At 38.9% G+C, this 144,179-nt stretch overlaps 3 protein-coding genes, 1 long non-coding RNA gene and 2 pseudogenes across 5 annotated transcripts; 4 read left to right on the top strand and 2 right to left on the bottom strand.

The window, feature by feature from the left end:
- The first annotated feature begins 47,248 nt into the window (after nucleotides 1-47,248).
- On the top strand, nucleotides 47,249-49,994 carry LOC130460708 (uncharacterized). The gene is made up of 2 exons (XR_008920773.1): nucleotides 47,249-47,617; nucleotides 49,324-49,994. It is a non-coding gene; the product is annotated as an uncharacterized lncRNA (long non-coding RNA).
- A 1,542-nt stretch (nucleotides 49,995-51,536) lies between these two features.
- On the bottom strand, nucleotides 51,537-51,637 carry LOC130462167 (uncharacterized; annotated as a pseudogene).
- Nucleotides 51,638-75,201: 23,564 nt separating this feature from the next.
- On the top strand, nucleotides 75,202-84,531 carry LOC130461730 (uncharacterized). Its single transcript, XM_056829913.1, has 6 exons — nucleotides 75,202-75,237; nucleotides 82,091-83,079; nucleotides 83,163-83,407; nucleotides 83,726-83,938; nucleotides 84,021-84,113; nucleotides 84,403-84,531. The coding sequence occupies exons 2-6, from the start codon at nucleotides 82,272-82,274 to the stop codon at nucleotides 84,529-84,531; spliced, it is 1,488 nt and encodes a 495-aa protein (XP_056685891.1). The 5' UTR covers nucleotides 75,202-75,237; nucleotides 82,091-82,271.
- LOC130461731 (uncharacterized) lies at nucleotides 77,231-79,627 on the top strand. The gene is made up of 4 exons (XM_056829914.1): nucleotides 77,231-78,468; nucleotides 78,556-78,855; nucleotides 78,935-79,040; nucleotides 79,118-79,627. Exons 1-4 carry the CDS (start codon nucleotides 77,231-77,233, stop codon nucleotides 79,625-79,627), a joined length of 2,154 nt encoding a protein of 717 aa, XP_056685892.1.
- Nucleotides 84,532-86,942: 2,411 nt separating the features above from the next.
- Nucleotides 86,943-90,281, top strand: LOC130460707 (uncharacterized). Of its 2 annotated transcripts, XR_008920772.1 has the most exons (4): nucleotides 86,943-87,070; nucleotides 87,198-87,626; nucleotides 87,721-87,795; nucleotides 90,125-90,281. XR_008920772.1 is itself a non-coding variant. In XM_056828172.1 (3 exons), exons 1-2 carry the CDS (start codon nucleotides 87,291-87,293, stop codon nucleotides 87,766-87,768), a joined length of 384 nt encoding a protein of 127 aa, XP_056684150.1. In that variant the 5' UTR covers nucleotides 87,140-87,290; the 3' UTR covers nucleotides 87,769-87,795; nucleotides 90,125-90,281. The 2 variants fall into 2 exon arrangements, 1 of the variants encoding a protein (XP_056684150.1); XM_056828172.1 differs by lacking the exon at nucleotides 86,943-87,070 and having other exon boundaries at nucleotides 87,140-87,626.
- A 12,509-nt stretch (nucleotides 90,282-102,790) lies between these two features.
- Nucleotides 102,791-102,891, bottom strand: LOC130462188 (uncharacterized; annotated as a pseudogene).
- Between the last annotated feature and the right edge of the window lie 41,288 nt (nucleotides 102,892-144,179).

Here is a 144,179-nt window from a genome sequence, read left to right as displayed (position 1 = left end):
ATCTGGCAAAGGACATATTTCGTTGCCCCGAAAGACAAAAGCATGATGATCGGAATCCCAAAAGCTTAGGGCTGCATGCAGAAAATTATAGTCAATATTAATTTGTTGTAAGCCTAAAAGTGCCTCTAAGTGGTATTCTTTTAACAAAGCCTTTTCTGTAGGAGTAAGGGCCCGTAGCCAACGCCTAACAGCCCGTTGGAGTGAGAAAGTAGGAATCGACATGACGAAAGCAAGGAATAACTAAAACACAACAAAGAAAGAAGGAAATTGAGAGTGATGGAAAATAGGGACGTATCTAGCCCCTATATATAGCTGAACGCATCAAGTGACATCCTGATCCCATTCGAAAACGCGTTAAAAAATCCGAAAGTCAAAATCCGCCAAGAAAGGACTTTCAGCGCCCGAAGCTGGGCGCCGAAATAATTAACGCCCAGCCTTGGGCGCCGAAAATGCAGCCCAAGGCCCAGATTCCACAAAGCGCGGAACATGAAAAGACTTAAAACCGTGTTGCTAGACACGAGGCCCTATTGCAATTAAGATCAAGCCCAAAAGCACCTTTAAGCTCCCAAATAGCAAAAATGAATGGTAAAACTTGGTCGAAACTTAGACTTGTCTCAAGGAACATATATGTACACTTTTCAAAACAAATATGAAATATCAAGGTCATTCTTCGAAACACCAAAAAAATGTTGTTAAGTCGTTGGTTTCTCAAACAAAAAATGTTTGTCTGTCAAAGATTAATCCGGGCCAAGCTAAACCGGATGATATTAAACCTCGTCGCCCGAAGACTGAAGTCGCACCCCACGGCTTCGCCGAAATAGTACACCACTATGAAAGGTCGCTCGCACATACGAGCACGGCCCCAAACATGATTACAAGACGTTATGAAAAACGCGAAAAATAACCAACAAAGCCCAAGTGCTTGGGGGCTCGCGAAAAGTATACTCCAACAAAGAGTGCGCAATCGAAATCACATTCCTGGACTACGCTATACGCCGTCCCATGTTTGGATGATCTCAAAAGAGCAGGTTCAACCTTAGAAAAGGGTCGTCATTGACACTTGTACATGGTCCTCTGATCAAAGACCAAGTGGTGGCAAAAATCGAGCCGTAAAGACTAGCTCAAAACCATGAAAGCAGACGGTTGCAAGACAAAGGTCCGTCTAAACCCGTTGTCGACCCACGTTCAGGTTACAACTAAGTCCGAGCATCCCTCGGAAGAATTCGCTCCTACGAAGAATGGATAAAAAGGAAATCTCAAAAGAAATCACAATGAACAAAAGAATAGAGACTTACCTACCTCAATCAGGCAAGATCGCGCCACGAACCACGCGAGTTCCAAATCAAGAAAAAACGAATTCAGGGACGTCCACCCTTAGCGGACAGGGCTCGCCCACCTTCAGCGGGCGGGGTCTGCGTCACTAGCCGCGTAGATCCTCAGTTTTCGAAAAATAGAATCTTCAAAAAACAAAATGAAACAGGCTCGCCATCTTCAGCCGGCGGGGTCTACGGTGCAAACCACGTAGGTCCTTATTTTCAAAAAAATAAACACAAAACAAATTTCAAAATAGATTCGTCCACTTCTATCGGACGGGGTGTCCACCCTTAGCGGACAGGTTCGCCATCTTTAGCCGACGGGGTCTACATCACAAACCGCGTAGGTCCTTATTTTCAAATTTCAAAAATTGATTCGTCCACTTCTATCGGACGGGGTGTCCACCCTTAGCGGACAGGCTTGCCATCTTTAGCCGGCGGGGTCTGCGTCACTAACCGCGCAGGTCCTTAGTCGCTGCAGCAATAACTTTTTCTGGTTTTCCGTTTTTTCCAAAAAAAGAACGATGTGAGTAGCTTTCCCTTTTTCCAAAGATTGGTTTTCCGTTTATTCCCAAAAAGAACGATGTGCTGGATTTTCCTTCGTTTTACGTCCCATAAAAACAAGGGGGTTTTCTCGTTTAGCTAACCTTGAAAATGAGAATCTTTAAAAACATTTTTACCTCGTGGTTGGGCTTGGCCAGGCCCAATTACAATTTATAGCTTTGATTTCGAAAACATCTGTAGCTACTCCCAATGACAAAGTGAGGGAGTTTCTACGCACCTTTAGATCCTTCCAATGACAAAGTGAGGAAGTTTCTATACTATCCGTTGACAAATCCCAATGACACGTGAGGGATATGTCGACACTTCAAGTGATGACCCTTAAGTCAAATGTTATCACTCGGGGGCTCGTGAGACCCTCGCAAAAGCAGGTCACCATGGCTTGTGTGACGCACTCCTTCTAATACTTTGACCATCGTCTTACTCCAAGACTCAGTCAAAGTGGGGGCTAACTGTAGACACCTACTTTTGTCCCCATTCCCGAAAGGGAAGGTTCGATGATGAAAACATAAATCTCCACTTGACAACGCATTTTCTATAAAATAACGAATCTCAATTCCCCTTTTCATTTCACCTGAAACCTGCTATTATAGAAACCTGCTATTTATGGAAACCTGCTAAAAATAGTAACTGTCGTAATGGTAGTTGTTAAAAGTGGCAAGTCATAAAAGATAGAAACCTGTCAGAATTAGGTGTTGCACTCCAACATAAATCCTAAATGAGATAGAGATTATGAGAGAATCATATTCCTAATATGATTCGAAAATAAGAGTCATGTATTAATTAAAATCCTAACGAGCCTAGAGTTCGTAACGGGCCCAGACGCATTCCGTCACAAGGTTAATACGCACTAAAAGACTCGATTAAGTCTCAAACACTCCGAATTCTAGGAATCCGAATCTGACTAAGAAAACAGCCCAGATCCTATTTTCAACGCCTGGCTCTGGGCGCCGAAATCTTCGGCGCCCAGGCCTGGGCGCTGAAATTACCTGGGACGTATTCTTTCCTAATTCCTCGTGGATTAGAGCTCTACAATTCTATCTTACCACGAATTCTTTTCTATAAATATAGCCCATGTTCGACGTGAAAAAAACACAGACACCAACACACAATTATTATTCTAAGTAATGACTCTAAACCCCTAAGCCTAAGCCTCACGCTGCAAAAACTGATCACGCGTTCTGTCGCAATCGATCCATAAATCGAACAGAACGTATCCTGTCCCATAACTTGAGATTCGTTAAATAAAAGGAGAAATAGCAAAGTCAAAGTGGTTAGTTTTCTGAGAACCGTGACGCACCTGTCAAGGGTGCGTCGTAATGTGTCCCTTTTTTATGATTTAATTGCTTTCCTCGCCCTTTTATGAACTGTTAAACTAACTAAATCTGATTGTTCGATCACGCCTAATAAATATGATATTTTTGGGAAATTGGATTATCATGCTAGGTCCCTTAAAATAATCTAAATCAGATATTCGCGTTCGGTCTAGTACTATATGTTGCATATTGCTAAAATCAACTCAGATTAGTTTAATACTTAACGCATGTCCCTTCAATTATTTATGCTGAGCTAGTAAGGATATCCTGCCTCTGGAGTTATCGATGAGCGAGTACTCCTCTCGGTAGTTACAGTCCCTCGAACCCTCAATCTCTACCTTGCGGGTGTATGTTGAGAGATCCCCACACCAGGGATCACAAGGGAACCTACGGCCGTCGTGGTCAAACATAATTGCACTCCCTTTATGTCACGATAACCGGGTTTTGTCAGTTTTTCTCATTGTCGTTAAAAACTGAATGGCGACTCCTATATTACTAGTCAATTGGGTGTAAACTCACAGGAAATCCAATTACACATGATTTGACAAAAAGAAACGTCACACCCACGAGGGACAAGGTCACGCATTAGCCTCGTGCTAGTGAGCCTCGTGCTTTATTTACGTACTTTTAGGTCGGGGTGTTACCAATCCTTTATAATACCAAAATAAAGTACGTAAATTACTAAAAGTCTTTAATTAAGCTATTAAAACCTTAAACATAAACTAGGTGAATATATTAAAGTGAAATTCCCCGCCACTACTCGTGTCCATCGTTCCCATCAGTACCTAAAACAGAAAACAAAAACGGTGAGCCGAAGTCTCAGTAACGAACTATTCTAGCAACGTAAATTCATTTCAATTCATTTTATTTAATAACACAGGGAGAATAGAAAATAGTAAAACATTTTATAAAGTCCTTTATTTAATTCATTCATAACTTTAGGGTGCACATGCTAGCCGTGGCAAGTATGACATGGTGGAACGTCTTCCACGATGGACCGCTGTCCATAAAACATGGGGCCTTGGCCCGAAAACATGAGAGCCTTGGCTCAATGGGCGGTTTCCCCATGGGTACATGCATGACCGAGAATAGTAACCTGTGAACATATACTGCCAAACGAACTAGGTCTTTCACTTTCATTTATCATGTTTCGTTTAATTTTACATTTTAGCCTTTTACTTCAATTGAAGTAACATAATTCCTTTAGATCATGTGACCAAAATAAATCATCATTCCTGTCATGGTTTCTTATAAACATTATTTTATTAGAACATTCAATCAATCATAATATAAGGAATAATTCCATCAAATCATATTATAATAAATAATTCAATAAAATCATATTTCATTTCCCGCAATTCATAAAACATGTAAAAACATTCATTTAATAAATCAATCATAACGTTGTAATTTCATAATCGCATTTATAAGGGAATTGCGGGTACTAGCAATAGCCGTTACCTAATTACGCGATTTGCTAGGGATTTGCCTGGGTTCGTTCGTCCTGAGCTTCGAGTCCAATTTCTTTTAAAATATTATATAATTGAATTAGTACTAAAATCGATAAATAATTATAAAATCAATATTTTATAAATCATAAATTTTATAAGTAATGGATTTATAAATAACGAATTTTAATAAAAATATAATTTTGAAATTTAACGAAATATTATTATTGTTACTCGGATTTTTAATCAAAATACATACAAATTTTTAAATCAATTTTTATGAAAATATTGTTTAAATTTCATTTTGGATAAATAACACTAGAATCCTATTCTAATAAAATCGATAATAAAACCTGAAAAATAATAAACAATTTTATTAGTAAATATACATTTACAAAAATTATTAAATCCTAAGAATTGATAAATTAGATTCTGAAAATTATAAATTAGGCTTAACTCACCTAAAAACCACAAATTTGTAAAATGGCCCAATTTGAAATTAGGTTTGAGGGAGGATAAGAATCAGATTTCAAAAGGAAACTGATTCCTCTTGTTTTTCGAATGAGGGCACGAAGGGAGCAAGAAGGGAGGAAGAGAGGAAGAGGGCGTGGAGGCTGGGCTGGGCTGGGCTTCGTCGGGGATTTCGACGGCGATGGTGCCGGTGGTTGAACGGCGGCAGAGCAGTTAAGGGGAGATGGTGAGTGGCGCGAAGAAGGGGAAGAAACAGGGGAGATTGGTGGGTTTTTCGATCGGGATTTTGGGAAGGGGAATGGTGGTTCGCCGGAGTTTTAGGGGCGGAGGTTGGTTGGAGAGATGATGAGGGTGGCTGGAGGTGGTGGTGGTTGTGGGAGGTGGTGCGACGAAAGAAAGAGAGAACGAGACAGGGGAGGCGAGAAGAGAGGAGGAAGTAGGGGAAGGAGGGTGTGCGTGCGGTGGTGCTGTAGGGCGACAGTGGTCTGGGTGGCTGGGGATGTTGCGACTGGTGGTAGGTGATGGTGGTGAGGGTGGGCGGTGGTGTGTGGCGTGGGTGGTGCAGCGTGGCAGAGAGGGGATGGGAGACAGGGGAACGGGGCAGGGGAGGTGAGACACAGTGGAGTGGTGGTGCTCGGTGGTGAGTGTGGTTAGGTGGTGTTGGGTGATGGTGAGAATGGTGGTGGATGGTGGTGGCTGCGCTGGTGGCGGGTGATTGATGGTGGTGGGTTTGAATCACAGAAAATTGAGATTGAAATTGAAATTGTGATTGGTTTGTTGTTGAAATTCCATCCAAAAATTCTGATTTTGTATATGAGAAGTGTGATGAACAAGGAATGTGCTTGGGGTCCAAGTATCTGCACTTGGACTGAATTATGGGAAGGAAGGATGTTTTTGACTTCCTGGTTTGAGCGTGGGGAGCAAGGAAATAAAGCAGAAAAATAAATTTTCCTTTTTTTTTTTTAATAAATTCACAATTTTGGCAAAATTCAGTAATTGTTTGTACCTTTCAGAAATTGCTAAAAATAGAAATGTTCGAAAAATAAATAATTTCAGTTTATAATTTATCGTTTAAAATAAATCGTAAAAACGTTTAAAATAACGAAATTCGATTATTCGTAATTTATTTAAAAACGAAATCAAGTTAATAAATATTTTTAATTTTAATAAATCGAGTTTAAAATTTCGGGGTATTACATTTACATCATTATAAAACATCAATCATTCATAACATCATTCGTACATAAATACATTTCGAAGGGATTGCGAGTACTAGCAATAACCGTTACCTCAACCGTAGTTTTTATACTTCCTGTCTGATGGATCGTCCTTCCTGAGCCCCGAGTCCAATTTCTTTTAAAATATTGAATTATTGAATTAGTATTAAATCGACAAATAATCTAAAATCGATATTTTATAAATATTAAGTTTATAAATAATGAATTCATTCAGTGAATTTTGAAATAATGATATTAATGGTTTTATTGAATTATCCTGATTGAACAAGATTTTTTTTCCTGATTAATGTTCCATTAAAAGAAATGTAAACATGATAAATGAAAGTGTAAGAACTGGTCAAGTTCCCCTGATATGGAGCCTAGACTCCCCCTGATAAGAAGCACTGGCTTCCCCTGATATGGAACCAAGGTTCCCCCTGATAAGAAGCACTGGCTTCCCCTGATATGGAACCAAGGTTCCCCCTGATAAGAAGCACTGGTTTCCCCTGATATGGAACCAAGGTTCCCCTGATAAGAAGTACTGGCTTCCCCTGTTATGGAGCACTGGCTCCCCCTGTTATGGAGCAATGGCTCCCCCTGTTATGAAGCACTGCCTTCCCCTGTTCGTAGGAGACATCCTACCATGTTTCATGTAAAGTCCTGACGACCTGAATAATACTGTTAAAAGGAAAAAGATTAATGAAATGATGTTCCTGAAATAATGTTCCTGAAATGATGTTCCTGAAATGATGTTTCATAAATGACGTTTCTAAAATTATGTTTCTGAAATGATGATGCTTCTGAAATGATGATTTATTAAATGTTTTACTATATTCTATTCTCCCTGTTTATTAAATAAAATGAATTGAAATGATGTTACGATGCTAGGGTAACTCGTTACTGAGTCTTCGGCTCACCGTTTTGTTTTCCGTTTTAGGTACTGTTGGGGACCACGGAAACGAGTAGTGGCGAGGATTTCACTATTACAAAGTTCCCCCAAGTTAATGTTAAGTTGTAACAAGTTTTGTGTAAAGATTCTTGATTAAGTTACGTACTTTTATTAAGGAATTAAAAAGGATTATTATGTTAATTTTGGAGTTTAATAGCTTATGATTGATAGTTGCCTTGTAATTCAAAAGAGGGAGTTACGGCAGGTAATGTCCCGACCGAATTAGGTTAATTCCGCTGCTAATTATGCTTTTGTAATTGAATTAGAGGTCGGGGTGTTACAGTTTGGTATCAGAGCCAGGTTTCGATCCTGGGACCTGTGGGTTATGGGGCCACCACGCTTCCGCTGCGCCACTCTGATACCAAACTGTAACACCCCGACCTCTAATTCATTTAATAAAGCATAATTAGCAGCGGAATTAACCTAATTCGGCCGGGACATTAGCTGCCGTACCTCCCTCTTGGGAATTACAAGGCAACCATCAATCATAAGCTATTAAATCCCAAAATTAATATAATAATCATTTATATTACCAAAATAAAAGTACATAACCTACTAAAAGTTCTTAATTAAACTATTATAACTTTAACCATAAACTAGGTGAATATTATTAAAGTGAAATTACTCGCAACTACTCGTTTCCATCGTTCCCCGCAGTACCTCAAACAGAAAACAAAAACGGTGAGCCGAAGACTCAGTAACGAACTATTCTAGCAACGTAAATTCATTTTAATTCATTTTATTTAATAACACGGGGAGAATAGAATAAGTAAAACATTTTATAAAGTCCTTTATGTAATTCATTCATAACTTTTGGGTGCACATGCTAGCCGTGGCAAGTATGACATGGTGGAACGTCTTCCACGATGGACCGCTGTCCATAAAACATGGGGCCTTGGCCCGAAAACATGAGAGCCTTGGCTCAATGGGCGGATGCCCCATGGGTACATGCATGACCGAGAATAGTAACCTGTGAACATATACTGCCAAACGGACTAGGTCTTTCACTTTCATTTATCATGTTTCGTTACATTTTACATTTTAGCCTTTTTTTATTTCAATTGAAGTAACATATTTCCTTTGGATCATATGATCAAACATCTTTTCTTTCATGGTTTCTTATAAACAACATTTTATAAGAAATTCAATCAATCATATTATAAGAAATAATTCCATCAATTCATATTATAATAAATTATTCAATCAAAACATAATTCATTTCCCGCAATTCAATAAAACATGTCAAAGCATTCAAATCATAAATTCAATCATATTGTCATGATTTCATAAACACATTTAGAAGGGAATTGCGGGTACTAGCAATAGCCGTTACCTCACTTCCGCGATTTTGCTAAGGATTTTCCTTGGTTCGTTCGTCTTGAGCTCCGAGTCCAATTTCTTTCAAAATATTAAATCATTGAATTAGTATTAAATGATAAATAATCTAAAATTGATATTTTATAATAAATAAATTTTATAAGTAACGAATTTATAAATAACGAATTTTGATAAAATATAATTTCGAAATTTAATGAAAACATTATTAATCGAATTTCATCGAAATATATATTTATATTCATAAACCGATTTTCATGAAAATATTATTTAAATTCCGTCTTTAATATATAATGTTAGTAACTTTATTTTATGAAAATCGGTATTAAACCTGAAAAAAATAACGATTTATTAGTAACTAATTAGATTATAAAAATTTGTTAAAACATGAAAATTAGTAATTAAGAAATCTGAAAATAACAATTCATATTTTAACTCACCAAGGCCCAATTTGAAATGGCCCAATCCTTAAATTGGGTTTTAAGGAGAATAAAACCAAAGTTTTAAAATTAAAACCTTGATTTGGGTTTTCTGGGAAAGAAATACACGAGCAGGGGAAGGAAAAGGGGCCGAAACAGGGGAGGGCGAAGGAGCAGGACGAGGAGGAGGGAAGGGGAGGGAGGAAGGGAGGTTGGCTAGGGTGGCTCGACGCCGGAGGGCGACGGTGCTGGTGGTGGTTTGGTGGCGTCGGAACGACGAGGGAAGAGGGAGAAGGACACGATTGGCGAACGAAAACCAGGGGAAGGGGGTGTTTCTTGGTCGGGTCTGGGCGACGGCTCGCCAGAATTGAGGTGGGTATTGATTGATGATGACGGTTGTGGTGTGGTGGCGTGACGTGGTGCATCAACAGGAGGAGGAAAGAGGGGGACAGAGGAGAGGCAGGGGAGACACGAAGGAGGGGAGGAACAGGGCGGGGGATGACTGGTGCGGTGGTGGTGTCGGGTGTCTACGGTGGTGGTGTTCAGTAGATGGTGATGATGGGATGAAAGTGATGGTGGTCGATGGGGTTGGCGCGGTGGCTGCTGTGGTGCTGCTTCGAATCAGGAAAGGAAAAGAGAGTAAAATTGGTTTGGTTTTTGATTTTTGGTAGAGAAATTTTGTTTCTGGTTGTTGGATTTGTACAGGAAGAAAAGAAAAAGCCAATTTGAACTTTGCTATGAATGGGGACTGGTTTTTAGTGAAAAGGGGAAGGAAGAAAATTTCTTCACTCATTTGTACGTGGAGAGCAAGCAGGAAAAGTGAAAAGGGGATTTTGGCTCTTTTAAAAGGGCAATTTCGTAATTTCACATTGTTTGGCCAAAAATTCAGAAATTGTTGCTATTTTTGAAACTTACTAAAAATAGAAATGTTTAATTAAAATAATTCTTTATAAAAATTATCGTTAACGAAAAATAAATAAATTTTCGTTTATAAATTTATCGTTTAAAATAAATCGTAAAAACGATTAAAATAACGAAATTCGATTATTCGTAATTATTTAAAACGAAATCAAGCTAATAAATATTTTTAATTTTAATAAATGAAGTTTAAAAATTTCGGGGTATTACAGGTAAGCTAGTAAATTTTCATGTTTAAAAACATTATAAAATTGAGTAATTTAAAAAGAAAGCATAAAGATCGTTATAAAAAGGAGGTTATCTCTATTATATAAATGAAGAGGTGATGTTATTTTAGTAAATCCACTTTCGGTGTCCCCCTTAGATTACTAATACCCTCTAAATTTATAGAATAGAGAATATAACTAGTATAATACCCGTGCGATTCACGGTTTATATTCTTATTATTAATTTTGCATGAAATCCAAACTATAATTATAGACACTTATCATTAGAATATAGTTTATAGTTTATAGATATTCTTCTAATTAAATTTATCATGGATAGAAAAGTTATTGCCCCATTCTTTGTCTTATTTATCTAAAACAATAAAACAAATATGGGTACGTAAATAAAATTATTTTCATCCTCGTTCATCACCCTTGTCATACATAAAGTTATATTCATCCAACCTTTACTTCAATAGTCATATCCACCATCTAACTCATTACCCGGTCACTCACCTACGGAATACTCGGCCATCTAATTTATTCAGTTAAAGATGACTTCAAGGTGGGCAGGTGCAAGATTGTCCCTCCACGTTCGTACCCCACCTAAAATTCTATCTCTATTCACACTATTGTGGGTAAATCTACCCGGCCTGCGTGGCCTAACCCGAAGTGTCACGTGGCACTACTTAAACATGTTAGCAAGCCACATCGCTCCCTTCCACTTCTTTGTGGGACAAATATTAAGCAATATGCCCACTATTTCCTTTGGCCCATGGCCCAAAAGAGGAATATCTTGATGGGGACACTTGTTCTCTCCTCATTAATTGGCCAATTAGAACTTTCCTATTTAGGGTTAATCCTATATAGGACAAGTAGTATAAATACCCCATTTCCTTAGAAAAGGGGGCACAAGTTTCAACACAACAACAAACCTTATCATTGATTACATCAACCCTCTCTCTCTCTGTCTTTCTCTTAATTTTATACTATCTTATTCCTCTAAAAACCCAATCTTACTTAAGCATCTGAGGGAATATTCCTACGGGAATATTCTTGTTTTGTAGGTACTTCAACCGTACGTGACGTGGATCGAGATCTACCTGGACTGTATACCTCCTTGTCAGCAACATAAAGAAAAACTCCCACATCATTTGGCGCTGTATGTGGGTAGGTAAGGAACCATGGTAGACTTCCAACACTCAGGTAACTCACCGAATGCCAATCATGATGAGACGAATAGGGCTGAAACGGCTGACGAACGTCCTCCTCGAGAGAGAGACGACATAATCACATATTCTGCAACACAAGGTGCTCGTCCTAGTGTAGATGAATACAGTTAAATACATATAACATGTGCGGAACAATCCCCAAAGCCAGGAACACATGTATAAAGCACATATTAAAGCAAACTAACATTCGAAGCGTGTTTTCCCTAGTTTATGATTCACGAACATGAACAAAGAACTATAATCTTGATTCCTCTATTTGGTTCACCGACACGTTCAGATTCGTCTTGAGATTCGTAGCTTAGACAATGCTCAAGAGTGTTTGCTTTTGGGAAGAACAGTTTAGAGCGGAGAGCAAAAACTGAACGTAAGTAATTTCAGAATTAGGTTAAGGATTAGGAAAAACAAGTTGGAGTGTGGAATATAACCTTAGGTTATATTGTGTAACCGGCCAAGGCACAAGGCCTTAACCGGCCACACGCATGCCCACAGTCACCGAAGCCCAGCAGCAGCCGAGCATCGCAGCCATGGGCTTGGGCCTCGCTGCTTTGCTCGCTGCACTGCTGCCCATTGCTGTGCGCATGTGTTGTCCCTGCGGGCTGGCTGCTTGCTGCACGCGAGTTGCTAGCTCGTTGGGCCTTGCGCGCATGCGCGCTTGGCTCGATGGGCGGCAGCTCCGTCGCGGCTCGTATTCACGACGAACGCCTTACGACTATTATTTATTGTATCGTACACGACGAATCATCGTCGTACGATACGATTATTCGTTTTGCCTAGCTTACGAATATTCGCGATACGATATACGATTCCGATCCAACGTCATATCGTATATTATGTTTTTCTGAACTAATTCCCGATAAGTTATTAAATAAATTTCCAATTCATTTAATCCGGTGATATGTTACATGCCATTGATGTGACCTTATAGGTTCAGTCAAGAGTAAGCTGTGAGCCTAATATAAATTAGAACTCACTGATCAGAAGCAATGCTCTTGCTAGCTGTTCCGATAACTTGATCTCACTGAATTAATTGTTCGTAATTACTCTGAACCTTGGTATTAGACTTAATGCACCTTGGGTGAAGGACACATTTCCTTCAGTCTCCCACTTGTCATCCAGATGTGCATTCACATTCTTTTGTCGCTTAGTGTTACTTTCTGAACACAAGGTAAGATCTTAGCCATCCTTATCAGGTCCAGAAGTGTTTCTTGGATTACTGAGTTCAACTATTAAACTTTTACAGAAGGTTAAGCCTTAACCATTCTGAGCACGGACATGCATTTTCACAGTATCTAACTCTCTGAGAGGCCTTGTTACACAACAACACCATATCCTATCAAAGATAGGAGGACAATCCATTCTTGCAATCTATAAACACTCACTTTGATTAATGGTACGCCCAATAACTGCTTTTATAGCCTCCTTTTACGGTGCGACGTTTTGCTAGCATTAGAGCGAACTAATTCTCAAACCAGCAATCACAATTACTCATGTTATGAGGAATGGTTCTAATCACCATTAATGAGAACTGTGTTTGACATGACTTTAATCTCTTAAAGTGTTATCATGGTCAATCCGATACAAGATCCAATAAGTATCTATGCAAAAGATTATGACATCCATTGAATCTAGTTCAAGAAACCGAACTACAAATCTACTTGCAATCTAATCTTCATTAGTCATTGGTCATCCACCTTTCAATGATCTGGATTAGGGATCCTTTGTGAATTAAATATTCAAGTTCACTTATGGGTGTTTCTTTGTCGAAGAATCCATCTTGACATCCCATTTGAATGTTCTGAATCACATGGACTTTTCATTTTCTAAACCAAATTAAATGAATATGAAATAAGAAATTTCATAAATATGAAATGGTTAAACTAATTGTTTTAAACACAGATCTAACAGATGTTCTAAAACAAAACTTAGAAAATCAAAGCCATTCTCCAATATGCTTGATTCCCATGGTTGCTACATGTGCGTTGTGCTTCACTTGTGGCAAAAGTTTAGTCAATGGATCCGCAACGTTGTCGTCAGTTCCAACCTTGCAAATCTCCATTTCTTGCCTTTCAACGATTTCTCGAACTATGTGAAATCGCCGCAGCACGTGCTTGGACTTCTGGTGGATCCTAGGCTCCTTTGCCTGGGAAGTGGCTCCACTATTGTCGCAATACAAATCCATTGATCCTTTATTGGAGGGGACAACCCCAAGTTCTTCGATGAACTTCCGAATCCAAAACAGCTTCCTTTGCTTCTTCTGAGGGAGCAATGTACTCGGCTTCAGTTGTAGAATCCGCAATAGTGCTTTGCTTAGCACTTTTCCAGCTTACTGCTCCGCCATTGAGGCAGAACACAAAACCAGACTATGGTCTGAAATCATCTTTGTCGGTTTGAAAGCTTGCATCCGTATAGCCTTTAACAATCAACTCATCTATACCACCATAGACCAGAAACTGATCCTTAGTCCTTTTCAGGTACTTTAGGATATTCTTGATAACAGTCCAATGCGCCTCACCTGGTTCTGGCCGGTACCTTCTCGTTGCACTGAGTGCAAACGAAACATCCGGCCTTGTACAAATCATAACATACATGATGGATCCAATAGCCGAAGCGTATGGAATTCCACTCATCTGTCTATTCTCATCAGATGTCTTGGGACACTGAGTCTTGCTTAGATATGTGCCATGTGTCATGGGTAGATGGTTTCTCTTGGCTTCCATCATATTGAACCTAGCTAGCACTTTGTCAATGTAAGTGCTCTAGCTTAGTCCAATCATCCTCTTAGATCTATCCCTATAGATCTTGATGTCTAATATGTACTGTGCCTCTCCTAAGTCCTGCATTGAGAAACACTTTCAAAGCCAAGCCTTTACAAACTCCATCATTGGAATGTCGTTTCCAATAAGTAGTATGTCATCTACATACAAGACTAGGAATGCAATTTTACTCCCACTAACCTTCTTGTATACACAAGATTCGTCCTGATTCTTGATGAAGCCAAACTTATTGAATGCTTCATCAAATTGTTTATTCCAGCTCCTTGATGCCTGCTTTAATCCATAAATGGATTTCTTAAGCTTGCATACCTTTCCTTGATTCTTTTGATCGACAAAACCCTCCGGCTGTTTTATAAACACAATCTCTTCAAGAAAACCATTCAAGAAGGAAGTTTTGACATTCATAGTCATGAAACGCGGCAATCGCAAGGATTATCCGAATAGACTTAAGCATAGAGACTGGAGAAAAAGTTTCATCGTAGTCCACGTCGTGAACTTGCCTGTAACCTTTTGCTACCAATCTAGCCTTGTATATGTATACAATTCCATCTTTGTCTTTCTACAATTTGAGGACCCATTTGCATCCGATAGGTGTAAACCCATCCGACAAATCTACCAAATCCCGGACTTGATTTTCGGAAATGGAGTCTATCTGGGATTTCATGGCCTCTAACCACTTAGTGGAGCTTGGGCTCGTCATAGCTTGCTTGTAAGTCATAGGTTCATCACTATCTAATATGAGAACATCTAAGTTTTCATTCAAGAGGACGCCTGTCCATCTGTCCGGATGAACCTTAGTTCTATGTGACCTACGAGGGGCAACAACGTCTTGAGGAACTACTCCCACTGGCTCTTCTAAAGGCCTTGGAGGTTCTTCACCTTGAACTGCTTCTAAAGAGTTCTTGGTTCGTTGTTCGTCTCGAATATCTTTGAGGTGTATTATTCTGCCACTTGTCAATTTGGAAATATGATTTCTTTCCAAAAAGACACCGTCACGAGCAAGGAATACTTTGTTCTCTAACTTGTTGTAGAATTAATACCCCTTTGTTTCTTTTGGATACCCAACGAAGAAACATTTGTCAGATTTTGGTTCGAGCTTGTCCGAAATTAATCGCTTGACATATGCTTCGCAATCCCAAATCTTTAGAAAAGACAACTTTGGAAGTTTCCCAGTCCATAATTCGTGTGGAGTCTTTTCAACAGCTTTTGATGGAGCACGATTCAGTGTGAGTACTGCTGTTTGCAATGCATGTCCCCAAAATTGTATAGGAAGTTCGGCTTGACCAATCATTGACCTGACCATATCGAGTAAGGTCAATTTTCTCCGTTCTGACACTCCATTCCATTGAGGTGTCCCCGGAGCAGTCAATTCAGAAAGAATACCGCATTCTTTTAGATGGTCATCAAACTCGTGGCTAAGATATGCACCTCCTCGATCTGATCTTAGAGCTTTGATTTTCTTGTCATGTTGATTCTCTACTTCATTTTTAAATTCTCGGAATCTCTCAAACGATTCAGACATGTGTTTCATTAAGCAAATATATCTATAAATACTGAAATCGTCCGTAAACGTTATGAAATAGCTGAAATCACCTTTATATTTCGTACTCATAGGCCCACATACGTCCGTATGTATTAGCCTTAGTAGTTCGCTTGCTCTTTCTCCCACCTTTGAGAAAGGTCGCTTAGTCATTTTGCCAAGTAAACAAGATCGCATTGATCAATCTTCTCTAAGTCGAATGATTCTAGAATGCCCTTTCTTTGAAGTCTTTCCATGCGTTTTGTGTTTATATGTCCTAATCGACAATGCCATAGATAAGTGAGATCGAAATCACAAGTTTTAGTCTTTTTGGTATTTGTGTTATAAATGTGTTTGCTCGTATCTAGCACATATAGACCATTTTCTTGTTGTGCTGAACCATAAAACATTCCATTCAAAGAAAAAGAACAACTATTGTCTTTAAATTGAAAACTAAAACCTTTAGAATCCAAACTTGAAACGGAAATGATGTTTCTGGTGATACTAGGTACATGGTAACAGTTTTCTAGTTCCAAAACAAAACCACTAGGCAAATAAATAAAATAAGATCCTACGGCTAATGCAGCAATCCGTGCTCCATTTCCCACGCGTAGATCCATCTCGCCTTTATCAAGCTTTCTACTTCTCCTTACTCCATGCGAATTGGAACATAAGTGTGAGCCACAACCAGTATCTAATACCCAAGAAGTAGAATTAGCAAGATTACAATGTATAATATACATACCTGAAGGAGAAGCGACGTTTCCGTCCTTCTTTTCTTCCTTTAGTTTAGGGAAATTTCGTTTGTAATGACCAATTTCATTACAATTGAAGAATTACGATGTTGAAGGAGAAGCATGCTTCCTCATCTTGCTCTTGGAAGGCGTCAGTTGCCCTCCGGGAGTGGATGAAGATGCAACCTTGCTTTTATTCCCCTTGCATACTTTCTTGAATTTGGTGCACTTCACATTCAAAGGGTCTTGCTTGAACTTAAGGATTCTCTCGAATTTCTCGAGCAATTCCACAAGTTCACTGAATGTGTTCTCTTTCTGATTAAAGAGATAATGCATCTTAAACCCCTCATAATCCCAGTGAAGAGAATTCAGCACTAGTGCAATAGCTATTGGCTCTCTGATGGAACCACCAAGTCTCTCAATTGTGAAGAATAATCCAGACATCATATTCACATGAGACCGAATTGGTGTGTTTCTGTCCATCTTAGTTGAGTAAATGCGCTTTTGTGCCTCTAGAAGCTCGTTCTCTAGACACAACCTGTGTGGGGTAATGAGTTTGAGATTGCTCATTGAATTAGCCAATTCATCAACCCTGTTGCCACCAGTTTGGCCCTTGTGTTGATACCTCACACGACATCTATCCCTAAGTTGTCTTAGGAGAGCATGAGCCTATCCAATTCTCGGGAATAGACCTTAGGATAAACTCCGAGACAAGGTACTTGTGAAGTGCCCAATTTCTGTACCTTTATGGGGTCATACCCCACACATAATAGCTAGGAAAAGGTTGTTCGATGACGTAGCGCATGTCGTTCACATTTAAAACTTCGGTAAGTTTCCTTTCTCATTCAAGAAAGTTAGTCAAGTTTAACTCGACATCCAAAATTTCCGATGATTTAATTGTTGTTTTGTTTGCGACCATTTGATTACTACATTTGAAAAGAATTTGCGATAAATAACCATTCATAACTTAATAACTTTGAAATAAGTGAGAACATGCAATCATTAAAGCGATTAAACATTTCATTCATGCAAAAGCAAAACATGGTCCAAAATGAATGAAACGATTCCAAGACCCTAAAAGTCCTAAATCCTTAAGCAGCTTTGGCATGTCTTAAGTCTTTTAAGATTCTAGGTAAGAAAAACCTATTTCTAGTAATCTCCAAATTACTTGGTTAATAAATTAATAACATAATTTATCCCATTGCCACAACATATGCCATTGTTGTTTGAGTTAAAACCACAATCAACATGTTCCTTTGGGATACCTTACCATCTAAGTCAACTAAAATAACACCTTTCTTTGGCGGAAACCTACTACGTTAGATCCTTAGATTTTTATAAGTGCTTGATTTGGAAGGCAATTTTTGAACTCAATATTACTTTGGACCTAGTTGTTTCTATGTTGGTTCGATTATTTAGTGAACTAAATCTAATCGAGCATACAAACAACATTCATGCATAATATATTCATTCAATCAATTCCGAACTATTAATCCTTAGAATTTATTCTAATCAAAATTTAATTTAATTAAAGTAAAGCGCCCTACGAAAATAATTAAAATAATTATTTCATTTTAACTTCATTAAGCGGCTCCCACTCAAACCAATATTTTATTTCGGATAATTTAATATTATTATTTAATTAAACTCACGGCCCGGCCCAAGTTAAATAAAATAATTAATTAATTATCCCCGTTTACCATTTTAATGCAAATATTAATTTCTAAAGCCCAACGAACAAAAATTGCCAAATATTGTGCAATGCTGGCTAGACTTGCGCCAGCCCAACACTGCCATGTGCGCTATGGCCGTACGAGGCCTCGAGGCCCATCGCCCCTGCATCGCAAGCCCCATCGTACATCCTCGCAGCCATCGCTGCTCGTGGCCTTCGCTGTGCTCGTGTTATGTTTGTGCTGCACACAAGGTAAGGCAACGATGCCCCTTGCTTGCTCGCAGCTCGCAAGCCAAGGCAACGACTGCCTTGCTCGCTCCTTCGGCCAGCGCGCGCTGGCACGCCAGCTCGCTTGCTGGCTGCCCGCGTCGCTGCGCCTGTCCTGAGGGGAGGCAACGCGCATGGGCAACACCGAGCCACACGCACCGCACACCCCTTTTCTCGTGCCTTTGATTCGTGCCATACAAACCAACTAATTAAAAAAAATAAAATTCAATTTCACGAAACCATATTTGCATTAGTTGTCACTACTACAAAAATGGGCAAAGAGATCTCAAATAAAAGACCTAATATTTAAATAACGGGTCTCTTTGATATGAGAGATCCACTATTATAGATAACGGATCTCTAATATGCATTTAAGCCTACTAAATTATTTTTAAAAAAAGAAAACGAGAGATAAGAGACCCCTCATGTATGCTCACGGATCTCATCTATATAGGGGTCCACCAATTTTAAGTTTGAAACAAAAAAGAAAGACCCCTTTTAAAGGTACACGGGTCTCTTTTTCCAGCATAATTAAAAAAAATAAAAATAAAATTAAAAATCAAGTACTCAATCGTCCCTTCTTCAAGAAGTCAGCAGTTTCCATCTCAATTTCTCTCTCTTCATAGAAACTCACACACAATGCACAACAATGGTTTCATCTCCTTCATCCTCTACCACTCTTCCCCTCTCCTCCTCACATTTTATTCTTATGTAAATTAACTCTATGATTAGATCAATCGCGTTGCCGAATCGCTGTATCATAATCGCTTCTAGTCATACACCAGATCTTATGTCTCCTCTGCCCAACGATCACTACCTTCCGCCGCCTACTGCCACCTCTTCGTTGCTTCCACAATCACTTCCATTTCTTACATTAGCGTGGGTAAGTTTTCTAATTTGGGTTTTTGAAAATTAGGGTTTTGGTATGAGTTATTGAGTTAGGTTTTTTAATTACGAAAATTTGTTGTAATTGTGTGTTTATTGAGTAGGGATTTATTGAATGTTGTTAATATCTTGGATAAATGATTATAGATAATCATTTTTGATTGGTATTAATTTGTGGAAGTCATATAATTTGAGTTGCACACTAAGTGTTCGATAAAATGCCCAAATGATATTTTTGGATATACAACGAACAATTATGTTAGCCGTCTTTGCTCTTTGCCAATCTCCATCTTTTCCTCACCAACAAAATTTGGTCTTAGACCTTATGCGATGTGAAATTTTGAAAATCCTGAGCTGTCTTCATGACTTCACTAATAACTTTGTTTACATTGTATTTCCTCAGTTCCACAATATTCTTTCACATTTACTATTCTTGTCTTTCACATTTACTATTCTGTTCTTCACATTTACTATTCTGTTAGAGGAGGGTGGACATATTTTATCTGAGATGAGTTGGGGGTAAAAACATCATAAGTGTTAAATAGGCTCAAACATCCTAGCTGCTGTGTTTTTCTTTTTGGGGGGTTTGGATGAAGGGTACTGGTTCTCGTGAGGATTCACTCACATTTGAAGAAACTTTTGAAAACATAATCTTGATGCTTCTTTATTTATGAATCTGAAGAACCAATAGCTGTTTCTTGGTAATATAAATGTTAACCTCCACTCCTAAAAACAGATCCTGGAATCTGGAATTGAAATTGATAGTGGTGGCAGTTTTCTACAAGCAAGCAATGTGTTACTGTTTTTTTTTTCCTTTCCAGAAATTATTTTTTTATATTAGTTACTATTGTGTTACTGATAAAAAGATGGATTTTTGTTCAAGTCTTAGTTTTAGGATTGTATTTTAATTCCCTTCCTGTGAAATATGTTTTGCGAATCTTTTTAAGACTCAACAACTTCTAATTCATCTACTGCAGGCCGTCATGTATGTCCTCTGTTTTCATTTGGGATCTATCATTGATATTTCAAATTTGAAACCGCAAATCCTTGGTTTTCCCTTGAGAGAAATACTGATAAATCGATTTGCAGAACATTTCTCTTCGATTCTAATTGGAGTTAGTAATCTTCTATCTCTTTCTCTCCTCTTTGCTTTAAATTTGTCAAATTTTACTTCAATTAACTTCTTGCACCGAATCTGTTGAAGGAACCGATCGTCTTTAATTTTCTTTTGATTTGCAATAATTTGTTTAATCTTGTGTTCTTGAGCTGTTTAGTGATGACTTTGTGCTGATATTTTGTACATCAATAACTGGTTTCCCGTAATTTGACTGAAGTGGGATTTTAGGTTTTAGGGTTAAAATGAAATTGATTTTGCTAAACTGGTTGATGTTTTAGTTCCTTTTAGTGGAGAATTGTTCATGTTAGCTTCTGATTGGAAATTGTGTGATTGTGGAAATACGGGGATTTAGTTGATCATAATGGGTGGGAGAACTGCTAGCTGATTTCCGGTCTTCTTTGACAGCGTTGTTTGTGTATTACAAGTAGTAAGGTGTTGCCATTAAAGATTTGTGGGGGAGTGCTATTGTCGAAACAAGGATATCTTGGTGAGATGAATGGAATGAACCGATTGGGAATGGGGTTTTCATATGGTTTTTAGTTGAAATTGTAGAGTGATTGTTTAAATGTTGATGAATTACGAAGTACATAAGAAACTCTACTGATTGTACTCATTTTAGCTAATAGTATTGGTACTTTCAGGTAGTTACAATGTCTACTCCCTCAAGAAAGCGGCCCGTGAGGGATTTTAAGAGGTTGCAACAAGACCCTCCTGCAGGCATTAGTGGAGCACCCCATGATAACGACATAATGTTTTGGAATGCTGTCATATTTGGGTAAGTATAGGCCATTTTATGACTGTCATTAATATATTGGTTATCTCTTATCCATACCTAGATGTATAAACAATCTTTCTCTTTTGTTTGTGGTTTGATTTTGCAGTCTAGATGATACTCCATGGGATAGAGGTGAGTAAGAACAAAAACTCTCCCTCCCCCTCCCCAATGAATGTTTGAGATGATTTATGCTGAAGTGGTACACGTAGAGGTCTGAGTGTTGGTCTTGGCATACACTAATGTAGATGGTTCTTTTTTGCCTGTTACTGTTGACAATCAGTTGAGTCTCAGATCTTCATGATGACCATGTTCCCATGTGTCTAGGAGTTACTTAGAAGTCCGTTAAGTTTCAATCAAGTAACATTGTAAGAACAATTTGTTTAAGAATGTTATTGTAGACAAAGAAAAACAAAAATTTATCACTCCATATATAATAATGAGTGAATGGTAGTTTAACGCGGTTTAATATGCTTGTTTGAATAGAGTTTCCTTTTAGGAATACCTTCCCTTCTAATCAAACAAAAGTTAAGGGGAGGGGGGTAATTCAGATATTGAAAATGGATAGTTGAGGTGTGGGTAGCATCATGATTTCATCACACTTTAGTGATATTATTATATTAAAACCTTCGCTACATTTTTTTTAATGGCCTTTCCTTAAAGCATCATGATCAAAGTGAGTGGGTACTTGCAGAAAACTATCATATTTTCTGCGATTTTCTCCTTTGATATTTGATAGACCTTTATTTTAGGTTAATCCTTTTTATACATCGTATAATGCAGGTCTGCTTGCCATCTATTGTAGAAGAATTTGTACAGTAAGCAAAGTGAGCTCATTTACTTCATCAAAGTGGAATTCCCGTCTTCAATATCTGAATTTGTACAGTAAGCCAAGTGGAATTTGTACAGTAAGCAAAGTTAGCTCATTTACTTCATCGGCTGGCCGGTATTTATAGAGGTGTGAACACAGGCGTAATGTGTATATTATGCGGTGCCTGTTGGCCGGTATTTTAGAGGTGTAAACGCAGGTTGAATATGCATATTGATTAGTTCTGAATATCTCATTGATCGACCAGCTGTATTATTATGCTATTATTGATTTTTTTTTTTTTTTAAAAAAAAGGTTGCAAAGAGACCCGTCAAGTGTAATAAAGGCTCTCTAGTTATAATAATAAAAAATTCAAAGAGACCCCACATCTAAGATGTTAGGTCTTAGTTTGTAAAAAAAAAAAAAAAAAAAAAAAACAAAGAGACCCCCTATCTATATATGAGGTCTTAACTGCTTTAATAAATAAAAAAAAAAATATTCAAAGAGACCTCCTATCCTACTTATGGGGTCTGAATATTTTAAAAAACAGATCTCCCATCTCTAATAAAGGGTCTCTTTCCCTTCTAAAATATTTTCACCAGCTTTTACATAAGAGACCCGCTTTCTTACGTTGGGGGTCTCTAGATTTTAACAAACAGACCCCCTCTCGATGAGGGGGTCTCTTTATCAAAGAGACCTGTGAGATAGAGACCCCTTGAAAGGAGATCTCTTAAGCCATTTTGGAAGGGTCTCTTTGCCCTTTTTTGTAGTAGTGTGTTTTTCATAAAATTAACAAATTAATCGTTTCTATTTTCGAAAAATAATAAGTTGAGGATTTAATTAATTTTTAAAACAATCCGATTATGAAAAATTTATTAAATCTAGGTTAATAATATTTAAATTTAACGTACGAACAATGTCAACAAAAATTTGAACATTTTCATAATCGAATCTCAAATTTTAAATCGTTCTAAACATTCAAACTTCAGATTTTTACCAATTTGGTTTAATTGTTGATTAAAATTAATGAATCTAATCAAAATTTTAATCCAATAATTTTTTAAAACTGCCACTTTATATGAAATTATATTCCCTTTCACAATTAACCAAATTTTCAGATCTAAATTATTTAAAAAACCAATTTGCGATCTAAAAATTACAAATTTGTGGAAAGTAAAATTAGGGTTAATTCTTAACATTTATGGCCAAAAGTTTTACTGTAATTTTAAAATATAACCAAGAACAGTAGAGAAAAATTTCAATCAATTTCGAGTAGTTTAGGTTGACCAATTAATTGAAATACTTTCCGAAATTGTTAATTATAATTCATTAATTAACAAAAACGCCCAAAAACTCATACTTCGAGGCCTGTTTTTGAAATTCATTTCACATGGGTTGATCTTAGAAAATCGTTTTCAATCAGATTAGGGTCAGAAAAATTGAAATTTGAAAACTTTTTGAATTCAGAACATATTATACGATTCATCAAATAATCCACAATATTTCGTAAATTCAACAAAAAATCCGAAAAAATTCGACAGCATACAAAAACATATAAATCATGCTAATAAGTACTTTAATACATAAGGCTCTAATACCAATGTTGGGGAATACAGTTAAATACATATAACATGTGCGTAACATTCCCGAAAGCCAGGAAACATGTATAAAGAACAGATTAAGCAAACTTACATTCGAAGCGTGTTTTCCCGAGTTTATGATTTACGAACACGAACAAAGAACTCCAATCGTCGTTCCTCTATTTTGTTCACCGACACGTTCAGATCCGTCTTGAGATTCGTAGCTTAGACAATGCTCAAGAGTGTTTGCTTTTGGGAAGAACAGTTTAGAGCGGAGAGCAAAAACTGAACGTACGTAATTTCAGAATTAGGTTAAGGATTAGGAAAAACAAGTTGGAGTGTGGAATATAACCTTAGGTTATATTGTGTAACCGGCCAAGGCAGAAGGCCTTAACCGGCCACACGCATGCCCACACTGACCAATGCCCAGCAGCGACCGAGCATCGCAGCCGTGGGCTTGGGCCTTGCTGCTTTGCTCGCTGCACTTCTGCCCATTGCTGCGTGCATGTGTTGTGCCTGCAGGATGGCTTCTTGCTGCACGCGAGTTGCTGGCTCGTTGGGCCTTGCGCGCATGCGCGCTTGGCTCGTTGGGCCGACAGCTCCGTTGCGGCTTGTATTCGCGACGAACGCCTTACAAGTATTATTTATCGCATCGTACACGATGAATCACCGTCGTACAATACGATTATTCGTTTCGCCCAGCTTACGAATATTCGGGATACGATATACGATTCCGATCCAACGTCATATCGTATATTATGTTTTTCCGAACTAATTCCCGAAAAGCTATTAAATGAATTTCCGATTCATTTAATCGGTGATCTGTTACATGCCATTGGTGTGACCTTATAGGTTCAGTCAAGAGTAAGCTGTGAGCCTAATATAGATTAGAACTCACAGATCGGAAGCATTGCTCTAGCTAACTGTTCTGATCACTTGATCTCACTGAATTAATTGTTCGTAATTAATCTGAACCTTGGTATTAGACTTAATGCACCTTGGGTGAAGGACACATTTCCTTCACCTAATCCAATAGTTGAGCAGCAACACCCAGAGCCGGTAATAATTGAGCATGAAGATGCCGGCCAGAATCAACCTCTGCCTGGGGGACATTTAAGAGAAGATGCCGACACTGTAATGGAAGAAAACCCAGATTCGTCGGTGTCAGCTGGACAACTCAGGGATATGTTGGCTGGATTCAAGGCTCAAATGGACACCCTCCAGGAAGAAATAAGAACCATCCATTTTCAGTCTTACGGGACGGGAACTGCATTTCAGAATTGCGTCACTAGATCAAATGTCTGGCGTCAGGATCAGCCTCGTAATGACGAGCGAGACATGGAGTTTTGCATGGACCAGAACTTCGAATTTACCTATGCCTACACGCCGCATCCTAGTCCCTGCTCGTCCTGACCCCGGACCGTCCAGGAAGGCACCGACAGCTCGGCCAGATCACCCCCGAGAGACAGAACTAACTCCCGTCATGGATGATGTACCATTGGCTTTACTTTCTCGACGGCCGGCAAGAACGACCATGAGCCAAGTGGATAGTGGACAGCGCAGGCCATCTCAAATGAGGAGGCAGGATCCTATTTGTCACATTCAGCAAGGGGTAGCAAGTTTGATACTAGATTACACTACTCCCTTCTGCGCTGATATTATGAATGCTCCTAAAAAGCCCAAGGCCATTGATGCTTATGACGGTACCTCTAATCCTGATGTGTATCTTCTTGCTATCGCCATCACATGTATGTCCAAGGAACCACTGAAGCAACCTGGTGCAAGTATTTCCCAGCTACTCTAAAAGGAGTGGCCTCGAAATGGTTTGAAAAGGTGTCGGCCGGTACCATTAACACTTTCGCCGAGCTGGAAATGTTGTTTTCAACAAGGTTCATGGCCTATAAAGAAGAAAAGAAGACGAGTATGCATCTAGGACGCATCCAGCAGGGCAAGGATGAGTCCCTTCGTAGCTATGTCCGACGCTTCAACCTATAATCAGGGCAGATACCAGATCTTCCGAATGGCGTAGCTTTTGACAATTTCTTTCGAGGACTCAAGAAGGGTTCTTTCAAGTTTGACTTGGTAAAAAAGAGTGTAAGGACCATGGCCGATGCACTAGATGAGGTGGAGCTCTTCATCCAAGCCACAGAAATCTGTTTCGCCCCAAAAGAGTTAAAGGGAACGGAAATGTCTGACAACCATCACCACAAAGACAAATCTGACAAGAAGAGTGCTTGTCCAAATGGGACCTGGGCCATTGAAAACAAAGGGTACCGTCCCAACTCGTCACCAGGGCAGAAGAGGGGACGACCCTATGAAAAGGAGAAATTTGAGTATAACACAGACCTTTATACAATATTGCTGGATATAATTAACAAACATTAGATCGATCGTTCATTTCCTATGAAGTCACCAGTTGAGACTCGTGACAGTACCCTCTATTGCAAATTTCACTGTGATGTGGGCCATGACACAAAAGATTGCAAAAGCTTGCGTAGAGCACTCGACGGGCTGGCCGCCAAAGGTTTTCTGAAAGCCTACCTCAGTACAAATGACGGAGGATCTGGAAAGAAATTCTACAAGAAAAGCAAGTCACCCTCCTACCGTCGCGACGGCAATGCGGAAAAACCATAAAGCAAGGAATCCAAATTAATTGCCACAAAGTCAATTAGCAAAATTAGTATATATACAATGTGATGCGTGCCTTCCCTAGCTGCTCCCGAACCGAACAAGAACAAGTTTAGGACTCCAAATGTCGCCCCTACGTAGATATTCCACAGCACGTTCGGATCCGCCTCTGATTCAATTAACTAGAATATTATCTAAGGTTTTATGTGCACTCGGAAAACTTATTATAATGTTAGGCAAATGTTAAATTCTCTCCTGAACTTAATGTATTGGAATACTTATTGAATTTCATTATAAATTGTGATCATGAACCACATATTTATAGGGTGGAAATAACGGAGTTTGAATTCTACTATGATTTGAATAACTAAATCCATTAGGATTCTAGTTAAATAATGTCATTAGAATTTTAGGTTTAATCAAATACCTAAGTACTTCAGATTTAACTAAAATATTCAATTTGATTAGAATTAGGAAAACAAGATTACTTGACAAAGAAGTAATCCTAACCGGCCAAGGATTGGTGTAGCACGCAGCCCCCCACCCCCCCGCAGCCCGTAACACGCAGGCCCACGAGTGGCGCCGCTGCTTGCTCGGCTGGCCCAAGGGCGTTGGGCGCTGGAGGCAAGCACGCGGCCCATTTGGGTGCTGCTGCTGCTCGGCCCCTTTGCTCGGCTTGCTTTGCTCGCTGCTCCGCGCGCGGGCTTGCTAAGCGCCAGGCCTTGCGTCTCGCATGCTCGTTCGTCGATCGTTCGTACGTCGCGCTTCCGATTCGTTTTCCGATTTCGAGATCCGTTTCCTGTTCGAACAAATATTTAATATTTCCGATTCCGTAATTTATTTCTGGTTCGAAAAAATATTTAATATTTCGGATTCCGGAATGTATTTCCGAGGTCCGACAATATTTCTGATTTTGGTAATATTTCCGTTTCCGGCAATATTTCCGATCCCGGCAATATTTCTATTTCCGATAATATTTTCCGATACGTACCATGTTTTCGTTTCCGGCAACATCTACGACTTGGATAATATTTATATTCCCGTCATGATCCATATTTCCGTTTTCGGTGATATCATCATTTCCGGAGCATTCTATATTTTGCCTTTTGACGATTTAAGCTCCCACTGGAATCGAGATCCGTCGTTTCTGAATGTTCATAAATAGAGTATTTAATTCACTTAAATACTTGATCCGTTCACGTACTATTTGTGTGACCCTACGGGTTCAGTCAAGAGTAAGCTGTGGATTAATATTATTAATTCCACTTGAACTGAAGCGACCTCTAGCTAGGCATACAACTCACTTGATCTCACTGAATTATTAACTTGTTTAATCAATTAATACTGAACCACATTTATGAGACTTAGCATTGAATGCATACTTGGACCAAGGGAATTATTTCCTTCATATTGGTGCGGCGCAGATCAGACCACCATATCCAGAAGTTCCAACCCAACGGCTCGAGAACCGAGGTACCGTCAGCGTAACTGAGGACACAGAGTTTAATAAGATAATGACGAAAGACTTATAAGAGAGGCACAAATTAAAGTGAACTTGAAATAAAGGTTTACTTGGTAAAAATGACGGAGCAGATGACCACGAAGCCGAGCGACGAAAAAAAATAGACCGAACGGCAACAGGAAGGGTGTTCATCCTTCTTGTTTGACTGCAAACTTGACGAGAGAAAACTGGAGAAAATTCTCTCTAAAAAACGCAGGAGAGTAAAAAATCTAAAAAGATAAAAAAAATTTACCCCTCCTCTATATATAGGAGAGGGGCAGCAATGGGAAGATGGACACGTGGCCACCATCCATAGCCTAAAAAACTAGGCATGGAAAATCCAACATTTAAAGATGACACTAACCAAATGACTTTACGTTATTACCCTCTTTGAGGGGAAAATGTTGTGGGTAAATCTACTCGGCCTACGTGGCCTAACCCATAAGTGCCACGTGACACTTTTTAAACATGTCAGCAAGCCACTTGGCTCCCTTCCACTTCTTTGTGGGACAAATATTAAGCAATATGCCAACTAATTCCTTTGGCCCATGGCCCAAAAGAGGAATATCTTGATGGGGACACTTGTCCTCTCCTCATTAATTAGCCAATCAGAACTTACCTATTTAGAGTTAATCCTATATAGGACAAGTAGTATAAATACCCCATTTGCCTAGAAAAGAGGGGCACAAGTTTCAACACGGCAACAGACCTCATCATTGATTACATCAACCCCCTCTCTCTCTCTTAATTTTATACTATCTTATTCCTCTAAAAACACAATCTTAATTAAGTATCGGAGGGAATATTCCTACGGAAATATTCTTGTTTTGTAGGTACTTCAACCGGACGTGACGTGGATCGAGATCTACCTGGACCGTATACCTCCTCGTCAGCAACATAAGGAAAAACTCCCACATCACACACCACATACGATGTTTATGGTACCCATCCTACCTAAATATCTACCTCTCGAGGTACAAATAGAATACATTTTCGCTCTATCACCCACCTTAAACCCACCCCTAAACACGATGATTTTTTTATGTAAGAGAGTTTAGAATTGTAGAACTCTATGATAGAGTTGTTGAAAATTCTGTTGTCTGGTTAGATTACTTGAGAAAATAAACAAATTTTGTTATAATATGTAGGTTAATAGCAAAAAAAATTGTTTATATATAAATAATCCCTTAGATGAAAGATCAGTGACGCGCACAGATCCAATATAAATTTCATCATCCCCCCGTCACCCACGGTGAATACATTCTTTATCTCCGTTATATACCAAACATTTCTCCATCCCCTCCCACCTGGGGTGGACACGGTGGGAGTCTCTCACAAACCCTCACCACTGACAATCTGACATCCCTATTGTAGACACCTACTTTTGTCTCCATTCCCGAAAGGGAAGGTTCGATGATGAGAACATAAATCTCCACTTGGCAACGCATCTCCCTATAAAATAACGGATCTCAATCACCCTTTCATTCAGCCAAAGCTGCTATTTATAGAAACCTGCTAAGAATAGTAACTGCCGTAAAAGATAGTTGTTAAAAGTGGCAAAGTCATAAAAGATAGAAACCTGTCAGAATTAGGTGTTGTACTCCAACATAAATCCTAAAAGAGATAGAATTTGCATTCCTGGTATAATTCGAAAATAAGAGTTACGTATTAATGAAATTCCTAACGAACCTAGAGTTCGTAACGGGCCCAGACGCATTCCGTCATAAGTTAATACGCACTAAAAGACTCGGATAAATCTCAAAAGCTCCGTGTTCTAAGAGTCCAAATCTGACAAAGAACTCGGCCCAGATCCCATTTTCAACGCCTGGATCTGGGCGCTGAAAGTGCCTAGGGCCGTTTTATCTCTGGATTCTTTTTGGATTCGTATATTAAAATCTATCTTTCCACACACTCTTTTCCTATAAATACAGCCTAAAACCGATGTGAAAATAACACACAATTCCATAACCTGAGTATTGACTCTAGCCTTAAGCCTAAGCCTCACGCTGCGAAATTGATCCGGCGTTCTGTCGCAATCGACCAAAAAGTCGAACAGAACGCGTCCTGCCCCTTGTAGCTTGATGAATTAAGCCTAAATACTGGATCATTGCTTAGAAACCTGAGATTCGTTAAATAAAAGGAGAAATAGCAAAGCCAAGTGGTTAGTTTTCTGAGAACCACAACGCACCTCTCAATGGTACGTTGTAATGTGGCCCTCATATGATTTAATCGCTTTCATCACCCTTTTATAAAATTGCCAAACTATTAATTTGATTGATCTATCACGCCTAATAAGATAATACCTTGGACAATTTAATTATCATGCTAGGTACCTTAAATCAATCTAAATAAGATAATCACGATCGATTTAGTGTTATGTGTTGCATATTGCTAAAATCAATTCAGAATAGTTTAATAGTTTCACGCATGTCCCTTCAATTATTTATGCTAAGCTAGTAAGGATAACCTGCCTCTGGAGTATTATCGATGAGCACTCCTCTTGGTAGTTACAGTCCCCCGAACTCTCAATCTCTTCCCTGCGGGTGTACGTTGAGCGATCCCCACACCAGGGATCACAAGGGAACCTATGGCCGTCGTGGTCGAACATAATGGCACTCCCTTTATGTCACGATAACCGGATTTTGTCATTTTTTCTCATTGTCGTTAAAAACTGAATGGCGACTCCTATATTACTAGTCGATTTGGTATAAACTCACAGGAAATCCAATTACACTTGATCTGACAACGTCACGCCCACGAGGGACGAGGTCACGCATTAGCCTCGTGCTTTTTCGACCCCCTCACAGTGGCGACTCCACTTGGGATGTTAATGAAATACTCGTGCTCGTAGGTAATCAAAATAGCCGAAGGGTGAAACGATCCTACCCCGCGTTTATTTCCCTATCAAGTTGGGACGACCTGAAAATCAGCATATTAATGTGAACGGACAGAACCGCATAACGAATCTTGGCTCCCTTGGCATGTTTAATCTTGGGAGTTGGGAATAAGGATACCCATCGCCACCCGGGGGGTGCATACGCTTCGAATGTTGTCCACTCGGCACTTTCGCTAGTAGTACACCTATCCCAAACCAAAAATCGCTCGCCCACTAGGTCCCTCTCATTGGTGCATGCCCCCTTGGCTTAGCTCGTGATTGGCCTCTTGGGGCGAAATTCGCTCGTGAATGCACTTCCCCGACCGGGGCATGTGTTGGATCGACAATAGAGAAGGTACCAAGCCGGCACAAATATTACCCATAGAAGCCTATCATAAACTACGTGACATATTATTTTGCTTCATGTTGTAATGTTAGTTGTGTAGAGCGAATTATGTGATTGTGTGTGACAAATAATACTATGTAACGCCCCGACCTCTAATTCAATTATTAAAGCATAATTAGCAGCGGAATTAACCTAATTGGTCAGGGCATTACCTGCCGTAACTTCCTTTTTGGAAATTACAAGGCAACATCATACATAAGCCATAAAAACCTCAAATCTAATATAATAATCCTTTATATTCCCAGTACATAAAAGTCTTTAATTAAACTATTAAAACATTAAGCATAAATTAGGTGAATAATATAATAGTGAAATTCCTCGCCACTACTCGTGTCCATCGTTCCCCGCAGTACCTAAAATGGAAAACAAAACGGTGAGCCGAAGACTCAGTAACGACTACCCTAGCAACGTAAATTCATTTCAACTCATTTTATTTAATAACACAGGGAGAATAGAATAAGTAAAACATTTAATAAAGTATCATATTTAATTCATTATAAAATTTGCAATTTAACATGCTAGTTGTCGGCAAGTACGAACCGTGAAGGAATTCTCCACTGGGCCTGGGCCCTGAGCCTGGGCTCATCATCGTAACATGGGCCTGGGCCCTGAGCCTGGGCTCATAAACCATGGGAGCCTGGGCTCGTAATCCATGGGTGGACAGGTGTCCGTGGTGCATGCATGACCGGTAGATAGGAAGATGGTAGTTTATATACCGCCAGACAAACCAGGTCTTTCACTTTCATTTTATCATGTTTTATGTAATTTTACCAAGCCTGGGCTTGTATTTCAATTCGAAATAACATAACTCATTTAGCTCATAAAACATCATTTTGATCCTGGGATCAATAAACATATCATTTCTTTCAAAGCATTTCATAAACATAATTTTATGAGAAAACTTAATCAAATCATATTATAATAAACAATCCAAACAAATCATATTTCATCCCACAATCCATAAAACACATCGAAACATTTAATTCTTAAATTCAATCATAACGTCATGATTTCATAATACTTTTATAAGGGGATTGCGGGTACTAGCAATAGCCGTTACCTCAATTCCATGATTGCTAGGCCTTTTTCCTTAGTTCGTTCGTCCTGAGCTCCGAGTTCGATTTCTTTCAAAGTATCAAATTATTGAATTAATATTAAATCGACAAACAATCTAAAATCGATATTTTATAAATATTAAGTTTATAAATAATGAATTTATAAATAACGTATTTTGATAAAAAAAAATATAATTTCATAATTTAAATGAAAATATTATTAATCGACATTTTAATCAAAATATATTTTAAAGTTCCTAAGCTGATTTTCATGAAAATATTACGAAAATATTAATTAACTCAAATTTTCTGTCGAAATATATTTATATAATTCATAAATCGATTTACATCAAAATACTATATAAATTCGGTTTTTGATAAATAAAGTTAGTAATTTATTTTATTAAAATCGATAATTAAACCTGAAAATTAATAACAATTTATTAGCAAATATTTATATTATAACAATTTAAGACATGCAAGTTCATAATTTGGAAATATGAAATTATAATTTCATTTTAACTTACCAAGGCCCAAATTAAAATAGCCCAACTTAGATATGGGTTTTGGAAAGTTTAAAACCAAAATTTGTTTTTGGTTTCTGGGAAAGGAGGCGCGAGCAGGGGAACGGACGAAGAGAAGGGAGAGAGGAGGGAGGGAGGCCGATGGCTGGGAGGCGCAGCGCCGGAGCTGCGGCGCTGATGGTGGTTGTTTTGCGGCGGAAGAACGGCGGGAGAGAGGGAGGGGAGCACAAAACAAGGGAAATAACAAGGGGGAGTTTGTGGGGTGCTTTGGGGTGGTTCTGGGAGGAGGCAGCGGTGGCTCGCCGAGAACTGTGGGACGGCGGAGGTTGGTGGTTTTGAGTTGGTGGCGGCGTGGGTGGTGTTGCGAGCAGGACAAGACGAAAGAAACAGGGGAGGCAGGGGTTTGCGTGTGAGGGAGGAAGCAGGGGAGACGGTGGGGCGTGGTGCGAACGGTGGTTAATGGTGGTGGACAGTGGTGGTTGGGGGTGGTTCCGAGGGGTTCTTGGTGGCGGGTGTGGTGTTGCGAGGCGGGGAAGGGGGATGAAACAGGGGAGGGGGCAGGGGAGTTGTGAGAATGAGGAGGAGAGCAGGGGTAAGTATGGTGGGGCGTGGTGGTGGTTTTGGGCGGCCGATTGGTGTTGGGGGTGGTTGAGGAGGTGTTGATTGGTGGTAATAATGGTGGTGGTGGTGATTTCAGTGGAAGCAGCCACTGATGGTGGTGGTGATTCGCACAAGCAGGGAAACAAAAGGGATCAAAAATTTGATTTTGATTTATTTGATTTTTGGTTGAGAAATTGGGTTTCTGATTTGTTGAATTTGTAAAGAAGTAGCAGAAGAATTCAAGCTGAACATTGCAATGAATGTAACTGGCTTTTAGGGAAGAGGAGGAAGAAGAAAAATTGCTCACTCATTTGTACGTGGAGAGCAAGCAGAAAAAGAGAAAGGAGAGTTTGGCTTTTTAGGGGCAATTTTGTAATTTCACAAGATAGGCCAAAATTTCCGAAATTCGTTGTCATTTTGGAAACTACTAAAAATAGAAATTTTTAGCTAAAATAATTCTTTATAAAAATATCGTTAACGAACATAAATTTAGTTTTCCAATAAAATAAGAACGTTTTGAAATTATTAAAAAAATCCGAAATCAATTACGAAATAACTAATATTTAAAAAGTAGCTTAAGCTCGAAAATTTGAAATTAAATCATAGAATCTGAAGAAAAAAAAAGAAAAAAAAATCGTGAAACAATATTTAAAATTCAAGCGAATTAAAACTTCATTAATTAAGATAAAGTTCAAATTTAGGCTTTAAAACGATTTTAAGCTAAATAAAAATAATTAAGCATAATTAATCGAGTTTTAAAAATTCGGGGTATTACATACTAGGAAACTAATGACCCTAAAAGTTGCCCAAACATTCATAAACACCAATTGGCCAAAGAGTTATACCAAAATACGTGTTCCGTAGCCCCGGGCGATCGCCACAAAAATAAGCGACGCCCAGGACAGCCTATAACAGATCCCACAACGCCGCACAACGCGTAAAGGACGTTATTAGGCAAACACGCAAAATCAAGTCGTATATACAAAAAAAGGATAGACGAACAAAATACGAGTACCAGTCAGGGACGCATTTTCAACGCCCCTGGCTGGGCGCCAATCATTTTCCACGCCCAGCCTGGGCGCCGAAGTTGCTGCCTGGCCTACTGGTCAGGCCTAGCAGCTTCGGTGCCCGAGCATAAAAAAAATAATGAATAATGAGCGACAATTCTGTTGCAAGGACGTATTGGAAAAAAGGCACTCGACTTTGAAACACGACTTATAAACTAAACAACTCATTGTGTCGTCACTAGGCCTCCTATGACGACTATCTTCGGCACTAAACCGAGCACACTGATTAAATTACCTTGAATGTCACATGGGCAAAGTATTTAAAAAATGATGTTCAAATAAAGTTTTCAAGGAAAAATAATGTTCGAATAAAAAATAAATAAATCCGAGTCTAGACTAGGCTATGCCAAAGTACAATCTAAATCCTAAGTCTTAGTTGTCTTATACATAGAATCAGTCCTAATGCTTGATGTCGTTCTGCAAGTTAAAAGGTTAAACCATATTGAGTCTCCCTTCCTAACATTTAAAAGAAATCAATAGGCACCCATATGTAATTGTCATCCCTTGCTAAGAATCTACGGCCTCAATACTCTCTCTCACCAATAAAAAGAATATATTATGTAATTCAAGTATTTGCAAAATGGAAACAATCACATTCTGAAAATCGTTCCTCCATAATCGCACAACCCCCAAAGTGAGCCTAAGGTGTCAATAAAATTGGCAAAAAAAAAATTAATGGCCTCAAGGCTTATGATCACATTGGGTCACGACTATCATAGTCCTCTCGAGCCACTCGCTCCTTGAAGTACTCCTATGTACGGACTAAAAGATTTTCCATGAATGCAACATGACGAACCATGAAAATACCCAAGTCGGCATGCCATACGGCTACCATTGGGGTAAAGCAATACACACTAAGAGGGAAGCCGCACTAATGATTCTAGTCTTGCAAAAATGAAAATTCGATCTCCCCAACTAAGTACCTTGCCAACATTAAGCAAAATGGCGCATGACAAATGAACACCCAAGGGTTAAAATCTAAAGTGTCAACCAACGAAAGTTATGGTCCAATTAGCCTAAGTCTGAAAGTCGCTTGGTCAAGTATTATAGGCTTACGCCACATCATTATTTTGATTCTAGGCCACCTCCTTGTATTCAAACACGGGTTATAATTAGAAAAATTAATGAAAGTTCGAGTTTAAATCACAACTTCCAATTAAATCCTGGAAACTGGAATCTAAAAAGAAGCAAAAAAAATATTTTCGATGTAATTCTTTCGTTAAATTTAAATAAAGTAAAAACAACATTTTGAATCTACGCGATTTGCACATTTTAAGAAACGACTAAATACGCTTGCAAAGTAAGAAAATTTAAAGGTCCACCCTAGGCCTACTAAAATTAAAGGTCCACTATAGGCCTGCCAAACGAGGCTCACTAAGTCTCGCCTCGTGACTCAAAGACCACAACCATCTACCTTTTAGCCCAAATAAAAAGGGAGGGAAATCCCAAGCAAAAAAGAAAAAAGAGAAAGAGAACAGGGAGAGCGAAAAGAGCGAGCCATGAAATACTTAGCCCGTACCTCCCAGAGTGCGTAATTTATCCAAGTAAACGAAAGAAAAGAATTGAGTCAACCATTCCAAATCATACCACAAAAACTACATAAAGTTCTACGATCTTCTACCCTATCCAATCCTCATGCTTGACTAATACCTATACAAATTATCCTATCTCGTTCAACTCATCTTTCAAGCCGTTTTGAGTCACGAATAAAAAAAAAGACAAATGAAAAGTACATTCTACGCTTAACGTAAAAAAAAAAAAAAAAAAACTTTGCCAAGCGCCTTAAAGTTCGTCTAAAAAGAAAAAGAAGCATCTACCGCACAAAAAAGATTCGCAAATATTTGGCACAAAACGAAAAGGAGCAGCGCAAAAAGGCAGCCCAGAACACGTTTTCAACGCCCAGGCCTGGGCGCCAAAAATAATAACGCCCAGCCCTGGGCGCCGTTCTGGCTTATCACTTTTCAACTCCCAATTCCTAAAAGTGTTCGTATATTTTCCTATATACATGCGGAAGAATAACGAACACTTGGGGGTAGAAGATCATATAAAATACGCAAAATACGCGCACTCCAAAATTTTCGTACACTCATTTCACCCTATTTCAAACATTACGATTCCACTCGAACGTACTTGTTTAAAATCGGCATTCTAAGAAACCATTTTCTGGCTAGGAACTATGCAAGACCTGATTCCAAATTAAATCTAATTAAGGCGGATACTTAGGCAATCCATGATTCGGTCAAACCAATTTGCAAAAATGTTAAAGTCTATAGAATAACAAGGGAGTCCCTTATTGAAATCCAAGTCGAAAGAAAAAATTAAGTCAAAGGAAGAATCCAAGTCATCAAGATGCCAAAATGAGCACACATCGAAAAATAATAAGGGCACGTACCCTTGCCAGAAGGAGCACTCACACTCCTAGGCACTTAGCGAATACTCAAAAGATCGCTTTGCCTCAATTGAATGGGGGCTAGCGCGAGCGTCCATGATCTCTAAAGTACTCGACTTGACCCTCCCTAAAGCAAAGTAACTCACTTAAAGACCTTCTTTCACCACTAGACACAGTCATAATCTCCAACAAGTAGTAAAGGCAGTAAGCTTGCAATAAAGAGGATTGTTCTACGGCATCGCCCCATCCTTCCTTCGAACTCAGGGCACCCGTCCATGGTAATTCAAATGCTTGCGAATCCCCTTTGAAAAAATCAGACATTGTCAATAGGATTTGGCACTTAACCCAGGCTCACCCTACTAAAAACATATGACCCGGGCATCTAAAATCGAAATCTGAAAGCATCATTAATGAGAAGACATAATAGCAACTGGGGGCTAAAAATTGAAATGAAAGAACTAGGGAAAGAACTAAGTATACCTTGACCTTTTGTACAGACATACACCAAGTAAATCTAAGTCAATTTGAAAGCGATTTATATTCCCGCAATTCTGGAAATGATGGCCCTAAAAGCCTAAAGCATGCATGTGCCACACGGGCACAAGTAGTATCTTGACGCCTGCACCCTGGCTTCCAGCAAATCCTTAGACAACATTCCGAAAATCGTAACAGTATTTTGATTCACTCATGTAATCCTGTACGAAACCTTCTTTAAAGTCAAATTACTTAGGACACCTCGGATTGTACACAGTAGGACTCGGATTTCAAATAATTTTCAAAGACTTCTTCGAACATAATAAAGTGTCGTTGGTTTAAGCTACATATGCGATGTTGCAAGTGAGTCAAAAAGATTTCATAATATGATTATGGGTAAAGAAAGGCACCTAGCTTTAGGTTAAGGCACACTTCAACATGTGACTACCTTGACCATGGCAATGTCGCACAATACGACATTTACAAGAGAAGTAGCAAATCACTACTCGAACGTACCTCGCACTAAACGAGTTTGGTTCAAACTATTCATGATCCATGTCACCATGAATGCATAAAAACGTATGCCAAGAATTATAGCACCAAGCCAATCCCGTGGCTACAATTGGGGGCTTGACAAAAACACTCTAAAAATGCTCGAAATGATGATTTTATCACAAATTCTCGACGCTAATGCTATACACACGTCATAGGGGAACAATCCTAAGGTTTGATCGTGTAAAACGAACCTTAGAATGGCTACAACCCCTCCCAAATTCTAAGCGCTACTTAGAATACATAAAGTCACCCCACTAACAAGGGTAACTGAAAATCGCGAGTCACCAATACTCCGATCAAACTACTGCACATAACGCTCGCCCTACAAGTGCCCGTTACACAGTCTACGTCGTTCCAAAGCAAAAGCAAAAAAATCAAGGATAAAAAAAAAGAAAAAAGAAACATCTATGAATCCTCGCATCGAACGAAGTAATAAGCCGTGCACACCCACGCAGAAGGTGCTACACTTGTTCGAGCACCTGAACGAAGCGTGATGAAGTAATCCAAAGCAAAAAATAATAATGATATCCCAACACCTGGAGGAATGTTCTAAGACACGCTGTTAGGCTACACAAGCCTACGTCGCACCATAAGTTCAACCATCCCATGGTACAAGTCTAAAAAAAAGAGTAAGGCATATTGCACTAATGCGGGCACGACTAAGAGTATGAGGCAAAGACTACTTATAGCCCAAATTCAAAATGCAAGCCACACGACTTCTACATTAAGGATTAAAGGTAGCAAAACATTACCTACCACGGAAGGGATAGCTCGCACCTACACGAGCGGAACCCCGAGGCATCTTTCTCGAAAGAACCTACAAAAATCGTACGCCAAAAGGAAGCATCCCCACATGCATGCTTGGGGGCTCCAAGCTACGAAACGACCATAATAAAAAAAGAGTCTCAAAGCAAATGTTTGAACGATCAAAAGGGCACGATGCTTGAGCCCACTTCATGAATGGGCCTGAACCCTATCAAGCTTCTAAGCAAACTATTCAACATCAGTCATTGCTCAAAAAAATGATTTAAGCGAACTGATTAATGGACCGCACGCAACGGCCATTCTACGAACGCTCGTTCGTACATACGTATCATCATCCTAAGTATCGAACATTCACGAACGCGTTCAAAAGAAAAAAATATACGTTCAAAATAACAACAAGAGCGATTAAAGTCTTACGCCTCAAGGTATGTTCCTCGGGCCATATAGACTCGCCCAACTATTGCAATAATTGCAACGCCTTAAGAGCGACAGTTCCTTTAAATAATCGCCCCAAAGCGACAAACACCGTAGTCCACCAATCGGCTACGGCTTCTCGAGAAATCATCACGATCACTCAACTCATTGTGATCCCTAATAAAATTCTACGTTCCCAAAAATAAAGAAAAACAAAAGAGAAGAGAATACGTAGAATTTCCAAGTGAAATAAACGAACGAACAAGAGGCCAACTGTGTCATCAAAAGACCATCCCAAGCAATATTTTCAACGCCCCACTTGGGCGTGAAATATTTCTAACGCCCAGGCCTGGGCGCCGAAAATGAGCCCAGGCCCAAAAGAAGCCCAGATTTCTATAGGGTCCTACCGTATCCATTCGACCCGAAATTGCCGATTTCTTTACTGAAAGTCGCACCTCACGGCTTTGTTAAGAGTAGCACACCACTACAAAGATCGCTCGCACTTACGAGCACGATCCCAAACACGGTCAAGGACATTACAAAATGCGTATCCCCAAGGAACCTCTTTGACAAGAAATGACCGTCAAGCACGAGTGCTTGGGGGCTCGAAAGAAATTATATATTTCAAAAGAGAGTATGCAAAGTAAAAAGAATATTCCAAGACTACGCTGTACAAAGTCCCGTGTTTGGATAATCTCAAAAGATAAAACCGGTTTACAACCTCAAGACAAAGGTCGCCGTTGATACTTATACATAGTCCCCTAATGAAGGACCCATGTAGTGGCAAAATTGGGCCGTAATAAAGACTAGCTCAAAACCATGAAAGATGACGACCACGAGACAATGGTCCATCTAAGCACGTTGTCAACCCACATTCACGTTGCAACTAAATCCGAACATCCCTCGAAAGAATTCGCTCTTACAAGAATGAATAAAAAGAAATTCTCAAAAGAAATCTCAAGAACAAATGAAATAGGGACTTGCCCACCTCAATCCGGCAAGATCGCGCCACGAACCGCGCGGGTCCCAAATCGAAAAGACGAATTCAGGTTCGCTCACCTCCAGCGGGCGGGGCGTCCACCCTTAGCGGACAGGGTTCGCCCACCTTCAGCGGGCGGGGTCTGCGTCACTAACCGCGCAGGTCCTCAGTTTTCGAAAATGAAATCTTTAAAAACACAAAACAGGCTCGCCATCTTTTGCCGGCGGGGTCTACGTCACAAACCGCGTAGGTCCTTATTTTCAAAACATCAAAACAAATTCGTCCACTTCTATCGGACGGGGCGTCCACCCTCAGCGGACAGGCTCGCCATCTTCAGCTGGCGGGGTCTACGTCACAAACCGCGTAGGTCCTTATTTTCAAAAAAAAAACATCAAAACAGATTCGTCCACTTCTATCGGACGGGGCGTCCACCCTCAGCGGACAGGCTCGCCCACCTTCAGCGGGCGAGGTCTGCGTCACTAACCGCGCAGGTCCTTAGTCGCTGCAGCGATAACTTTTTCTGGTTTCCCTTTTCCAAAAATCAAAGGATTGGTTTTCCGTTTTCCTAAAAAAAAGCGATGTGCTGGATTTTCCTTCGTTTTACGTCCTATAAAAACAAGGGGGGTTTTCTCGTTTAGCTAACCTTAAAAATGAGAATCTTTTAAAACATTTTACCTCGTGATTGGGCTTGGCTAGGCCTAGTTACACTTTATAGCTTTGATTTCGAAAACATCTTTAGATACTTCCAATGACAAAGTGAGGGAGTTTCTATACTATCGGTTAACAGATTCCAATGACACGTGAGGAATGTGTTAACACTTCAAGTGATGACCCTTAAGTCAAATGTTATCGCTCGGGGGCTCGTGAGACCCTCGCAAAACAGGTCACATACACCATGGCTTGTATGACGCACTCCGTCTAGTACTTTGACCATCGTCTCATCTCGAGACTCAGTCAAAGTGGGGGCTAACTGTAGACACCTACTTTTTTCCCCATTCCCGAAAGGGAAGGTTCAATGATGAGAACAAAAATCTCCACTTGGCAACGCATCTCGTATAAAATAACGAATCTCAATCACCCTTTTTATTTCAGCCAAAACTGCTATTTATGGAAACCTGCTAAAGATAGTAACTGCCGTAAAAGGTAGTCGTTAAAAGTGGGAAAGTCATAAAAGATAGAAACCTGTCAGAATTAGGTGTTGCACTCCAACATAAATCCTAAAAGAGATAGAATTTGCATTCCTAGTATAATTCGAAAGTAAGAGTTACGTATTAATTAAAATCCTAACGAACCTAGAGTTCGTAACGGGCCCAGACGCATTCCGTCATAAAGTTAATATGCACTAAAAGACTTGGATAAATCTCCCAAAAGCTCCGTGTTCTAAGAGTCCAAATCTGACAAGAACTCGGCCCAGATCACATTTTCAACGCCCAGCCTTGGGCGTCGAAATCTTTGGCGCCCAGCCCTGGGCGCGGAAAATGCCTGGGGCCGTTTTATTTCCGGATTCTTTTTGGATTCGTATCTTAAAATCTATCTTTCCACACCCCCTTTTCCTATAAATACTGCCTAAAACCGACGTGAACGGGACACACATGACACAATTCCATAACCTAAGTATTGACTCTAGCCTTAAGCCTAGCCTCACGCTGCGAAATTGATCCGGCGTTCTGTCGCAATCGACCCAAAAGTCGAACAGAACGCATCCTGCCCCTTGTAGCTGATGAATTAAGCCTAAATACTGGAATATTGCTTGGAAACCCGAGATTCGTTAAATAAAAGGAGAAATAGCAAAGCCAAGTGTTAGTTTTCTGAGAACCGTAACGTACCTCTCAAGGGTGCGTTGTAATGTGTCCCTCATATGATTTAATCGCTTTCATCACCCTTTTATAAAATTGTCAAACTATTAACTTGATTGATTTATCAAGCCTAATAAGATAATACCTTGGACAATTAAATTATCATGCTAGGTACCTTAAATCAATCTAAATAAGATAATCACGATCGATTTAGTGTTATGTGTTGCATATTGCTAAAATCAATTCAAAATAGTTTAATAGTTTAACGCATGTCCCTTCAATTATTTATGTTGAGCTAGTAAGGATAACCTGCCTCTGGAGTTATCGATGAGCACTCCTCTCGGTAGTTACAGTCCCCCGAACTATCAATCTCTGCCCTGCGGGTGTACGTTGAGCGATCCCCACACCAGGGATCGCAAGGGAACCTATGGCCGTCGTGGTCGAACATAATTGCACTCCCTTTATGTCACGATAACCGGGTTTTGTCAGTTTTCTCATTGTCGTTAAAAGCTGAATGGCGACTCCTATATTACTAGTCGATTGGGTGTAAACTCACAGGAAATCCAATTACACTTGATCTGACAACGTCACGCCCACGAGGGACGAGGTCACGCATTAGCCTCGTGCTTTTTCGACCCCCTCACACCAACCACATTTTAATCTAGGACAAATTGTTTTTTACCACCTAAAAAAATCAAAAAATTATTGTTTACACCTAAAAAACTAAAAGTTTTATTTTACCACCTACAAAAAAAAAATTATATATATAATTTGGTTTTTACCACATGAAAATGAAAAAACAGATGAAATTGTTAAACAGGGAGCTAACCACAATAGTGTTAATATCTCTGATATTTTCTCTTCTTCCACGATTTCATGTATTTAACTCCCTTCTCTTCCCCGCTTCTTTCTCTTCCATGAATTCACATAATTTTTCCTCCCATTAATTTATAATATTGACACATTTTAATGGTAGTAAAGAGAAGAGGGTGAAGAAGTTAAAGAAAATCCTAGAGGGGCGTAAAAAATTGGAGGAAAATTGAATTAGTGGACCTCACATAACAATTTTATCTTTTTTCCTGTTTTCAGGTGGTAAAAACAAGTTTTAATTTTTTTTAGGTAATAAAATACAAGTTTCAGTTTTTTAGGTAGTAAAAAACAATTTATCCTTTAATCTATAAATGGGTAAATATGTATATGGTGAGTTTGGAGCCTCAAACTCAATCCTCACATATCACCATATTGAGTTCTATTTTCCTTATCTTTCCCCGCTATACATCTAGCTAGTATGGATGTGAGACAAACGGAAATACAATTTTTTTCATAACGTGCATATATATATATATATATATATATATATATATATATATATATATATATATATATATATATATATATATATATATACTCGCTCCGTCCCAGAATAGTCGTTACACTTACCTTTATACAAAGTTTTAGGTGATAAGTGGTTGTTTGGTTATCAATTGTTATTTTATTTAAAAAGTGGATGTGTTAGGAGTTTGTGGTGTATTTTTTTAATTGAATGAGGGAGGGGTGGAGACAAAAAAAAATTAGTGGGAAGAGAGAGACAATATAATAATTGTGGGGTCATTCCTTATTTAGTAGGGTAACAACTAATCTGGGACGGACGAAAAAGGAAAGTGTAACAAATAATCTGGGACGGAGGGAGTATATATTACGAAATTATTTTATACCTTGCATATCTTATTTTCATACCGTGAATATCTTGTAAGCACGACGTGAAAAAACACAACTATACCTAGCTAGGATTTTTTTTTAATTATTTTTTCACTTATAAAATTATTGTAACTTCTTTTATATGTAGTATTATAAGTTTAGAACTTTTCTAAAAATAGTATAAATTCGCTAATGAAATACGTAATACAGTTAAATAGTATATAGATTAAATTAGCTTTTCTTTTCCTGGAAGCTATGTAGAATTATAATATAATATCATAATTAATAGTTGTAATATTAGTCAAATCTGGTCATTAATATGTTAGTTATGAGATAATGTAAATTCTTAGCTATATTTGGTCTCTTTTAGTATAGTATAAATTTGCTAGTGGAATACGTAGTACAATTGAGTAGTATATAGATTAAATTAGTTTTTTTTTCCTATAAGCTACGTAGAATTATTGAATGTAATACAATATCCCATTTAATAGTTGTAATATTAGTCGAATATAATTATTAGTATGTTAGTCTAATATATGAGATAATGTACATTCTTATTTATATTCGGTATTTTTATTATTATTAAGAATCATAATTATAGAAAGTCGAAAAAAAAATAGATTGTAATATTAGAAAAATCTTATTATTTATGTCAGAGTAATAGAATTTTTTTATTCTTCCAAATATATGAAAAAATGGATTCGAAAATTTTAGTAGAATGTATTGATTACGAATTACCATAAATAACTATTTTGATATGTAAGTTGGAAAATGAAAAAGACAAGGACACATATCAACTTCATAGTTAGTGCCCTCTCTTTTGGTATGGTATACTGGTTTTATATGTAAAAATAAAATTGTGGTATTACAATTAATCACCACAAATAATAAGTAAGAAAACGTGACTGCCGTAAAGAAAAGTCGATAGGAAGAGAACAATTTACATAAAGAATAGAATAAAGATTCTACTCAACCCGTTTTCCCTAACATGCGTTCCATTTCTTCTCCCCCCCCCCCCCCCCCCTCTCCATCCAACACTGCCACGTATTTCCTCATCCCCAAATCTAATTTTCTGGCCATATAAGTAGATACACATGGTGCATACCGGAACGATCAAGAACGAGAAATAAGCAGATCCTCAAATCGATCCCTCGATGAACACGGCATAATCTAGATATGCTTGATTCGCTTAACTGCTAGAAAAGAAAGAAACTATCATCCATTAGTTACTCACTGACCAATATCATGTTTAAAAGTTCAGATCAAACAAAAGCATACTTTGAGGGGGTCGGAAAAGACGATTTTAGGATATTTTCTTACTTCTTCCCTCGCGGATGTGTGGCGAACAATGTTAAGTAAAATCGGACTAACTCTGGGCAATTTGCCTCTTTTTACTAGTTTATAGAGTCGCCATTCAATTTTATGAAACTGACAAAACCCGGTTATTGTAATACGTGAGTACAAGCTTGTGAGACCCAGACTCAATGTATAGTATTTGACCATAACGGGCTTATGTTCCCTTGTGATTCCTGGCGTGGGAATCGCTCAACATACATCCAGCAGAGTAGAGATTGAGGGTTCGGAGGACATTTAATAATACGGGGAGCGCCACGTATTAGCCCATGAATCGGTCCTTACTAGTTAAATGTAACAAAGACGGGACATGCGTTAGACTACATTACTAATCTGGATTGCTTTTAATACACAAATATTAACTAAAAATCGTCAAAGGGTGATTTAGATTGATTTAAGGTAACCTAACAATAATCTGTATTGTCAAAAGAATCTTATTAGGCGTAATAAATAATCAGATTAAGTTTGACAGATTTATAATGGTGATTAAAGCAATAAATCAGATTATGGCACTTTACAATATAGTTTTGGCTATATTGCGGTTCTCAGAAACTAACCACTTGGATTTACTCGATTTCCTTTTATTCAACGAACGTTCCTCGACTTGACTAAACTATTGGGCAGGATCCAGGCTTAATTCTAGCGCTTATACGGACAACGTTCCTCTTAACCAGAGTTAAGACGGCGGAACTACGGGACATATAAGGAGACTATAAGGACGTATATGGACCTTTGACTTAGGTTTATAACTTGTGGGTAGTATGAGAATATGATTTGGTGCCCTTACATCGGCTGATTTAGCCTCAATTTATAGTGAAAAGGTGGCATTAAAGACAGAGATTTGTAAGAGTTTGAGATATGATGAAAAGGCGCAAGAAATATCTTGCGCCTGGAACCTGGGCATGAGAAATATCTCACGCTCAGGTACAGGCCCCAAATTTGCTTGTATTCAAATTAGGATTGTTTGGCGTGAGAAATGTTTTGCACATGAAGTGTGGCGCGAATTATCTATTGCGTTGGGCCCTTGTGCGAAAGAATTTTCTTGCACATGATTGTGGTTTCATGCGTTTTTCTCTCTTTTTTGATTTTAATTCGGTTTTATGCCGTATTAAAACTCTTTTTAGTCCTTATTTTTCAATATACTATCTTAGTTGGTAAAGTCTTGAGGGGGTGGTATCCAAGACCTGGGATCGAATCCCGTCTACATCAGTTGTCGCCTTGCCCTTTGTGGCTCTCTCTACAGCAAAAAAAACCAAGAGAGCCTCGTTCATTTGCGTACTTTCACTTCTAGTCTCTGCATTCATGAAACCTAATAAGAAGTCTTGGAGCAAGTAAGCTTGGTCCTATTGAATAGGTAATACAATAAGCATTTTTAACTTTCTAGATGTACACAATAAATTTCAGTTTTGATTGTGTCCTGGGTATGACTTTCAAGTAATTGTGGAATTACCAAAGTTGCAAGGCCCTGAAGTTCCTTTTCTACTTAACCATTTGAGGCTCTTCCCAATAAAACCCTCTTCCCACCCAAAAAGATAAGAAAAGAGTGTCAATCAAGAGTCAAAATAGATATCCTAAATGCGTGAACAAAAGTTAGATTAGCAGAGATGCAAATGATTCGAACTTGTGGAAGCCATATTTATACCCGTGATACATACGCTATGAGGAAAGTTTTACGGAGGAGCACAAATTTACAGGTTGATTAAAAGTACCCGTGCAAATTAGGAACTTGAATGAAAGAATAGTTGACCAGAAACTGAGTTGAATTGAAAGATCGTATACACAAAATTTAACAATCATAGGGAACAATACAGAGGTTTCCAAAAAGACATAACTGATAACAAGAACAAAAATTGAGCTACAATATAATCTATTTTTCACATAGGGACAGATCTGGAGAACACATTAAAGGTGATAATTGAAAAGCAATAATGCATCACAAAATAAACGCATTGTAAAAACACACAAGAGAAGTAGAGAGGTAGTAAGACTAGCTTACTAATTCTTCAACATGTTTAATTGCATGGCTAATGCAGACAACAAACGCTGTTGTGTTTTAACTTCAGCAGACAAGCAAGAATCTGGTATCAAGTCAAACATGTGAATGCTCATAGAAAAACACCAACTCAAACCCTATAAGTTAAATGTGGAACCCCAATACTTAGATACAATCCTACAAGCATTCTCCAGTGGGGGAAAAGCTCGGACGTTGTGGGTTGTACTAAGGTAATCGATCAGAAAAAGGGATCACTTGAGTGCTACTCGCCTAGCCAATTTCATTAAAAGAAAACTGAATTATAACCTAGCCAACAAGAGGATTTCAATCTACAAGAACAAATGGCATCACATCAGACCATGATCTAACATACTCAACTAATAAAATTCCATTTTTTGAAACACTAATTCATCAAAGTACACCATAATCCAACTAACCCTACCAAAACATATCAAATTGCAACACAAAGTCATTAAATTAGACCATAATCTCATGAAAGATCAAATCCCAAACACTAATTCCAGATTTTAAACATTTTACTGAAACAAAAAGGGTTAATATTTCCAATAGTAAGAGCTAAAAAAAAAAAGAGGCAATTAAACCTGGAATAATAAGATATATAAAGACTAATTGAGCATTATTGTCATTTAGGCCCCCAAAACAACTCCATGAAAAAGTCTAGTGACTCCCTCGACAAGTCCAGCTTCATCAACAAATCCGTCATCTCCCTCAAAAACTCCATCATCTCCCTCCGCAACTCCAACTACGACAGTACCTCCTCCAAAATCTTGAGGAACATAGTGTGTCGCAAAGAAAGGCGTCTTAGATGCCCAATTACAGACCAATCTGTGCTATTATTATAGTCATGGCGTTGACTGCAGCAAAATACAAGTCGGTGCACCTTGTTATGATCCCAACGCAGTTGCTTCCCACGCCGCTTATACCATGAATCTATTGTATTAGGCGTCTGGCAGGAGTCTCCTGGGAGCTGTGATTTCACGCAGGCAGCTACAGTTACATCCACTAATCCTAGTAAGCTTTATTATTAATTCACCACCCAAAATTGTTTAAGAAAATTATCCAAATCCCCTTATATTTTGCAACTCACTTACTTCGTATATCATTCATGTCCCCTTATGGTATCTTAAATGGATCTTCCCCAATAATCTTCCCTCTCCTCTGGTGTCGGAGATTCGGAAAGCCCCGCTTATTTTCACCGTTTTCTCTGACCGTATCGGCGCCGCCACCGCCAGTTCCAACCTCAGTTGCATAGATTAGTGTTCTTGTTGGTGATCTGATGGTTTGTGGGTTATTGTTCTTGACTTGTTGTTATTGACTTGTTGCTATTTCTTTACTTCCTCCTCCTATTTGATTGATGGTGGTATGCCGATGTTTTCGTGGAGCGTCGCCGCCTCCCTCTTTTCACTCCCTCTATTTTTCTCGGCCACAAGAGAGGGCACAATGAACGCTGGAGTTCATGATTCTGGAAAGGAGAGAGGAGAGGAATGAAAGAAGAGAGGGACATGAGAATATCTTGTTTGGTGAATGAGGTTAGATGGCGCCATTAATGGCAGACCATAACTAAATGTGGTAGGAAAACGAACTTCACCTAGAAGATGAAATGTTAAAGGGTAAATTAGTAAATGGAGTATGTAAAGTTGAAATAGTAAATACACTATTTTTAAGAGAAAACTGATTTTACCAAAGAAGGATTGAGGGGCGGGTACGTCAATTTAATGTTCCAATTAGGTAGTTGTGGTTTTTAGAAGGGTTAGGGATTCAACTAAACTCTATTAAATCCTTTTTCTATTTTCTTAGGATTTTAGGAATTCAATTGGAATGCAACTAGAATTCTCAAGTGCTTTTTAATCTTTCTTAGGATTTTAATTGGAGTGCAACTAAAATTCGCATCAGGCTTAGAATTTTTTTTGGAATGCAATTAAAATTCCGTTGACACAAATCTATCTTATGACGGTTTACTATTTTTAGCGGATACTTAAAGAGGTAGCAACTTGTGAAGGGTCGAAAAACACGGCGGGCATTTAAAAGAATACGACCCGCACGACTTTCCCCTCTGGATGTGGCAATCATATTAAGTAAAACAGGGACTAAACTGCGGGCATTATCCTCTTTTTACTAGTCTGTAAGAGTCGCCATTTAGTTTTACAACAACATTGAAGAAAACTGACAAAACCCGGTTGTCGTGATATGCCTGAAGTGCAAACATATTTGACTCACAACATCCATAGGTTCCCTTGTGATCCTTGTTGTGGAAATCGCTCAACGTACATCCAGCAGAGTAGAGATTGAGAGTTCGGGGGACGTTTACTAATACGAGGAGTGCCCAATATTAGCCCACGCGGCGATCCTTACTAGTTCAATGTGGCGGCGAAAGGGACATGCATTATGCTACATTACTAATCTTTGATAGTTTTAATGCACGGATATTTACTAAACAATCATCAAAATAGTAATTTTGATTGATTTTAGGAGCTTATAAATAATCAGATTTGTCCAGAGATTATCTTATTAGGCGTTATTAAATAAAAGATTATGTGAACAGATTTATATGGTGAGGAAAGCGATAAAAAGGTAGATTTCAGGTTACAGTATAACTGATGAGCGACATTTATGTGGCTCCTAGGATAGGATTTCATGTTAGTTTGTTATGCTTTTTTATAGTTTTTATAGCTTTTTGTGTGATTTTTATAAGTTTCTTTCAATCTTGTGCTTTATAGGTGATTATGATGAAAAGTGATGGAAAACAAGTACAATTCAGCCAAAACAGGGCTTGTGCGATCGAGTTGTTGCTTGTGCGCCCGAACAGAGGAGGGTTGATGGCATCAAGGAATATGCAGTTTTGTGCGACCGAACGTCCCTTCTTGTTCGGTAGCACAAAATGGATTTTTGGAGACAGAATGCCCCAAAATTGGTAAATGACCGCACATGTTATGGTGTTCGACCACACAAAAGTTGTGCGCCCACACAGGTCTTTCCGTTCTACCGAATCAAACTGCAAAGGAGACATGACCCAAGAAAACACCATTTGACCGAACAGGGTTTCTCGTTCGGTCGCACATGACGAAGGAATTGTTCTTCGCTGCGTTTGCTCGCACGGGGCTTAATGTTTGCTCGAATGGGTTTCTTATGTTCGGTCGCACAGAGGGTATATGCGACCAAATGGCTGCGCGAACTGCTTATTTTCGAATTTCGGCTTCTATTTGGGGAAACTTATAAATAGATTTTTCTTTTATTTTATTTGGTAGAATTTTAGTTTAACATTTTAGAATCCCAAAATAGATTTTCAGCAATTTCTAGAGAGAGAAACTCTCCTCCATTGAAGCATCAAGTTGTAATTTCTTAAACTCTTCTTCTAATTTCTTGCAATTCAATTCAATTTCTTACTTCTTGCTTATTTTTTTATTGTTGATTGCTCTTTAATTCCTTTAAATCTTGAATTCTTCTTGTGTTTACTTTAGTTACTTTGATTCTTAATTCTCTAGTTGATCGTTCAATTGATTGTTCTACTCTTTGATTCTCTCTTTCGAATCTTGCAATTTCATTCTTGCTAGCCTAGAACTAATGGATTTCTTGATTTTTAAAATGATTAGTGAGTAGAATTAGGTTAGGGAAAGGGGAGAATCTAGGGGCTTAATTATGGGAAATTGATAATTGATTGTTGATTGATTAATGTGATTAAATATGATTTGGTGATAGGATATCCATGCTTAATTGAGTGGTAGTTGCAAATGCTATTCGATTAGATTCAATTGGAAGCATAAGTTAGGTTTGGCAAGAGATTGTGAGCCTATCTTGTGTAAGCAAGTAGTTGTGCCTATGTATGCAAGTTAGTTTAGTCTAGGATTAGGCGAAAGCTCTTCCTTAGGCTAGGTTGCTTCGCGTGCTCCATCCGAGAGGTGGCGAGCACGTCATTTGATGCTATTTGCCTATTTGCTAAGTCGTTGCATGATCGTCATTGCTAGATAGTTTAGTTCATTTCCCCCGATTTCCCTAGCCTATCCCCAACTCCCTAACGTTTCCTTTTCTTGATTCAACTTCGCATAATTGTTAGTTTTAGTTTCTTAGTGATAATTCAAACCAAATTCTTGTTCGAACTAGCTTGAAATCCAAACTCGATAACCACCGTTTCTATGGGACGATCCCTATACTTGCCGCTATATTTCATATAGCCGGTTAGTCTAGCAGTTTTAAAAATTTTGTTTGGTGAGGTGTTGTTCTATTCAACGACGGAAAAACACCCTATCAAAATGGCGCCGTTGCCGGGGAACGGTCGTTGTTATTGAGTTAGTTGAGACTAGTTTATCATTAGAAAATACAAAAACATTGCAATTTTGCTTAGCTTTCTTTTCCTTGGCATTACTCACGGTTTTCTTGAGTTTGTATGCTTGTTAGGGGGCGTGCTCGTCAAAGGACCCTCCATCCTCTTGACCTTTAATTGGAGAGGACACTTAGGAGACTAAGGCGTGTTCGGTCTAGCTCATCAAGCCACAATCGGTTCGAAACCTTGAGTGTTGGTGAGGAACAACAAGAGAGTGAGAAAGCTTTTGAGAATATGGCGCTCCCGGTTAAGAACTTGGGAATACCGGGGGCATTTGAAGCAACATGCGGTATTCAAGCCCCCACAACGAGTGCCAACAGCTTTGAGATCAAGCCCGCCTTGATCAACTTGGTCCAAAGCCACCCCTTTTGTGGGAAAAGCAACGAGTCACCTCACGAACACCTCAAATAATTCGAGCACTATTGTGACACAATCAAGCACAATGGTGTCACATCGGACTACGTGAGGTTGACCTTGTTTCGTTTCTCACTACTTGGGCGAGCTAGTGATTTGCTTGACAAGGAGGTTAAGCCCAACTGACTTCGCACTTGGAACGAGGTGACTAGTACTTTCTTGAGCAAGTTTTACTCACATGGGAAGACGGCGGAATATCGCCACAAAATTCAATCCTTTGAGCAAAGGCGAGACGAGTCACTTTTTGAAGCTTGGGATCGTTTTAAGGAGTACAAAAGGGAATGCCCTCATCATGGGATCCCTAAGTGGTTGTTACTTCAAACCTTCTACTTGGGGTTGAGCCCAAGTTCAAGACAAGTCTAGATGCGGGCGCGGGAGGTCCCATCATGAACAAAACCGAGGATCAAATTGAAGAGATAATTGAGGACGTTGTCCAAAATTATCAAGCTTGGCATGTTGGTGCAAGGGACTATGATGGAAAGGGAAGGAATGATGATGGTAAAGGATCGGTTTATGCTATGGAGCAAGCTAGGATCATTGAGAAGCTTAGCTCGAGGTTGGAGAAACTTGAAAGCATGCCAAGACAACCACCATCTCCATTTGCGGGAAAAGCAACAAGCCAACCACCATCACCATCTACAATTCCACCACCTTCGGCCACTCTTCTCACTAACGGGAAGAGCAAGGTGAGTTCTTATGACACAATGCCTCCGGGCACTTCTTTTTGTGATAATTGCCAAGATTATGGTCACTTCCCCAATGCATGTCCCTTGGTTCATAATGTGTCTTTTGTGGATTATGGCCCTTCGTATGAAGGTGATTTTGATATAGAATATGCTCATGCCTTGAATGAGATGTCTAGAAATGATAACCCCAACAATCAAAATTTTGCTAGGCAACCTAGAGGGCCCCCTATGTATGGTTCCCACCAAGGCTATGGCCAAGGAAGTGGGTATGATAGCCAAAACCGAGGTGGCTATAGAGCACAAGGCTATCAAGGCCAAGCGCCCTATGGTCAACCTCAAGGCTTTGGCAATCAAGGCCAATACAATCAAGGTAGTTATAATCCCAACCATCAAGGTGGAGGGGGTTATAAATACTCTTATGGGCAATTTAGGGGTGCCTCTAGTGGGGGTTATCCTTTTAACTCGGGAGGTCCATATGGTGTGTCTCAATTGACACCTCCCGGATTCAATGGACCGAGGACCTTTGGCAACCAATATCAACCAAACCTTAGTGGTTATGGCAATGCACCTCGACCACTCCCGCCTCTCAAGTCTAATCTTGAGGCTCTCATGGAGTCGTTTGTGGGGGCGCAAGCCAAGAAGAATGTCGAGTTTGAGGATGGATTCAAGCAATCCAACACTCACTTGAAGATGATTGAGAGCCAACTAGCACAACTAGCTATCACCATCAAAGAGCAACAAGTGCACACTAGCCTCCCACCCCAAGGTCAAGCACCTAAACAAATGTATTCGGTTGTGACCCGGGGTGGGATGATTCTAGATGATGATACTAAGCTAGTTGATGCATCTTGCTCTAGGGGTAAGGATTCTACGGGGAATGAGTCTCCGGACTGTGATAAGGCGGAAGAGGAGTCTCATGTCGACAACGTGAGAGATGGTGTTAAGTCTAAGGAGACCACTCTTCCTCCTCTCTCAATTCCTCCTCCCCCCTACCCTCAAAGATTTGCCAGTAAAAAGCTTGATGATCAATTTCATAAGTTTTGGGAAACCATTAGCAAGCTATATGTGTCATTGTCTTTCACCGAGGCGCTCAAGCAAGTGCCACATTATTCTCGGTTCATGAGAGATATTTTGAGCGGCAAAAGGACTTGTGGCACTAATGAAACCATGCACCTAACGGAGCATTGTAGTGCTTTGATTTCGAGCCCTTTACCCCCAAAGCTCAAGGATCCCGGGAGCTTCTCGATTCCTTGTAGCATCCAAGAGCTTAGGTTTGACAACGCTCCATGTGATTTGGGGGCGAGTGTAAGTATTTTTCCGTTCAAAATCTATAAGAAACTTAGTCTTGGTAATCTTACCCCTACCCCTATGTCCTTGTAATTAGCCGATCGCTCGGTTATGTTTCCATTGGGTAGAGTTGATGATGTTCCCCTTGTGATAGGGAAGTTGACTTTTCTTGTTGACTTCATTGTCTTGGATATCGATGAAGACGCCCATACCCCTATTATTTTAGGGAGGCCATTCTTGGCTACGGCGGGTGCTCTCATCGATGTTCAAGGTGGCCTTATCACTTTGAAGGCGGGAGACGCCAAAGCTATTTTCAAGCTTGCTATTGATGATCATTGTTGCTCTAAGATGAGAAGTTGTATGAAAGTTGACACTCTTGCTTGTGTTGAGCATAATCATTCTTGTGCTAATGCTTCTAACAATCCTTGTGTTCTTAAGTGTGATTTTGAGATTGATAGGAAGGTGAAGAAGGATATGCACGAGAGCTCCTTTGTGCTAGACGATTCCTATGATGACGTCATCACCATTCCCGACACATTCGGGATGGATCTTGATGATGTGGGGTCACTCACTCCGGCATGTAATGGTAAGAGGTGTATGAGCAAGAAGTCTAATCTAGGCAATCCTACGCCTAAGAAGACTTGGTTTGGTCCCCACTCAGTAAGTGGTGGTTTGGGTAAGTTGTTTGTGCCCAAGGAGGCCAAGAAAGGTTTGTTGACTAGTGGTAACCCAAGGTTGGGTGTGTTTGACCCCCCTTGAATTTTGGGGGGGTCCGTCAAGCTAATCACGTTAAACGAGCGGTACCGGGAGGCAACCCGTGTATTCATCTCCTCTCTTGTCCCCCCATGAGCTTTGGGGGGATTCATCAAGCTAATGACGTTAAACGAGCGCTACCCGGGAGGCAACCCGGTTGTCTAACTCCTAGTTTTTGTTTTTGTTTGATTTTATGCATTAATTTTCCATTTAATTAGCTTTATTTTCATTTCCTAGTGAAGTTTCAATGATTTTTGCAAAATCATGTTTTGTGCGACCGAAAGTCCTTCTTCGTTCGATCGCACAAAACTGATTTTGGGAGGCAGAATGCCCATTTTTTGGTAAACGGTCGCACAGAATTATCTGTTCGATCGCACAGGTTTGTGCGGTCGAACACCTTTTTCTGTTCGGTCTCACAGCCTGGCGGGGCTGAATCTGACCTCCTTTATTCAAAACATTCGCGAACCACCCCATTTTCTTCATTATACTCGACACTCCTCTCACACTCTCAACTTCTTTGCTCTTTTCTCTCACTTCATACTACTTCTCCCCATCAATCTCCCTTACTTCCCTTCACTAATTTCACTTCACATACATCAAATTCACACAATCTCATTCATCCCAACACCTCAAATCCCCAAATTTTCAGATTTTTGCAAAACCCCCCAATTTCTAGGGTTTTGTTGAATTTTGTCAAAATTGTGTGTGTGGTGAATTGGAACTCTAGAGGCTACTTGGGATCGATCCTAAACCATTTCCTTTGCTTGTGGTGATGATTTCTTTTCCTTAATTCTTATATTTTATTCCAATTTTGCCATGTTCATGTTATTTTTGGATTTTCTGAAACTTGTGGTTTTTGGGTGTTTGTTGATGCATGTTTGTTATGTGATTGATTAATTGTCTAGATGAGCTATGCATTTTTGATTCCTTGTTCCATTTAAGCTCTAGACTTTTTTAGATGATTTTGGGCGATTTTGGGCTACTTTGATTATGCTTGTTTGTGGAAGTGACAGTTGATTGATTGTGGTTATTAGAGTGGAGTAATGTGGTTAGTTTATATTTGTTGAGGAGTTGGTATAATGTTTGGAACTTGTTGAATATTTGATGGAGATAGTTTAACCTTCGCCTTTGTAGTTGTTTGTTTGTCCTAGATTGTGAACTAACTTAGTTTTTCCTTCTTTGTGTGTCTTGGTGTGTTTTTCTTTTGCTTTTGTAGATTTTGCTTTGCCTAACCTCATCATTCCATGGCACCCAAGCGCTCCAAGAAGAACCCCACCGCCTCTACATCAAACCCTACCGCCTCTACATCAAAGAGGAAGGCACCGGCTCCGCCGGGCATGGAAACCTACGACATTGAGTTCACCGAACAAAGATCTTGGGATTTCTTTGAGCTGCTTTCCAACCATTAATCCCACCAAGTTCTTTCATCCGGAGAGCGTTCGTAGCTTGGGGGTCGAAGCCGAGATTGAAAAGTTGATCAAGGGGTCAGGGTGAGAAAAGTTCGCCAAGTTGAGTGCCCCAACCTACAAAAGGTTGACATTGGAGTTCCTCTCCTCGGCACGGAAGAATATTATAGAGGATGAGGACTGTGATCGTGTGATGGAATTGAGCTTTCAAGTCTTCGGTCGCCAACACAAATTGAATAACAATCAAATCAATGCCATCTTCTCCATCGACTCGGAGTACGGGCTCATCATGAACCGAAGCTCCGAATGTGCTAATGACTATGATGAAAATAGTTGGTGGAGGGCGCTCACCGGAGACGACGGGGATTTCTTCTCCGCCTCGGCCAAATCTTCCTCATTCCATCATCCGGCCATCCGCATCATGAGCCGCCTCCTCATCTACGCCCTTTTCTCTAAGGGTGCTACCGGTACCTTGTCGGGCACGAAACTTGGTGGTTTGTGGTTGTCCACACAAGAGAAGCAAGGGATCCTTGATTTTGGGCAATTTCTCATTTCTCGGATCATCGAGGTGCGGGATACCCACTTGAACAAATCCGACATCCTCCTTGGTGGCATGCTCACACTTCTCGTTCGGTTTCTTCCGAACAACCCTCATGCCAAGGAGATGGATGCTTTGACTCCCGTTCCCGGTGGTGAATTCTTGAACATCCGGGCGATGTACAATGCCACCTGGCTCCATTACACGGTCAATGAGGCGCAATTTATTTGGCAAGTGAAGAAAGTCGATTGGTGCTATCTTCCACACCCGTTCATTACTACGTGGTCCTCTAGTGTCCGTTTCTTGCTTCCGCAGCATCAGAAATTTGTCAACGCCGCCACCACCACCGCCACTACCGAGCCTACCGGTACCTCCACTCAAGCTCCTCCTCGATCTCCTAGTCCACCTCCCCCAAATGCGGGTAATATACCTCTCTCCTCTCCTTTTGACTTGACGGGTTTGCAATCCACCCTTGGGCTATCTTGCAAGGGCAAGAGGACCAAGCTCGTACCTTGGCTTCTCTTGCTCCTCAAGGGAGCCGCACGGGAGATTCTTTTCCCGATTTTGACTCGTCCTACTACGGTAGGCGGGTGTACGACTACCGTGTTGACAAAGGGGACTTTTCCCCCTATGTCAACTATCCTTATCACCCACCCCAACAAGGGCCCTGTGAGGGGGTCGAAAAAGCACGAGGCTAATGCGTGACCTCGTCCCTCGTGGGTGTGACGATTCTTTTTATTCAATCAAGTGTACTTGGATTTACTGTGAGTATACACCCAATGGACTAGTAATATAGGAGTCGCCATTCAGTTTTTAACGACAATGAGAAAAACTGACAAAACCCGGTTATCGTGACATAAAGGGAGTGCAATTATGTTTGACCACGACGGCCGTAGGTTCCCTTGTGATCCCTGGTGTGGGGATCTCTTAACATACACCCGCAAGGTAGAGATTGAGGGTTCGGGGGACTGTAACTACCGAGAGGAGTACTTCGCTCATCGATAACTCCAGAGGCAGGATATCCTTACTAGCTCAACATAAATAATTGAAGGGACATGCGTTAACTATTAAACTAATCTGAGTTGATTTTAGCAATATGCAACATATAATACTAATTCGATTGTGATTATCTGATTTAAATAGCATAAAGGGACCTAGCATGATATTCCGATTTCCCAAAAATATTATATTTGTTAGGCGTGATAGAAAAATCAGATTAGGTTAGTTTAACAATTCATAAAAAGGGCGAGGAAAGCAGTTAAATCATCGAAAAGGGACACATTACGACGCACCCTTGAGAGGTGCGTCACGGTTCTCAGAAAACTAACCACTTTGACTTTTCTATTTCTCCTTTTTATTTAACGAATCTCAATTATGGGACAGGATACGTTCTGTTCGATTTATGGATTGATTGCGACAGAACGCGTGAACAATTTCGCAGCGAGAGGCTTAGGCTAAGGGTTGGAGTCAATACTCAGAGTATAATTGTGTGTTGTTGTGTGTTCTTTTCACGTCGAATTTAGGGGCCTATTTATAGGGAAGAGTAGAGTTCTAATCCACAAAGAATTAGGAAAAAACACGTACCCAGGTATTTTCAGCGCCCAGGCCTTGGCGCCGAAGATTTCGGCGCCCAGAGCCAGGCGTTGAAAATAGGGTATGGGCTGTTTTCTTTAGTCAGATTCGGATTCCTGAAATCCGTAGAGTTTGAGATTAATTCGAGTCTTTTAGCGCGTATCAATTTTATGACGGAATGCGTCTGGGCCCGTTACGAATTCTAGGCTCGTTAGGATTTTAATTAATACGTAACTCTTATTTCTGAATCATATTAGGAATAGGATTCTCGCAGTTTTCTATCTCATTTAAGATTTATGTTGGAATGCAACACCTAATTCTGACAGGTTTCTATCTTTTATGATTTACCACTTTTAGAAGCTACCTTTTACGGCAGTTACTATTTTTAGCAGGTTTCCATAAATAGCAGGTTTCGGGTGAAATGAAATGGGGAATCGAGATTCGTTTATTTTATAGGAGATGCGTTGTCAAGTGGAGATTTACGTTTTCATCATCGAACCTTTCCCTTGCGGGAACGGGGACAAAAGTAGGTGTCTACAGTTAGCCCCCACTTTGACTGAGTCTTGGAGTAAGACGATGGTCAAAGTATTAGACGGAGTGCGTCACACAATCCACGGTGTATTGTGACCTGCTTTGCGAGGGTCTCACGAGCCCCCGAGTGATAACATTTGACTTAAGGGTCATCACTTGAAGTGTCGACATATCCCTGACGTGTCATTGGGATTTGTCAACTGATAGTATAGAAACTTCCTCACTTTGTCATTGGAAGGATCTAAAGGTGCGTAGAAACTCCCTCACTTTGTCATTGGGAGTAGCTACAGAGTTTTTCGAAATCAAAGCTATAAAGTGTAATTGGGCCTGGCCAAGCCCAATCACGAGATAAAACGTTTTTTAAAGATTCTCATTTTCAGGGCTAGCGAAACGAGAAAACCCCCTTGTTTTTATAGGACATAAAACGAAGGAAAATCCAGCACCGTTGTTTTTATAGGACGTAAAACGAAGGAAAATCCAGCAAAAGTTATCGCTGCAGCGACTAAGGACCTGCATGGTTAGTGACGCAGACTCCGCCAGCTGAAGGTGGCGAGCCTGTCCGCTGAGGGTGGACGCCCCGTCCGATAGAAGTGGACGAATCTGTTTTGATGTTTTTGAAAATAAGGACCTACGCGGTTTGTGACGTAGACCCCGCCGGTTGAAGATGGCGAACCTGTCCGCTGAGGGTGGACGCCCCGTCCGATAGAAGTGGACGAATCTATTTTGAAATTTATTTTGCTTTTTTGAAAATAAGGACCTACGTGGTTTGCGCCGTAAACCCCGCCGGCTGAAGATGGCGAGCCTATTTTAAATTTGAAGACTTTGTTTTTGGAAAACTAAGGACCTGCGCGGCTAGTGACGTAGACCCCGCCCGCTGAGGGTGTGCGAGCCCTGTCCGCTGAGGGTGGACGTCCCTGAATTCGTTTTCATTTCGATTTGGGAACTCGCGCGGTTTGTGACGCGATTCTTGCCTGACTGAAGATGGGCAAGTTTTTATATCTTTGGTTCTTTGTGATTTCTTTTGAGAATTTCTTTCTTTTTTTTTTCATTCTTGCAAGAGCGAATTCTTTCGAGGGGTGCTCGAATTTAGTTGTAACCTGAACGTGGGCTGACAACGTGTTCAGACGGATCTTTGTCTTGCGACCGTCCGCTTTCGTGACTTTGAGCTAGTCTTTACGGCTCGACTTGGTCTTTGATCAGAGGACCGTGCACAAGCATTAGTGATGTCCTTTCGATGAGGTCAAACCTATTGTTGTTCTTTTTTTTTTTTTTTTTTTGAGATATCCAAACATGATATGGTGTTTGGCGCAGTCCGGGAATGTGATTTTGATCGCGCGCTCCTCGCTGGAGTCTATTTTTCGCGAGCCCCCAAGCATTGGGACTCGTCGGTTGTTTTTTTCGCATCTTGTAATCATGTTTGGGGTCATGCTCGTATGTGCGAGCGACCTTCTATAGTAGTGTGCTACTTTAGCGAAGCCGTGGAGTGCGACTTTAGTTTTCAGGCGACATCCAGTTTTAGCTTGGCCCGGATTAACCCTTTGACAGACAAACATTTTTTATTTGGAAAACCAATGACTTGACGACACATATTTTTGGTGTTTCGAAGAATGACCATGATATTTAACTTGCTTTTTTTTGAAAGTGTACATAAGCATTTTCTGAGACGAGTCTAAGTTTCGACCAAGTTTTAATGTTATTATTTTTTCCTTGCTTATTTGGGAGCTAAAGGTGCTTTTGGGCTTGATCCTACTTGCAATAGGGCCTCGTGTTTTAGCAACACGGTCTTAAGTCCTTTCCTGTTCCGTGTTTTGTGAAATCTGGGCCTTGGGCTGCATTTTCAGCGCCCAAGTTCAGGCGTTAAACATTTCGGCGCCCAGGCGTGGGCGCTGAAAGTCCTTTCCTGGTAATATTTCATTTTCGGATTTCCTAACACGTTTCCGAATGGGATCAGGATATCATTGGGTGCGTTCAGCTATATATAGGGGCTAGATACGTCCTTATTTTCCACCACTCTCAAATTCTTTCTCTTCTTTTGCTGTGCTCTAATTATTCACTGCTTTTGCCATGTCGATCCCTACTTTCTCACTCCAACGGACTGTTAGGCGTTGGCTGCGGGCGCTTACTCCCGCAGAAAAAGCTTCGTTAAAAGAATACCATTTAGAGGCACTTTTAGGTTTACAACAAATTAATATTGATTATAACTTTCTGCATGCTGCCCTAAGCTTTTGGGACTCCGATCATCATGTTTTTGCCTTTCGGGGCAATGAAATATGTCCTTTGCCTGATAAATTTGCTGCGATCCTTGGTTATCCTACTAATGCTACTCCTGTTACCCCTGGCACTATTGAAGAGGGTAAAAAACCCATAAGGGCTTTCCTAGGGCTATATGATAACATGTTTGCTGAAATTGTTGTAGATGATAAGGTTAACTTGGCGAAACTTGTAAAACATCACTTTAGGCCTAGTAAGAATATGACCGAACAAAAATTGAACATTCGAGCCCTTGTATTTTGCTTGTTGAATCATTATTTGCTGTCGAATAACAATGGTGAGTTCGGTGACATAAGGTTGATCCCCTTGATTAGCCAGATGGAAAGTTGCTATTCTATTATGCCGTTGGTTGTTGCCGAGACTTTGCTGAGTGCGGATGAGCTGAAGAAGGATGCCAAATCTAAACATTTTAAGGGAAGCCCCCTATTACTGCAGGTAATCGATTTTTTCCTTGCGCACATGTATGTTTTTTTTTTTGCATATATTTCTCTTTGCCTGGGGCTGAGTTTCAGCGCCCAGGGTTGGGCGCTGGAATTTTCGGCGCCTGGTCCCGGGTGTTGAAACTGCGCCCCAGGAACCGTTTTTTTCTTTCTTTTCATTCTTTTGATTCGATCGTACCTGTTTTGCAGATTTGGCTTGCGGAACGGCTTAGACTCTTGGAAGCTCCTGCCGATCCTAAACATTATCGCCCTATAGCTTTGGGTAACCGAAAATACTTGCACCAAGGCCAGGACGAGGCCGAATGGACCCCCTTTTTTACTTATGGTTTTTGTTCTATTAAGTGGGTGGTACCATGGTGGGGTTTGACTACTATGACAGGGGGGTCTGATGTATCGGTTTATGTTTCTTTGTTGGGGCTATCTCGTCCCATTTATATTTTCCCTTACCGAGTCATGCGTCAATATGGTTTAAGGCAGACTATCCCCTTTTCTGATACGGTACCACCTAAGGTAGCGACCTTTTCACAAACACGGGTCCTAGCGTGGGCCAAGTATTATGATGGTCTCCCGCGTTGGGTCGTAGCTACAAATGGCTTTGTGGGTCTTTCTGAAAATTACAAGTTGTGGATGAGCTCCGATGACAAAGATGTGAGGACCGAGGCTCGTAATGGGGAGCCGGCTGAGCTTTTGATACCTCGTATTCGTGTTAAGTATGAGGGTCCTGATTCTGCCAGACCTCGTACCTATATTATTAAGACTGTGAAAGCTCGTCCTGATCGAAAGCGAAAGGAAGTTCCTCCCCGTTCCATTTTCAGGCCTAAAAAGATGCCTAACATGAAGGGGCCTGCTGTTGTTAAAAGAAATGCAAGCTCTCGCGGAGATCGTCGCCGGAACAATGTATGGGTTAGGAAGGCTCAGCCGCCTGTAGAAACAGTGGCTAGTCTAATTGATGATAATAATCCTTCTCCCACCATTGCCTGTGCCCCCGAGGCTGAGCGGGCTATAACTGAGAACGTTTCTGAAGTTTTGGCATCTTTGGAAGTTAGTGTCCAGGAGCCGGTTCTTATGGAGATTGACATTGGGGCAGTGCAGAGGACTGTGGGAGTGGATCCTGCGAATATTGCCCTCTACAAGACTTTATTTGATGATCCAGAAGAACTAGAGTAGTGTAGTTCTTGCTAGGGTGTAGGTGCCATCTATTTATTTTAGTCGTGTTTGTTTTTATTTTTAGCACTCTGTTTTCCTTCTTATTATATTTTAATAAAGGCGTATTTTTAGTTTTCATTTATTTTTGTTTCTCCTCTTTTTTATGTATTTTATATGTCTAACACTTTTTTGCAAAGAATATATTATTTTTTTATTTGGACCGAATCCTTGGTAAGGATTGCCTACGTATCTTGGCAGAATCAGGTCGCGCGTAGTTCTAGCTTTAGAATAAGTTCTAGTATGCCGGATTTCGGTAGATATGTCCTGAAGTGGAAACATATTACTTAATTGGTCAAATGAGTGAAGTATTTATCATTATTTTCATCTGCCGTTTTTTTTTGCCATAGGTTGCGTAAAATTCGATTAATTTGTATAGCTATATTCTTGGTAAACCTATTTGGATACGTACTGTACCCCCCAAGTGTTCGTTATTTTTCCGTTGTGTGCGGATAAAATGACGAGCACTTTCAAAAAGAAAACTTTTGGCAGGCAGAGAGTTTCAACGCCCAGGCTGGGGCGTCAGAAATTTCGGCGCCCAGCCCTGGGCGCTGAAAATGACTTGGGCGGTCAATTTTTGACGCTTTGCTTCACATGTTCTTGCGTTTATTTCTATTTCTTTTTTTTGTGCCTTGATATTTTTCTTCGTATTTAAAGTTAATTTTGAGGCTATTTTGGAGGCTTTTTTGACTGTTAGCGTGAAACGCATTTTCGTCCAGATTAAATTTTTCTATTGGTGACTCAAAACAGTTTTGAAAATGGAGTTAGGGTGCGGAATTTATGAAGATCTTTGTGTAGGCTTTGGAGGTGGGTTGTTAGTGAAGGGTATGATGGAATCTATGTTTTATGAATCTGTTTTTTTGGTAACATTTGCATTGTTTAAATTTTTTGATTTCCTTTGATTTTGGGTTGCATGGATTGGTTCTTATGATGACACTGGTTGTCTTTTTAGGTTTTGGGGATATGAATGGGATAGTGTGGTTTATTTTGTGGGTTTCGGGAATTGGTTCCCATGGCACTATTTCAAAACCGAGTGGGCTTTGTTTGTTGAGCCTAGAGTGGGCCGCCTCTTTTTTTGTATTTTGCAAGTACATTTGGTGTTTATTTAGTGTTAGAATAAAATTTTTAGGAGAAATATTACGCCTTTATTGATTCGGAAAGTAAGGAAAACACACTGAAATAAAACTGACCCATATTCTAAAGGGCCTTAGGACCATCTAAAGTCTCTATTATTTTTTTCTTTCAATCTAAAGAACTACTAGGCGCTTTTTACTAATGGTGCTCTATGTGGCTCAAGCCTGGGGTTTAGTCTCATAAAACTTTGGTCCTTCACCGGTACTCATCTTGAATTCCATTCCTTTTGCATTGACCCACTGATATGTCTTCACCCATCCGTTCTCGACCTCTTCTAGTGTTGATGCAGGAGAGATTAACCGGGTTGGATCGAAACCTTCATCTTGTAAAGATAGGGTAGTCATCACAATCTCGTTCTCCATAAGCCTTGATTCGTTAAACAATGTCCATAGAGCCTGGTTGTCCAATATTTCAGCTGTTTTAGTCTTGGTGAGGTGGGGTGCCTCATCCAAGGTGTGGCAGTCATGGAAAATTTCAAATCCGGGTTTTAGCAAGCCATCCTGGACGAAGGGTTCAGGGAAATCACAGCATGGGTGTTCTTCTCCTTCCCGAATGAACATCCCGTTAAGGGTCCTTTGATATGGGGGAAGGAGGGTGGTTTGTTTGGTTTTGTTAAGGCGTAGCCTAGATAGGCGGTCAGAAATATCTTCCTCCGTTGGTATATAACCTAAGCCAAAGGGAGTAGATTTGTCGGGAAAAGGATGGAATGTGCATTCCTTCTTCCTTATGCCCAATGGGGTTCCTGGAAAATAGCCTTGAGCTAACAGCATTCTAGGGATGACTCGGGATGCATGCGGGTCTAGGAATGCTGGATCATAATCTTCGATGAACTGGATTGTTTCTTCCATTTGAAACCCATAAAGGTCGTCTGCAGCTTCAGCCGTTCCAACCATAGTACAACTGGCGTCGAGAGGAGGGGCGCGGATTTCTAGTATTACCCCGTTATGATTGAGTTTAACCATTTGGTGCAAGGTAGAAGCCACACCTCCTAATTCATGGAGCCAAGGTCGCCCCAAGAGGAGGTTGAAAGTGGGCTTGATGTCGATTATTTGAAACTCCGTGGTGCGTGCCACAGGCCCGGTTTGTATGGTGAGGTTGATTTTCCCCAATACAGGCCTTCGGGAGTTATCATAAGCTCGTACCCCTTGCGTGGAGGTTTGGAAGTCATCGCTTCCTAGCCCCAAGCAATGGGCGGTTCGCAATGGGCAGACATTAACCGCCGAACCATTATCTACGAGCGCTAGGGGGATGTTTTGTCCTTTGCATCCAACCACTAGGTAAAGGGCTTTATTGTGAACACCCCCCTCTTTGGATAAGTCTTTATCGGTGAAAACTATGGCCTTTTCTCCGGCATCTCTCGTGACATGGCTAACCAATAATTCAGGTGTGATATCTGTAGGTACTGAGATGAGGTCAAGTGAGCGAATAAGCTTTTCGCGATATTCCTTTGAAGTACACATAAGATACCAGATGGTAATCTCAGCCTTGGTTCTTTTTAGTTGTTTCAGGAGAGGATTTTCAATGACTTCTGCGACGGTAGCGTGCCGTCCATTCTCAGGAGTTTGCCTAACCAGAACGTCGTCCATAGGAGGTGGATGAATATCCGGTTGGTATATTCTTCCGGATCGGGTGAGGTTGTCGACCTCGGGCTCCTGAGGGGTGGTGTCAATGAGAGCATACCCGGACCAAGTTTCAGTGAAGAAGTCCTGGCCCGAGACTTGAGATAGGTAAATATCTTCAGCATCATCGTTCCACACACCGCACACTTCCCTCTCGATTCGATCCATAGGGACCACAGCGAGTGGTGCACCTTGAGGTGTAATATACACCGTGGGGTCGAAATTCTCTGGTTGGTCGAGAGAGATGTGACAAGAGCCGAGTGGGATCTTGTTGTTGTTGGGTTTGCCAACGTTAGGGAGAGGTATCACTTCATCCTCTATCATGTCCTGGATCGCATGTTTTAGACTCCAGCAGTTTTCAGTGTCATGCCCATTTCCTTGATGGAATTTGCAGTAAGTACCTTCGACCCAATATTTGTTTTTGACAGGAGGGTCACGGGTGGGGCCTATAGGTCTCAACTTTCCTTGATTGGTTAGTCTTTCAAAGGCTTGTACCAAAGTTGACCCGAGTGGGGCAAACTTTCGGTCTCGGACCCATCTTACAGGGTTTCTTCGGGCGGGAGCCTCTTCTACAGCATGGACTTCTTGGGCTTGGGATGTGTTACCCCGATTATAGGTGTTGGTCTTATATGTGGGTTTGTTCTGTATGGTTTTGGCGAGGTCGTCCTCGATCTTTATTCCCACATCATAAACTCTTTTGAAAGTGTCGAGTCCCAGGTACCTAAGGTGTTGTCTGTAAGCCGGGTCCAGGTTGTCAATAATTTTTGGACCAATTCTGTTTCGGGTGGCCTATTGATTAGCTGGGCCGCCTGGTCCCTCCATCTAGCAAGGTAGGTTGTGAAACCCTCATTTTTCTTTTGGAAGAGAACTTCCAGCTCGCGCATGGTGACTTGGAAATCCATGTTCGACGAGTATTGCTTGATGAAGACATTGACAAAATCTTCCCAAGTGGGGAAGAGCTTAGGGTCCTGGTGATAGTACCATTTGAGCGGCACATGTTCCAAGAACAAAGGAAAGGCAGGTAAGTACATGGACTTGTCCACGCCTTTCAAGTTCATGGTATTCACAAAGCTCAATAGATGATCACGGGGGTTGTCCGTGGCCTTGAACTTTGGTAAGTCAGATGAACTGAACTATTCTGGTAATTTGCCAGGAAAAGGTTCAGGATCGAGGGAGAAGTATTTGCTCCCCATGGTTTGCTGTAGGACCATTTTTTCAATCCTCTTCTCGTTTTCGAGGTCATTTTTGGCTTGCGCAGCCGCTAAAGCTTCATTTTCCATTTTCAGTTGGCCCATAAGTTGGGTCATTTGGACCATCTGGTCTCGCAAATCTTCGATGGACATGTTTGAAGGTGCGAATCGAGGTTGGGGAAGCGGAGATCCTTGAAATGAGGGACGACGGACGGAGCTTGGAGTTACTAAACCTGGTGTTGGCGATGTATCTTCGAGACGCATTAACCGTTGATTCCCTGATCGGCACCAAGTGGAAGGACCAGTCCTAGGCATAAGATAAGCTAAAGTTTTAGTTTCCCAAAGTTTCAAGCATTACTTAGTCTAGACTTCGACTCTCTAAATTGGTTTTTCACTTTTTTCTTTTGTCGGTACACTTTTTGGTTTTTTTATTTATTTTGGTCATTCTTTGGATTTTCGAAACACTTGCCCGTGTGCCATTCATAATTATTAGCACGTTCGGTTTTGGTGCCGGGTATTGTCGTCGTAGGAGGCCTAACAACGACACAAAGAGTTATTAATTTTTTTTGCGAGTCGCTTTTGAAATCGAGTGCTTTTCTTACGCCCTCGTAGCAATTCTTTTGATGAACATTTTTTTTTGCGCTACGTATTTTCCTTTCGCTCGGGCACCGAGGCTGCTGCGCTTGACCAGAAGGCCAAGCAGCAACTTCAGCGCCCAGCTAGGGGCATGAGAAATTCTGGCGCCCAGCCAGGGGCGTTGAGAATGCGTCCCTGGCTGGTTCTCGTTTTCTGTCTTCTGTTTATGCGACTTCGCCTTGCGTGCTTGCCTAATAACGTCCTTTACGCGTAACAGCGTTTGTGGGATTCGTTACAGGCCATCCCGAGCGTCGCTTATTTTGTGGCGATCATTCGGGTTTGCGGAACACGTGTTTCGGTATAACTCTTTGGCAAATTAGTCTATGAATGTTTGGGCAGTTTTTTAAGGTCGTTGGTTTTCTAGGATAGTTTATCACACACAATCACATATTTCGCTACACATAACTACATTACAAACATGGATTTGAAAATTAAATATCACTAGTGGAAAAAGGGTCATTTGCATCGCACTTTTAAGCATATTTGCGTCGCACATCGTGCGTGGCAAAAGCTCTCGACGCAAATGACTAAAAGTCATTTGCGTCGCACATTTGTGCGACGCAAATAACCTTATTTGCGTCGCACAATTAGCAAACGTGCGACGCAAATAACTTTTCAACATGATGCCTGAAAAGTCATTTGCAACGCACATTATCTAAATGTGCGACGCAAATAAGGTTCATTTGCGTCGCACATTTAGCTAATGTGCGTTGCAAATGACTTTTCAGGCACCATGTTGAAAAGTTATTTGCAACGCACATTAGATAAATGTGCGACGCAAATGACTTTTAGGCGCAAAAAAAAAAAGTCATTTGCCACGCACAATAGCTTAATGTGCGACGCAAATGACAATTTTAGCGCCAAAAAATTAAGTCATTTGCCTCGCACATTGAGCTAACGTGCGTTGCAAATGACTTATTTTTTTTAAAAAAAACATTCGTTTTTTAATATTTTAGTTGGAAATTCCGACATGATCGTCTTTGAAATTAGACGGTTCATTCCCAATACCGGGAATACATTTATAATTAATACCTGTCACAAAAGTTTACAACGTAATTAACGTTCCCAATAAAAGGCAATTAAATTCGTCATAGATCGATCAACCAACATGTTACAACAAACATAACATTATTACAACAAAGGTACGTAGCTAGCTAGAGATCAAGTTCATATTACAAATTAAGCTAAAAATTCGACATTGTTCATGAAGTAATCTGCCCAAAAATCTTTCACCTCATTAATCTCCTCCGCTGAATAAGGCAATGTTCTTGAAAAATCCTAAAAAAGTGTAAATAATTCAATTTATCAACGATTGATCAATATAATAGTTTTGTGTACTTCAATTTATTATATAAAGTACGTAGTTTATGAGAACATACCTTAGTAAGATCTTGACTATTACCATGATTCATTATTATGTCGTACATAAAACGCATAGTTATAACTTTCTAAGCCTCGTAATAATCTATTATTCCACATTTAAGGGTAATTGGGTCGTTATAATACATATTTAGGCAAAAATGACATTTTCGAACCCAACTTTGAACCAAAGAACCTAAGGAATGTTTTCAAACTTATTACATGTCTCATATGCATAGTTATAACTTTCTAAGCCTTGTAATAATCTATTATTCCACATTTAAGGGTAATTGGGTCGTTATAATACATATTTAGGCAAAAATGACATTTTCGAACCCAACTTTGAACCAAAGAACCTAAGGAATGTTTTCAAACTTATTACATGTCTCATATGCATAGTTATAACTTTCTAAGCCTCGTACTAATCTATTATTCCACATTTAAGGGTAATTGGGTCGTTATAGTACATATTTAGGCAAAAATGACATTTTCGAACCCAACTTTTAACTTGATTCATGTTCTGATTGATGTTTCAAGGCAACCTTAATGAACTCTTGAATCCCTTGTAAGAACCTTGTAGAAAATCGTTTACTACCATACATCCAACTCCGATCCATTTTCAACCACTAGACCAAATTTTGTCAAAGGTTAGAATATAAACTAGGCTATTCATATCATTATAAATCCAAAATTTTGTAGCAAACCCAAAACATGATTTCATATATCACCTAAATTCATTTCATACCCAAAACTTCATTTCATAACTTTTAATTCAACAAAACCTAACAACTAAAATTCAACAAAACCTAAATCCTAAAATGTACCCAATTAAAATTCAACTAAAATTCAACAAAACCTACAACTAAAATTCAACAAAACCTAAATCCTAAAATGTACCCAATTAAAATTCAACAAATAATATCAACCATTAAAATTCAATTATAATGCATAATTAAAATTCAATTATAATGTCCACAATTAAAATTAAAATGCACAATTAAAATTCAATAAATATCAAAACTAAAATTCAATACCTAAGAGAGGAGAGACGACAATGAACAAGGGCGGCTGAGTGGGCGGCGGCGTGGGCGGCTGCCGTGCCGTGGATGACTTCCTTGGTCGTGGGCGGCGACTCTAAAAAGGAAGAAGGGCAGGAATCAGTGAAGTAGTGAAGTGGCGAAGCAGTGAAGCAGTGAAGCAGCAAAGGAACGGCGCGGCAACGACGGAAGGCGGCGAAGGCAACGACGACAGTGAACAGGGTGAAGCCGCCGGTGAGAACAAAGCAGCTAGTGTTGGTGTTGGTTTCGTTTGGGAGGGAAGCAGCTAGTGTTTGTCGAGCAATATTAACCTAAGTCAGAATGTTCCTAAGCAATTAAGCTGAGCGCGAATTCGAAAAAAAAAAAATCAAAACACATTTGCGTCGCAGCTTTGTTAAACTGCGACGCAAATGACTCTAGGATGCCCCCCAGAGTCATTTGCGTCGCAGATTAGTAAATCTGCGACGCACTTGATTGAGTTAATTGCGTCGCAATTTTACTAATCTGCGACGCAAATGACTCTGGGGGGCATCCTAGAGTCATTTGCGTCGCAGTTTAACAAAGCTGCGACGCAAATGACTAAATTTTATGCTAAAATTTGTCATTTGCGTCACATGTTCAGAATGGCGTGGCAAATGCGGGGATGCAAATAAGCCTTTTTCCACTAGTGTATGCCACGTAGTTTATGATAGGCTTCTATGGGTAGTTTATTTGCGCCTGGCTTGGTACCGCTTCTATCGTAGATCCAACACATGCCCCGGTCGAGGTAGTGTCTTCAACAGACGAATTTCGCTCAAGCGGCAGACCCGCAAGTGCAAGCCAAGGGGGCATGCAGGCGAGAGGGACCTAATGGGCGAGCGATTGGGTTCGGGATAGGTGTACTACCTGCACAAGTACCGAGTGGGAAATATGCGCGGCGTATGCACCCCCCTATTGGCAAAAAAAGGTATCCTTAGTCCCAACTCCCGAGGGAGCCGAGATTCGTTATGATGTTCTGCCCGTTCACATTAATATGCTGATTTTCAGGTCGTCCCAACTTGATGGGGAAATAAGCGCGGGGTAGGATCGTTTCACCCTTCGGCTATTTTGATTACCTACAAGCACGAGTATTTCCTTCACTATCCCCAGTGGAGTCACCACTGTGAGGGGATCGAAAAAGCACGAGGCTAATGCGTGACCTCGTCCCTCGTGGGTGTGACGATTCTTTTTATTCAATCAAGTGTAATTGGATTTCCTGTGAGTATACGCCCAATTGACTAGTAATATAGGAGTCGCCATTCATTTTTTAACGACAATGAGAAAAACTGACAAAACCCGGTTATCGTGACATAAAGGGAGTGCAATTATGTTTGACCACGATGGCCGTCGGTTCCCTTGTGATCCCTGGTGTGGGGATCTCTCAATATACACCCGCAAGGTAGAGATTGAGGGTTCGGGGGACTGTAACTACCGAGAGGAGTACTTCGCTCGTCGATAACTCCAGAGGCAGGATATCCTTACTAGCTCAGCATAAATAATTGAAGGGACATGCGTTAACTATTAAACTAATCTGAGTTGATTTTAGCAATATGCAACATATAATACTAATTCGATCGTGATTATCTGATTTAAATAGCATTAAGGGACCTAGCATGATATTCCGATTTCCCAAAAATATTATATTTGTTAGGGTGATAGAACAATCAGATTAGGTTAGTTTAACAGTTCATAAAAAGGGCGAGGAAAGCAGTTAAATCATCGAAAAGGGACACATTACGACGCACCCTTGAGAGGTGCGTCACAGTTCTCAGAAAACTAACCACTTTGACTTTTCTATTTCTCCTTTTTATTTAACGAATCTCAATTATGGGACAGGATACGTTCTGTTCGATTTATGGATCGATTGCGACAGAACGCGTGAACAATTTCGCAGCGAGAGGCTTAGGCTTATAGCAACGCCCTTTTATGCAACAGTTTCACAGGCGTTGCTATATCATGGTTCACTACAAAAAAGAGGTACATATTGAGACGAAATTATTGTGACGGTCTAACAAAGAGTCGCAAGGAAATTGGGGCGCGAATATTAATTTGTAAATTGCGACGCTTTAGAGAGCCGCAAAATATTTCGACGTTCTAAAGCATCGCTATTTACAAAAAAAAGACACGTGTGTTGCACGTGTTTGTGAGGCAGCAATGCAACTGAATTTTTGGGCAAAAAATCCCGCCTAACTCTCTGTTTTTTTCGCAGAATCCCGCCTAACTCTCAACCCACCTCCCACGTTTCTCTCAACCTCCTCCCACCGACATACCTTGCTGCTTTACGAAACTAACCACCCTCGTCAGATTTCCGATGAATTCGTATCTCTCCTCCTCACCTTCAGCACCGGCCATTAACGAATTCCATGAATTCCGTCTTCAACCTTTACGTTAGCAAAGTCAAATCTCCCAGTATAAGCTATCTCACTCCTCATCCTATAAATTCATGAAAAATCCCAATTATTGAATTCACAATTCGCCCAACAAATTCAAGATAAATTCGTTGCTCTCTCTGGTTTTTAATTGGAGAAATTCAAGCATACTCTGGTTTCTTAATTGCTGCTTCATCCTCGGTGTTGCCGGATATATTCGCCAGGTATTTTTGGTCTGCTTCACGCCTTCACTATTTGATTTTTATCATATAACAATGTTTAGGTTTGATTCACTATTTTAATTTCCGTCATATATTGTTAATTCACGTTTTTTCATGTCAATTTCTAATGTCAATCATATGCCTTTAAGTTTTCCATGTTATATTGCATCCTTAATTCAAGAAAAAAACTAGAATGGGTCTTCTTAGTTTCTGTGATTTTCTATATACCGCTTACAGAGTGTTTGCTATTTCATTTATTTTAGTTTTCAATTGCAGATAGTTGGTAATTTGGACGATAGTTGGAAAGTGGTGAACGTCTGACTTCTTCTTCCGTGTTGTTACTACTGTAGGTATTGTCTATCTATTTCTAATTTTCTGCGGTATCTTTCTTGAATTACTTTGTACTTTTGTGATTCCATAGTTTTAAATTTGCAACTTTTAGTTGGCCTAGAATCTTTGAAATTTGGATACATGGCAATGCTTTGTATAAAGACACACAGACATTTAGTGAGATTTAGGTGATAATCTCTGACCAAGATATCTGGTACTTAGTATGAAAAATCTGTTGTCAATCTTTAAGACACCTAGCTGTACTTGGTTAGTTTAGGTTGTCTTTAGTGAGAAACTTGGTGCATCAAATGTGCATGTTGGATGAGTTTGCAAAATTATTTGTCGCTATAGAACTTATACTAATTATTTGAACCCTTTCACTTAGCATTTTCTACTGTTATCTATAACTTCTTTTGAGGCTACACTGTTTTCTGTGACTGATTATGTGAAATGTGTGACCGATGGACTGACTGTAAGTAGAAAAGAACTGAACAAACTTTGCACAAAACAGAACTGAGCTTTACAAAGCAGAACTTAGTATTAGGCGACTGATAAGCTCATTGTCTGTCTGTCATCGTTATGTTAAGCTACTGCATGCTTTCTATATGTCATAACTGTAGTATTAGGTAGTGGCAGTGTATCGCAGTGTTAAATATCTTATCTTATCAGCACTTTGCTTGTCTTTATTATAAATTTCTTTGCCTTTCCCTGCTTTAGTTGGCACCAAATATAGGTTTGACTACCAGTTGTATGGAGTAAGGAATAAACCTATGCAGTAAGCACCCTAATCTGAATATATGCAGTTCAAAACACAGAGAAGTGAGAGTAGCTTTGAACTATAGCTTAACTGAGTTAAGGGATAGAACATCCGGTTTTGATTTTTGAACTGTCATAGCTGGGATGATAAACTCAGATAACCATTTCTGAGTTTCTATCATCCGGTTTTGAACTGTCATAGCTAACCAAATATTATCTTATCAGCACTAGCTTATTGTTTATCTGGGTTTATCATGCCAAGTTGAGAGTAGCTTTGAACTATAGCTTATCATTCGGTATTATTTATTTGAGTTTGCAAAATTATTTGTCACTCTAGAAAGATCAAGCGCCAACTGGTGGACAACCTTAAAAGCTAGCTTCTTCCTTCGATTATCGATGAGGTATTTCTTTAGGGCACCTCTAGGAAGATATTTCACAACAACACATCAGATATTACTAGGGATGCTAATTAGGCCACTTTCTGTTTGTATTTGTAGTCCTGAGGCCCCCATCTTTGCCCCAATAAACTGCAGCATGCATAAATGGTTTTTATGACTACGAGCTTTGATAATAACATATCAGTTAGTTTCAACATGTATCGAGTTAAAAGTAACAGTAGCAAATTTTTGAGATGGATGGTTTGGCTACACTTTAGGTTCTATTGGTAGAAAGAACGACATTGTATTCTTCTGTTGAATTATTTTGAACTTGCGAGTAAGGGTTTATGGAATTATGGTAAAGAGTCGTTACCTAGCTTTTTTTAGTGCTTCTCTATAGAGCTGTTTAGAGTATTTTTTATTACATACCTGAACTTTTTATCTCTATTGATTTTAGAAAATAGATCATGCATTACATGACAATAGATCATGCATTACATGACAATAGATCAGTCCTAGGCTATTTACGACATAGAAAATAGATCAGTCATGCTCTGATCAATCCTGATCAGATCAGTCCTGATCGGATCATTCCTGATCAAATCAGTCCTGATCAATCCTTACTGATCCATCCTGATCAGTTCTGATTAGTTCACTTCTGATCAGTTCACTTCTGATCAGTTCACTTCTTCTCCTGATTTGTGTTGGTGTTGTTTAGGTTTAATTACTTTATCCCACACATAAATAATGTAATTGGAATTGGAAAACATCCCAATTTATGTTGGTGTTGCTAATATAACTATCGAACCTTAACTATATACATCATGTGTTGCGCATAACCGGGAAAAAATGGGAAACATTAACAGAAAACGTTTTAGAGGCTATGCAATTGCACCGGATAGGAGTGTTTCACTAAATCAGTTCAAGCTCAATCATGAGATTATCGTTCTATTTGAATAACTCTATTCTTAACAAATTAATAGAATCTAATCCAAAATTGTGATTACTATTCTTATTTCATTATTCAAACAAACACTAGCTAAGAGCTTAAGAAGTGGAGTAATACATACTGATTGCTACGGTGTACAAGTTATAAATAATTGATCGTGGAATTGATGAGTCATAATAGAAGAGTAATCTATAATGACTAATATTTAGATTAGACATAACAAGGTAGGATTAATATTATTATAAAACTTTTGGGAGTCTTTTTAATTATGTGTTGTGTTCTGTCAACTTCCTTGAATATGAGATAATATGGCTGCTTAATACGGAGTATGATGATCACTTTTGAGTAATAAATGGAATAGCTAGCTTTCTATGGACTGTGACACTTGCACTCTAAGACGACATAGAAAATAGATCAGTCCTAATCAGATCAGTCCTCATCAGATCAGTCCAGATTAGTCCTGATCAGATCAGTTCTGAACAGTCCTTACTGATCAATCCTGATCAGTCCTGATCAGTTCACTTCTGATCAGTTCACTTTTGATCAGTTCACTTCTGATCAGTTCACTTCTGATCAGTTCATTTCTGATCAGTTCACTTCTGATCAGTTCACTTCTGATCAGTTCACTTCTGATCAGTTCACTTCTGATCAGTTCACTTCTGATCAGTTCACTTCTGATCAGTTCACTTCTTCTCCTGTCCCTCTACGTTCACCACTATCTCCTTTCTCTCTCCTCTGGTATTTTTGTCGCCCCACAATAACGACTTTCGTAAACTCAATTGCTTGATCCCCTTATCGCGGAGTAGATTGCAGATAATATTTGCTTTTACTTTCCATGTAGAAAAAACACCCTTCTTTGACCTGCGCTTAGCACATTGCTTCCCTACATTTGTTCATTTTCATGGAGCATTCATGGTCATAAATTGATATGTTTGTAGTTTTTTCTGTTTAAGTTGATAGCTTCATCTACTATATTTTTTAGATTTTAAATTCCTGATAATGTTGTTGTCCTTATATTTTGACCATAATTTATCAACATTATCAGGTTTCGCCGACCACACCGGTTCAAGGTTTCCTGTGATTCTTTAGCGTTGTTCGTAGGTTCGTGCATCAGTTCGTGCGTTACTACACCGGTTCAAGGTTTCCTGCAAGTCTTTAGCGTTGTTCGTAGGTTCGTGCATCGGTTCGTACGTTGCATATGCTCTTTGATACTAGAGGTATGTATACTATAAAGTCCCTTTTAGGTTTTTTATTGGACAATTGTTATTTCCCTAATTTTGTATGGACAAGGGTGGGCTACAACTCTGCAAGTTAGGTTTGTTAAGTGTTAGAATATAATTTCCGTGGCTTTACATTTCCTCGATGTCCAATATATATACAATGAGCATATACCGACGTTTATTGTGCTATCATAACTTACGTCAATCATGCAAAAGTTGGATCTTTCTATTGTATTCCTTTTGATTTAATTTCAAATGTTTTGATATAATAGCTTCAAATTTGTAAGTACGTATTTTTGTTAGCTTTGGCATTTTGTGTTGGTATTGTTTGTCTAATTACATTATCCCCACTACATAATTTTGCTTAGCTTAATTACATTTAATCCAAGAAATTTTACCATAAATTATGATTATGTGATGCCACGTTACTTAAGGTACTCTTACTCTTTTTAAAAAATGGATTTATATTGTTGTCTTCGTGTGAAGTTGAAAATATCACCTTGTGCGCTAAAATCACATGCTTTATTTTCCTTGCAAATTCATGTGAAGTTGAAAGTATGATCTTGTACGCAAAAAGAAAATATAATATGGAAGTGATATAGGGTAATAACTTTTAGAAGATGAAGATAGATCACAAATATTAGTCACTAAGGAAGAATGATTAAACAAAAAACCATAAGTTATGGTATGAATTAAGAAGAGTTGTGTACGGAGGTGTTATGTGACTTAAATTAATCTCGTGTGATATATCAAGGTTCTAAGAATGATTATAATATTTTAATAAGTACATATAAAAATTTCCTATTCTGCGACCGACGTATATTACTAATTACTCAACTAATTTCGTATAGATATGGATAAAAGTTGGATCGATCTACCCACTGGTCATCATGAATATATCGACGGTTGTATGGAATTTATTGAGTTTTTCAAGCAAGATCTAGTCGAAGGAAAAATTAGATGTCCATGTAAGAACTGTAAGGTAGAGAAATGGTTCTCCGTAAATGAAGTGGAGAGGCATATTTTGTTTAAGGGATTTTATAAGCCATATAAGGATTAGATTTTTCATGGTAAAGGGGATACGTTTCAGCGTATGTTTGAGAGTGATGGAGGGATTACTAGTGAAGGATCCCTTGATAACCAAAGTGGGTTTGTAGGTCGAGATAATATGGGAGGGCTATTAAGATCAGCATTTAGTGTTAATATGCCTCCCAATTGCCCATATTTAGAAGCACGAGAGGATGATGAATGGATTGAGGAGCCCTTGGCCTATGACACAGATGTAGAATATGATTATTCTACAATAGAAGAAGATGTGACATATAAGAAGTTGCTTGAAGCTTCTGAGGAGAAATTGTACGAGGGGTGTATCAATTTTTCAAAGTTATCTTTTCTGTTACACTTGTTTCACTTGAAGTGTATGAATCACTGGTCCATAGAATCTTTCAATATGTTGTTGAAGCTAATTCTAGATGCATTTCCTCAAATACTTGATTTTCCCTCTTCTTATTATTACAGTAAGAACATGATAAAAGACTTGGGCCTTGGGTATGAAAAGATTGATGCTTGTCCGAATAATTGCATGTTGTATTGGGGTGAATTTTTAAAGAAAGACAAGTGTCATGTTTGTGGTACATCGAGGTGGAAGTAAACTAAGGATAGGGGCAACGTTGTAAGTGATCAAGGTACGGATACTTGTAAGAAAGGTGTGCCAGCTAAGGTAATGCGATATTTCCCTCTTATACCGAGACTAAAAAGAATCTACATGTCATCATCAACAGCAGAAGATATGAGATGGCATGCTACAGAGCGATTGGGTGAAGATGATAAGAAGATTTTAAGGCATCCTTCAGATGGCTAAGCATGGAAGGCATTTGATGAGCGTCACAGTGATTTTGCATTAGACCCTCGTAGTGTTCGATTAGGTCTTGCGAGTGATGGTTTTAATCCTTACCGTTTAATGAACACCACTTATAGTACGTGGCCAGTGATGTTGATTCCTTATAATCTTCCACCATGGTTATGTATGAAACCGTCTTCTTTCATTCTGTCCACGCTTATTCCTAGAAAATCAGGTCCCGGAAATGATATTGACGTGTATCTGCAGCCATTAGTGCAAGAATTGAAATTGCTGTGGACAGGGGTTGAAGCTTTTGATGCTTTTTCCGGAGAGAAATTTAATTTGCGTGCGCCTTTGCTTTGGACTATTAATGACTTTCCCGGCTATGCAATGCTCTCTGGTTTGAGCACAAAAGGTTACAATGCATGTCCTATATGCTTAGATTCCACGCCTTCTGATAGATTTGGGAGCAAGATTTGGTATTGTAGCTATAGAAAATGGTTACCTGCAGATCACCCATATCGATGTCAAGGTGACAAGTTTTGTGAGAAGTTTGGAACTAATGAGTGGGGTAAAGCCCCATCTCGTCCTAGCGGCACTGATATATTGAGGCAGCAAGAAAAGGTGAAGCATGTTTACGGAAAGTCGAAGGCACCACCGAAAAAGAGGCAAAGAGGACACGATGATGACGATGATGTCCAAGATGAAAGTGACTTTGGTACCAAGAGAAGCATATTCTTTGATTTGGTGTATTGGGAGCATAATCTTCTAAGGCATAATTTAGATGTGATGCACATTGAGAAAAACGTGTCTGAGAATATTTTGGGAACTCTTCTTAGCATGGATAAGAGTAGAGATAGTAGGAATGATCGAGAAGCCCTTGAAGCATGGAGAATAAAGTCTCACCTTTGGCTGAGTACTAATCCTAACGGAGGTGAATGCATGCCTCCGGCTTCCTATTCTATGTCTACGGAGGAGAAGGAGAGGTTCCTAAATGTTTTGCAGAAAATTAAAGTTCCTGATGGATATGGATCCAACCTTTCTAGTTGTGTGAATATGAAGCAAAGGAAGTTGATTAACCTCAAAAGTCATGACAACCATGTTCTAATGCAGGATATCCTTCCCGTTGCCTTAAGGGCCTCTAAAGCTACAAAAGTAATTGACTTGTTGGCTAGATTGTCTTCCTTTTTCAAGAAGTTGTGCTCTACAACTATTGATCCAGATGATTTAGATGGTCTTCAAAATGAAATTATTTTAACTCTTTGTGAGTTGGAAAAGGAGTTTCTGCCTTCATTTTTCACAATCATGGTCCATTTGTTGATTCACTTAGTGGAGGAGGTTAAACTTGGTGGACCAGTGCAATACAGATGGATGTATCCCATTGAAAGGTTAATATCTTACACGTCTAAATTATATTCTTTTTATTTAATATTTCACATTTATCATATATTAAGTACAAATGTTTTATTTGAAAGGTACTTGTCCCATTTGAAATCACATGTAACCAATAAAGCCCAACCTGAAGGATCTATTGCAGAAGGCTTCCTTTTAGAGGAGACAATTAGGTTTTGTTCGAGATATCTTCAAGGTGTTAAGACCATTTTCAACATACCTAAAAGGATGGATGATGACATTCCAAATCCCAATGATTACTTGTTTAATTCTGGTGGTCGAGTTATTGGGAAGGAGGTCAGCATTCGCCTTGATGACAAAAGCTTAAAACAAGCTCATCGCTACATTTTGCTTCACTCTGATGAGATAAAAGGGGATATGGAGTAAGTATTATTTTGGTTTTCTTTTGAATTATCAATTGTTATAATAGATGATTTTTAATTTTGTTCTTCTTCCATGAAGTGAATTTTTAACCGAGAAACGTCAAATGAACTTACAAAATCCTGTCACGGAGAGTGATGAAAGTAACTGGATCATCAATGAGTTTGGAGGGTGGCTGCAAAATAAGGTTACTTAAGTTCTTTTAATGTGAATACATACTTCTTTTAAAAAAAATGTATTTGATTTAATGATGTATCATCGTAGGTACATTACATAGATGCAACCACCGAAGATGGGAAACTAAGAAAAGCTTTGGCTGGTGGTTTGCATTCTTATGGTAGAAAATTAAAAGGATACATAATCAATGGATACAAATTCCTTTCCACGGATCGCGATTCTCATCTTTTGACACAAAATTCTGGAATTATGGTCGAAGCGGATGGAGATGCCTACTATGGAAAAGTGAAAGATATCTATGAATTAGATTATTACGGAGATTACAAAGTTGTATTGTTTCGTTGTGATTGGGTAGACATTCATAGGGGTGTAAAAGCATATCCAAATGGCGGAGTATGTGTCAATTTCTCTAAATTGATGCATTCTGGACGATTGTTGCAAGATGATCCATTTGTATTCTCATCTCAAGCAAAAAAAGTTTTTTACATAGAAGATGAGATACAAAAGGGATGGTTGCATGTTGTTAAGAACAAGCCTAGAGATGTGTTTGATTTAGGGGATTCTTTACCAGTAGAGGAAGAGGGTGGGACCAATTGATCATGCTTATTTTTTATTGTTTTGCTTTGGATTTGTATTTGTTCATGACGTTGTGAGTCATATTGTTTAATCTGGTTGAATAATGAGTTATATACTTAATCTATACTCACTTATTTTATTGTCTACTAATGTCCAAGTACCCTACTACTAGTTTCTTTGATGGTGATACAGATATTTTTATACCGTTATTCCGTGAAAAGGGGGCAATTTATCTTTATTTTTTGTGATTTCCCCCTTTTGTATTTGATTTGGTTCATTGTTGTTGCAGTGTTGTTGTTGCTTTTCTTCCCTTTTTTGTTGCGCCTGTGGTACACAATAAAATGTGTGTCAGGGGTGGGTTGGTCCATTATAACTAAACAATAAGGTTTATTGGGAAAAGATTGATTCTTGTTTGTATGCATCTGTCTTGGTTCTGAAAGTTTTACCCCCCTTTGACAAAGCGTATCTGTCAGAGTTGCCAAAATATCATGCCTGGCTATCTAAGGAGAACCACACAGATAAACCGGTTTTGAATCTGTAAGATTAGTGAAATGCTGTGAGTTAATCATGAAATGACTCCAATGTAAAATATTGCTAAAAACAATTCACTAGATTTCATTGTTTATAACAGTAAACATCACTCCAGTAGTTTCCAATATTACACAAGTATCAACACGTTACCTCTTTACTTCTTCATTTATGTTTCTGTCTGTTTCGAGTTCTGCAATTTAGGCTTGATTCTCCCTTAGATGTTTGTGTTCTGCATTCATGTTAACAATTAACAATGTGCATCCACCTCTTCAAAGCTGCCATTTACTACTATACTAAGCTGCTGGATCACCCATTGGATCCTCTTTCTATGTCTTTTGACTTTGAGAATCATATGTGACCACCGACTTTATATAATTATAGCTAGCTTTTTTCAAGCTTCTCTAAGCTCATTTGTATTGTAATATTGATCCTTTTATCGCCTGTTTTCTCTCCTATGGAATGTATAACTCTCTTGATAATCATTTTCTTAAAACTACAGGCTCAGGATATTACTGATTTAGGCTCTCTGAATCAAGCAGCAAAGATCTTTATTCTAGGTATGGTTCCCCTCCTTTCTTTTCAAAACAGAATGGGGAATAACTAATAAGGTAGCCAAATCATTTTGTTAATACATGTCAGACATGCAACTGTTGCTTGATGTTGTTTTGCTGGTTCACAGCTTCCTGATTTGTTTGATGACTTGTTTTAGATTGTTCTTTAGCTTTTTCCTGGTGCCATGATAATATAAAAATTGAGAGTTTTCACTGTAGTCTGAATCTCGGAAAAGGAGGGTGTAGCAGGTTCATCTTGCCCTTTCCCTCATAACTGTAGAGCAAAAGTGTAGTAAATGAGTGTAGGCCAACTAAAATATTGCTTATAACTTCAGTCTAAACTACACCCAAAAAAAAGGAAGTGTGCCAGCTATGAGATCATCTCTTTGATCCATCAGAACTGAAAAAATTGTTTTTTGGCAACTGACAATAAGCTAGCTAGAAGATTTCTCAACCAAAACAGTTAAAATCAGAAATTGAGAAAGTACCTTGAGCTTCTTTTCTATATAGCGTGCATAGTCAGTCCACAAATCACTAGATATAGGAAACTCAGTGATAGCACGTTCATATAGAATCTGAACACGCGCAGGGTCACCTGCAGATTCTTCAAATTTCAAGTATCTCTGCAGAAACAAAATACATGTTAAAACCAATAAAGGGATAATTTGAGTTCAAGGGAGATAAACAAAATTCTTGCTACCCTCATTATCTTGATAGCTTCCTGTTCGTGCACCCAAAGATGTGAGATCAATCCCTCCAAATGCCATCCATCACCCTCCTCATTCCACCAAGCTGCTACACACTCATTCGCATCCACATTCGTAGGGGCCATAGTGCTAATTCGACCTCCAGGGAGATTTGGTAGCCACCTGGAGGTTGGTTGTTTCCATAGTGCTAATATCTTCACTTTCTGATAATATCTTCAGTGCATTTCCGTTAGTTGTTTCTTTTCTGGTTTGCCTTCTCTATCTTGTTTCGTGCTTATGCTTGTAATGTGACAGGTTATAATGAAACTTAATAAAGGGATGAACGGAGCAAAAGGCCTTCCAATATAAAGTTTTCAAGTTCCTTGAAGGTTTCAGACTTTTGAGTCTATGACTTGTATATTCTAGACTCTAGATCACTCAGTGAGCTAACGACCAATTAGAGCCAGGATGAATTTCTTTTTCTCAATCAGATTTGCACTTTGCTTCTATATTTACTGAGTTTTCTGCTCATTGTAATTCTTGTTTATGTGAAAATGTTAAACTGATTTAACGTGTATGATTGTCACTTTGAGTGAATACCTATTATCCTATTTAGTGATTCATTCTTGTAGCAATTGAGTTGGTTTAATGACCTTTTTATTCATGGCTGATTGTGTTTCTTACTTTCTGAACAGGAACTAAATTATGAGTTACAGGACTAAAAGAACATTGGTAGCTATTGACGAAGGGTCGAGCATTGCTGCATCCAAGTCCCCAAAATCTTCTGATCCATCCACCCAAAACTGGGGACCGTTCAGTCCTCCAACACTTGGAGTGTCACAGACATTTGGGACGGTATCACAACCCATTAAGCAACCAGTAGCTGCTAAAAAAACCATGGTTGCACCACAATCATCCTTGCCTCGGCCTACTTCCATGGTTTCAAAGCCACAACTGAAGGCATTATCAAAACCATCCTTTACCCAGACAAAACCATCCTCTAACCCATTACAACAACCAATTCCGCCCACTCTTACAGGAACAACACAAAGTAGATGGTATAAAGGACCTACGTTTCCCAATCTGACTGAAATTGCAACACAAAAAGCGTCAACACCGAATCCACACCAGCCTACTATGCAGCCTGTGTTGCAGCCTTTCAAAGCTACCTTGCAGCCTTCTTTGCAGCCTTTCAAAGCTTCCCAACAGCCTCAAACAGCTACCAATCAGCCTCAAAAAGCTACCCATCAGCTTCACAAAGCTACACAACAGCCTCAAAAAGCTACACAACAACCGGTATCTTCTTTTACAAGTGTCAAACCACATTTAGAGAAAAGAGCATTTGTTGTACCTTTGGGAGCAACAAAACATGTGATGTCACAATCTCCTACACCACCAGACACCATGGCAATGAAAAAGAGAACCGGGAAGCAAGAAGGTCAGTTGCCTCCAACATACATGCATGTGAGTGAGAATGCATTTCAACCTCTGCGATCTTCTCCATCCAATCAGGTTGAGAGTGAAGTTATGCCAAACTACAACTGGGACGAATTTGAAGAATCGGCTTCTGAGAGTGAAAATGAATTTGATCAAGGAGAAGGAAGTGATACTGCTGTGAAGAAAGCAACACTTCGACATCGAATCATTATTCCAAATTGGCCAGAATCGAGGGAGTTTGATGAGAAGGTGGAGGCTATAGCTATAGGTAAACATGTCTCTACATCAAATATGCAAACTGTAAATTATCGATCTTGGTGATTTTTTAGTGTGATTTAGCTCCTGTGACAGATGCTGATGGAATACGACATCTGGTAAAGGGACCAGTTCTGCCTCGAGACGTTTGGCATGATGCAAAGGGGTTCAGATACATTGTCAAGGTCAATGAATTCAACCAACCTATTCGAAAAGGTGGGAAGATCCTTGTGAGCTTCCTTGGAGATATTGCAAAAAATGATTCACTTTGTCCAGTGGGAGTCCCAAGTTGGCGTGCTGTGAACAATCAGTTAAAAACTAATGTTGTTACAATGATTCGGGTATGTGGATTTATTGTTCTTAACACTTATGTTAATTGTAGTTTTATTTTAGCTTGGTTAACTGTGTAATTAGCTTTAAATTTATTCTGTTTCCATCTGTGTTCATCAATCAGTTGCCCGTTTTTCAGGTTTTTATTTGGTCATGGGGGTTCCGACCCCGGGTTAAGTTTCTGCAGAATCACTAAGTTCACCTAGCTAGTTCTGATCAGATCAGTGCTGATCAGATCAGACAGATCAGTCTGATCTGATCTGATCAGAACTAGCTAGGCAAATTATTTTGTTAACATTGTAACTTAATTTTTCCTTTTTTTTTTGAAGAAACATTTTGTGTTACCTGATGGACCTCTAGTTAACAAGGCACTAGTGATGCGTATTGACAAACCATGGAACAATCATCGATACAAATTGAAGAGGGATTTTTTCGATCCAGTGAATAAATCTCGAAAAGAGAACTATGCCAACGTGCCTGATGGAGTGTCCACTAGGAGTTGGACGGAATTGGTAGATTATTGGCTTTTACCAGAGGCCATGGTTTGTGACCCCAAAATATCCTAAATTTAGTAAGTTTTATTTGTTTCACCTATATATGCTAACATTGGTTTCATGAAACTAGGAAAAATCTGAAATGGGAAAAAATGCTCGAGCTTTACAAGGCAATAAGCACAACAGTGGTGCTACAAGCTTTGCTAATCGAAGAGTGGATATGGTATGCTTTTCAACCTAGCTATTTGGTTTGTAGCATTTCAATTGCTATAGGTGCTAAGTCTAAAATTCATAAACAGATAAGAGTGATATAAAAGTCTAAACTTCATAAACAAATAAGAGTAATATTTACTCGTATATGCATATCTAATCTCACACATAAGGACATTCTTTAGTTTTCTAATGTTAAAGTAGAGAAATGTAGAAAAGTTGGCTATGCGGGCAAATGGAATTGAAAGCAGCAGCTGGGAAAATCTTCCTACTTTCCGTTTCTGTTATAAACTATGTTGCAGAAGTATACATTATGTGACTCTTCAAACGTTTTGGAGATAGTTGTCCTAGATTCTCATGAACTTAGAGCTTTTAGGATCAGGAAACGGGGTTACCTGACACTATTACTGTCAAATAGAGTCAACTTTTAACATGAACTAAGAAGTATGATTCTGGAGGGTGGTCTGGGGATGGGACCGGGTGTGCGTGGCTACTCCAAGTTTAAATTAGAAAAAATCAGAAAGCAGAGGCAATGAAGTCCATCTGCAGTGCATGAAGCTGCAAAAACTATTCAATTTAAACAACAAAGGCAGTATTTCATTCTATTACATTATCCCCATAAACTTCAGGCGATAAAAAATTGTTCACAAAGTTCTAACTAAAAGTCAATAACAAAGAATAAAAATTATGCATAATTAAGCATAACTAATCATTATTCGATCTGCATTTTTACAACAAAAACCCTGCAATGATAATCAATTAATTGTGAACGAAACATGTTTAGCTGTTAGTCTGTAGGTGTAGCCTGTAAATTACATTGTTGGTCTTAGTGAGAACAGATCAAGTAAGTAGCTGTTAACAGATAAATTGTTATGGAGATCTATGTTTGAGATAGGCCAGCAATTAATGGTTCTTGCATTTGCTATGAACACACTAAAATGCAAATTCACAATGAAATGACAAAGAGTTGATTCTGCTACGTATCCAATAACATATTCTGGTATTACACAAATGGAAGAAAAGTCATATACAGAGTAGTCATATATTCTGGGATTAGTTATCTTTATCTACTTTCTTGAAATCCAGGAAGCAACAATGGACTTAGGGCAACTGTAGGCAGAAACTTTATCGGAGATGCGGCCTTGTGAGCTGCATATGCAAGTGAAAATGTCCCAACTTTCTCACTTGTTTCAGTTGATGATATTCCCAGCTATTGAAGTAAGGCTGAGACATCAAAACCACCATTAATAAGAGCATAGCATAATGTAAATAAAATTAGAGATGATGTGAAAGTGCGGCCTTGTGAGCTGCAAATGTTGCAAATCAACACCATTATTATTTCTAATTTGAGATTAATCAAGCACAACAGCCTAAACATGACTAATTCAAGAGTAAATCAATTACACAAATTCAAACCTATCCAATCAACAAACAACCAACAACATTCCTTTCTCTATTAACATTTCAACCAAAATAACAAAGCTTCACCTCACCACCACCAGTCCACCATATAATTTATTCCCGAAATAATGTCTTTGATCCTTTAAAATGAGTTTTTGATAATTGGTCAAGCCATTCAGCACTAAAACTCACTAATTTAGCTAAATTCTAGCTGACATCAAAAGTTAACAACCAACTAACTAATATGGTTCTTTCCTAAACATCTCACTCGAAACCAATTAAGTATTCATTCAGCAAACCATATATGTTCCAGGAAATTCTAATCCCCTTCATGATGACATACATTGTTCTAGAACTTTTGATAATTGATCAAGCCATTCAGCACTAAAACTCACTAATTTAGCTAAATTCTAGCTGACATAAAAAGTTAACAACCAACTAATCCGGTTCTTTCCCAAACATCTGACTCGAAACCAATAAAGTATTCATTCAGGAAACCATATATGTTCCAGGAAATTCTAATCCCCTTCATGATGACAATACATTGTTCTAGAACTGAAAACCAACAGGAAATCCAAGCTCGCTAAAGGATATACAGAAGCCAAAATCAATAAACACAACAATAACAGAATAAAACGTATGTAAACGGCTGCAAGAACAACATACCATACAGAGAACATCCATGACACTCTTGGCCACCACTTTCAGGCAACAGCTTGACCCTAAACTTCTGAACTCCACTCTTAGCATCGGTATTCGACTCTGCCTTCGGCGCTGCCCTCACAACCTTCAAAAAGTTAGGCTTTTCCTTCTCCTTCTCCTTCTTATGAGGGGAAATCGGAACCATATGGTGCCTGTGGGACAGCGTCGAAGTCGTCCAATTGGTCTGGGTTTTCATTTTATTTACTCACTTAGTAGTCAAATTATCTGTCAATGTTTACATTATCAGATTATAAGAATCGATAGATTATCTGTTAGTCCTCTGTCAAAAGCATAGAGGCCAGCTGGGATCATGGGATTCATCAATGTCCATATTGATTTTAATTATTGGATCATGTAAGATAAACTAAAAACAATGCAAAGAAAATGTACCTGCAAACAAGTTTGCAAAAACTTATTTACCTAATATCTTAATAACTAGAACTAATATTTGCCACTTGTTACAGAAACAAAACAAACTGAATACAGGTATAAAGCAACTATTGGCTGATATTTCTTCTGTTTATTATCTTCCCTGCATCTACAAGGAAACGTACTCCTGAATTCCCCTTAGCCTGACACAATTAGCAGAGAGCTTGCTGATGTCACTGCCTCTGTTGCCGACTCTGTCACCCCTTGCAAAGTGGCAATGCACCCAGCAACCCTACTACGGGGATAACAACTCAAAGTGTTAAACAAATATAGTGATAGTCGGTTTAAGAACTTCAAAATTTCAGTTTTCAATTTATTTTTTTCCTGAAATTGCAGAAAGAGAAGAAAGGAGTGTTTAGCGAATTGGCATTTTTCAAATCAGTTTACGCCAAAGAAGATGGAAGCTTTAAAGAGGGCACACTTCCTCATCAATTTGTGGTATCATTGCATTGAGCTAATTCTATAAATCAATCTTGTCTCTTGAAGTCTATTTATTTTTTTCTTTGCTTGTACATAGTATTCTTGGTTAATAGATTTTGAGTGATCTTTTCATATTATATAACAGGAGGATGCCAACAAAAAGGTCCAAGAAAATCTTGCGAGTTCCTCTTCTTCAAAGCCCGTAATTGAAATTGAGAATGCAGTCTTTAATGAGCTCATGTATAAAGGTGAAGTACCTAAACGTCCTCTGAATTATGGATTTGGAGTGAAGCAAAGCGACATCTTTGGAGTGGAAGGTTTGCTGAGGAAAGAAGGGTCAAGCTATGTTAACAACAATGCTATGGAAGTGGAGAACATGAAAGGTGAAATATCAGTTGTCAAGAAGCAAAATGAGGACCTTGCGCAACAAAATCAAGTTCTAAACACCAAGTTTGAAGAAACAACACAATCATTTAAAATGATTGCTTCTTTTTTGGGACAAGTTTTGAAGGAAGTACGCAAAGGGAATGTTTCATCGAACCTTTTAGATGGTGCGGAATCAGCAATAAATATGGTTAGTTATTTCTGGAAATTATTCTGATTGAGCATCATGTATCATTGCCTGAAATGTGGCATATCTAATTTACATATTAAAATGCTTTTTGTAGATTACTGATGATTCTGGTGGCAATGGTGACAACCAGGCCGAGAAATGAGACTTTGACACTATTGCCAAATGCAAGGTAATTTCATATGGAATTAATTAACTGAATTTCATGCTTTATAGATAAACTTATAGCTGAAACAAGCTTTATAGTTGTCGATTATTTATGGATGATGGTGAGATTAGAAGGTAGATGTTTAGATTTAGTATTATCATAATAAGGTATTATGTTGATATTAGCTGAAACACGAGTTTGGTGTTAGGTCTGGGTTGTTAACAAACTATGGTTTCTGTTAGTTAATTTATGATGCTCCTTCTGTAACGCGTAAAGAAAACACAGTGTTAAATGTCAATCCAAGACAGCAGCGACTCCGACTTACTCTCCTGATAAAACCTCATTCGAACTCTGACCATGAGTGAGAGATAAGTCTGAAATCAACTACTATAAAAAGTTTTAGTTGCCATAGAAATTGCTCATAGTATAAGCTTGTTTTCTGTTTGATTGACTTCTATAGTCTGTTTCGTTTTTGGTCTGTTCACTCATAGTACTATCTTAGAAAAATCGTATCAATCTGTTTTTCCTTATCCGTTTCTGGTTGTAACTTTTGCTTCGCCCTCTCAAAGTTGTCCACCATTGGAAGAAGACTCTCAATTACTTCTCCCTGTGCATCGCTTCGAACTGATAGTCTCTCTTTACCTGATCTCCTTCTAAAGTTATCAAAGTCAGCTTGCAGGCGGATAAATCTATCCTTTCCAGAAGTTATCTCTTCTGTCAAAGTTGATAATTTCTCAACCAACTCGTTCTTTTCTGTTTCTAGTCGGTAAACAGCGATCTCTATTCTGTAATGGTCTGATAATCCCCAGTTAAACAACCTCCTTATAATATTTAGTGAGAGTTTCCACACTTTCCCACATATTCTTGGTACTTGTCTCTTCTTCTGTTTCCCCAACTTCCTCCTCTAGCATTTCCTCATCCATCTAAAATCACCAGTAAAAAGAAAATCATAAGAAATGAATACCAATTACCAATAAATGAATACCAAGTACAAATTCTTTAGCTATTGTACTTGTAAGCATCACTTGCTTTGCTTCTCATCACGCCTGAATATTATATCAAAGGAAAAAAGAAAGTTCTTGGGGTCTTAATCTAAATCTATAACTGACAAGAGGAACTAAACTCGAAAGATTAAGAATCTACAGCTTTGATAACATGAGAAAACTGAATCTGCTGCTACTGCTACTGTTGTTGAGGTCCTGATGTTGAGGTCCTGCTACTGCTACTGAATCTGAAAACTGAAAGTTCTTGAGGTCCTGCTGTTGTAGCTGCTGCTACTGCTCAGTCTTGGTGTTGCGTAGTTTTGCAGGTTTGCAGTCAGTCAGGCATACTGTTCTGCTCAGGCTGGCTTGCTGTTGTGCAGTTCTTTTGTGCAAACCTTGGGTTGTTCAGTCTGGTTCTGCTGTGTAGCTTGTTGGGCTGGTGTCTTGTTTTTTTTTTTTTTGGTTTTCAAATGGGCAAGCCTGCTAATTAAAGAAAGTCACAGTTTAAGCAGCAAGTTAATGAACATCAGAGGCTAAGGATAAGAAAGCCATTATGACTAAGGTAAGACTATATACCTTTTTCCTTCCTAACTTGTCACCTAACCACCCAAAGATGAGTTGCCCAGCAAAGGTACCACACAAGGCCACATTCATGGGTATAAACCCTGGGCTAGTTGGATTTGGCTCAGTGTAATAGAGACGGCCTAAGATTTTGGTCACCACAGATATGGAGAAAAGCTCATAGACATTAGTAAAGAAGCCCATACCAAGAATCATGAAAACTTTCAAGTGGTACCATTGTGTCTTTGCTACGTCAAGTACACTTAGCACTTTTAACTTTTCTCTCTTCGCCATTGATTAGGAAGTAGGAACTAACCTTTAATTCATACAGGGAAAAAACAAGGCAAAAATCAAATGTTAATGTTTAAAGTGTTATTATACAAGCATTGCAAATTTGTAAAAAATGACCTTTTATAACTCAAATTTTGCGAGTTTGGCTGGTGTCGTTGTAGAATGTTTTAGTGTTTTTTGTTTTTGCTTGGGTGCGGGCTGTGCTCCCTTAGCTTTTGTTTCCCTTGTTGTTTTCTGTTGGTTGTTGTTTGGGTTTCTACCTTTGGTAATTAAGTTAACTAATTTACCAATAATATATATATATATATATATATATATATATATATATATATATATATATATTCATTGTTCATGTCTATATTTCTAATAGTCATGCATTTTTCCCTTGATTAATAGTTGATATTATTTTGAGAAGACGACTAGTAGTTAGGATCAAGCTGGTTAGGATTACTGTTAATTTTCCCTTGATTTTATGGAATGTTCATCATACTATATTTGACATTAAATTTTCTTTGCAGATTATTGATGATTCAAGTGGTAATAGTAAATGTAGATCAAGAGATGAACAAGTTATCTTGAAGCTAAGCTAGCATAACGATATGTTTACTTGTTCGTAGTCAGGAAGTTGTTTTTATTTAGTTTTGGACTATCTTGTACAAAAAATGATAATGCTAGTTAGAAAGTTATTTTTGTTTTAAAATATCGCTTTTATTTCAGTTTGACTAGACTCTGCGAATTAATTTAATGTATAGATGATTTTTATCACTTTTCCTAAATTAACTACTTAAGTATATATGAATCATAGCAAGTTAATATGTTGCTTTAAGATATATAGTGTACGTACGTAGTAAGTTAATGTATTTGATTATGATTAATTATCTATGGTCGATATATATTTTTATAGATAATTCATGATTTTAGATTAATATATATATATATATATATATATATATATATATATATATATATATATATATATATATATATATATATATATATGAAAAAAATATGATGCAAATTGTGACGCTCCAAAGCGTCTAAATTATTATGTATATATGAAAAATAATATGATGCAAATTGTGACGCTCCAAAGGGTCTAAATTATTTTGGAGGGAATGGGGGGACCTCGCACGAAAGTGAACATATAGTGACTCTAATAAGAGTCTATATATTTCGGGTGTCTAAAGCGTCTCTATGTGGTTTATAGTGGCGGAAAAATGTGTCTATAAACGTGCAAATAGTGACGCTTTATACAGTCTAAATATTGCGACTCTCTATAGAGTCACTATATCCCAAATAGCGACGGAGAAATATGTCGATATTTTGCAAATTGTGACGCTCTAAAGCGTCGGTATATAGCGGCAATGAAAATAGCGACCCTCTCCCAAAGCGTCGCTATGTGAAATAGCGACACTGTAGAGCGTCACAATTTGTCCCAAAAAGCGTCACAATGTGCCGCGTTTTTTTGTAGTGGTTATTGCAACAGTTAAATAATTATTAATTTGAGTAGACTTTGACTTTGGAAAAGCGTATATAAAAACTATGGCAACAATTGTATAAATTGATTATTTTATTGCAACAGTTTTTTTTATTTATATAATATTTTGATGAAATATTTAATATTGCAACGGTTTTTTATCAAGTATTTAAAAAAATAAAAAATTAAAATTAAAACTAAAACTAAAACTAAAACATATGGGATAATTTTTTTTGGTTTCCCTCCTTTCAAACCCTTTTCTTTCACCCCCGATGTCCCAAAACCCTTCTGTTTCACCCCAAACCCTTCGTCTCTTTCATTGCGTTCTTCTTCTCTGTTCTTCTCTTTCATCTTCTTCGTTCTTGTCGATCCTCTCCATCATCGTTCCCGAAGCAAGGCATATTGGAGATAGGCGTTTCTGAATTAGCAATGGGTTTTTGCATTGGAGAAAAGTAGAACTTCGCAAATCGCGTTTCGGAGTTGGCGAGGAGGATAAGGTAAGTTGGTATATATTTCATCGAATTTGGTCTTAAGTTTCACAATTACGCTAGTTTATAAACCGATTACAATTGGAATTTTTGTGTATGGTTTTGAGTTACTAAATTAGGTTTCTTAATTCGGGAATTGTGTTGATTCTTATTCATGTATGTGTGTATGATTTATTTACAAAAGTGTGTATGATTTATTTACAAAATTTGAATGATTTTATTTTGGATGATTTTATTCTGAATTTTGGTACTTTATTCCGCTGCAATTTATTTGTTCTTTAATTTCCCCTTCTTCGGTTTCTGAGCTTGTTCTTCCTCTGAGTTCTTACTTCTATGTACAACAAAATATTTGCAGCTGCATCTATTTCTCTTCTAAATGAAAGTTTGTTTCCTTTGAGTTCTTAGTCTAAAATTTCTAATACTAAAAATTCTACTGCAGTATGCTTCAAATTCGTTGTTTACCTTTATAGAGTCACAAACCTTATTATTAATGCCACGAGAAAACAACTTCACATATGATGCTACTAGTTGGTGTGTGGCTGCTGGTTTCGTTCTGTTTAGGTGTTGGCTGCTAGCTCTTTGGTGATGTGTTGCTGTTGGCATAGTCTGATGGAGTGGTAGGCTAATGGGTGCATTTTGTGTAGTTGGTTGGGCATCTTCTGCTTCTGCAGACTGTGTTACTCTTGCACGTGTTGTTGCCGCTAGGTTGTGTGTGTTTTGCAGCTGGTTGGGTGTAGTTGTTGGGTCTGGGTCTGGGTCTGGGTCTGGGTATGGGTCTGACGTTGCGCTGCTGTTGGGTCTGGTTCTGATGTAGCTGTTGGGTCTGCTAACTTAACTCTTGTTTGTTTGGTCAACTTGGAATGAGTTGACTAGTTTGGATGTGTTCTTGTTGTGAGTTTGCTTGCTGTTAGTTGGGTTGTGGTGAGTGTTTTTTGGTTTATTTTTGTCTTGTAAGTTGGGGTGGCTTTTCTTTATACATTATTTTTTGTTCCCTTGTTAATATATTACTTACTAACCAAAAGAAAAATTTCTCACTTGGCTATCATCAAATGACATCTTAAGCCAACATTACCACTAAATTATAAGTACTTTCATAGTAAATCAACAGATTTTGTAATTAAGGATACTAATTAATAACTTCCAAGTCAAACCAAAAACTAAGGATCTCTCAGTTTCCTTGTTGTAGAGGGATGCTTGATCTTGTTTGGTTTTGTTTATTAAAATGGATTTGGTACGAGAGTTTTTTCATGGGATTTTTCAGTTGATCCCTGTGATCACATTTTCGGTCCAAATTTTACATGTGGAATAAGGTGTGATTTCAGTCTTGCAGGATTGAGTCGAGTCACTGAGATCTCCCTTGACGGCGTCGGTTACTCAGGTTCACTCACTAACATAACATGGTTACTCCCTTACCTCCACACACTTGACCTGTCAGGCAACTCTTTATCAGGCTCATTGCCTGAATCCCTCTCTAATCTGATTCTCCTTCGCCGCCTCAGCCTCTCTAAGAACTCTTTTACACTCTCCATCCCAACTCTCTTGGTTCCCTCCCTCACCTTGAAGAGATCTGTTTAGATGATAATCAACTCAGTGGTTCAATCCCTCTAAGTTTGAACAAGCCGAGTCATCTAAAAGACTTTGCAGTTCAACAGAAATAGCTCTCTGGTGTATTGGGTGCAGAGTATTTTTTTCAACTCTATATTGTTATCAATTTTTTATTGTAAGACTTGACATACACAGTCAATTAATGGGTAAAACTTGTAAAACTTGACATGCGTTCTTAATTAATTGGTAATTTTGGGCTTACATCTTTTGAGAATTAATAATTCAATTTGGATTTTCGTAATGCTAGTTTAATTGGGTTATACTAATATGTGATGTGTGGAAGAATTGGGTTATACTGATCATTTGTTTTGTTATTACTTGGTATTTGTCTTGCTTGATATGGAGATGAAAAATGTCAGATTGATTGAAAAAAAATTGTGACAGAAACAAAATTCTCAATAAACGTTATCGTCAAGAACAAATACGAAGACTCTAAAAATGACACAAGAGTACTTCAGTTCAGACTTGTTTCAGTCCATTTACTCATGTTTCTTGCAAAGTTTCCCCCTTTACTCATGTTTCTTGCAAATTTCCTTTGTTTTATATACTAATGGCAGGTCCTAAAAAGAAAGGTCGCTGCCCGACAAATTTGTTTGATGTCCATGTTCGCAAATGGGAAGAACGTATTGCTCTTTATTGTAATGAGAAAGGACAACCAGTTGGACCTGAAAAGGCGAGGAAAGAGCTAACCACATTCTTAGGAACCATTGATCATGATTACAATTGGGCTCCCTTGACTTATACAAATTGGCAATCAGTTCCAAACAAGGATAAAATATGGGAATTCGTGAATGTAAGCATTATTGTCTTACTTTACTAGCTCGATCTTCCACTTTAATTCTTTCCTTTTTGTGTTATTTGTTATATTTTGATTTATAACAAAAAACGCCAGTATTTTAGAGCAAGTACATCCTTCTACCCGAATCTCAAGATTGGGTAATGGAGACTCTTCAAATGGTCCATAGCATATAGGTTTCTTACCTACTGGTATGTTTTCTAATTCATTTTATTCCTTCTCCTTACCTACTGGTATGTTCCTATATGGCTATAGTTAACATGGTTTGTTCTCATTATACCTCCATAGTGAACATTCATCTTCGAATTCCAAACAATATATTCAGTTTATTTATTATCAGATTAATTGTAACAAAAAGGAAAAAAAAAACCCACACTTGTAAAAGAACAGAAAATGAAGAATGTTTCATTGTTTGTTGTTGTGATTCTAGATCTGAATTGCAAGATTAAGTACATAACATTTTTGAGGTCATTCAAAAGTTAAATAACCACTAAAAAGGAGAAACGTAAAACACAACTAAAGTGTCATGGAATTATAGAGGTTGCTTTCTCGCTGATGTGAAGCTGGATTAAAAGTAGAGGATATAGATGTGTTAAATAATCGTTTTTCCATGGCGACGTTGCTTGAAATTCTAGGATAACATCATGATATTAGAGACTACTGCAGTGAATCATGTTGTTGTATATGGATTTAAATAACACTTAAGGCATGCTATAACACACTTTTTTGTTTCTAAATATCAGGTCAAAAAAGTCTTTGATGACATTGCTCCAGCCATTGGCTTATCTGTTGGTTTGGCTGTCAGACAGTCTTCACTTGCGATGAAATTTCAACACTAATTAAAGTGCCAAGACTTGAGGCTGGCTCTGCTATGATCCTGAAGATTATACAAACAGATCACGAAGTGCAGTAGATATACTGGTAGCAACTCCTGGAAGGCTTATGGACCATATTAATACTACGAAAGGCTTCACACTTGAGCATCTACGGTATCTTGTAGGTAGCATGACTTTTTCTCCTTAATATTCAGCACACGATAGCTTATTGCCTCTATTATATCCGCCTAAGGCTTGTTTGATACAGTTTAACTACAAAGGCAAAGTTTTGTTGAAGTTGTCTTACTTGTGTGGTTTAAGATATTTTGGATTTTTGGTAGCTCACCTTGGTGCTTTGTTCGCTTGTTCTTGGAAGAGATTTATATAGTTTAGTCTTCTGTAGTGGAAACACCATTTTTGGTATTGGGTGATAGAAATACAATAGGTACTTTCTCAGTCAGCTTTCATTTGCATCCCCCTTATTTCCGTTGCATTGCACAATAACCAATGCATAGTAGAAGAATCACCCATTTACGAAAATAGGGCCAAGGACAATAAAACCGTGCCCTCAAGCTATCATGAATTAGTTTATCCAAAACAAAAATGGTCAAGTATCGCTCAAAACCTTATACTTGATTATTGATGCAGAACTTGAAGCCTAGACTGCTAGAAGCTCTCCCCTCATAAATCTGTTGGTTTAGTTCTATAGTAAACATCCTGGTGGACGGATATGGGTTCCTCCCTTAGAGGAACAACCTTGGAAATGGAGCGCTTTACTGGGCCTCTCCCAACTGAAATGGAGCGCATTTTATTATCCTTATATGCTATATGCTATGTTAACTATGGAGCTAACCACATTCTCATTTTGTTCCTATGGAGGTATAAGAACATAGTTAACATAGCATATAGCATATAAGGATAACATAGCATATAGCAAGTATTGATGTTCTTATGGCCAACTGAAATCTTTAACTAATATAGCTGGTTTGTGGATGGAAGAGGGGTGTTGATTGGTTCCTACTGTGTTTGTGAAATGGCATATAGAACTAGTTTAAGGACCGCATGAAGTTGATATTTTTTTTTGTTTTTCAAAAATCTTAGTTTGCTGTATATCATAGGCTGCTGTTGTAAACATATTTGGTTAACAAGTTCATATTCCTTATTTTTATTTTTAAAGTTTATCTTTTGTCATTCATGTTAAGCTTCTTTTTTCTTAAGTATTTGGATTTTATTCATTGATAATGAATTTCTTACTAAAATGTTATACTTGATTTGTTTGTTGTGCAGGATGGTGCATATAGTCAAGAAGTACGAGCTACTTTAAATATGTGGAGATTTATAGGGCTTTTGGCATATAACTAGATAGGTTTTAAAAAATAAAGCTATCATATAATGATTATTGCAGGATTTTTTTATTTTAATGGAGCTAGTTTTAGAACCAATATTTTCTTTGAACTATTCAGACAATTGTAATAGATATATATTATGCTTATGAATTTAAGTTCTCTGAGATGTTTACATTTTTTTAACTTATTTGTTATGAAAATCTTATTATATGTTCCCTCAAAAAAAAATCTTATTATATATAGTTCTTATTTATTACATGTGTATGAATAACTAAATCTGTTTGAGAATGTAGCTATAGATCAATTGAAAGCATTGTCGTAAGCTCAATTTAAAGTGTTGCCATATATAAACTCTATTAAAAGCGTTGCTATAATCAAAACTGAAAGTGTTGCCATAATCTCAATAGAAAACGTTGCTATAGATACAATTAGATGTGTTACCATAAGTGTAAGAAAGTGTTGCATTAGTTTTAAACTTCAACCAACAACCAACTAGTAATTGTTGCCTTAAGTTGGCGAAAACTGTTGCCTTAAATCTGTAAATGTTGGCTTAATTTGTTGAATAACTGTTGCCTTAGGTTAAAAGTGTTGCCTATAAAAAGCGTTGCCATAGTTAATTATGGCAACAGTTTATCGTAACTGTTGCCTAAATCCGAGAAACTGTTGCCATAGACTTATAGCAACGCCCCCTATTGGTAACGGTTTTTAAACCATTGCTATAGGCCTATTACAACGGTTAATTGATCTATGGTAACTGTTTATAGGCGTTGCTATAAGCCTATTTTGTAGTAGTGACCCTTGAGAGGTGTGTCACGGTTCTCAGAAAACTAACCACTTTGACTTTTCTATTTCTCCTTTTTATTTAACGAATCTCAATTATGGGACAGGATACGTTCTGTTCAATTTATGGATCGATTGCGACAGAACGCGTGAACAATTTCGCAGCGAGAGGCTTAGGTTAAGGGTTGGAGTCAATACTCAGAATATAATTGTGTGTTGTTGTGTGTTCTTTTCACGTCGAATTTAGGGGCCTATTTATAGGGAAGAGTTCGTGGAAAGATAGAATTGCTGAGTTCTAATCCACAAAAAATTAGGAAAAAACACGTACCCAGGTATTTTCAGCGCCCAGGCCTGGGCGCCAAAGATTTCGGCGCCCAGAGCCAGGCGTTGAAAATAGGGTATGGGCTGTTTTCTTTAGTCAGATTCGGATTACTGAAATCCGTAGAGTTTGAGATTAATTCGAGTCTTTTAGCGCGTATCAATTTTATGACGGAATGCCTCTGGGCCCGTTACGAACTCTAGGCTCGTTATGATTTTAATTAATACGTAACTCTTATTTCTGAATCATATTAGGAATAGGATTCTCGTAGTTTTCTATCTCATTTAGGATTTATGTTGGAATGCAACACCTAATTCTGACAGGTTTCTATCTTTTATGATTTGCCACTTTTAGAAGCTACCTTTTACGGCAGTTACTATTTTTAGCAGGTTTCCATAAATAGCAGGTTTCGGGTGAAATGAAATGGGGAATCGAGATTCGTTTATTTTATAGGAGATGCGTTTTCAAGTGGAGATTTACGTTTTCATCATCGAACCTTTCCCTTGCGGGAACGGGGACAAAAGTAGGTGTCTACAGGCCCGTCCCTAGTTGGAATGAGGAGCGTACACCCACTTACCCGTATTGGACGGCCCCCTCCCAACCCGGTGTCACTCCCCCCTCCTTTCCTCCCTATGACTATACTATGATGGGAGGGAGTGACTACCGTGGTGATTCAATGTATCCCATTCCCCCACCGGTTGATCGGCCCGATAGTTGGCCCGAGGATTTCACCGGGTGGCCTAAGGATTATGTTGGAGGTTGGGATGGTCCACGAGGAGAGCCTCCCCAAGGAAACTACCCCCTTAAACCCGAGTATTCTTGGCCCCCCTATACCGACGCTCCGGGTCCCGATGTGGACCCCACCTACAATTTCACCCCTTTTACGGACGAAGAGGCTCATGCTCATCGTCTTAAAATGGATGAATATTGGAGGCTTTATGATCTTGAGCAGCGTGGGGAGGACCCAAGCACCTCTTAGGGTTCCCTCCACTTCTCCCCCATCTTATTTTGTTGGTATGGTTGTATTTAGCTTGGGGGGGAAGTGTGACGTGGGGGTTTGCTATGAGGAGTGTTTGATGCTTGTTGGTGTTGATCTTCTTGCCACTTCATGTGGTTGTATATACGATGATGAGTTTTTGCTTGTTTTGAGTTTGTTTTGGCCATTTGGCCTTGTCTACTAACATTTTTCTTGATTGTTTTTGAGTGTTCTTTGTGGTTTGGTTTCGTTGATGTGAGTTCATGCTTTCCGCCAATGCCTTGTTCGTCGATATTTTGGTGAGTTTGGTTCGGTTTTTACCGGTTCTTTGGGGGACTTGCTCCCACTGCATATCCGGTAATATCCTTCTATCTCACATGCATTCTTTGGGACGGGTATCTTGCATATGGGGCATTTGGTTGGATGGGTAGTTGTGCCCCTACTTGTTTAGTTTTAGGCCTTGAGGACATGGCCTAATTCTAGCTTGGGGGGAGTTTTGTTGTGTAGTTGCCTATTTGTGATGCTCATGTCTTGGAAACCATACCATTATGTACACTTGTATATATTAGTTTCTTTGTTTTTAGTTTGATTTAGTTTGATTTTAGTTTCTTTTCTTTTCGTTTGTTTTGTTTGTTTCTTTTTGTTTTCCTTTTTGGTGTTTTTTCTTATTTTCTTCCTTTTTCTTTCTTTTTCCTTTCCTTTTGTCAAGACAAGTTTTTCTAGGTTTTCTTAGGCAATATTCTTGATTTGGGCAAATAAAATTGGAACTTTTAGACTAGAATGCTTCTATTCCTAATTGGTAAATGTTTACACGATTTTTAATGTCTTGTGTCGAATCTAAGATTTGGTGTTAAGAAAGTTGGTTGAACTTTGGGTAGCATGCGTCTTGAACCCTTGGCCTGTGGTAAGATGGTGTCGATCTCTCTAGTGACTTGAAACCGGAGAGAGTGGTATTTCCTCCCATGTGAGGTTCATGTTCAAAATAGCCCAAACACATATACATATATTGAGTGGCATGGATCCTTGGCATTGACTTTCTTATCTCCCGAATTTGACTATTCCTTCCCGAGACCGCGACCGAACTACTTTAGGGGACGATAGAGGCATTTCTTTCGGTGACTATTTTTCTTTTTAGTTTAGGGCTTTATTTTCTATTTTCCATATATTTTTGTTTGCATTTGCCCCCTTGCTAGCCATTTGAGCCTTTCCCCTTCGTTTCTTATGAGCACATTACAAGCCTAATAGCCTTTGTTTTATTTTCACCCTTAGAAGTGATAGTGAAGCTTTGTGTTATGATGCTTGTTGGTTTTGAATGAATATGCAAAGTTGAGGAATGATTGTTTTTGGTATGAATGGCAAAGTTTGGGAAATATGTTTTATATAGTGAATAAATAAGCAAAAGCAAAAAGAGAGTAAAGTTTTGAAAAAGCCAAAAATAGAGAAAAACAAGGCATGAGAAAAGCTTCAATTGAAACACAAAAAAAAGAGAAAATCAAATCAAGAAAAGTGCAAAAAGAGTTGTAGTTTAGAATTGTTTTTGAATAAGCTTGGGCGTACCCCAAATAAGTGGTATGAGTTTGTTTTTGGTTCGATTTGCTTGAGTTGAGTTCTATCATTGCGCTTTACTTTAGGTATGAGCACCAAATCCCAAATTTGTTCCACACCTTACCCCTAGCCTACGTTACACCCTAAAAAGTCCTCTTGACCCTTTTGAGTTGAGTCATTGTCGGTGGAGGGAGGATTTGGTCAAGTTTATGGAATGGGATTGTCATGCTAAGATGTCGGGTAGCCCAATCTTGTTTTCTCCGGTGCCTTCGCGGTGTCTCGAGACGCTATTCTCAAGGGTGGAAAGGATCTAGAGATTTGACGTGGTATGCTCGGTAGAAGGGGAATTGTTTAGTGCTTGCCCTTAGTTCGCTTTGCTTGACGCTTGAATCTTTCACTCAATTTAGGACATTAGTTAGCGTGTATTCATTTATTTGATAGGTAATATTATTGTTCTTTTATACTCGTTCCATAATCAAGGCCCCTATCTTGGATTTGGTAGTTTAATTTTACTTTCTTTTCTTTTCTTTTCTCTTTCTTTTCCTTTTCTTTTCTTTCTTTCTTTTCTTGGTTTATTTCTCTTTAGGTCTTGCCTTGATTAGATTTGTTATATTTTTTTTTTGTAGATTTTTGGAATTTGAGTAGTTTCTCACTCTTCCCTAATTGAGTTTAGTTTGCTAGAGACTAGCAAACGCTTAGCTTGGGGGAGTTTGATGAGCGACATTTATGTCGCTCCTAGGATAGGATTTCATGTTAGTTTGTTATGCTTTTTTATAGTTTTTATAGGTTTTTGTGTGACTTTTATAAGTTTCTTTCCATCTTGTGCTTTATAGGTGATTATGATGAAAAGTGATGGAAAACAAGTAGAATTGAGCCAAAACAGGGCTTGTGCGATCGAGTTGTTGCTTGTGCGCCCGAACGGAGGAGGGTTGATGGCATCAAGGAATCTTCAGTTTTGTGCGACCGAACGTCCCTTCTTGTTCGGTCGCACAAATGGATTTTTAGAGACAGAATGCCACAAAATTGGTAAACGACCGCACAGGTTATGGTGTTCGACCGCACAAAAGTTGTGCGCCCACACAGGTCTTTCTATTCGACCGAATCAAACTGCAAAGGAGACATGAGCCAAGAAAACACCATTCGACCGAACAGGGTTTCTCGTTCGGTCGCACATGAAGAAGGAATTGTTCTTCGCTGTGTTTGCTCGCACAGGGCTTAATGTTTGCTCGAATGGGTTTCTTATGTTTGGTCGCACAGAGGGTATGTGCGACCGAATGGCTGCGCGGGCTGCTTATTTTCGAATTTCGGCTTCTATTTGGGGAAACTTATAAATAGAATTTTCTTTTATTTTATTTTGTAGAATTTTAGTTTAACAGTTTAGAATCCCAAAATATATTTTCAGCAATTTCTAGAGAGAGAAACTCTCCTCCATTGAAGCATCAAGTTGTAATTTCTTAAACTCTTCTTCTAATTTCTTGCAATTCAATTCAATTTCTTACTTCTTGCTTTTGTTGTGATTGTTGATTGCTCTTTAATTCCTTTAATTCTTCTTGTGTTTACTTTAGTTACTTTGATTCTTAATTCTCTAGTTGATTGTTCAATTGATTGTTCTACTCTTTGATTCTCTCTTTCTAATCTTGCAATTTCATGCTTGCTAACCTAGAACTAATGGATATCTTGATTTTTAGAATGATTAGTGAGTAGAATTAGGTTAGGGAAAGGGGAGAATCTAGGGGCTTAATTAGGGGAAATTGATGATTGATTGTTGATTGATTAATGTGATTAAATATGATTTGGTGATAGGATATCCATGCTTAATTGAGTGGTAGTTGCAAATGCTATTCGATTAGATTCAATTGGAAGCATAGGTTAGGTTTGGCAAGAGATTGTGAGCCTATCTTGTGTAAGCAAGTAGTTGTGCCTATGTATGCAAGTTAATTTAGTCTAGGATTAGGCGAAAGCTCTTCCTTAGGCTAGGTTGCTTCGCGTGCTCCATCCGAGAGGTGGCGAGCACGTCATTTGATGCTATTTGCCTATTTGCCAAGTCGTTGCATGATCGCCATTGCTAGATAGTTTAGTTCATTTCCCCCGATTTCCCTAGCCTATCCCCAACTCCCTAACGTTTCCTTTTCTTGATTCAACTTCGCATAATTGTTAGTTTTAGTTTCTTAGTGATAATTCAAACCAAATTCTTGTTCGAACTAGCTTGACATCCAAACTCGATAACCACCGTTTCTATGGGACAATCCCTATACTTGCCGCTATAGTTCATATAGCCGGTTAGTCTAGCGGTTTTAAAAATTTTGTTTGGTGAGGTGTTGTTCTATTCAACGACGGAAAAACACCCTATCAAAATGGTGCCGTTGCCGGGGAACGGTCGTTGTTATTGAGTTAGTTGAGACTAGTTTATCATTAGAAAATACAAAAACATTACAATTTTGCTTAGCTTTCTTTTCCTTGGCATTACTCACGGTTTTCTTGAGTTTGTATGCTTGTTAGGGGCCGTGCTCGTCAAAGGACCCTCCATCCTCTTGACCTTTAATTGGAGAGGACACTTAGGAGACTAAGGCGTGTTCGGTCTAGCTCATCAAGCCACAATCGGTTCGAAACCTTGAGTGTTGGTGAGGAACAACAAGAGAGTGAGAAAGCTTTTGAGAATATGGCGCTCCCGGTTAAAAACTTGGGAATACCGGGGGCATTTGAAGCAACATGCGGTATTCAAGCCACCACAAGGAGTGCCAACAACTTTGAGATCAAGCCCGCCTTGATCAACTTGGTCCAAAGCCACCCCTTTTGTGGGAAAAGCAACGAGTCACCTCACGAACACCTCAAATAATTCGAGCACTATTGTGACACAATCAAGCACAATGGTGTCAAATCGGACTACGTGAGGTTGACCTTGTTTCGTTTCTCACTACTTGGGCGAGCTATTGATTGACTTGACAAGGAGGTCAAGCCCAACTCACTTCGCACTTGGAACGAGGTGACTAGTGCTTTCTTGAGCAAGTTTTACTCGCATGGTAAGACAGCGGAATATCGCCACAAAATTCAATCCTTTGAGCAAAGGCGAGACGAGTCACTTTTTGAAGCTTGGGATCGTTTTAAGGAGTACCAAAGGGAATGCCCTCATCATGGGATCCCTAAGTGGTTGTTACTTCAAACCTTCTACTTGGGGTTGAGCCCAAGTTCAAAGACAAGTCTAGATGCGGGCGCGGGAGGTCCCATCATGAACAAAACCGAGGTTCAAATTAAAGAGATAATTGAGGACGTTGTCCAAATTTATCAAGCTTGGCATGTTGGTGCAAGGGACTATGATGGAAAGGGAAGGAATGATGATGGTAAAGGATCGGTTTAAGCTATGGAGCAAGCTAGGATCATTGAGAAGCTGAGCTCGAGGTTGGAGAAACTTGAAAGCATGCCAAGCCAACCACCATCTCCATTTGCGGGAAAAGCAACAAGCCAACCACCATCACCATCTACAATTCCACCACCTTCGGCCACTCTTCTCACTAAGGTGAAGAGAAAGGTGAGTTCCTATGACACAATGCCTCCGGGCACTTCTTTTTGTGATAATTGCCAAGATTATGGTCACTTCCCCAATGCATGTCCCTTGGTTCATAATGTGTCTTTTGTGGATTATGGCCCTTCGTATGAAGGTGATTTTGATATGGAATATGCTCATGCCTTGAATGAGAGGTCTAGAAATGATAACCCCAACAATCAAAATTTTGCTAGGCAACCTAGAGGGCCCCCTATGTATGGTTCCCACCAAGGTTATGGCCAAGGAAGTGGGTATGATAGCCAAAATCGAGGTGGCTATAGAGCACAAGGCTATCAAGGCCAAGCGCCCTATGGTCAACCTCAAGGCTTTGGCAATCAAGGCCAATACAATCAAGGTAGTTATAATCCCAACCATCAAGGTGGAGGGGGTTATAACTACTCTTATGGGAAATTTAGGGGTGCCTCTAGTGGGGGTTATCCTTTTAACTCGGGAGGTCCATATGGTGTGTCTCAATTTACACCTCCTGGATTCAATGGACCGAGGAGCTTTGGCAACCAATATCAACCAAACCTTAGTGGTTATTGCAATGCACCTCCACCACTCCCGCCTCTCAAGTCTAATCTTGAGGCTCTCATGGAGTCGTTTGTGGGGGCGCAAGCCAAGAAGAATGTCGAGTTTGAGGATGGATTCAAGCAATCCAACACTCACTTGAAGATGATTGAGACCCAACTAGCACAACTAGCTAACACCATCAAAGAGCAACAAGTGCACACTAGCCTCCCACCCCAAGGTCAAGCACCTAAACAAATGTATTCGGTTGTGACTCGGGGTGGGATGATTCTAGATGATGATACTAAGCTAGTTGATGCATCTTGCTCTAGGGGTAAGGATTCTACGGGGAATGAGTCTCCGGACTGTGATAAGGCGGAAGAGGAGTCTCATGTCGACAACGTGAGAGATGGTGTTAAGTCGAAGGAGACCACTCTTCCTCCTCTCCCAATTCCTCCTCCCCCCTACCCTCAAAGATTTGCCGATAAAAAGCTTGATGATCAATTTCATAAGTTTTGGGAAACCATTAGCAAGCTATATGTGTCATTGTCTTTCACCGAGGCGCTCAAGCAAATGCGACATTATTCTCGGTTTATGAGAGACATTTTGAGCGGCAAAAGGACTTGTGGCACTAATGAAACCATGCACCTAACGGAGCATTGTAGTGCTTTGATTTCGAGCCCTTTCCCCCCAAAGCTCAAGGATCCCGGGAGCTTCTCGATTCCTCGTAGCATCCAAGAGCTTAGGTTTGACAACGCTCTATGTGATTTGGGGGCGAGTGTAAGTATTTTGCCGTTCAAAATCTATAAGAAACTTAGTCTTGGCAATCTCACCCCTACCCCTATGTCCTTGCAATTAGCCGATCGCTCGGTTATGTTTCCATTGGGTAGAGTTGATGATGTTCCCCTTGTGATAGGGAAGTTGACTTTTCTTGTTGACTTCATTGTCTTGGATATCGATGAAGACGCCCATACCCCTATTATTTTAGGGAGGCCATTCTTGGCTACGGCGGGTGCTCTCATCGATGTTCAAGGTGGCCTTATCACTTTGAAGGCGGGAGACGCCAAAGCTATTTTCAAGCTTGCTATTAATGATCATTGTTGCTCTAAGATGAGAAGTTGTATGAAAGTTGACACTCTTGCTTGTGTTGAGCACCATCATTCTTGTGCTAATGCTTCTAACAATCCTTGTGTTCTTAAGTGTGATTTGGAGATTGATAGGAAGGTGAAGATGAAGGAAATAATGCCCTTGGTCCAAGTATGCATTCAATGATAAGTCTAATAAATGCGGTTCAGTATTAATTAACAAGTTAATATCAGTGAGATCAAGTGAGCTGAATGCCTAGCTAGAGGCCGCTTCAGTTTAAGTGGAATTAATGATATTAATCCACAGCTTACTCTTGACTGAACCCGTAGGGTCACACAAATAGTACGTAAACGGATCAAGTATTTAATGGCATTAAATACTCTATCTATGGATATTCGGAACCGACGGATCTTGGTTTCAGTGGGAGCTGAGATCGTCACAAGCAAGTGAATACTCCGGAAACGATGATATTGCCGGAAACGGAAATATGGATCGTATCGGAAATATAAATATTATCCAAGTCGTAGATGTTGCCGGAAACGGAAACATGGTACGTATAGGAAAATATTATTGGAAATGGAAATATTGCCTGAATGGGAAATATTGCCGGAAACGGAAATATTGTCAGAATCGGAAATATTATCGGAATCGGAAAATTAATTCCGGAATCGGAAATATTAAATATTGTTCGTATCGGAAATGAATTCCGGAACCGGGAATTTAATCGGAAGCGTATCGTACGAATAAGCATCGGACGAGGCCTGCCAGACCAAGGCCCAGCACGAAGCCAGGCCATCGCCCAGCACGAAGCCAGGCCATCGCCCAGCAAGCAAGACGCGCGCCAACGCCCAGCCCAAGGCAGCGCCAGGCCCACCGCAAGGCAGGCCCAGCGCGCCAAGGCGAGGTTGCGTAGCGTGGGCTGCGTGGGCCGAGCGCACGCGTGCGGACGCCCTCGTGGCTCCGTGCGTGTGTGTGTTTGTGTCCATGCACAATTCCTAAATCTATTAGGATTTGGTGTATGATTAAATTCCTGTTTCTAAAAGGATTATTTAATTAATTAGAGTCCTTGTAAGATTCTAAGTTTAATTAAATCGTATCCTACTAGGATTCCAATTCCCTTTCCAAACCTCTATAAATAAAGGCCTAGGGTCATAATTTATACACATGGGATTGAAGTATTCTAAGGGTAAGTTTTGAAAGAAAAATAAGCCAAACACTTAACCGAATTTCCTAGTAACCTTAAGGGCGATTCTAGTTGGTCTAACTTGAGGCGGATCCGGACGTACTGTGGACTATCTACGGAGGGACGACATTTGAAGTCCTAAAGACTTGTTCTTGTTCGGTTCGGGCGCAGCTAGGGAGGGCACGCTACAAAGTGTATGCTCCTAAATTATGCTAAATGATTATGTGTAAATAATATGTTTCCTGCCATTAAGGTTTTTCCGCATGATTTATGTTTTGTCATATGTATCATAACCTATCAGTGGTATCACGAGCCTCTTATTATTTTCATAATCTAAATTGCATAACCATGGTTAAATATTACAAATTTGCAAGAATTAAAAGGGGTGATTAATTTTCGTAATTGTTAATTAATTGCAAATTGCATTTATTTAATTATATGTACGCAGTTTTTTGGCAGTTTCTTCGTTACTCATCCAAATCGAGTGATTTTTGTGTCAATTCCGCATGTAAAAGACATTCTAAAATTTTGACAAAAACAGCATTTTTCGGCCGAACCCAGAATTCTCAAATTCGAAGCCTAACTATGACTTTTCGGAGGTTTTAGTTTTTCGAACGTAAAACTTTGTAAATTTAAGATGTTAAATTAATATTTGCGATTCTTGTTGATAAATCTTGAATTTTTGATTGACCTACTGTATATGTTTAACAAGTTTGAATGCCTAGCCTTGTTAATTATGCAATCTAATTTGTAATTATAATTAATTTGTTGAAAATTTGAATAATTTAGAATTGATCTGATTTTCATAATTAATTAATAATTTAATTAGATACCTATGATTAAAAACCACCATAAAAATTGTAAATTTATGTTAAATTTTAAATTTTTATGACCTAGACTTGAATCCATGGAATCGGAAATTAATTAATTAATAAATTTTCGATTTTTCACCCTAAAATTATGAAATTAATATGATTTATTAATTTGTCATTAATTTTGAAAATAAAATTTTTAATTTTTATGCGATTCGCTCATATAACTTGCACGCACAAAGCAATGGACGCTACGTGTTACCCTTAAGGGGTGTTGTATAGTGCGGGCATGCGACGGCGAACAAGGGAGCTCGTCGCCCATGCGGTACGAATGCAGCGAGCAATGCTATGGTGCACGAGCACAAGGCAGCACCCCTGCCTTGTGTCGTGTGCTATGAGCGATGGGCGAGTGGGCAAGGGCGAGAGCAAGGCAGCGACAGTCGCGTGTGGGCAGCAGGCGAGCTGCGCCACGACGCAACTGCCTCGCACAACGTGCGAAGCCTCGCGCGCAGCGAGCGCAAGCTCGAGTGCGACGAGCGCTACGCCCAGCGACGAATGCACGTGCGAAGCGAGCGTTTGGTCGCAAGCTGCGAGCACTGCCTCGAGCAGCGAGCGCAAGCTCGCGTGCGTCGAGGGCAGGCGCACGCAGCGAGCCAGAGGCCAACAAACCTCGAGGCACCTTGCGATGGTGTGCAGCGATGAATGCGACGCAGCACATAGGCTGCGCGCACATGGCCAGCGATGGCTGCGTGCGTGTGTCCTATGGATGTGCGTTGCGTGGTGATATTGCGTACCTTGTGTTACGATTAGATCGTTTTAAAATTTTAATTTGAAATTTTCAGTTTATGTAATTTTAATTAATTTTCAAATTAATAATTTAAATTGTTTTCTTGGATTTTAATTTTGAATATTATAATTATAATAAATTTCATTTATTCTAATTATTTTAATAAAATTAAAATCATGAATTAAATTAAATACGACTGAAAATAAATTAAATATGTGGATTCAATTATAAATTTATATGAGCTTTAAATTTTAATTAAATTTGTATGTTTCCGGTTAGACTAGAAATACATTTTTATGTTTAAAATTAGTAAAGCATATGAATTTATTGGTTTAAGTGGGAGCTCTTTTAGTCATAAACTCTTGATTAGGTCTACAAATCCTTAAGGTTAAAACAACTTGATTAGAATTAATAAGGACTGAAAAATTGGTAGATTATTGGTGCCCTTGATTAATTGCTGCAAATATTTATGTGATGCATAACGTGTTTTACTAACCAGCTATGTGGGCCATTCATGATAATGAATGGGTGAATGGTATATATTGTATATGTACTGTTTTGCAGGTTATGAAGTTACTAGTATGGCCCAAATAGGATAGAAAATATGGTCTGCGTACCATTAATTTGAATGTAATTGGTCTAAAGTACCAAAATTGTTTTTCAATTCAAATGTGGTCTGCGTACCATCAAATAGTTGTAATTAGTTTTAATTATAGCTTATCCTATTTGGAGAAAATGGCGCCTCCCACGGTGAAATTCAAGACGAAGTTTCCATTTTCGAGACGGACTTTAAAGTTGAAGCTTCAAGAGGAAGTCGGGCCATACTAGATCACATTTATCTTATGCATGCTTTAAGTTATTTATTGCTTTAAATATGTCTTAAATATGCATGAGATCAAAGCTTGATTATGTTGCATGATTAAGGATTTTAGTTCACTTAAAATCTAACCAACATAGTAAGAGCCTTAAGTTCCAAACGTAAAAATTGAGTTAAAAGGTGCCATGCCAAAATAACACTTACTTGGATATCCTTTACATCGATCTTAGTAATAGTTTTCGGCCATAGCGAGGTGTTACTTGTCGATACTAAAGGGGTAAGGTACACAAATAATTGTGAGTACATGTTAGTTTTGGTGAAACTCAACGATATAAGTAAGAAGTCCTTTTATGTCGTGGCAAAATTGATAGGTTTACCTAATAAGTTCTTAGACGTACCTATCAACCAAGAGTAGTTTCTAGACTATTAGCAAAAGGCTTTTGCTTACCTAAAATGTTTTAGAATTGAGTCGACAAACTGTGCTTAATTCTTCGATGGTTTTAGGATCTTGGAATCATTTTATTCACACCTGCAGGAACAATTAAATCGAATAAAATTCTAATAACTTGTTTCAATTGCATGATTGCTTTCATTTTTCAAGTTATTATTCATGATAAATGTTTACACTTTGCATGCTTCAATGAATGTTTTAATTATTGTTTATAAATAAATATCTTGCACTGCAATAAATCCTTTTAGAAAGGTAACAGTAAATTTCCTCGATTGGTAGTGAATCCAAGAACGATTCACGAAAAAGAGAGAAAATGAGCAATTTAAATGTACGTTTCTTTTAGCGACTTTTATGGTTGTTTTCGAGTATCAAAGTCAAATGGAAAACCGATTGGTGCTTGTGAATTCAAAATACAATGTAGTTTTGAGATCATAAAGCATTGAGTTTAAACGCTCAGCCTTACCAATGGTTAACAACCTAATATCTTTGTCCATTTAATTCTCGAATGAGTCTAGTCCCTAGACATTCGAATAGATCGATGCTTAGAGAACTTTAGAAGCTTCTGGTAAGACCATCTAGTTGAAACAGAATATTCAACATAAATGGTAAGAACTTTGTTGGAGTGACATTGGACATGTCTAAACAAAGTATAAAAGTCAACACTAGAGAATTCAATTCTTAAGGCTATTAGAAAGGGTACGAGAAATAGGAAAACAAAGGAACAAATGAAAGGAATTTATAATTCCGTTTCTACCTATAAGTTTATGTTTAAAAGAGCAGTGACCTTCCAATCAAACTTCCTTGGTATCATATACCCCTTGAGGTTCTTACTTCGGTAATAACTCAAACAATGGAAGCTAGGATACACTAATGACCTACAAGTGGGAAATGAAGCATGGCAATGCTACATTAGTTGTAGGGTCATCTAGTTTGTTTTAAGTCCTTTCAAAGGCTGGAACTTAATGGCTATTTCGTTCCATACTCAGCATACCTAAATTTCTGTTTCAAACACAGAAAGACTCACATTCAAGAAAAACAAAAACAATGTTTGTTTGTTTATTTGAATGAAATGCTCAATTACGGGTTGAGTCAATATGCTTGATTAAAACAAACAACTCTTTAACAATAAGAACTTTACCAGGTTCAAATCAATCTCTTGATTTAAGTTCCACTAATCTTTGGCATTGTTGCTTAGACCATATCAACAAGTTAACATTCAAAATCTCTATTTTGATGGACTTTTGAAAATTGATTGATTTCTAGATCATTTAAGACAACTAGTCTTACTTGTTGAAAGTAACAAAAGATATGAACTATTGTTAGAACGCCTAGACAATAGAGTTCAAAGCTAAAGAAAGGTTTTTGTGACTTTATTATTTCACACAGATTTGAGTGAATATAGGTTTATTTACTCAATGTGATATAAGTTTGAATCTGTTTGGCTAGTTCAAAGATTCAGAAGTATAAAATCCACTTGGCAAGGAATCATAAAGATCTAGGTCAGATCATGTTGATGATTACTTAAGCCAAGAATGATCATCAATGATTGTGTGTTGTAAATTCACGATCTAGCTCCATAAGATATGGCATATCTACGTTGGAATAATCGAAGTCAATTAGTACTTGATTTGATCAATGATGAATCATAAAGACTTTTCCTATAATTTCTAAAACAAAATGCTCAACTACCACCAAACTAAACCAAATTCGTCAAAGCTATTGAAAAGTAATTTCAGAGTATCTTTTCATAAATATATATCTAAAGAGTTGCTAAACTCGGTGGGAGCTTAGTGTTTTTTATTCAACAAACTAAGGCCCATGTCTAGATATATGTTTCATTGTGATTTATTCAAATGAGACACAAGGGTATTGTTTCTACCACGAATTTTTGAGAACATAATGTTTGTTTGCTCGAAATAATGTCCTTTTGGAGATTCGTTTCCAAAATGACAAGTGGGAGAAAATAGACCTCGAAAGTCTTCGAGGCGAACAACAAACATAAACGGATATTCCGGAGGCTTTTCGAAGTGCTTCAGAAAATCCAAACTTATTCTTTAAGGACTTTAGAAGTGGCTTTAAAGAATAGACATCTCTTAGAAGACTTCACAAGTGCTTCAAGGAGAAACAGAATATTCAAAGGACTTTCAAGTGGCTATTGATATTCTATTGTTTGATGTTCTACACCCAAGTAGGCATAGAGTTCAAGTCACTGAAACTATGAGATTCTTCTATTAGATAGTGAAGAATCATGGAGTTCAGGTCACTGAAGCTATGCGATTCTTCTATTAGATAGTGAAGAAACCTACAACTTGCAGTCAAACTATTATCATTTAGATTAATGAGTTTGTGACCTGAAAGAAAGCTATGACGAAACCCAGATTCCCTAAAATGGTTAGAAGCCATATATAGACTCAAATGTTTTAAATGGTTAGAGGCCATAAAACATACTCAATGTTTTGATGATTTACTCAATGGTTAGAGGCCATCGCCCAGCACGAAGCCAGGCCATCGCCCAGCAAGCAAGACGCGCGCCAACGCCCAGCCCAAGGCAGCGCCAGGCCCACCGCAAGGTAGGCCCAGCGCGCCAAGGCGAGGCTCCGTAGCGTGGGCTGCGTGGGCCGAGCGCACGCGTGCGGGCGCCCTCGTGGATCCGTGCGTGTGTGTGTTTGTGTCCATGCACAATTCCTAAATCTATTAGGATTTGGTGTATGATTAAATTCCTATTCCTAAAAGGATTATTTAATTAATTAGAGTACTTGTAGGATTCTAAGTTTAATTAAATCGTATCCTATTAGGATTCCAATTCCCTTTCCAAACCTCTATAAATAAAGGCATGGGGTCATAATTTATACAAATGGGATTGAAGTATTCTAAGGGTAAGTTTTGAAAGAAAAATAAGCTAAGCACTTGCAAACACTTAACCGAATTTCCTAGTAACCTTAAGGGCGATTCTAGTTGGTCTAACTTGAGGCGGATCCGGACGTACTGTGGACTATCTACGGAGGGACGACATTTGGAGTCCTAAAGACTTGTTCTTGTTCGGTTCGGGCGCAGCTAGGGAGGGCACGCTACAAAGTGTATGCTCCTAAATTATGCTACATTATTATGTGTAAATAATATGTTTCCTGGCATTAAGGTTTTTCCGCATGATTTATGTTTTGTCATATGTATCATAACCTATCAGAAGAAGGATATGCACGAGAGCTCCTTTGTGCTAGGAGATTCCTATGATGACGTCATCACCATTCCCGACACATTCAGGATGGATCTTGATGATGTGGGGTCACTCACTCCGGCATGTAATGGTAAGAGGTGTATGAGCAAGAAGTCTAAGCTAGGCAATCCTACGCCTAGGAAGACTTGGTTTGGTCCCCACTCAATAAGTGGTGGTTTGGGTAAGTTGTTTGTGCCCAAGGAGGCCAAGAAAGGTTTGTTGACTAGTGTTAACCCAAGGTTGGGTGTGTTTGACCCCCCTTGAATTTTGGGGGGTTCCGTCAAGCTAATGACGTTAAACGAGCGCTACCAGGAGGCAACCCGTGTATTCATCTCCTCTCTTGTCCCCCCATGAGCTTTGGGGGGATTCGTCAAGCTAATGACGTTAAACGAGCGCTACCCGGGAGGCAACCCGGTTGTCTAACTCCTATTTTTTGTTTCTGTTTGATTTTATGCATTAATTTTCCATTTAATTAGCTTTATTTTCATTTCCTAGTGAAGTTTCAATGATTTTTGCAAAATCATGTTTTGTGCGACCGAACGTCCTTCTTCGTTCGATCATACAAAACTGATTTTGGGAGGCAGAATGCCCATTTTTTGGTAAACGGTCACACAGAATTATCTGTTCGATCGCACAGGTTTGTGCGGTCGAACACCTTTTACTGTTCGGTCGCACAGCCTGGCGGGGCTGAATCTGACCTCTTTTATTCCAAAAATTCGCGAACCACCCCATTTTCTTCATTATACTCGACACTCCTCTCACACTTTCAACTTCTTTGCTCTCTTCTTTCACTTCATACTACTTCTCCCCATCAATCTCCCTTACTTCCCTTCATTAATTTCACTTCCCATACATCAATTTCACACAATCTCATTCATCCCAACCCCTCAAATCCCCAAATTTTCAGATATTTGCAAAAACCCCCAATTTCTAGGGTTTTGTTGAATTTTGTCAAAATTGTGTGTGTGGTGAATTGGAACTCTAGAGGCTACTTGGGATCGATCCTAGACCACTTCCTTTGCTTGTGGTGATGATTTCTTTCCCTTAATTCTTATATTTCATTCCAATTTTGCCATGTTCATGTTATTTTTGGATTTTCTGAAATTTGTGGTTTTTGGGTGTTTGTTGATGCATGTATTTTATGTGATTGACCTTTAATTGTCTAGATGAGCTACGCATGTTTGATTCCTTGTTCCATTTAAGCTCTAGACTTTTTGAGATGATTTTGTGCGATTTTGGGCTACTTTTATTATGCTTGTTTGTGGAAGTGACGGTTGATTGATTGTGGTTATTAGTGTGGAGTAATGTGGTTAGTTTATATTTGTTGAGGAGTTGGTGTAATGTTTGGAACTTGTTGAAGAGTTGATGGAGATAGTTTCACCTTAGCCTTTGTAGTTGTTTGTTTGTCCTAGATTGTGAACTAACTTAGTTTTTCCTTCTTTGTGTGTCTTGGTTTGTTTTTCTTTTGCTTTTGTAGATTTTGCTTTGCCTAACCTCATCATTCCATGGCACCCAAGCGCTCCAAGAAGAACCCCACCGCCTCTACATCAAACCCTACCGCCTCTACATCAAAGAGGAAGGCACCTGCTCCGCCGGGCATGGAAACCTACGGCATTGAGTTCACCGAACAAAGATCTTGGGATTTCTTTGAGCTGCTTTCCAACCATTAAGCCCACCAAGTTCTGTCATCGGGAGAGGCGTTCGTAGCTTGGGGGTCGAAGTCGAGGTTGACAAGTTGATCAAGGGGCCAGGGTGGGAAAAGTTCAAAAGGTTGACATTGGAGTTCCTGTCCTCGGCACAGAAGAATATTATAGAGGATGAGGACGGTGATCGTGTGATGGAATTGAGCTTCCAAGTCTTCGGTCGCCAACACAAATTGAATAAAAATCAAATCAATGCCATCTTCTCCATCGACTCGGGGTACGGGCTCATCACGAACCGAAGCTCCGAATGTGCTAACGACTATGATGAAAATAGTTGGTGGAGGGCGCTCACCGGAGACGACGGGGATTTCTTCTCCGCCTCGGCCAAATCTTCCTCATTCCATCATCCGGCCATCCGCATCATGAGCCGCCTCCTCATCTACGCCCTTTTCTCTAAGGGTTCTACCGGTGCCTTGTCGGGCACGGAACTTGGTGGTTTGTGGTTGTCCACACAAGAGAAGCAAGGGATCCTTGATTTTGGACAATTTCTAATTTCCCGGATCATCGAGGTGTGGGATACCCACGTGAACAAATCCGACATCCTCCTTGGTGGCATGCTCACACTTCTCGTTCGGTTTCTTCCGACCAACCCTCATGCCCAGGAGATGGATATGATGCTTTGACTCCCGTTCCCGGTGGTGAATTCTTGAACATCCGGGCGATGTACAATGCCACCTGGCTCCATTACACGGTCAATGAGGCGCAATTTATTTGGAAAGTGAAGAAAGCCGATTGGTGCTATCTTCCACACCCGTTCATTACTTCGTGGTCCTTTAGTGTCCGTTTCTTGCTTCCGCGGCATCAGAAATTTGTCAACGCCGCCACCACCACCGCCACTACCGAGCCTACCGGTACCTCCACTCAAGCTCCTCCTCGACCTCCTAGTCCACCTCCCCCCGAATGCGGGTAATATACCTCTCTCCTCTCCTTTTGACTTGACGCGTTTGCAATCCACCCTTGCGGCTATCTTCCAAGGGCAAGAGGACCAAGCTCGTACCTTGGCTTCTCTTGCTCCTCAAGGGAGCCGCACGGGAGATTCTTTTCCCGATTTTGACTCGTCCTACTACGGTAGGCGGGTGTACGACTACCATGTTGACAAAGGGGACTTTTCCCCCTATGTCAACTATCCTTATCACCCTCCCCAGCAAGGGCCCGTCCCTAGTTGGAATGAGGAGCGTATACCCACTTACCCGTATTGGACGGGCCCATCCCAACCCGTTGTCACTCCCCCCTCCTTTCCCCCCTATGACTATACTATGATGGGAGGGAGTGACTACCGTGGTGATCCAATGTATCCCACTCCCCCACCGGTTGATCGGCCCGATGGTTGGCCCGAGGATTTCACCGGGTGGCCTAAGGATTACGTTGGAGGTTGGGATGGGCCACGAGGAGAGCCTCCCCAAGGAAACTACCCCCTTAAACCCGAGTATGCTTGGCCCCCCTATACCGACGCTCCGGGTCCCGATGTGGACCCCAACTACAATTTCACCCCTTTTACGGACGAAGAGGCTCATGCTCATCGTCTTAAAATGGATGAATATTGGAGGCTTTATGATCTTGAGCAGCGTGGGGAGGACCCAAGCACCTCTTAGGGTTCCCTCCACTTCTCCCCCATCTTATTTTGATGGTATGCTTGTATTTAGCTTGAGGGGGAAGTGTGACGTGGGGTTTGCTATGAGGAGTGTTTGATGCTTGTTGGTGTTGATCTTCTTGCCACTTCATGTGGTTGTATATACGATGATGAGTTTTTGCTTGTTTTGAGTTTGTTTTGGCCATTTGGCCTTGTCTACTAACATTTCTCTTGATTGTTTTTTAGTGTTCTTTGTGGTTTGGTTTCGTTGATGTGAGTTTATGCTTTCCGCCAATGCCTTGTTCGTCGATATTTTGGTGAGTTTGGTTCGGTTTTTACCGGTTCTTTGCGGGACTTTCTCCCACTGCATATTCGGTAATATCCTTCTATCTCACATGCATTCTTTGGGACGGGCATCTTGCATATGGGGCATTTGGTTGGATGGGTAGCTGTGCCCCTCCTTGTGTAGTTTTAGGCCTTAAGGACATGGCCTAATTCTAGCTTGGGGGGAGTTTAGTTGTGTAGTTGACTATTTGTGATGCTCATGTCTTGGAAACCATACCATTATGTACACTTGTATATATTAGTTTCTTTGTTTTTAGTTTGATTTAGTTTGATTTTAGTTTCTTTTCTTTTCGTTTGTTTGTTTTGTTTGTTTCTTTTTGTTTTCCTTTTTGGTGTGTTTTCTTATTTTCTTCCTTTTTCTTTCTTTTTCCATTCCTTTTGTCAAGACAAGTTTTTCTAGGTTTTCTTAGGCAATATTCTCGATTTGGGCAAATAAAATTGGAACTTGTAGACTAGAATGCTTCTATTCCTAATTGGTAGATGTTTACACGATTTTTAATGTCTTGGGTCGAATCTAGGATTTGGTGTTAAGAAATTTGGTTGAACTTTGGGTAGCATGCGTCTTGAACCCTTGGCATGTGGTAAGATGGTGTCGATCTCTCTAGTGACTTGAAACCGGACATAGTGGTATTTGCTCCCATGTGAGGTTCATGTTCAAAATAGCCCAAACACATATACATATATTGAGTGGCATGGATCCTTGGCATTGACCTTCTTATCTCCCGAATTTGACTATTCCTTCCCGAGACCGCGACCGAACTACTTTAGGGGACGATAGAGGCATTTCTTTCGGTGACTATTTTTCTTTTTAGTTTAGGGCTTTATTTTCTATTTTCCATATATTTTTGTTTGCATTTGCCCCCTTGCTAGCCATTTGAGCCTTTCCCCTTCGTTTCTTATGAGCACATTACAAGCCTAATAGCCTTTGTTTTATTTTCACCCTTAGAAGTGATAGTGAAGCTTTGTGTTATGATGCTTGTTGGTTTTGAATGAATATGCAAAGTTGAGGAATGATTGTTTTTGGTATGAATGGCAAAGTTTGGGAAATATGTTTTATATAGTGAATAAATAAGAAAAAGCAAAAAGAGAGTAAAGTTTTGAAAAAGCCAAAAATAGAGAAAAACAAGGCATGAGAAAAGCTTCAATTGAAACACAAAAAAAGAGAAAATCAAATCAAGAAAAGTGCAAAAAGAATTGTAGTTTAGAATTGTTTTTGAATAAGCTTGGGGGTACCCCAAATAAGTGGTATGAGTTTGTTTTTGGTTCGATTTGCTTGAGTTGAGTTCTATCATTGCGCTTTACTTTAGGTATGAGCACCAAATCCCAAATTTGTTCCACACCTTACCCCTAGCCTACGTTACACCCTAAAAAGTCCTCTTGACCCTTTTGAGTTGAGTCATTGTCGGTGGAGGGAGCATTTGGTCAAGTTTATGAAATGGGATTGTCATGCTAAGATGTCGGGTAGCCTAATCTTGTTTTCTCCAGCGCCTTCGCGGTGTCTCGAGACGCTATTCTCAAGGGTGGAAATGATCTAGAGATTTGACGTGGTATGCTCGGTTGAAGGGGAATTGTTTAGTGCTTGCCCTTAGTTCGCTTTGCTTGACGCTTGAATCTTTCACTCGATTTAGGACATTAGTTAGCGTGTATTCATTTATTTGATAGGTAATATTAGTGTTCTTTTATACTCGTTGCATAATAAAGGCCCCTATCTTTGATTTGGTAGTTTAATTTTACTTTCTTTTCTTTTCTTTTCTCTTTCTTTTCCTTTTCTTTTCTTTCTTTCTTTTCTTGGTTTATTTCTCTTTAGGTCTTGCCTTGATTAGATTTGCTATATTTTGTTTTTGTAGATTTTTGGAATTTGAATAGTTTCTCACTCTTCCCTAATTGAGTTTAGTTTGCTAGAGACTAGCAAACGCTTAGCTTGGGGGCCGGAGTTTGATGAGCGACATTTATGTCGCTCCTAGGATAGGATTTCATGTTAGTTTGTTATGCTTTTTTATAGTTTTTATAGCTTTTTGTGTGATTTTTATAAGTTTCTTTCCATCTTGTGCTTTATAGGTGATTATGATGAAAAGTGATGGAAAACAAGTAGAATTGAGCCAAAACAGGGCTTGTGCGATTGAGTTGTTGCTTGTGCGCCCGAACAGAGGAGGGTTGATGGCATCAAGGAATCTGCAGTTTTGTGCGACCGAACGTCCCTTCTTGTTCGTTCGCACAAAATGGATTTTTGGAGACAGAATGCCACAAAATTGGTAAACGACCGCACAGGTTATGGTGTTCGACCGCACAAAAGTTGTGCGCCCACACAGGTCTTTCTATTCGACTGAATCAAACTGCAAAGGGGACATGAGCCAAGAAAACACCATTCGACCGAACAGGGTTTCTCGTTCGGTCGCACATGACGAAGGAATTGTTCTTCGCTGTGTTTGCTCGCACAGGGCTTAATGTTTGCTCGAATGGGTTTCTTATGTTCGGTCGCACAGAGGGTATGTGCGACCAAATGGCTGCGCGGGCTGCTTATTTTCGAATTTCGGCTTCTATTTGGGGAAACTTATAAATAGAATTTTCTTTTATTTTATTTGGTAGAATTTTAGTTTAACAGTTTAGAATCCCAAAATATATTTTCAGCAATTTCTAGAGAGAGAAACTCTCCTCCATTGAAGCATCAAGTTGTAATTTCCTAAACTCTTCTTCTACTTTCTTGCAATTCAATTCAATTTCTTACTTCTTGCTTTTGTTGTGATTGTTGATTGCTCTTTAATTCCTTTAATTCTTGAATTCTTCTTGTGTTTACTTTAGTTACTTTGATTCTTAATTCACTAGTTGATTGTTCAATTGATTGTTCTACTCTTTGATTCTCTCTTTCTAATCTTGCAATTTCATGCTTTCTAACCTAGAACTAATGGATTTCTTGATTTTTAGAATGATTAGTGCGTAGAATTAGGTTAGGGAAAGGGGATAATCTAGGGGCTTAATTAGGGGATATTGATGATTGATTGTTGATTGATTAATGTGATTAAATATGATTTGGTGATAGGATATCCATGCTTAATTGAGTGGTAGTTGCAAATGCTATTCGATTAGATTCAATTGGAAGCATGGTTAGGTTTGGCAAGAGATTGTGAGCCTATCTTGTGTAAGCAAGTAGTTGTGCCTATTATATGCAAGTTAATTTAGTCTAGGATTAGGCGAAAGCTCTTCCTTAGGCTAGGTTGCTTCGCGTGCTCCATCCGAGAGGTGGCGAGCACGTCATTTGATGCTATTTGCCTATTTGCCAAGTCGTTGCATGATCGTCATTGCTAGATAGTTTAGTTCATTTCCCCCGATTTCCCTAGCCTATCCCCAACTCCCTAACATTTCCTTTTCTTGATTCAACTTCGCATAATTGTTAGTTTTAGTTTCTTAGTGATAATTCAAACCAAATTCTTGTTCGAACTAGCTTGACATCCAAACTCGATAACCACTGTTTCTATGGGACGACCCCTATACTTGCCGCTATAGTTCATATAGCCGGTTATTCTAGCGGTTTTATAAATTTTGTTTGGTGAGGTGTTGTTCTATTCAACGACGGAAAAACACCCTATCAATAACGTAGGTTATACTGCGGTTCTCAGGAACACTTATCACTTGCCTTATCAGAGCCTCCTTTTAGCATTAGAACAACTTTTATACTGCCTATCAGATCCTTATCCTTTCTTCAGTTCCGGCAGAGTTTCCTCTTGGTTTTGGCTTATGAATTGGCTAGAACTTCGGTGGTAATTGGGATGGTTTGAATACCTGTACATACAAAGTTTTTCTTAACAAGAGTTAATATGGTAGAACTATTACGAACACGGGACATGACTTTGGCAGAGACTTTAGAATATTAGAGAGGGAAGAGAGAATACAGAATATCAGAGGAGTGAGAATGAATTGATGATGAAAAACGGGGTACAGAAGGGTTGTATTTATAGTGTAGGTAGTCAAAACAATATAGACATTTGAAGAATTTGAGTTTCGGTGAAAATCAAATGGTAGCGCCAGAAAAAGTGACGTTGGCCATGCGTGCGCTAGAATAAAGTGGCGCTTGCTACTGTAGCGCTAGAAATTTTTAGCAAACATAAAATAGAATTTTGAAAAGTTTGAATTTTAGTAATCAAATAGCAGCGCCAGAAAAAAGTGGTGCTGACCTTGTGAGCGCTTGAAATTTCTAGCGCAGGTTCTGCCAGCGCTAGAAAATTCCAGCGCAGGCAGATATGCGGATTTCCAGAAAATTCAACCTTTAACAGCGAACTTGGATTCTTGCAAAAAATATTTTTTTAGAAAGCTACGAAATCTAGCTTTCCAATGCTGCCAATTTCGCATCAATGGGCTTTGTAAATTTAAAGTTATGGCCCAAAGAGTTGAGGTCTGTCCATTTTGGCAAAGCCCAAGTAAAAGCCTTATATAACTTATTTGTTTGAAATCGGATTTGGGCTTATGATAAGTCTATGGAAAGATTATTCCAAGGCCTATACAATCATGTAATATACATGATCCAAATCATAATTAATAAGACAAACTTTTTAAGGATGTATCATTTGCTAAGCGGGCTAACGAGCGTATTCTAAGCATTCGCAAGCTTGTTTAAGTAATTTGGGTTAACATTTACATTTATTGTTCCCAGTAAGTATGAGTTTGGGAAGTGTTATATATTATCCGAGCTATGTTTTTCTAGAGCCTGAAGGCAATCATTAGAACATTGTGGCGCATACAGGTGTGTTGTAATGCAGACAATTGTATTCTATCTTTCTATCAATGCAACCACATATTACACCGTATCCGGATGCGAATGCGACTAAGTATGTGTCCAGTCTATTTTAGGAAGATTTATATCTATACTTATCAGGTTCTTCTCCAGATGGTCTCTTCGGTCAGTCTAGGATCGTTCTTCAGCTAATCAGAGTGCGTTGTTGACAAGTGGGTTATAGTTTCATCATTGAACACACCGCTTATGGCCTAGGGACAAATGTAAGTGTCTATAGTTAGCCCCCACTTTGATTGAGTCTGGGAAAGACGATGATCAAAGTATTGGTAGACGGAGTGCGTCCAAAACTTATTCTGATTAAAACTAAACCGAGGCGAGGGTCTCACGAACCCCCGAGTGATAAATTTTACTTAAGGATCATCACTGGGAATGTCAATAATTCCCTCACAAGTCATTGGGAGCCTATTGACCTGAACGTACTTCTCACAGAGTCATCGAAGATGTTCAGTTGGTAGATGAAGCTTTTCGAAAACAGGTACTTAACTTACGTTTGATGATAGGATACGGGATTTCAAAAGAGAGAACACATAATAAATACCTTTACTGACGACGAAGTGATAAAATTCAAACTAGGACGAGGAAAACATCAAACTGGGAACGAGGATCTGGTAACCTTTCATTGGGAATATTGTAACTAGGGGTGTGCACGGTCTGGTTCGGACCGGAAATTGGACCGGAATTGGACCGGACCGAACCGGACCAATAGATTCCGGTCTGTTCCTCGGTCCTTGAAAATACACGATTCCGGTTTTCCAGTCCGGTCCAGTCAAAACCCAAAATTTTCCGATCCGGAACGGTGACCCGGAATATAATTATAAAAAATATAAATTTTAGATAGAAGAGCTCAATTTATAGCCCACATACATTAATCTCCTCCCGCAAAAAAAAGACTTTGAATTTTTTTTATACATCATTGGCCTTTATCGATCTCCTTTAAATTAAGCTTATGAAGTGATGTATGCTATACTTAAAGAGAAATATAGGTCGTAAAAAAATAAAATCGTAAAAACAAATTAAGTTTAAGAGTGTAAATCGCAAAAATTAAAAAAACTGGTCCAAGCCGGTCCAAAACTGGACCGGACCTGAATTTTCCGGTCCGGTTCCAGTCCGGACCGGATTCTTTCCGGTCCGGTCCTTGGTCCGCGAATTCTGAAAATTCCGGTCTACCGGTCCAACCGGTTCCGGTCCGATCCGGTCCGGTTTTGGACCTGTGCACACCCCTAATTGTAACACCCCGACAATTCTCTCATTTCTAAAGTAACCTTTTTAATATTAAACGTAGAGAATTATCAAGGCATTATCGCCCGTGTGAAAACGTAACGACTTATTCAGAATTTTGCAGCGGAAAACATAAAACTAACTTTAAGTTTATAAATAATCAACTATAAATTTAATTCCAAAACCAATCAACGAAAATAAAGTAATGTAGCTAGTACGACAAGTTTAGAGTCCAATTTAACAAACCAAAGTCAACTTAGCAAAGCAAACTAAATACGCGCTCTCTGATTCCGATCCCAATGATGCATCATCGTCAAACCTGTAGATGAGCAACGCTTATTGATCCTTAGAGTCTGCTCACCAAAATGGGTCATCACAGGATCAATAAGGCATAGCCATAATCAACACACACAAACAAAGCACGTAATCAGCAAAGTTGAGTACTACATACTAAATCAACAATAATTCTAACATGATTCTATTAAACGAACAGTCCTAACATGATACAAATAACATAAGTAAGGACAACCAAAACATATTCACTTGAAAATCACATTTGACTAGACTAGATTAGACTAGACCGGACTAGACTTTTATAACATTAATATTATTTTTAATTGAAATAGTCAATTGACCGAGTTTGCTAACTAGAAGCTTCACTAAGGAAGACGAGGTACGGGCGCGAATCCGTAAACTCAGTGACTTGCGATATTGAGGAACTTTTGAATAAAATAGAACACGGTGATCAATCCGGTCCCAGAAAAGGCCATGGGCTACCACCATGAACCCCAACTCCTGTTTGTCCGTCACTCCAGATGTGCACAGTCTAAAGCTATTGCTATTCAGTTTTGCTTTACATGATTTACCAATTAATAATTTGTTATGACTCGACAATCACATAAATCATAAAATCAACAAGTATTCACAACTGTTTTTATCTTGGAATTAGTTAAGCGATCACAAAGTTATCAATCAAGAACTCATTCCAATTAATTCAACCTTTCCTTTACCAATGGTTAACCACCTCTATATAGGTGTAAAGGTTTAACTTACTAAAGAAGGTCCTCGGCCTTCATAAAGTAGTGAAATGCTTAAAAAGGGAACAACGATCAATCGATCTAAACCAAGATATATGAAATAATATAATGTTCCCAACCAACATGCTTGCATCAATCATCCACGCTAACATGTTATAATTCTCATAATAAAATCCATGTTCAACACGTTCATCCAACAAAATTAAACATGTAAATTTCAACATAACCAAGTTCAAAGGCATAACATAACCAAGTTCAAAGACATAACAACATGGTTTCAACATAAGCACACATCCCCAAGCACACAGGTATGTACGTACCTTGTGTGAACAAACTACGAGACCTACTTTAATAATTCAAAAGTCGCCTACAGAGAATTCTCCACCTAACAACAACCAATATAGACTCATATCAATTCACATTGAATTTTCAGCAACATTAGGGTGCTTCAAACGCTTCCTAAACATAATTAGATCATTTCCCAATATCAATACTTGACTACTGAATCTCCTAGCATAGTGATTACTTCACTAATGACCATAATTTATCATAAACCTCAATAAACATTCCTTTTTAAAATTTCCAGCAATATAAACTATTTTAAAACTTCACCAACACCAAATTGACATGCTTAGATTCATAAAAAATCATAACTTTGGTAATTCATAATCATCCTACCATGATATAAAATCATTAAAACCTTAAAAAAACATACTTTAATAATTAAAACCATTATTTCAATCAAATTGTATAATCTGAAAATTAATAATTTAATTATGCAAAACATGAAATATGAAATTCATAATTAACTCATAAAAACTATAAATTAATTCAAGAAAAACATGAATTATATTAATAAAATATAAATTAAAGCATTAATTAGTTTTAAGGGTTTGAGAAATAACCAAAAGTGAGGGAGAGTGGGACGCCGGCCGGAGGGGAGAGGCGGCGGCGAGGGTAGCAGTTGCCGGCGAATAGGGCGCGGTTGGCTGGTGGCCGCTCTGCAGCGGCTGCGCGCTGCGTGGCTGCGTGTGAAACAAGAAACAAGAAGCACAAAGAGGAAGAAGAGCGCTGGCATGTAGGCGCGGCAGCGGCGGCTGAAGCACGGTGCAGCAAGGCGGCGCGACACGGGGTAGACGCAGCAACATCAACCAGATGGTGGTGGCTGAGCAAAAACAGAACTCGCGATTAAGGGAAGAGGAAGAAGAAGAAAAAAAGAAAGTAAAGATGAGAGGGAGGAGTTACCGGCGGCGCAAGCTGCGGTGACAGACCACGATGGTCGCCGGCGAGAGTATAGGTGGCTGGTGGCGGCGTCTGGGCAGCAGCAGCAACAAAGGGGAGGAGAGAGTTACGTGAAGGAGGGAGGTTTGGGGGTTTTACGTGAATATGAAGGAGGGAAAGGTTTTGGTGTTTGATTTCATGTGAAGTTGAAAAGGAAGGGAGGAGAGATTTTGGGTTTTATTTTTTTGGGCTTCACCCAATTGAGCTAGAATTAGGATTTTAGTTTTAGAATTTGAATCCCAAAACCGATTAGGATTGTTTTTCAATTTCGAACGTGTTTTCGTAATTCAAATTATTTTCAACATAAAATTTTTAAAATTATTTTGATTTCATAAATCGTTGAAATATTTTAAACGTATAAAAATAAATATTCGTGAATTACATATTTATTTCTAAAATTCGTAAATTTTATTTAAATATAATTAGCTACTGTAGACACCTAGTTTGTCCCCATTCCCGAAAGGGAAGGTTCGATGATGAGAACATAAAATCTCCACTTGGCAACTCATCTCCTATAAAATAACGAATCTCAATCACCCTTTTCATTTCACCCGAAACCTGCTATTTATAGAAACCTGCTATTTATGGAAACCTGCTAAAAATAATAACTGCCGTGATGGGTAGTTGTTAAAAGTGGCAAGTCATAAAAGATAGAAACCTGTCAGAATTAGGTGTTGCACTCCAACATAAATCCTAAATGAGATAGAAATTGCAAGAGGAATCCTATTCCTAATATGATTCTAAAATAAGAGTTACATATTAATTAAAATCCTAACGAGCCTAGAGTTCGTAACGGGCCCAGACGCATTCCGTCATAAAGTTAATACGCGCTAAAAGACTCGGATAAGTCTCAAATACTCCGTATTCCACGAGTCCAAATCTGACAAGGAAATACGGCCCAGACCCTATTTTCAACGCCTGGCTCTGGGCGCCGAAATCTTCGGCGCCCACCCCTGGGCGCTGAAATTACCTGGGTACGTGTTCTTTCCTAATTCTTCTTGGATTAGAGCTCTAAAATTCTATCTTTCCCCGAACTCTTTTCTATAAATATAGCCCCAAATTCGACGTGAAAGGAACACACAATTCAAATTCTGAGTATTGACTCCAACCCCTAAGCCTAAGCCTCACGCTGCGAAATTGATCCCGCGTTCTGTCGCAATCGATCCAAAAATCGAACAAAACGTATCCTGTCCCTTGTAGCTGAAGAATTAAGCTTGGAAACTTGAGATTCGTTAAATAAAAGGAGAAATAGCAAAGCCAAAGTGGTTAGTTTTCTGAGAACCGTGACGCACCTCTCATGGGTGCGTCGTAATGTGTCCCTTCGCATGATTTAATTGCTTTCCTCGCCCTTTTATAAATTGTTAAACTATTAAATCTGATTGTTTTATCACGCCTAATAAAGATAATATTTTGGGAAATTGAACTATCATGCTAGGTCCCTTAAAACAATCTAAATCAGTTAATCGCGATCGATATAGTATTATGTGTTGCATATTGTTAAAATCAATTCAGATTAGTTTAATAGTTAACGCATGTCCCTTCAATTATTTATGTTGAGCTAGTAAGGATATCCTGCCTCTGGAGTTATCGAAGAGCGAGTACTCCTCTCGGCAGTTACAGTCCCCCGAACCCTCAATCTCTACCTTGCGGGTGTACGTTGAGCGATCCCCACACCAGGGATCACAAGGGAACCTATGGCCGTCGTGGTCAAACATAATTGCACTCCCTTTATGTCACGATAACCGGGTTTTGTCAGTTTTTCTCAGTGTCGTTAAAAACTGAATGGCGACTCCTATATTACTAGTCAATTGGGTGTAAACTCACAGGAAATCCAATTACACTTGATTTGACAAAAAGAAACGTCACACCCACGAGGGACGAGGTCACGCATTAGCCTCGTGCTTTTTCGACCCCCTCACAACTACACGTTAAAATATAATAATAAAATGTATAAAATTACGGGGGATTACAATCTACCCCTCTTAGAAGAAGTTTCGTCCCGAAACTTGACACGAAAATTCACACATTTTTCAAAAGTTTTCAACTTATTCTTACTGGAGAAGTACTTGTGCCCCATCATGTGCACTTTTTGCCAACTTAAAGTTGTTTGTGTTACTCATGAACACCAGTTTTCATACGCGGAGAATCTACTTACTTTGCACCAACATGTATAAGTTGCTAAAAATGAGCATAAAATGCGTAAAATTGCCATATAAAAAGGTAAAAACGCGAATTTCTATCGCATTCTACCCCTCTTTAAGAAAACGAGTTACGCCCTCGTAACTCATCTCAGGGAATAACTTTGGATATTTCTCCTTCTACGAAATATGTCCCCAATACAATATTTTCACTAAATCATTCCAGCAAGTAGGACTTCTACCATTATTTCCATACAATGCCTCAAAAGGTGTAATTTTAATTCTCGATGGTAACTATTGTTGTAAGAAAATTCAATCAAATCTAGGTGGCCTTCCCAGCTACCCTTAAAGTTAATAGTACAGGCTCTCAACATATATTCTATTGTTTGGTTAGTCCTCTCAGGGTGACCACCGGTGGAAGGGTGTAAAGCCGTACTCAACATCAATGTCGTCCCCAAGATTCACTAGACCTTTTTGCAAAAATTTCAGACTTTTATGGTCGGTAAGGATCTTTCATGTTGCCCCATAAAGTTAATGTCCCCAAATCTTCAAGGCGAACACAATAAAAGTTAGCTCTAGGTCATGGGTAGGGTAATTAGTTTCATAAGGTTTCAACTGACGCCACAATAGGTGCGGAGGTCAAACGCTCTTTTACAATCTGGAAAGCTTCCACACATTTCTCCCTTCACTCAAATTATGATTCCTTTTTCATCAGATTGGTCATTGGTCTTGCTATCTTCGAAAAGTCTCTCGCAAACCTCCTATAATAGTCAAATAGGCCTAGGAAACTTCAGATATCAGACACATTCATTTTAGTAGGTCACTCACTCACAGCTTGAATCTTAGCAGGATCTACAGAGACTCCTTCTGCTCAACTTTTTCTTTTTACCGAACCTCATCACGCCTTTCATGGATGCATAAATTTTGGGCTTAACTCTTAGCTCTTTCACCAATTCATATAATTCCTCCCATCTTTTCAAGACACCAAATGATTTCTAACGATCCTGGACCACTCGAATCTTCTCTTAAATGTATTCCTTTACGTAACGTAGTTTTCAATCAATTTAGTCCTTCACTTTTCCGTCGATGTCACTTATACACACATGACTTCAAGATTTGTATACTTCATTTAGTAAAACTAGATTCTTGCTAAGCGACTCCAAAATAATCCTCAAGTGTTTGTCATGCTCTTCTCATTGTTTGAATTGATCATGATACCATCATTGAAAACAACGACGAACTTATCTACGAATTCGTGGAAAATCCTATTCATCAAATCCATAAATATGGAAAGTGCATTGGTTAACCCAAAAGGCATTAATGTAAACCCATGATGACCATAACGATTCCTAATGAGGTCTTCGGTATATCCTTATCAACTATCCTCAATTAGTGATACTTCGAACACAAATTAATTTTCGAGATCACACTCGCCCCATTCAATTGACCAAATTAGTCATATATCCCAGGCAAAGAATACTTGTTCTTGATAGTTATTAGCTCCCTAAAATCGATGCACAATCCCATACTCCCATCTTTCTTCTTAACAAACAACACAGGAGCTCCCCATGGTGATGCACTAGGCCAAATATACCCCTTAACGAAGCAAATCTTGCAACGGTGTCTTAATTCGCTCATTTCTGGGGGTGCCATGCTATAAGGTGCTTTAGATATAGGTGTCGTTTCAGGATTTAACTCTATAGTGAACTCAAAGGCTTTAGCTGGTGACATACTTGCAATTCCACTCAGAAACACATCAATGAATTCATTCGCACTGGGAACATCCTCGATCTTCACTCCAACTTCTTTACTCCCAACTAACACACTAAAGAAAAATATCTCACACTCCCTATTCATCAATTTCCTCACTTGCATTACCGAAATAACTAAAGGTTCTTGGACTTCTCAACACGTCTATATGAGGTCAACCTTCTAATAGGTTTCCTTAAACTTACTTTCTCAATTTCACAGTCTACCTTAGCCTTGTACAAACTTAGTCAATCCATCCCCAGACTTACATCCAGGTCCCCAAACTAAATTCTATCAAATCAGAAGGAAAAACACAATCTTTTATCTTCGAAGGCAAGTTCTTAAATAATTCGGTACACCTTATGGTTACACCAGTAGGCATAATAATAGGTAAATCAATCATTCAAAATCTACTAACTTCAGACTCTTACTAACAGATGACAAAACAAAAGAAGAAGTTGCTCCCGAATCAAATAATTTTTTAACTAGCACGAAGTTAATAGAAAAAGTACCATGAACAAAGTCTGCAGAATGTTCAGCTTCATTCCTACTCATCACGAACAGTTTGCCCGGAGCCTTATTATTGTTGTTGTTCTCATTGGCAGACTTATTGTGGTTGCCCTGGTTATTCTGCGACCCTACGTGTAATACCTCGTATTTTTTATAATAATTATAAATATATTTTATTATATTTATAAAGCTTTTTTTGATTTTTGGAACTTATTTCGCATTTAAATAGTATTTAAATGTATTTTAATTAATTAGAATATTTATTATTTTAATTAATTAAGAAACGAATTTAATTTTCGAGTCGGAAAATTTAATGGGTCGCAAGTAATTTTAAAAGGTTCGGGTTTTAAATGAAAATTCCAATTCGTTTTATTAAACGAGCCCAATCAAAAGAATTTAATTCAAGTCCTAAGCTAGCCCAATCATTTAATTCCCTAAGCCCAATTCTAATTTCCTAAGCCTAGCCCATTGAAAATAGGGAGCCTATAAATAGGACTCCCCATCATTAAATGAACCCCCTTAATTTCATAAACCCTCTTTTTGCTTGCTTGCACCTCACTCCTCTTCCCCTCTTCCTCTCGGCCGGCTCGCACAGCACAAGTGCTCGTGTTCGCTGTCCCCTCGTGCTCGCCGTCCCCTCTTGCTCGCTGCTGCTCGTGCCTCTCGCACATCACAACCCTCTTCCCCCATTGCTCCCTTGCTGCGTCGAGTGTGAGTGCCGTGTTGTGTGCTGCTGCCCCTCGCACACCCACACCCTCCCTCTAGTCTTCCCCTCTCGCCTCTCGCTCGCACACAGCGCCCAGCCCAGGCGCGATGCCCCGCTGCTGTGTCCCCCTTCGTCGTTGCGCACACACGCACATGAGTTGTGCGTTGTGTGTGTGTGTGTTCGTGTTTTGTTCGTTCTTGTTCAATCTTTTCGCCCAATCACATTAATTTGTGGTTGTTCCGTGCTATAGGCCGGATTGGTATAATTCTCTTCTTCCTTACCTATTCTATTTAAATTCCGTATTTTAAATTATAATATTATTATTATTTTGAATGATTAAAATGCTGGGAATCGGTTGTGAACACCGTGCTTTCAGGATTTACGTGTTGTGATTCATTAGGCTTGTTTTAATTATTAAAGTATGAATTTTCAGATTCGTTTATTTAATAAAGAATCGATTTTTATGATGTTAAATTGGTTTTATTGGGATTTTCAAGTTAGGGTTTTAACCTAGACCTAATGAGTCAATTGATTAGCATAATTAGGTGATGATTTTAATTATGATAATCAATTATATTTTCAGATTTGAATAAAGGCTTAAAGTGTTGATTTTTATTTATTTAAAAGGCGGAAAAAGTATGTTTTCGTACTAGGGATTGGTTTTGCAAATTGAGACGATTATATTATTGAAAAACGATTGAATTCTAAAGTTTAAATGAGGTTTTAGGTTTTATAAAGTTGCTGGAAATTTAATGAACATGGAAATAATTTAAGTTTCATTATTTTGGTGATAGGAGGTGATTTCAAAGTGAGTGCTCGTTATTGCAAAGTGGCCCTTACGCTTAGGTATTCAAGGTACGTACAAGTCTAGGGCGACCACACCATTTGTCAAGAGAATTACATGATTGTTGTTGATGTGAATTATATTATGTGGAATCATGTTTATTTTGGTGAACGATCATGTGATTTATGATGTTGGATTGATTGGATTATTTGTTGAACAAGCATGTTGATATTATTATGAGTATGGATTTCATTGTCAATCATGTTGTTCAATATTTATGCATGTATGGTTTGTTTCACATGCAAGGGATGGATTATTTATTTGTATGCTATTGTACGGGATGTCTAGCATACTTTTGAGCCAATTATTCGTACTTCGTAGTACTATTTATTTTACCACATGTGAAGGGTTAGCTCACGTAAGCCACCGCACATGTAGGGTTCAGTTGGGAATATTATATGAAATGAATTAGGATTTGTCGTGCAAGGGCACAACCCTCATGGGCATGATGTCGAATCTCACTTTGGTGAGGAGGAACATGGTAGTAATTTCACAAGTTTCTTGCTTTGTGGATCACAAGTCCTAAAGCATTAAAATAAGATTGTTTTGGTTGTTGTTTATTAATTGTATGTGTGTACGTTGCTGAGTCTTGAGTTAACCTTTAATAAAATATTAATAAACGTAAAGTGCAACCAGCACAAGCTTCAAAACTCATGCAACGTATATACCTTGAGTATGAACAATGGGGGGAGACTTGCCTGAAAGCTTGATCTTCTACTAATGATACAAGACGTTGTTTCATTTATATTATGCGCAGGAATTCCGTCGGTATGGCCCGACACTCGGTATGGCCGGTTTCATTATTTATTATTTTGTGTATGGTTGGCTCCCATCACCTTTCCTTTATGGAATATTTCTTTGGCCCATTCGAAGCTTATTCTAATTAAATTGTGAGTCAAGAGTCGAGTCTTGTATTCATGATTTGTTTGTTAATTATTAAATGGCTTTTGCATGATGATTAGTACTTAGTGAGTGATGCATGTTTATAGTTTTGTTTCACTCTATTCTTGTAAGTACTCAGCTTTTAATGACTACGTGCTTTGTGTGTTTGGTCATGGCCTTTGCCTTAATGACCCTATGATGATCTATCATTTGCACTTGCATTGATGGGGAGTAGAATAATATAACAGGTTGGTAGATCGAAATCATGTGGCTTGGGATGATCGAGAGAGTTGCATGCTTTCGTATTTTGAACCATTTAGTTATACTTTAATTATGTTTGAAATTGTTGAACTTTTATTACTTTGGTTTTTGGGCCGTCATGGTTCCAAATTGTAGGACTCGATATTTTATTAATTATGTTTTTAAATGTTAGTTGACATTATATTGCGCTGCGTAATTCTGGTAATAGCCTTAGCCGTTATCACGGTGGCGGTAGTACTTTAGTAATTCCTTTATTTTAAGTTAGAAAATGGTTTTATAAAAGGAAGTAATTATTAGGGTGTTACAAAGTGGTATCAGAGCTTAAGGCTACTTTGTAGTATTACTTTGTAGTAAGTAATACTACAAAGTGGTATGCTAGAGCTTAGTTTCATTCCTTCTTTGTAGTAAGCAATACTACAAAGTGGTAATCGGAGACTAATGCAGAACTTTATGATTTTTAAAATATCATTTTCCTAAAGTCAAAACGTATTATTTTGAGTACTCAATATTTTAAAGGCCAAATATCAATTATTTTGGTTCGTATGAAATAAGTTGAAAAGTTTAGATTATTATTTAAAATTACTTAAATTTTCCGAAATTATTTTATTTATTCGGAATTTCCGAATTAAATTCGAAAAAAAAAAAATTAAATATTTTTCGGATTTCTTTTAATTTATCTGAATTATTCATTTATTTATTTATCTAATTAATTTTCGAATTTCCGGATTTTTAAAAAAAATAATAATAAAAAATTCGGATTTCCTTAATAAATAATCCAAAATTAATTTTCTTAATTAATCATTAATTCTTATTAATTTTCGATTTTAATTTTAATAATTTCAACTAAGTTAGGAGTTATTTCTTAATTAATTTCAAAAATTAATATTATTTTCAAGTGAGGAATGGGTAGACTAAGAAGGGCATATTAGTTTAAGAATGCATGTTATGTGACAATGTGAGTTATTAATTACCATGTATGTGTTCTAATCATGTTTTATCTTGCTTTATGTGATTAATTGCATCATATTTCATGTTGAGCATATACTTGTGCATTGAAATTGTATGGCTCCACGAACTATTTATTGTATCCTTTTTAGGTTGGAATTTTTATGGGAACGCGTTAGTAAGACTTTCTAGTTGTGACTTTTCAGAAATTAATGATGCTACCTTCTAAGTTCACCAGTCTAGGATACCTAGAGAAGATGGATAACGAGACTCCTCACATGTATGTCCAGAAGATCGTGTTTGCTTGCAACTATCTTGCTTCGACCAAGGATATGCCCCACCTTAGGCACAAGGATATGATGGCTAGTATGGTTATACATTGTTTGCCCCATAAGAACCCTTACATAGACCTCAAGAACAAGTTCAGTGACATGCATTTTAATGATGGTACCCCTAATTGGTACAAATATGGGACTGGAGATGGAAGGTGGAAGTATGATACTGAGGTTCTTACTACTATCTTAGAGGTTGCGGAGAATAGCTATGAGGATGGGAAGTACTCTGCGGGTCTAGGTATGGGCTATGGTGGAATAGAAAGTGATGGTAAGGATGGCATGATTCATGATGAGTAAGCTAGTGATGTTGAGGAGGACGATGATGATGATGATGTAGTAGAGATTGAGAATCCTAATCCTGTAGTTCCTGAACCAACAAATGAGGTATCTAGTGGATCTGAGGATGAGCTTGAAGAGAATAATGTGGTTGATAGTGAGCCACAACAGGATGATGAGGCTATGGATAAAGACTCTGATCCGGAAGAAGACTTGGATGATCCTAATGATCAAGACTTTACTCCAGAGCAATACAAGGAAAGAAATGATCGTCGTGATGACGTTAGTCTTTAGAGAAATGTAATCCTTAGTTATTTACTTTTCGTTGAATAATAAAGTGGCAAAGCTACTACTTATGGTTGTTAGTTCTATCATAGTTGGAGAATAAATGTTATGTCATTAGTGGATGTAAGACCTATTCATTGAAGCATTAATAAAAGCATAGAATTTCCTTTTCGTTATCTCTCAAATTCAATTTTCAATTCTAAGTCTTGTGGGTATCGCAAAGGGATTAATTGTTATTTCTTCAATGAAATTTTATGGGCAAGGTGGTCAAGTAGCAACCATCTACATTACATGCATCGAATAGTGGGGTGAGAAGGCCCAAAAGTGGCGCCAACTTCCCCCTAAGGCACGTGTAACTATGTTCTTGTTGTGAGTGGGTTCGTTGTCGAACTAGTACCTTAGTAATGTCATGTACAACCAATATTAGAGTTAGCCTTTTATTTTATTCAGGAGAAGGGATATGGGGTAACCAAGAGATTTCTGAAGTGGTTAGACAACTAGCTGAGGTAGTTCGAGACCTAGCTCAAACTAGAGCCAACCCAGTGCATGATCCGGCTGGGGAGATGTTTAAGAAAATAGCTCAGAGCAAGCCTCCACTGTATAGCGGAGAGATTGAACCAAGTGTGCTTGAAAACTGGTTGAGAGAGTTTGATAAGCTTATTGTAGCTGTGAATTGCCCCGAAAACCTTAGGGTGAACAGTGTTGTGTACTACCTGAGAGGTGAAGCTGATTTATGGTGGCAACGATGTGAGAATACCCTTAGAGCCACACCTAACTTTGGGTGGGAAGCATTCAAAACTGCACTAAGGAACAAGTTTTACCCACCTTATCTGAAGAAGCAAAAGGCGCAGGAGTTCATCGAACTCAAAATGGAGGGTCTGTCTGTGACGGAATACTATTATAAGTTTATAGAGCTGTCTAGGTTTGCACCGGAAGTGGTGGCAACGGAAGAGCTCAGGGCTCAAAGATTTGAGAATGGTTTGACCATGGACTTGCAACTGTTGTTGTCTGGAGAGACCTTTACCTCATTAGACACCCTGTACGGAAAAGCTGCTCACCTGTATGGGTTACAACAAAGGAAGAATGGAAGTACTGAAAAGAGAAAGGATGGTGGAAGCTCGAATCAAGGGAATAACCATCCGGATCAGGGGAATTTTAAGAAGCACAAAGGAATGGGAACTTCCAGTTTAGGGCTAACAATGGTGGTAATCGCAACAACCAAGGTGGTGAAAATCAGTCTGGAAGGAATGGAGTAAGGACCTACGACTGTAGGCGTTGTAACATGAATCACTCTAGAAAGGATTCTGACGGAAACTTAGTGACTTGTAGATTCTGTCAGAAGTTAGGCCACAGGGAGTATGAATGCTATTCTAAGAATGGAAAGCCTAACCAAGGTAACCCCCAGAGCAAGAATCGGAATAATCAGAACCAAAATGGGGGAAATGGAGGTGGAAACCAAAGAAATTACCAAGGTGGTAACAATGGAAATAGCAATGGCAATCACCAGAACCATGGAAATCCTGGAGGAAACCAACAGCAGAATGGGAAGCGAAACAACAATGGAAACACCAATGGAGGTGGCTATACCAAAGGAGTTGCCCAAGGAAAGCTGAATGTGATATCTATGCAAGAAGCGGAAACTTCCTCTGACGTCATAGCGGATACTTTTTCTATTAATTCCGTTTTAGTTAAAGTTCTATTTGATTCTGGTGCGACATATTCTTTTATATCAGTAGATGCTTTGGGGAAATTAGGGTTGAAAGAGCCTGAAACAATTGAAGTAGCTATAGTCATACCTACTGGTAGTATAGTGAAGTGTACCAAAATCCATAGAGATGTGCCTTTGACCATAGCCAAGACCGTGTTCTTATCTAACCTAATCGAGTTTGAGTTAGGAGAGCTAGATGTAATTCTAGGAATGGACTGGTTGGCCATGTTCAAAGCCAAAATAGATTGTGAGCAGCAGAAGGTTCACTTGAGGTCTAGCCTAGGCAAAGTAGTGTCATATCGTCGTTTTGGTAAGCCTAAGAACATAGGGATTATCACGGCAATGGAACTCGTGAAGCTAGTCGGTAAAGGGAACCCAGTCTTCCTATGCAATGTGAGAAACCTAGAGCATGTGATCAAAGATCAGCCTGAAGATATTGCAGTAGTTAATGAATTCCTCGATGTGTTTCCGGAAGAGATCCCGGGGATGCCTCCCAATAGACCTATTGACTTTACCATAGATTTAGTGCCTGGAACCGCGCCTATTTCAAAAGCACCATATCGAATGGCTCCAGCAGAAATGAGTGAATTAAAAGGCCAGTTGGAGGATTTATTGGAGAAAGGTTACATTAGGCTAAGTGCATCGCCTTGGGGAGCACTAGTGTTGTTTGTGAAGAAAAAGGATGGAAGTATGAGGCTCTGTATAGACTACAGGGAGCTCAATAAGGTCACGATCAAGAATAAGTATCCTTTACCTAGGATAGAAGACCTATTCGACCAACTGAAAGGAGCAGGAATCTTTTCAAAGATCGATTTACGTTCGGGTTATCATCAATTGAGAATCGCTGATCATGACATACCAAAGACCGCATTCAGGACTAGGTACGGACATTATGAGTTCACTGTTATGCCTTTTGGGTTAACCAATGCACCCGCGATATTTATGTACTTAATGAACCGTGTATTCCATGCCTATTTTGACAAGTTTGTAGTGGTTTTCATAGATGACATCCTAGTGTATTCCAAAAGTGAAGAGGATCACGCTGAACACTTGAGATCTGTATTGAGTACCCTGACAGATAACCAGTTGTATGCCAAGTTCTCAAAGTGTGAGTTTTGATTGGAAAGACTTGCATTTTTGAGACATTTTGTATCTAAGGAAGGAGTGGCAGTTGACCCTGCTAAGATCAAAGCTGTTAGTAAATGGCCTACACCCAAGAGTGTGACTGACATTCGAAGTTTTCTGGGACTAGCTGGGTACTATAGACGCTTTGTGCAAGACTTCTCTAGGATAGCCAAGCCCATGACAACCTTGATGAAGAAGGAAGCAAAGTTTGAGTGGAATAACCAGTGTGAGGAAGCATTCCAAGCCTTGAAGACGCGATTGACAACCGCGCCAGTGTTAACTTTGCCAGATGAGAGTGGTACCTATGATGTGTATAGTGATGCCTCTAAGAATGGTTTACGGTGTGTATTGATGCAGAACGGGAAGGTTATTGCGTATGCGTCAAGGCAGTTGAAGTCATATGAATCCAATTACCCTACCCATGATTTAGAGCTAGCTGCTATAGTGTTTGCATTGAAAATATGGAGGCACTATCTGTATGGTGTGAAATGTAGGATATTTACGGATCATAAAAGTTTAAAGTACATCTTCACATAGAAGGATCTGAATATGCGCCAACGAAGGTGGTTGGAGTTAATCAAGGACTATGATTTGGATATTCAGTACCATGAAGGAAAAGCGAATGTAGTTGCGAATGCCTTGAGTAGGAAATCAAGTCATAGTGTTAATGCGTTAGTAGTTGCTAACGAGCTGTGTAAGGACATGCAGCGTTTGAACCTTGAAATAGTGAGTGGTGAAAGCCTTGAGGGAATGATGAATGCCTTAACCATCCAGCCGTCAATATTTGATGAGATTAGGGAGAATCAAGCTGGTGATGTAAAGTTGGAGCGAATCAAGGAAAAGATTTCGCGAGGCAAGGAGTTAGATTTTCGAATCCATGATGATGGAAGTTATAGGTACAAAGGCAGGTGGTGCGTGCCTCAAAAGTGTGGAGAATTGAAGGAGAAATTAATGAAAGAAGGGCATAATACGCCATATTCTGTGCACCCAGGTGGTGACAAGTTGTATAAGGACTTGAAAAAGATCTATTAGTGGCCAAGAATGAAGAACGAAGTGGCTGAATTTGTGGCTAAATGTCTGACTTGTCAGAAGGTCAAAATAGAGCACAGGAGACCTCAAGGAAAGGTCCAACCTTTAGAGATTCCAAGCTGGAAATGGGACTGTATTTCTATAGACTTCGTCACTTGTTTGCCTAAGTCAAAGACCGGAAATGATACAATTTGGGTTGTGGTAGATAGGTTGACCAAGTCAGCAGTGTTTATACCAATGAAGGAAACCTGGAAAATGGAACAACTTGCTAAAGCTTACATTAAGAATGTTGTGAGGTTACACGGAGTTCCTAAGGATATCGTATCAGATAGGGATTCAAGGTTTCTTTCGAATTTCTGGAAAAGTGTGCAGAAGAGCTTTGGTATGACATTGAAAATGAGTACATCCTTCCACCCAGCCACAGACGGACAAACTGAGAGAACCATCCAAACCCTTGAGGACATGCTTCGGGCATGCGTCATTGATTTCCAAGGAAGTTGGGTAGATAGCCTGGATTTGATTGAGTTTTCATATAACAATAGGTATCACGCTAGTATTGGAATGGCACCATTTGAGGCTCTGTATGGACGGAAGTGTAGAAGTCCCCTTTGTTGGAATGACATTAGTGAAACCATAGTGTTGGGACCTCAAATAATAGAGGACACCATGAACCAAATCCGAACCATCCAATCAAAGATTCAAGCGGCGCAGGATCGCCAAAAGAGTTATACAGACTTGAAACGTAGGGATGAAGAGTTCAATATAGGTGACAAGGTGTTGCTCAAAGTGTCACCAATGAAAGGTGTCATGAGATTTGGAAAGAAAGGGAAGTTAAGCCCTAAGTACATAGGCCCATATGAAATCTTAGAAAGAATTGGAAAGGTAGCTTATAGACTAGCCTTGCCTATGGACTTGCATAGAGTACACAATGTGTTCCACATATCTCAGTTAAGGAAATATATCCCGGATACGTCGCATGTGTTGCAACCGGAGACCATAGAGTTAGACCAAAGTTTAACCTTTGAGGAAAGACCTGTCAAAATCCTTGATAGCAAAGTGCGTAGTACACGTACTAAAGATGTGAAAATTGTCAAAGTGTTGTGGTCTAATCAAGAATCTGAGGAAGCAACTTGGGAAGCGGAGGACGAAATGAGAAAGAAATATCCCAAGCTTTTTTCTGAGGTTAGTTGAGTTACGGGGTCGTAACTCGTGTCGTTTAAGGGGGGTAGAGTGCGGTAGAATTTCGCGCTTTTTACCTTGTTTTCCCCTATTTTATGCTCAATTTAGTGCTTTCTATTGAATTTGCACTTATTATTGTCCTGTTTAATCATGTAAAGAGTACAGCAACTTTAAATTTTTGCGAATGAACGCAATAAAAGTCTCATAAAGTCTCAAGTTTTGAGTTGAATTTTTATTTCCGAACCCAAGTTTCGGGACGAAACTTCTTTTAAGGAGGGTAGACTGTAATACCTCGTATTTTTCATAATAATTATAAATATATTTTATTATATTTATAAAGCATTTTTCGATTTTTGGAATTTATTTCGCATTTAAATAGTATTTAAATGTATTTTAATTAATTATAAAATTTATTATTTTAATTAATTACGAAACAAATTTAATTTTCGAGTCGGGAAATTTAATGGGTCGCAAATAATTTTAAAAGGTTCGTGTTTTAAATGAAAAGTCCAATTCGTTTTATTAAACGAGCCCAATCAAAAGAATTTAATTCCCTAAGACCAATTCTAATTTCCTAAGCCTAGCCCATTGAAAATAGAGAGCCTATAAATAGGACTCCCCATCATTAAATGAACCCCCTTAATTTCATAAACCTTCTTTTTGCTTGCTTGCACCTCACTCCTCTTGCCCCTCTTCCTCTCGCCCGGCTCGCAGAGCACGAGTGCTCGTGCTCGCTGTCCCCTCGTGCTCGCCGTGTGGTGTGCTGCTGCCCCTCGCACACCCACACCCTCCCTCTAGTCTTCCCCTCTCGCCTCTCGCTCGCACACAGCGCCCAGCCCAGGCGCGATGCCCCGCTGCTGTGTCCCCCTTTGTCGTTGCGCACACACGCACATGAGTTGTGCGTTGTGTGTGTGTGTGTGTTCGTGTTTTGTTCGTTCTTGTTCAATCTTTTCGCCCAATCACATTAATTTGTGGTCGTTCCGTGCTATAGGCCGGATTGGTATAATTCTCTTCTTCTTTACCTATTCTATTTAAATTCCGTATTTTAAATTATAATATTATTATTGTTTTGAATGATTAAAATGCTGGGAATCGGTTGTGAACACCGTGCTTTCAGGATTTACGTGTTGTGATTCATTAGGCTTGTTTTAATTATTAAAGTATGAATTTTCAGATTCGTTTATTTAATAAAGAATCGATTTTTATGATGTTAAATTGGTTTTATTGGGATTTTCAAGTTAGGGTTTTAACCTAGACCTAATGAGTCAATTGATTAGCATAATTAGGTGATGATTTTAATTATGATAATCAATTATATTTTCATATTTGAATAAAGGCTTAAAGTGTTGATTTTTATTGATTTTAAAGGCGGAAAAAGTATGTTTTCGTACTAGGGATTGGTTTTGCAAATTGAGACGATTATATTATTGAAAAACGATTGAATTCTAAAGTTTAAATGAGGTTTTAGGTTTTATAAAGTTGCTGGAAATTTAATGAACATGGAAATAATTTAAGTTTCATTATTTTGGTGATAGGAGGTGATTTCTAAGTGAGTGCTCGTTATTGCAAAGTGGCCCTTGCGCTTAGGTATTCAAGGTACGTATAAGTCTAGGGCGACCACACCATTTGTCAAGAGAATTACATGATTGTTTTTGATGTGAATTATATTATGTGGAATCATGTTTATTTTGGTGAACGATCATGTGATTTATGATGTTAGATTGATTGGATTATTTGTTGAACAAGCATGTTGAGATTATTATGAGTATGGATTTCATTGTCAATCATGTTGTTCAATATTTATGCATGTATGGTTTGTTTCACATGCAAGGGATGGATCATTTATTTGTATGCTATTGTACGGGATGTCTAGCATACTTTTGAGCCAATTATTCGTACTTCGTAGTACTATTTATTTTACCACATGTGAAGGGTTAGCTCACGTAAGCCACCGCACATGTAGGGTTAAGTTGGGAATATTAAATGAAATGAATTAGGATTTGTCGTGCAAGGGCACAACCCTCATGTTAATGGGCATGATGTGGAATCTCACTTTGGTGAGGAGGAACATGGTAGTAATTTCACAAGTGTCTTGCTTTGTTGATCACAAGTCCTAAAGCATTAAAATAAGATTGTTTTGGTTGTTGTTTATTAATTGTATGTGTGTACGTTGTTGAGTCTTGAGTTCAACTTTAATAAAATATTAATAAACGTAAAGTGCAACCAGAACAAGCTTCAAAACTCTTGGAACGTATATACCTTGAGTATGAACAATGGGGGGAGACTTGCCGGAAAGCTTGATCTCCTACTAATGATACAAGACGTTGTTTCATTTATATTATGCGCAGGAATTCCGTCGGTATGGCCCGACACTCGGTATGGCCCGATTTTATTATTTTTTATTTGGTGAATGGTTCGCTCCCATCACCTTTCCTTTATGGAATATTTCTTTGGCCCGTTCGAAGCTTATTCTAATTAAATTGTGAGTCAAGAGTCGAGTCTTGTATTCATGATTTGTTTGTTAATTATTAAATGGATTTTGCATGATGATTAGTACTTAGTGAGTGATGCATGTTTATAGTTTTGTTTCACTCTATTCTTGTAAGTACTCAGCTTTTGCTAACTACGTGCTTTGTGTGTTTGGTCATGGCTTTTGCCTTAATGACCCTATGATGATCTATCATTTGCACTTGCATTGATGGGGAGTAGAATAATATAACAGGTTGGTAGATCGAAATCATGTGGCTTGGGATGATCGAGAGAGTTGCATGCTTTCGTATTTTGAACCATTTAGTTATACTTTAATTATGTTTGAAATTGTTGAACTTTTATTACTTTGGTTTTTGGGCCGTCATGGTTCCAAATTGTAGGAGGCCTCGATATTTTATTAATTATGTTTTTAAAAGTTAGTTGACATTAAATTCCGCTGCGTAATTCTGGTAATAGCCTTAACCGTTATCACGGTGGCGGTATACTTTAGTAATTCCTTTATTTTAAGTTGGAAAATGGTTTTATAAAAGCAGGGAATTATTAGGGTGTTACACTACGGGCTTCGAACTCTGATTTCCGGATTGGTTATACCCTGACTTCCCTTGGTTACCACTCCCATTGTTATTTTGTTCCTTTTTCTTCTTAGTGAAGCACTCATACTCCCTATGCCCCCTTTTCTGACAATAGTTGCAGGTCACTAATACTCCCTTGTAGCTTCTACCATGATGGTTGTTACTGCACATCTTACAGTGATACACTCTCTCGGATTGGCTCCTATTGTTGTGCCCCTGATTGTTTCTTCCTTGAAAATTTCCATTTCCATTCCCATTCCTATTCTCATTCATATTCATTCCTCTTGAAATTCCCTTGGTTTTCCCAGGCATTAAACTCTTTTCTTTTCTCCCCAGCAACATTTTTCTTGTCCCTTCTGGACTGCAAACCATAAATATGGGCGGTTCTCCCATACACATTATCTAAAGATGTAAAGGTTTCTCCACCTAATCCCAACTGGATCTCATCGGTCAACCCTTGCTCAAACCTCTGAGCCTTTATCTCCTCTGTGAATACAACCTTGGGTGCAAACCTCGACAGGGTTATAAATTTGCTATAATACTCAGCGATGGTCATATTCCCCATCCCAAGGTTTATGAATTCCTGCGCTTTTTGTTTTCTGATAAAAGGAGGATAAAACTTTTCCCTCAATGCAACAACAAATGAGTCCCAATTAAATCCTTCAACAACACTTAGCCTAATTCCATTCTCTTTCCATCACAGATCGGCCTCATCTTTTAGGTAAAGGACAGCTTGGCCTACTTTCATGTTTTCAGGACAGTTTACCGCCCCAAATATTTTTCGAACTCCCTAATCCAGTTTTCTAGGAAGGTCGGATTTGCTTGCCCCTTGAATTATGGGGGCTTGACTTTTGCAATGTCCCCTGCAGAATCGGGGCGCTCAGTTCTTTCCTGGGTTAGCTTTTCCGCCAAGAGGCGAATAGCAGCACCTAGGTCATTATTGTTGGTCATCCTAGAGCGCGACCTGAAATTAATATATAATAATTTAGGTTCGAGACATCACTTAATAGTGTCCTAGCAACGTAATATCACCTTAACAACCAAAACTCATGTAAAATAAACAAACATTTACTAATGTGCAACAATTATTTACGAAGGTTATCCCCTTGATCATTCGCGAATGATATTCACATACAGGACATACAATTGAGGAACAAGGAACACAATTCAATCATCACGAATAATAAGGTAGAACAAAAGAAGAAAACATTCCCCTTCGCGTCCCAAAATGAACTCTTGATCCTTTGAACAATCAATAATCTAACTTTTATTCCTCAAAGAGTGTTAATAACAATTTCTAAACCATAATAACGCACTTGTCCTCAAAATAAAATAAAGGTTCTATGATATAAACATAAACTATTGTTGGGCGAATTATGAAATTCTCAAATTGGAAACGAATACTTTAACTTTTATTGCTAACTCTATAAAAGTTTATTACATCCTTGAAAATAATAAAGAATAACTCGAACTCCTATTTCTTTAACTTTAAACTATTGTAGCTTTACTACTTATTCTTCTAAAACATAAAAGAACTAACTAACTATTACAACTTCAAATTTTTAAGGCATCTTGCCTATCTGTTCTTTCCTTGGAAACTTGTGGAGTGAAATCTAGACCTTCAATATTCGTCGAATTCTTCCTCCGGGTCTGAGTCTTCTTTCATGTCTTCATCCTGATGAGGCTCACTTGCCACCTCACCATCACCTCCAGGCTCCACATCTGAAACACTAGAGATCTCAATGGTAGGCTCATGGGCCTATGGGTTAGGGTTTTCCGCCTCAACCCTCTACATTCTCATACTCAATGGCTACATCATTTTCCTCTAGATCATTATTTACACCAACTCCCATAAGTTCCTCTATGAATGCGTCCCAAGCATGACTTCCTATGTCTTTACCCTCCTTGAAACCACTTTCTACTGCCTCAATAATGGTGGTCATAATCTCTGGAGTCGTATCTCCACCTACCATTCTTAGTCCAATACTTGGCCAAATTTGGTGTTCAATCCTCAAAATGCATGTCTTTAAACCTATCTTTGAGCTCTAGGTATGGCATTTTGTTAGGTAAGCAATGAACGATAGTGGATGCTATGGTGTCTTCCCTCATTAAGATGGGTTGGTTTTGTATCTTAGCAAAATACTCACATCCAAACACAACTTTCTTCACAAAAAGACGTGATGTCTCTTCGTCGATCTTCTCAAGGGATCCTATGTTGGTGTACTTGGAAAGAAACATTTTATTCCTAAAAGAGACAACTTAAGGGCTTATTAACGAATTCCCAACCAAAGCTTAATCAGAATTCAATAAAATAATTAGTTTGGTGGAATCAAACAATTTCTATGCGCATTTAAATGCAACACTTAAACATTTAACACATCCACGTAGCAATTAACTTCTTATGCTAGCAATTAACTACTAATGCACATATAATTCTATCCTATATGCCCTTTCCTATATTACCCATCTCTCGTAATATAATTAGAATAACTAAAGCATTAAAGTAATTAAAATAATACAACAAGAATGATTAGTAAGAAAAGAAGAAACAAGATAAAATTAATAAAGGAATTACACAATTTTTTAATTTTTTTTTCATATATATTTCAAATAAACTTAAAATAAATTCGAAAAAGAAATGAACTAATTGAAACAAAGAGAAATATAAATTTCGGCCCTTTTTCCTTTACTAAAAAAAATTCAAACTTTTTGAATAACTAAATAATAAAATTAATTATTTAGGATATATTTCGAATATATTTAATTTAAATTCGAAGAAAACGCACTTAATTTAAATAAAAGGTTTCGAATCGCATAGCATAAAAATTTGAACTCATTTTTTTTCTTTGAAAGTAAATTCGAATTCTTTTGAATACGTAAAGAAAATATTTCGACTTCTTAATTAATTAATTGGAGCTTAATTCAACGAAATTCGTTTTAAGTAAATAATTACTTAGTTAGGCGCCTAAAATTTAAAAAGTAGACACGAAAAGTCGATAAAACCTATAGCTCAAAAATACCACTTTGTAACACCCCGACAATTCTCTCCTT

This window comes from Spinacia oleracea, chromosome 5 (assembly GCF_020520425.1).
Source record: "Spinacia oleracea cultivar Varoflay chromosome 5, BTI_SOV_V1, whole genome shotgun sequence".
Taxonomy (NCBI): Eukaryota; Viridiplantae; Streptophyta; class Magnoliopsida; order Caryophyllales; family Amaranthaceae; genus Spinacia; species Spinacia oleracea.
This window is presented reverse-complemented; position numbering and strand designations above follow the sequence as displayed.

Bases quoted from the DNA above. Each gene is read 5' to 3' on its own strand.
- LOC130461730 (XM_056829913.1), top strand. From the start codon at position 82,272: ATGGTTGCACCACAATCATCCTTGCCTCGGCCTACTTCCATGGTTTCA. The intron at 83,080-83,162 runs GTAAACATGTCT...CTCCTGTGACAG, and splicing joins GGTGGAGGCTATAGCTATAG to ATGCTGATGGAATACGACAT. The intron at 84,114-84,402 runs GTATGCTTTTCA...ACTATGTTGCAG, and splicing joins CTAATCGAAGAGTGGATATG to AAGTATACATTATGTGACTC.
- LOC130460707 (XM_056828172.1), top strand. From the start codon at position 87,291: ATGTATAAAGGTGAAGTACCTAAACGTCCTCTGAATTATGGATTTGGA. The intron at 87,627-87,720 runs GTTAGTTATTTC...TGCTTTTTGTAG, and splicing joins CGGAATCAGCAATAAATATG to ATTACTGATGATTCTGGTGG.
- LOC130461731 (XM_056829914.1), top strand. From the start codon at position 77,231: ATGTTGATTCCTTATAATCTTCCACCATGGTTATGTATGAAACCGTCT. The intron at 78,856-78,934 runs GTAAGTATTATT...TCTTCCATGAAG, and splicing joins GAGATAAAAGGGGATATGGA to TGAATTTTTAACCGAGAAAC. The intron at 79,041-79,117 runs GTTACTTAAGTT...GTATCATCGTAG, and splicing joins GAGGGTGGCTGCAAAATAAG to GTACATTACATAGATGCAAC.